The sequence below is a fragment of the Castanea sativa genome, chromosome 9 (assembly GCF_040712315.1).
Source record: "Castanea sativa cultivar Marrone di Chiusa Pesio chromosome 9, ASM4071231v1".
Taxonomy (NCBI): domain Eukaryota; kingdom Viridiplantae; phylum Streptophyta; class Magnoliopsida; order Fagales; family Fagaceae; genus Castanea; species Castanea sativa.
In genome coordinates, this window is record NC_134021.1 from 31402416 (window position 1) to 31546594 (window position 144179).

Sequence of the window (144179 nt, forward strand, 5' to 3'; positions counted from 1 at the left end):
GTAACGATATTCTTCCATACAAACTTTTTTGCTTCCATGTCTCTGATATTTGATAATGGCTCAGCTTCAACCCATTTGGTGAAATAATCTGTTCCCACGAGAAGCCACCGCTTATTTCCTGTTGCTTTGGGAAAGGGTCCAACAATGTCCAAGCCCCATTGAGCAAAAGCCCATGGGCTAGATAGAGGATTCAGGACTCCCCCTAGTTGATGTATATTTGGAGCGAACCTTTGACATTGGTCGCACTTCTTTGCATAATCTTGCGCTTCTCTCTGCATATTTGGCCACCAATAGCCCTGAGTGAGGGCTCTGTGAGCCAAAGACCCTCCCCCTGTGTGACTTCCACAAATCCCTTCGTGTAACTCTTCCAAAAGTAGCTCCGTTGCCTCGGGGTGTATACATAACAAATATGGTCCGGAAAAGGAACGTTTGTACAATTTCTGGTCCTCGGATAACCAAAAACGCGTGGCTTTCCTGCAAATTTTATCTGCTTCAGTCTTTTCTCCAGGCAGGATGTCGTTTCTGAGAAATGTTACTATTTGATCCATCCAACTAGGCCCAGTCCTAATTTGGAGAATTTGAGTGGGGTTACCGTCCGTCCCAGTGGGTTTCAACAGATCTTCAACAAGGATAATTCGTGGTAGACTTTGTGCCGAGGACGTTGCGAGCGTGGCTAATGAGTCGGCATGGGTATTGCCACATCTGGATACATGCAATAGTAAAAAAGACTCAAATTTAGATTGCATATACCTGACCTGGGTTAGGTACTCTCGCATTCTGGAATCCCTTACTTCTAGCTTCCCTTCTACTTGGCCTACCACCAATAGTGAATCTGAGAACATTTGCACCGTCTTTCCTCCCATTTTATGAACCATGTTCATCCCTGCGAGGACGGCCTCATACTCTGCTTCGTTGTTGGTGGCCGAGAACCCTAATCTCAAAGATTTCTCGAAAGTAATTCCCTCTGGGGATATCAAAACTAGTCCTATACCCGACCCCCTCTGATTTTCTGCTCCATCAACATGGACTTTCCATAATGGAGGCCCTTCACACGAAACCATGCCTACTGATTTTTTACCCATGCCTTCTTGATAGTCTTCTAACGAAGGCTCAGCAAATTCCGCCACAAGGTCCGCGATGACCTGTCCCTTTATAGAGGTGCGAGGCATATACTTGATATCGAAAGCTCCTAGGACAGTTCCCCATTTGGCAATTCTTCCCATATAATCTGCACTTCGCAGAATAGATTTAAGAGGGAGTTGTGTAAGAACAACAACTGTATGAGACTGGAAGTAATGGGGAAGTCTTCGTGTAGCATGTACCACCGCCAAGATAGCTTTCTCCAGTGGTAAATAACTCAGCTCGGCCTCGTGCAGAGATTTACTTACATAATAAACCGGTCTCTGGATGTTGTTGCCATCTCGGATAAGAACCAAACTAACTGCATGGTTGGCCACCGCAATATATGCAAACAGAATTTCATCCACTTCTGGTCGAGACATAACTGGTGGTCGCGAGAGATATTCTTTTAGCTGTTGGAAAGCCACTGCGCACTCCTCGGTCCATTCAAAACCTTTCCATTTATTTAATAATTGAAAGAAAGGTCTGCATCTGTCCGCGGACCGGGATATAAATCGGTTGAGAGCAGCAGTCATACCTGTTAGTCTTTGCACTTCTTTAGGATTCCGAGGTGGGTGTAGGCTGTTTATTGCCTTAACCTGAGCAGGATTCACTTCAATTCTCCGGTGAGTCACCATATATCCTAAAAATTTGCCCGATCCTACACCGAAAGAGCATTTAGAGGCATTGAGCCGCAATTTATATTCTCTCAGCTTCTGAAAAGTGTTGCTCAGATCTTCCAGATGTGCAGAAATTTCTTTACTCTTCACCACCATGTCATCCACGTAAACCTCAATAGTTTTTCCTAGCTGGGCCTCAAACATTCTCGTCATCATCCTTTGGTAGGTAGCCCCTGCGTTTTTCAAACCAAAGGGCATTACCTTATAGTGATAATTCCCTGTCGGAGTGACGAATGCAGTCTTCTCCTGGTCCTCAACGGCTAAAGGTATCTGGTGGTAACCTTGGAAAGCATCAAGAAAACTCATCCGAGGATGTCCAACAGTAGCGTCAACCAATTGATCAATCCGAGGCATCGGGAATGAGTCCTTTGGGCAAGCTTTGTTTAAATCTGTGAAGTCTACACAAACTCTCCACTTCCCATTCTTCTTTTTCACCACCACCGTATGGGCTAACCATTCAGGATAAAACACTTCTTTGATAGCCCCTGCCTCTTTGAGTTTGAGCACTTCCTCTTTTACGGCCTCGGAATGTTCTTTGGAGGACCTCCGAGGTGGTTGCCTCCTCGGCACTACAGTTGGATTGACCTTTAAATGATGACATATGAAGTTCGGATCAACTCCAGGGGTCTCATACGCGTTCCAAGCAAATACATCCATATTTTTCTTTAAAAGTAAAATCAGCTCTGTCTTCTCTTCCTGCGGCATTTGAACTCCAACCTGGAAGAACTTCTCAGGATCATTGTCTATGAGAATTTTCTCCAATTCTTCACATACCGCCTCATCTACCTCGGCTGTGTGAAGAGACTTTGATTGCTATGTCTCTCTGTTAGCCGAGGCCGAGGAGTCTGGTTCTGGTCGATGCAGAATTGCAGCCGTGACACACTGTCGAGCCACAGACTGACTCCCAAGTAGCTCCACCACCTGGTCTCCAGAATGAAATTTGACTTTGACATGCAAGGTTGAGGAAACAGCCCCTAACGCATGCAGCCAAGGTCTTGCCACAATAGCTGTATAGGGAGAATAAGCATCGACCACGATGAAATCTACGTCTACCACCTCCGGACCTGATTGCACCGGCAGTCTAATTTGCCCCTTTGGAATGACAGATCTCCCTTCAAAGCTTATCAAGGGTGAGTCATATGGCATAAGATCTTCAACTCTTAACTTCAAGCCTCTAAATAGGTCAGGGTACATGATATCTACGCCACTGCCTTGATCAACCATTACCCTCTTTACATCATAGTTCCTTATTCTGAGGGTTACCACTAAGGCATCATCATGAGGCTGGATGGTACCCATCTTGTCCTCTTCAGAGAAACTTAGGACTGGCAGGATACTTGCCTTAATCCTCTTCGGCTGATCCCGTGACTCTTCGGCCAATGTTCGAGCCACTGACATTACCCTAAAAGGAGCTGAGCCAGTCCTACCAGGTGCTGCAAAAATGACATTGATAGTACCTAGAGGAGGTCTGGATGAAGGACCGTCGTGGTTTGCCACTCCTGATTGGTTTCCTCGCCCGTTGGGTTGGTACAGAAACTGCTTCAGCTTTCCCTCTTTAACCAATTGTTCCAGGTGATTCCACAAAGTGCGACAGTCCTCGGTGGTATGACCTCTCTCCTGGTGATAATGGCAGTGGAGATTTTGGTTGCGTCTCAAAGGGTCCCTTGCCATTTTATTTGGCCATTTGAAAAAAGGCTCATGCCTTATTTTCTCCAACAGCTGCTGCACCGGCTCCCTGAAGACGGTGTTGACCACTTGTGGGGGCATGTGACCAGCCTGCCTAGAAAAATCCCGCGCAGGCCTATTGTTGTTGTATCGGTCCGACCTGAAATCCCTCCTTTCTTGTGGGATAACCTTCGCCTTGCCTTTTCCCTGCTGCTGATCTTTCTCAACCCTTTTGTACTCGTCGATGCGATCCATCAGTCGACGTACGCTTCTGACAGGTTTCTTCGTTAAGGATTTCCTCAAGTCATGCTCCGTTGGTAGGCCGACCTTGAAGGTCCTTATTGCTACATCGTCAAAGTCTCCGTCAATTTCGTTGAACATTTCCCAATACCGGTCCGAATATGTTTTCAGGGTTTCCCCTTCCTTCATGGCCATGGATAGTAAAGAATCCAATGGACGAGGAACTCTACTGCACGTGATAAAGCGAGAACCAAATGCCCTAGTAAGCTCTTTGAAAGAATCAATGGAGCCTGCCCTTAAGCCGTCAAACCATCTCATGGCTACGGGCCCTAGGCTGGAAGGAAAAATCTTGCATAACAAAGTTTCATTCCTAGAATGCACTGCCATTCTCTGGCTGAAATGGCTTACGTGCTCCACAGGATCCGTCCGACCATTGTAAAGAGTGAAGGCCGGTTGTGTGAAGCGCCGAGGCAACCTTCCTTCTTCCAATCTGCGCGCGAAGGGTGATCTGAAGATTTGGTGTAATGCTCTTCCCACTGCGTCATTTCCTAAGCCCCTAGGGGGGTAGTCTCTGCCACGTCTCTCATACAGATTGTCTTCTTCGGAAGAGACATATTCACCTGGGGGAGTTCTGGATCTCTGCCCGTAATTGTCATCCTCGGATACTTCCGAAAAGGGGTCAGACACCGGAGGAGTTCTCCTCCGCCTTTCACGGTGCAATCTCCTCTTTAGGCCGTCAATCTCCTTCTGCATGGCCCTGGCATTTCTTTCATAAGGAGCTCTGCTTCCTCCTTGCGAATGACTTGCACTTCTGATGGTGTGTGTAGTATGTACACTTCCTTCTCGGTTCTCTCCGTGATCAGGATGCAAGGAGTGATCCTCATGCTGAGAGCCCACGGACTCCGCACTGCGTTGTGGTCCTGATCCTACCATGATGTCCTAAACTTCCTTAAAGACTAAATCCCCACAGACGGCGCCAATTGTAAGGACTCAATTCAAATTCCCAAACCACGACTGGGAGGAAGATGGGCTTGAAAGGCCTTTCTTCACAATTAATTTGTAGAGGATGGGTTTGTAATTTAGATTTCAAGGATGGCTTAGACAATTACAAAAAGAACGGGTTTTGGGCCCAATGGAACAAAACAAAGAATCGTTTGCAAAGAGTAAGACTGAGAATTCTTCCTCGGACTGTTTCCGAGGATAGTTTCTAATAGTATTTCTCAAGTTTGGATACAAATATTGATTATCATACCCTTTTTCTTTCTCAAAAAGCCTCCCATTCTTCGTATGCCTTCCCTCCCATTTATACTCCTCCTCTTCTCTTCATCCTCTTCCACCACATGGTTGCAACCCTCATTTTTGGATACTTGTCCCATCCATTCTTCCCTAAAGCCCGCTGGGATTTGGGACCAAGTTCCAAGCTCTATGCTCAGGTCCCATCCTTTCATCTATACTGTCAGCGTATCAATTACAGAGTCTTTAATATATGGGCGGTGGTAGCAGCTTTACTTTAGACATTCCACCGCTCTTTCTACTGTCCTCCACGTATACTTTGTATCCTCGGCTTAACATTCCGAGGACAAATCTACTCCTCGGACGGTATGGGACACTTAAATACTCCATGATCATTTTGATGTTTTCGGATTTGGGTTTCTAGCCCAAAAGACCTCGTTGGACCGTCCTTCATAAATTACTGGGCCCAATACCCCTACAATATACAATCAAGACACGTGAAGTATATACATAGGTAACATGTGAGAGATCATACAAGTATATACTATACAATAGCATGTGAGTACTATATAAAAATAAATTACAATATAAAAAAAGAGAAAGTTGGAAGAGTAGCACCTTTTGTCATCCACAATTTTCTCTTTTTTTTTTATTTTTTTATTTTTATAAATTTTATCATGCCTAATAGATGACAAATGAAACTCATTAGTGCCAAGAAATTATAGGGACAATGTAAGTTTTAAGGGCGTTCAAGGACTCAAGAGAATGAACCTTGAACACAAATCCTTAAACTACAACTATTTTAAGAAAAATGTTTGAAATTAAAGTGCATAAAAAATGTTAAAACGTTAACGTTTATTATTTTAAAAAAGCACATTTTTTCAAAAAAAGATTTTATGGAGAAATTTTGAGAAAAACATTTTTTTAAGACCCTTATTTATATATATATTTTTAAAGAAAACTTCACAATTCTCGGGTTTCTTAAAAAAGGAAGAAGATTTTGGAAACAATTTCTCTAGAAATAACATTTTTTTTATGCGGTAAAAACACTTTTTCTTCAAAAGAATTTTTTTTTTTTAGTTTTTTAATGGAAGGGAGAAAAGATTTTTTTTTTTTGGTGGGAAAAGCTAACGTGGTAAAACACATTTATTTTTTTTTAAATTTCTTTTTTGCAAAAATTCGGCTCTCTTTTTAGGGAAGAAAAGAACTCATTCTTTTTTTTTTGAAAACAACTATTTGAAAACAAATTTCTTCAACGTGGTAAAAACGTTTCTGAAAACATGTATTTTTGTGAAGAAGCATTTAAAAAAAAAACACATTTTTATTTATGAAAACGTTTTCTGAGAACATTTTGTTTTTTGAAAACCTTTGAAAACATTTATTTTTCCCCCTTTAAAAAAATGAGAAAAGCACAAAAAAATTGCTTTGAAAACTCATTTCGAAAAAAGGAAAAGCTTTAAAATAGGATTTTTTTTTTTGTGTGAAAACTTTTAAGAAGAAAAAGGAAAAACATTTTTTATTAAAAGAAAAAGGTGAAAAATGGTTTTGAAAAGGCATTTTCTTAGAATTGTGTGTAGGGAAAATGTTTTACCCAAGTATATTTATTTTATGGTAACTTTAATAATGAGAAATGTAAAGAAACAACAATAATAAAGTGCAGAAAATAAATTGCAAGGAAAGTAAAGCGCAAAAATTTAAATGACATTGAAATAAAGAGCTGAAATTTAAATGACATAAAAGTAAAGAGTATAGAATTTAAAGGGTTGAAATATTGTAAAGGTTGATTAAAAAGTTATTTTATTATTATTTTTATATCTCTCTTAAATAGATTTTAATCTCTTTCAAGCCCTATGGATTCTTCATCATAAGGAGATGGGAGTTCTAAACCATCAACCATTTCTATGAGACATACCCATATTGTGCTTTATTGAAGGTTTAAAAACCATTTAAGAGGGATGAAATAGAATTTTTTTTATTTATTTAGGTGTCTAGGTATAATATATATATATAAGTGCAATAAGGTAAAAGGGGGAGGGGGATTGTGCAAGAAATTAAAGGGATGACATAAATTAAAAGCAAGAATAGTAAAAATCCCTAGATGCTTAGGTGGGATGAGATTTTTTCCCCCTAAGGGTACTTCCCGTACAAGTTCTAGGAGATGGTTCAATACCCATCTAGGGAAACAAGCATAATAACATAAACCATCAATAATAATGTGAACATAGAAATAAAGAGAGATATATACACAATATACACAAGAACATAGGAAAATAAAGCAACTATGAACAACAAGCAAGATCAAAAGAAATGATTTTATATATATGGAAATGGTATGCACAACATAATAAAGATGGTGGGATGGGTGTAGTTATTAAGAAACTAACCCATCCCTATAGCCTTACCCACCAAGATTACAAACAAAAATGGATGAGACTTTTTTTTTTTGGTGGGTTTCCTATAGAGAGAGAGAGAGAGAGAAGAGAGAGAAAATTTTCAGAATTTCTAGGCTTATTTTTTCAGAATTTCCTTACTTTTTTTTTTATAATGATTTTCTTCACTTTTTACTCCCTATATCTCTATTTTCACTCTTTTTCTCAAAAATAGGGGGAATTCATAGGGGAAATGAGAAAATGGGAGGCTAGCATAATTGTAACATATTATACTTATGCTAGCCGCCCATAAGTGTAACATGTTACGCTTAATCTAACCTCCCATTTTTGCCACCTCATCAACCTATTTCGTCTTTTTCTAATTTCTGGCTTGATATTTGTGTAGCTATTTGGAGGCATTTCCAAGCTCCATTTTCTTTAAACTTTATATGCTCGGAAAGCTAGCTCTAGATGTCTAGTTTCCAACGGTCATGGCCTCGCTCGATTTGGAGTTACGATCGTCGAGATATAGCACTTGAAAGGAAGGTGATGCAGAGTTGAAAATTCTGTGACGTTTTTTCTTGAAAAATTCATATCTTCTAATCCGAAGTAGATATCATCAAGCCCTTTCGATGAAAATTAGCTGAGACCTTGTTCTTCAAGATGGTCCAAGCCACTTGTTCCAGTTCTCACCCATTTGTTCCTAAAAAAAAAGTGAAGATTTTATTAGGGATTTTGGTATTTTGGTGATATCTCATCTGTTTTATCTCCGATTTTGCCCATAAACTATAGTTTCAAAGGGAAAAATATGTCTTATGAGATGGTCCAAAATTTAATACAATCCAACGGCTGGATAAAAAAGTTAACTTTCTGACCATACCCAGTTAGGGTCTTGGTCCTAATGGCTGCAAAAATGGGTTTTTCATACATTGTGACCTTTTTCTTCACCATCCATTCACATTGTATTTATTTTTACCCTTTTTGGCTTTGAAATTCATGATTTTGCACTTTTTTTTCAAAATTTTTGACTTTTCTTTTCATCTTTGTTTTGATGCGTGAATCGGGGCCAGAAAAAATACAGTATCGGCAGTGATAGGTCCCATGAAAACTGAGAATGAATACTGAAAACTACTGGCGGCTCTACATGCAAGCTAGGGTGGTCACAGGACCACCTTGACTTGAAAAAAAATGGCATATATACACTTGCTTAAAAAATATATTATATGTTAAACTAACCTATTGTGACCACCCTAATAAAAATGTTAGAACACCCTAACTTGAGAATTAAAAAAAAGTTGGCTTTAACAAAAATAAGAATAACGTTATATTCACAACATTTGACAATAATTTTACAACAAATCCAATGTGGTAAGCTGTTACTGATTCTAATTTGGGCTCAATACTGATATTATTTTTTTATCCACCAATAACAACTTTTTACTTAAGATTTATTGTAAAAATATTGTGAATATAACATTACTCCAAAATTAATTTTGCCCCCAAACATAATCCTTAATCCCTTCTATAATATTAGAAAAAAAACTTAAATAACAACAATAAATATTAGCCCAAATAACAACAAACAAAAACTAAACAAAAACAAGATAAGACAACAACAAGTGATCTAATTATTGAACAAAAAACCTACTATAAAACAAAAAGATAAAAGTTGTTAAACATTCAAATAGGGGTGTGCAGCCAACCCGCCAAAACCGATCCGACCCAACCCAACCCGGCGAGTTGGGTCGGTTTTTAGGGCTTAGTAGGTTGGGTTACAAATTTTTTTTTTTGATAGTGGGTCGGGTTGAGTTTGGGTCATAAAATTCCAAACCCACCAAACCCAATCCGACCCACTCATATATTTAATATATATTTAAAATATATTATATAATTAATAAATTTTTAAAAATAACTAGTTTTTCCTATCGTATATAAAAGTCAATTAGTTCACACAAACCCTAGTAAATTACTATTGTTGTTTAATCTTTAGTGTTGTTTGTCTTTAAGGAGTTACATTGATACTAATCTTTCGGTTTTTTAAATAAATTTTTTTCTACACAATTTACTAATAATAATAACAAAAATAAAATTTGTTCAACCCATGGGTTCAACCTGACATGTGGGTTGGGTTGGGTTGAATTTTTTTGACCCACCATGGTGGGTTGGGTTAAAAAATCTCCTTAACCCGACCCATGCACACCCCTACATTCAAATTTATAGTTTGTTCAACTTATTCAATAAAAATAATCTTTAATTTCATTTTTCTTAAAAACTGGTACCAAGAAAAATATTGTGGTTGTCTATTAACTTCAATGGTGATGATAGTTATGTTCGTTTTTGGCTTTAAATTTATAACAATTTTACTCTCTTTAATAACTCGATTCATAATTGAAACAAATATTCAAGTTATAACTTTATTAGATTTTATATAATTTAAATTCCTTAATAACTTTAAAAAAAAAAAAAAATCTAAAACCACCGCAGCTGAAAACACCACTTTTTTTTCTAAACAAACAGGCTAAATGCTACTTTTGTATATAATATACACACACTATAGAATAGATATAGATTTGGATTTATCACACACAAAAAAGAGGAAGAGATAGACTGGCGCCAAAAGCAACAGGCTACGTTAACATAGGGGCCACCCCATCATAAAGTGACACAACCAGAGAACGCCAAAGCTTTTCCCAGACCCAGAAAGCGAGAGCTTACATTACATTTAAAAATAAAAACAAAAATATTAACTTCAACATTAAATTCCCTGTACTAAAATCAGCTGGACTCCACAATCTGAGACTATATAGATTTGGTCACACGCAGTGGAATAAAGGAGCTTCCCTTCTCTGCAAGAATCTTTCTTTTTTTTGCTTTTTCTTCTTCAACAATGGCTTCCCTTTAAGACCTCTGAGAATTAGTTGTCAAATAAAGTAATGGAGAAAGAGATTATTAACTCTTTTATTATTATTGGGCAAATTGAAGTGTCGGCTGGTGAAGCTTTCCAGGTCATATTGTGTGTGAGTTTCGAACTTGTGTCACTTACTTACTTGTCTTGGCGTGTCTAAACAGAAACCTCCTCGTGAAAAAGACTCTTATGTGTCAGTTAGATTTGGATGCCCCTTCTTTTGACAGGTCTGTTGAATGTGTGGTTGAAAAACTTTTGGGTTTTGTTCAATTGGGTCATCTGAAATACTTGCAGTTGCAGGGTCTATCATGTGATATGAACCTTCTTCTGTTGGTTATTTTATTTCTTATAAAAATGTGTGATCCGAGATGCATATACTATTGCTTAACCTGAGTTGGGTATTTGTCGTTTTTGAAGTTCAGAGGTTTGTTTGTTTGTATTTTTTTTAAAAAATTTTTGGCTTAGTAAAGAAGTATAGTTATATTATTACTAACATGAAAATATTACATTAGAGTTTGTTCATAGATCACCTACTCTACAAACTCAAAACACTGATCACCGACATAAGTACACACTGAATATTATAAAATATAAAACCTCTCTTTCAATCTCTCTCTTATTTCGGTTGGATTTGGTTGGCGTTTGCAGTGGTCTTGGAAACAATTATGGGGGATTGTTAACTTCATTTGAAAGTTATAATCATCTTTTTTTTTTTTTTTTTTAACTTTTGATTGACTATAGTTTGGTCACAGGCTTGAGCAAAAAGTTTTGGGGCAGAATTGGCTGCATCTATTCCTTTTGATTGAGAGAGGAAAATAAAGCATTGTATTTGTTCCCAGGCTACAAAAATTTAACTGGGTTATCTCGATCTTGAGCTTGGAGAGTACTCGCATATTCGAACTCTGAAGGTCAAAGTGATTTGTGTGTTGTTTATAGAGGTAAGCTTTTAATGAAGCATATATAGGTAATATTCATGTTTGAGATAAAGAATAGACTTAAAAATTAAAATATTTGCAACATAAACAATGCCGCTTTCTCTCTCTTTTCTCTTTGACCAGAAAAACAAGAAGAAGAAAGATTTTGTGATTTTGGTATATAATTATCAAGAAATAATTCTTTTGGTTTTTTTGGGTCCTTAGTAACGTACCCTTTTTCTGAATATTTTGTTACAAAACTGTCTGAGTTATCTGTTTATGTATATATATTTTGTTGCAGGAATTTTGCTTGTGATCCTGGGAGCTTGAGCTTTAGTAGTTAAGAAGCTACGAATTTCATGGTCTTTAAATACTTGTTAGATTACCTTCAGTATTAGTGATAAGACCTCTGCACTTTGTTGTTCCATTTTCTTCTTCCAAAGCTCTGTGAAATCTCTTCTGTGCTTTGCCTTTACTGCTGGTGCCAATGGGAAAAATGTTGCACCATTATGAGCTTCTAGTTATTTTTATTTTTTTGCTTTTCATCAATCACTCAGAGCAACTGCAAACCTCCCAGGTTCAGACCCTTTTAAGAATTCAGCGACTTCTAAACTTTCCAGTTGTTTTAAGCAGCTGGAATAACAACACAGATTTCTGCAACACTGAAGCAAATTCATCTTCAACTGTTTTATGCTATGAAGGAAGCATAACCCAGCTGCATATAATTGGCAACAAGGGAGTTCCACTTTTACCTCGAAACTTTTCGTTAGACTCCTTTGTGACCACCCTAGTTAAGCTTCCTGACCTGAAGGTTCTCACATTGGTCTCTCTGGGTTTATGGGGAACTTTACCTGGTAAAATTGCACGTTTATCATCGTTAGAAATATTTAATGTGACTTCCAATTTCCTGTATGGTTCCATTCCTCAAGAGCTTTCATCCTTAACAAGCCTTCAGACACTAATACTTGATGACAATATGTTTGCTGGCCAGCTACCAGATTGGCTGGGTTCACTCCCTGTTTTGACTGTTTTAAGTTTGAAGAAAAATTCGTTCAATGGGTCTCTGCCAAGTGCATTAAGTAACTTGGAGAATCTTAGAGTTCTTGCAGTTTCACATAACCACTTTTATGGAGCAGTGCCTGATTTTGAACGTTTGACAAACCTTCAAGTGCTTGATTTGGAAGATAATGCTTTTGGACCTCAATTCCCTCGACTTGGCAACAAGTTGGTTACTCTTGTCTTGAGTAAGAACAGGTTCAGGTCTGGCATCCCTGATGAAGTGAGCTCTTATTATCAGCTTCAATGGCTGGATTTGTCTATCAATACATTTGTGGGAAGATTCCCAACGTCCTTGTTATCACTGCCTTTTATTACTTATCTGAGTATTGCAGGGAACAAATTCACAGGAATGCTTTTTGAAAATCTATCTTGCAGCTCTGAACTTGAATTTGTGGATTTTTCCTCAAATCTTTTGACTGGAAGCCTACCTAGCTGTCTCCTGACAGATTCTAAGGAAAGGGTTGTCCTGTATGCCAGGAATTGTTTGGCCACTGGAAAACAAAGTCAACATCCGTTTTTGTTTTGTCGCAATGAAGCCTTAGCTGTGGGCATTCCTCCACATCACAAGAAATGGAAAGAAGCATCTAAAGCAGTTCTTTTCTTGGCTATAATTGGAGGGCTTGTTGGAGGAATTGCACTTCTTGGACTAGCTTACTTGATGGTTAGAAGAGTAAATGCCAGGAGAGAAACAAAGGTTAAGAAACCTCCAACAAGATTAATAGCAGAGAATGCATCCACTGGGTACACCTCAAAGATACTTTCGGATGCAAGTAAGGTTTCATCTCTCTCTCTCTCTCTCTCTCTCTCTCTCGTGTGTGCATGTGCATGTGTGCACAGGTGTAGACACCTGCTTGTGTGCATTTTTAAATATGAGTATGCAGAGTGAAATACAGTTTTATGTTGTTTTTGGATAATCCCACATATAAAATTAATGTGTTGGATAGGTTCTTTTTCTAGATATTCCAATAACAACAAAGATAAATGTTCTTTGATCAAAATAAATCATTTCTTAAATTACACGTACAATGTTAAACCTGTATTGGCTATTACAGAATCAAATGGTTTTTAACTCCATCAGTTGTCCATTAATATAACGCTTTCATCAAGCTGTATAAAGGAAATGTGATCATATTATGAATTTTATTTAGTGATTTTTGCACTGTTGAATGTAGTAAGGCCTAAAGTTGACCCTGAACTATCCTTTCTTTGAGCCTTCCACCACTAAATTCTGGTTTAAGATGTTTGCATCAAATGGTTGAATGCTCCTCTAATTTAAAAACAACTAAATACAGCTCTATGAAGAGTTACATGGCAAGGAAGTTTTTGTAAAGTCAGCCTAAGTAGTTGGATCACAAGGTATAATTGAGTTCAGTAAATAGGTGTTATATTTAAAAGAGCATTGATTTCAGTATTCAAGTGCATTATATTCAATTCAAGCCTCTTACTTATTAGAAAGAGTACAGGAAAAGCCAAGCATTCTTCCAACTTTATCATGTATCTGACATATGCTTAATTCTCCCTGAAGGGTATATATCTCAAACAATGAAGATGGGAGAACTGGGTCTTCCAGCGTATCGAACCTTTTCATTGGAAGAACTTGAGGAGGCTACAAACAACTTTGACACATCTGCTTTCATGGGTGAAGGTTCTCATGGACAGGTATGCATTCTGTTTTACTATATACATGAGACTTTTGTCACAAGCAGCTTTAGTCTACTCTCAAATTTAATTCTCACATAAAATTTTTGGGATTCCTTCTGGTATGTCATAGATTACTTTGATAAAGTTTTCTAGTATATAGGCCAAACATTACTGCCTTGATTACACATTTATGCATTTTCTCAATTGAAATGAACCGGTAGCTTGTTTGTACACAGTTAATCAAATGCCAAACTATTTCTCTTTAAGATTAGTGCTATTTGATGCGTATTTAATTTCCTTATCAAATTACATGTTCTCAGATGTACAGAGGCAGGCTAAAGGATGGTTCTATTGTAGCTGTTAGATGCCTAAAAATGAAAAAAAGCCACAGCACTCAAAATTTTATGCACCATATAGAGCTGATATTAAAACTCAGGCATCGCCATTTGGTCAGTGCTTTGGGACACTGCTTTGAGTGCTACCTGGATGATTCAAGTGTCAGCAGAATTTTTTTTGTCTTTGAATATGTTCCAAATGGCACACTAAGGAGCTGGGTCTCTGGTATGTTATTAATCCATACATTCAATTCTTAGATTGGAGGATACAAACTCCCTTTGTGGTATGCAGGATCTTAGGGTCTGCAAACATTCTTTGAAAGGGTTCCTCCACATGAAATCCCATTTCAAAACTATCTTTGAATTGTTGATATTTTTTTTATATTTACCTTTGATCATATGTAAAGATCATTTATGATATAGTGAAAACATTTAGTTCAGGTACCTATGATCATCATCTAACGAGTGAGTGATTTTTTCCATCCGTAAATTATTCATTCTTTAAATTTCAGACCATAGAGTAGTGGCATCTAGGTGCCACATTATGTTCTCCATCATGACATTTTGAGTTGCTTTATACATTAACATAATGATTGGTCACTGCTTTCATTTGGCAGAGGGACATTCTCAACACTCTCTTACTTGGACACAACGTATAACTGCTGCAATAGGAGTAGCAAAGGGCATCCAATTTTTACATACGGGGATCGTACCTGGTGTATATTCCAATAATCTTAAAATAACTGATATTTTATTGGATCAGAACCTTGTTGCAAAAATTAGCTGTTACAATTTGCCTTTATTAGCTGAGAACATGGTAAAGGTAACTTTTCTTTTTATTGAGTGGTGTATTCTTTTCCTTGGGGCAAAGCCTTTGAATTTATATTCCCCCTCTCCTCATCCTTGCAGTTTGGTCGTGGAAGCCTGCCTAGCGGATCCAAAGATTCCATTGTTAATGCAAGGTTTGCAATTGAAATTTTGTATGGTTTTGAGTCATACAATTAATAATTTAAAATATATTGTTAAGGAAAAGGCCTTAAATCATATATATATATATATATATATATATATATATATATATATATATATATATATAATATGAGCTGTTGCAATTGCAGTGAAACCTATCCCCCCCCCCCCTCTTTCTCTCTATGCAGAAAGTAAAACCTATCTGAGAGGTGTATATAGGTTACCTATTGACTAACTGAAAATCATTATTAACTGGCTTGAGGATAATAATGATTTATGGTCGTTCTCATTTCCATATCATCAGATTTAATATCCAATTATGGGGTGTGTGTGTTCAAAAGTACACACTCGCACACTTGATTTGTTTATTTTGTTATTGTTAATTATATAGTCAAGTAATATTGTTTCACACAATTGCTGTCTATGAACTATCACACCACAGGGTTACACATGAAGCCAAAAGTGATGTTTATGACTTCGGAGTGATGTTGCTAGAAATCATTTTGGGTAGAAAAGTAAAATCTGGAAGTGAAGTGGACATTCTAAAAGATCGGGTAAGAATGGTTCTGTTATTATAATTTTCTTTTGACACCCTTTCTTAATGCGTTTCTTCATTTCTCCTCATAAACCAAAACAGTAATATCAACAACATCTAGTTGTATGGTTCTCAAAATTAGGAGATAGTGTGTACTTAATTGACTGTTTTCTAAAATGTCTATTGTTTACATGGTTAATGCATTGTAAAGTCTGGAATGGCATGGAAATTGTATCTTTTTCCATGCCATGATTTGGAAAAATAATTTACTCATCTTTTTTCCCTTCTCGCTAATTTTAGGATGGGTATTGTCCATGTATAGTTATATACTGGAAAACAACTTTTCAAAGTGTCTGCAGTCTTCTTCTTCTTTTTTTTATAAAAAAATTTAGTGTTAAATTTTCAAAGTTTGACTTGAAGCATTTACATTAGACTGCTTTCTAACTTACCAATAAGAAGTCTGCCAATTCCCTTTCCTTCTCCCTCTCTCCTAATAGTTTAATTGCCATGGTAACCAAGATCAATAATATGAAAACAAAAATTAGAGTTCAAATACTATACGAGATCATAGGAAAAGGCAACCCCAAATTTGAATACAAGACAGGATTCAATCCAGCAGTATGTAACTCCCACTACAAACTTAGTGCTCAAAATTCTAAGTATTGCTGGGTTTTCCCCCTTTATTTGCAACTAGCCAATAAGAAAATTAAAGTTACTTTTGTACATAATAAGAAGAGCTGTAAACTAACCAATTATTTTGGAAGAAAAAGTGTTTTTCTTGCAGTTGTAGATGACCACACATCACCAACTGTTACCCCTACTGCTAACTTAGTGCTCAACTGTTTTACCTTTGTTTGCAATGACCACACTCACACCTTGCTATGTCAATATGTCATTGTTAATTTTCATATATATGTTCTTTTTGGTAGTCAGATATATGAAAATTTAAATTGGTTCAACTATATTAAACTTGTCACAAACAGTTCCCTCAGAAGCTTATTCAAAAAAATTGAACGATATAGAGAATGTTGTTATGACTTTGCCACAGTTTAATTTCCAATCTTCTAATAGTGGTGTTACTCAACTCATTGTATCTCTAGTGGTGTTAATCACTAAGCTTTACTCCGGCCATCAACTTAAGCACAACTTATATCTTTTCTCTAAGCCTTTGGATCAGTTGGATACAAAATTTAGGACACTATGAACTAACATGCGTGGAGTCATTGTTCTCTTGTCAAGATATATTGTATGTTTTAGCATGATTGATGACCTCATATAATGTGCATAATTCTACGACTCCTTAACACCATGCAGTTACAAGGATGCATTGCAGCTGATGATGTAGCTCGAAGGAACATGGTTGACCCAGCAGTACACAAGGCATGCCTGGATCAATCATTAAAAACAATGATGGAGATCTGCGTTAGGTGTCTGCTTAAGGACCCGGCAGATAGACCTTCTCTTGAGGATGTGCTTTGGAACTTGCAGTTTGCAGCTCAAGTTCAGGATGCTTGGCATGGCGACTTTCAGAGCAATGAGGGGTCTCCAGTCTCGGCTTCACATTCTCAAAGACTCACCTTCCATTAGTGAACATACAGGTTTTTATGTTTTTGCCTCACTTCATATCTTTTTGTGGAAATAGATGCGAAATTGGCATGTCATTTATGATAAGAATAATTTTACAAAATTGGCATGTCATTTATGATATGGCTACTTGTGTAAATGAGGGAACTTAAGATACGATATGTGATCTCTAGCCTTGACATTTATAATATTTGAAGTGATGAACATATAAAATCATGTACTGCAGATGGATGAAAGTTCCGAAAGGAAAAGGGGAAATGAAGTAGTAATTCATAAGACTGACTGGTGCATTATTTTTACTGGTATGACAAGCGTGCTTAATCAGTTCTCAAGTACTTTATTCCCCTCTCCACTTAATTTTTGTATATGTCAAAATCTGTATTCTTATTTACAAGCAGATGGAAATAACTGTTCATATAAAGGTATCCCTTGTGAAGAAAGTTCCCATTGCCATTTACTGTAATTTCTTATTGATGTGAATCATTCTTCCCTCCAGAACAGCCCTTAATGCCTTTCTGAATTGTTCTTATATGCTAATCATATTTATCATGGTAGATTAAAGACCCTAATGGAGTTCAATGAAAAAAAATACCTTCTTGGGGTTATGAGTTCTGCATCTATCAGTTTTTTCAGGGAAGGATTGTGACAGAGCAAAGAAAGCTTGTTTTGAAGAGGGGGGGGGGGGAGACGTGACTTTAAATAGACCCCAGGAAGGTTGCGTTTCTGTGAATATAGACAAATAGGTGTGTACCAACGCAGGAGTCCTGTGGATCCGCAAAGTCCCAAATTAATTGGCTTATTAGAAAATAAATAAAAAATAAAATAAAATTAAAAAACCTGTGCAAATGCTTACAACTAATATGTCATCAACTACCCAAAAAAATAATAAAAATCAAACATTCATTATTAAGTGGTTGAAACTCACCAGTCACATTCATTGCCACGTTAGTGTGGTGTAATAGCTTAATTTGAAGTTAGTGGAAGTTCAAAGCATGAACAAGAAAATCAGATATCCACACAATATAACAATATTTAACGTGTCAAGAGTGTGTCAAGAGTATCAGAGCTAGGGAATTTGTTGTGGGCAGTAAAAAATAAAATAATTATTAATATTTTTTCTTTATATACAACTTTCATATTATATACAATTTAGTATACAATATAACTATATTGTACAACAATCTAAAAAATTATTAATAATTTAAAGATCCGTAAGACAATAATCATTGAATGCATAAATAAATATAATCAAATAACTAATCGTACATTTTTGTCAAATTAATAATAGTTTATTATATGAGTAATGCTATAGTCATAAACTATTTTACAACATTTTTATAAACTATTGATATGCCCAACTTATTACTAGTTTTCAGCTAGGCCCATTACTAGCATTACTTTTTCATTTACCAATTATCACTCACCACATCAACAGTTTGTAAAAAATTTTGTAAGGAAGTTTGTATCTCTAGTATTGCTCTTTTTATATTTATATGCAATATCAGTTAAATAAAAATATATAATAAAGAAGAATAGTAACACACCTAAGAGTAGGATTGTTAGTAAATGTGAAAGTAACTGATATAAAATTTTGATTTTGAAGTGTATGGTTGTTTAACTGTACATGTGGTCACTCTCTTGGAATTGAAGCAAACATTAAACAACTTTTAGGACTTAGAAATCTATAGAGCATTTATCAAACTACTTTATTAGTCAGAAAGAAAACATAGAAGGGAGAAAGAGAGATAGAGAGAATGAGAAGAGACTCAGATGTAAATACAGATTGGTTGGTGGTCTCAGTGGTGTAATTTTTTGCGATAAAAAGGAAAAGCGTGGGGAAAATAGTTTCATGCTGCCATTAATGGCAAAGTAAGCCAGATTCAGGAGAGAAAATTGCTACTAACATGACACTTCCACAAAAAAAATCTAGGTAGTAAGTTGTTAAAGGTATGTAAAAAAGTGATGTTACTTGTGGGTGTAGATAGAAAAAAGTGACTTAACCTTTATTGTATAATTATTGTGAAAATATTGTGAAAGTAACACTAAGATAATTATATTCAAGCTCAATTAAGTAGGATTTAAACATAATTTAGAGTCAAAGTGTTCAAAATTTTATTTTAAGGGGGAAAAATTATATATATATTTTTTGGAGTGGGGGGGGGGGGGCTAGGTCACAATGATCCCTCTAGGCTGGCTGTAGCGCTGCCCCTATCCTTGCCTACTATGTCCACAAACTACACCAACCAAAATCTAATATCAATGATATAAATTATAACTACACTTACCAAACCTCACAACACCTAGAACTCACAAATAACACTTACAAAACTCGTCAGCATAAACAAATCTTCTCACAAACACAAACTAACTCACAAGTCACAAACATGCACAAACTCACAATCCCAAAAACCCTAACACACTTAATATCTCTCTCACACAGTCACATTCATTGTAGACATCAAAATTTTATGATGTATTCACAACCATCTAGTTGATCATGATAAAATATTTGTAATCAAATTAATTTTCAATTGATGATGTGTCAATAGTAGATAATTAGCAAATGAAATCAAGTCACACGTAAAGTCTTTCAGTTATCATGACTCACATAGAAATGACATGTGGCAACGCATTTTGTACGTTCAAAACACGCTATTTATCTAGGAACACTCAAACGTTTGCACATCCAACTAACACAATTTTTTGAAAAATTTTGTGCATTCAACGAACACTATTACTCAAAGAATTTACATAAAAATGTACGGTCGAAGTACGCTATTTTTCGAAGAATGCTCAATCGTTAGCACGTACAAAGTTTACATTTTTTCTATAAAAAATTTCACATTGATTGAACACTATGACCCAAGCAGTTTACTTAATTTTGTAAGTGTGAATTACACAATATTTCTAAGAACTCTCAAAATTTCACATGTTCAACACACAATTTTTCCAAAAAAAATTGTTTGTTCATCAAATACAAATACTCAAAGAATTAACAAAAATTTGTACATTCAAACTACGCAATGTTTTGAAGAACGCTCAAAATTACGACATTCAATGTACACACTTTTAAGAAAAAAAAATGTGCATCTAACGAACGAAAAAATATTTTGTATCAAATAATACTACGTTATCCGTATCAAAACACAATAAACGAGAGATATGTGTGCAAAAATAACTAGCCACTAACACGTGTCTTTCAATTGTTAGTGAGTTAGTTTTTTTTTTTTTTTCGGACATGTCTCACATTTATTAGATTTTGATACCGTTGACATGATATCATTCAATACCAAATACCTTCACCTAACGAACAGTGTCACTCAAAGAATTTACATAATTTTGTACGTTGAAAGCATGCTATTAATTGAGAAACGCTCAAAATTTTGCACCTCCAACGGACATAATTTTTCAAAAAGTTTTGCGCATTTAACAAACTCTACCACTCAAAGAATTTACAAAATAATGGATGTTCGAACTTCGAATTACGCAAATTTTCAAAAAACGGTCAATCTTTTGCACATTCAATGTCCACAATTTTTCTAATAAAATTGCACATTCAACGAACACTATGACTCAAACAATTTACATAAATTTCTAAGTGCAAATTACACAAATGTTCCAAAAAAACGCTGAAAATTCCACACATTCATCACACAATTGTTTATCTTTAAAAAAAATTGCACATTCATCAAACCCTATTACTCAAAAAATTTACATAATTTTGTACATTTAAAGTACGCAACGTTTTGAAGAATGCTCAAAATTATGTACATTCAACACATACACCTTTTTTTTTTTTTTTTTTTTTTTTTTTTAAAATTTGTGCATTCAACAAACATTTGAAGAATTTATATAATTTTGTACGTTCAAAGTACACTATTCATCAAGGAACGCTCAAAATTTTGCACGTCCAAGGAACACAATTTTGCAAAAAAATTTTGCGCATTCAATGAAATCTATTACTCAAAGAATTTACTTAATTTTGTACGTTCAATGTAAGCAATTTATCGATGAATACTCAAAATATTTCACGTCCAACAAACACAATTTTTCCACAATTTTGTGCATTTAATGATTATTAAAACTTATAAAATTTATATAATAACCTACGTTCAAAGTAAGCAATTTTTGGAAGAACACTCAATCTTTCCCACATTCTATGTCCACAATTTCTCTAAAAAAATTGCACATTCATCGAACACTATGACTCAAACAATTCACATAATTTCGTAGTGCAAATTACACAATTTTTCGAAGAACACTCAAAATTCTACACGTTCATCACTCAATTTTTCAAAAAAAAAATTGTGCATTTATCAAATACGATTACTCAGATTTTACATAATTTTGTACATTAAAAGCACTCAATGTTTCGATGAAAGCTCAAAATTACGCACGTTCAACGTACACATTTTTTTTTTAATAAAAAAAATTGTGCTTTTAACAAACACTATTACTTAAAGAATTCACATAAATTTGTACGTTCAAAACATGCTATTTATCAAGAAACGCTCAAAATTTTGCATGTCCAACAAACAATTTTTTGAAAAATTCGCACATTCATTTGTTTTAATTCCATTATTTTAGTTGAATTGGCAAAGGATGATCAGAGTGTATTTTAAGTGGCATTGTGACTTGAAGTACAAACCAAACTTTTAATGTAATTTTTTCAAAACTATACTACATGGTTCAGCAACTAGTTATATTTACAAACCAGAAAACTCAAGTTCAATTCTAACCAGTAATTTTCTCTGCAATTAGTCGTCACAATGACTACCTAACACTACTAAAAATGAAAAAATAAAATAAAATAAAGGAAGGTTAGAACTTAAATACGCCACATAGCCTATATGTTAAGTGAAAAGGAGAGAACGGAATTTATAAGGTAAGCCAAATAGTGGTTGACAAGAACATAGTTTTGCTCTAACATCAACGTTTTCAAGAAAGCATGGAGACAGCTTCTAGCAAATGAACCTACTTCAAATTGTGTTGGGGCGTCATTGACAAATTCCAACTAAATCAATCTTGAAAGTCGCAAAATAAGGCTACTGCCATAACTAGCATGCTCCGGGGTTTTGGAAGTGATCAGAAAATAAATCGTTCAGAGATAGAGACCAATGCATTATTAACAACAGTTTTCTCGCCATTGGAACAATAGTAATAGAAAGAATGACAGAATCAACATCAACAGAAGCTGTACTCTTACATTCTAGCAATAAATAAGAAAATTGAATAGGAAGGAGTATTCTTCTTTGACTGCTTCAAAAGCGACTGTTGAAGCAGAAGTGACGAAGCACCATTAACTTCAAAGCACTTTACTGAGACACTTTACACGCAACACCAAAAATGGGAATTCTAAATTGAAGTCAATTGCTTCAATATATTTCCCTTGCCCCTTAGCCTTCCTTTACAAAACACTTGATCAGAAAGCCATAACTGTAAGGTTCAATTTGCTACGGTTATCATAAAATTTATGCTTGCCACCGGCAAAATATGGTATTTGGACTCTTCCTGTCAAAGACGTTCATCCATCAGTCAGCTAACAGCCATTAAGTAAAAATTTACATGATTTTTATTTAAATTGCATTTTTATTTTCATGCTAGGAAAATTTGACTATTAATTATATTTTGTCCACACCTTTATCAGTACATAATGATCAGGAAAAAAAGTGAATGAATGTCTTCTCACCAGGGATAAAGCAGACTTATGAAAAAATATTGACACGAAGACCTAAAGTTTTATCAAAAGAAACAAGAAAAGAAAAAAACACACCGGGTGAAAGGTGAGGTCATGGATTCAAAACTCATTGGGGTCTTGTTAAACTTATCAATTAAAAATGACAATAACAAATCCATTGTCCCAAACTTTTGGGCTGGTTATAAATCCTCAACAAATTACCAAAAACAAAAAACAAAAATGCAATAATGAGTTTGAACTTTGAATGAGTTGTAAAAGTAGAAAGCCATCAGACATCATTAGGAAAGCAAAACAATGCCGTTGATGCCTGCACACAGCTGTTATCTAAGCCTATCAGGTGGTATTAGGTGTGGGATCAAATCCTCTAGGTTTCCTCAGGTACTCTACCGTGTAGGGTTCTTTAAATCTCCACTCTTTCTTTTACAATAAAAGTTCAATTCCTAAGGTACTCTACCGTGTGGAGTTCTTTGAATCTCCACTCTTACTCTTACAATAAAAGGTCAAGATTATACTACATCAGTAATCCACTAATTAAAAAGGAAATTAATGCTTCTAAACAAGCAAAAAAATTGCAATATTAACGAAACAAACCCACATGCTAAACCAAGATAATTTAGCGAGGAAAAAAATTTGCTCTAATAAACGAAACAAAAATTGTAACGTAAACTCCCAGACTACTAATGAAACAAAGATGCAACAGGAGCTGGTTGAAAATTTCACAACTTTCAATGCCATAGTTAATTTGTTTCAAATAGATAATAGGCTAAAATCATGGTAATAACTAATAAATCATTCTGTATAAACTGATTTCTTAGACTTCAAGTAATCTCTGATGCCAATCTAAGAGAAAGCTTTGATTTTTATCGCTGAAGCTCCACTCTCCCCCTCCCATGGTGTAAATATCTGGCGTCATAAACCCAATCCGCAGCCAAGCCCTAAGCTCCAATCAAACACCACCACCAAACCCATCAAAATCAGACTGGATACCCAAGAAATGTCACAGAATCTGGATCCATTACTGTGAGGGCCCGAGGGGGGAGGGAGGCTGGGAGGGGCAATCTTTTTTGTCAATTTTTTTTTTTTTTTTTTTTTAGTTTGTGAATTATTTTGGTTTAGCAAGTGGGTTTGTTTGTTTATAAGCATTAAGTTTTAGTTAAGTTAGTGGATTGTTGATGTGGCATAATCTTGACCTTTATTTGTTAAAGGAAGGGTGGAGATTCAGATAACTCTACACGTTATAGTACCCTAGGAATCTAGAGAACCTTGATCCCTTCACCCCAAAAATAGACAAAGAAGGACAAAAAAGAAAATATAGACCCTCATTAGCAAGATTTGGACCAATACATGAGGTATTCAGCTCTTGAATGAGAGAACCAAATCAGTGAATGATAAGTAGCTCTTTCATGCCAATAGAATTGGCAGAAAAGGATTATAAAGAAATTTTTTGTAATTTTATTAATATGTGATAGAAGTAGGCAGTTCTTACCATTGCTTCCTGTTAGCATAAAGCCTCTTGCACTGTCACTCAGACCATGTGAAATGGAAACAACATGCATCTGTACCCAATTTACTTGCTACCCAATTTTAGCCTCTCCATTCACTAAACTATTCTCATCCTTGCTGGAGACACTACTGACTGCTTTACTGCTGCTTTTTGATTTGTCTTTGTTTGTATCGGGCCTATCTCTGGCAGGGCTCACTAATCTCCTGATGAACTTCTTTTGAGGGAGTTGAGCATCATCCTCTGATGGATTACTCTCAGGGGCACTTTCTGAATTTGGTGTGCTAATTTTATCCCCGAGTTGTTCAATGTTCTTTTCAGCTAAACCATCCTTTGGAACATTCACTACTTTCTTAGCTGAGCCTTTGCCAGGTGCTTTTTGAGAAGCCACTATATCTTTTGTGGAGCTATCTGGTTGCTGCTTTACATTGGGACTATCTGGTTCTGTATTAGGAAGTAGTACTCGGCGGCTAAGGCGAAGTTGACCCTTATCATTTACCTGTATTACACACTCATAATTATCAAAGAGAAGTTCTACTAAGCAGTTGGGATCCCGAAAAAGCGAACTTCATCAAGAAAAATATATGAGGCTAGGGATCATTTGATCAAGTTTTCAATAAAGCTGTAGAGGCTCTCTATCAAGTAGAAAAGTCATGTGATAAGAATATTCAGAAGTTTCTCAGAAAACTGCTAAAAAATAATTTATCCTTTTATTATCATCATAGCAGTACATCCATAGTCATTTCATTTAACATTTTTGCATTTATTATTAATAAATGATATATTTCTAAAGATACAATTTAAAGAGATTTATGTCAAACCTTCATATCAACCTCAAAAATACTAATAATTTTTTTTTTTTTTTTAATTTTAAATTTCCCTCCTCCCTTTTATAATTGTCATATATATGTGTGTGTGTGTGTGTGTGTGTACACACACATAAAATTTTACTAGTTCTAGGACTTTACAGATAAAAGATGATCAACAGAACAACAGCAACTTGAGTTCTGGTGTGAGAGCACAAATTAAATTCATATTCAAATGCAACCAATGTATTATCTAGTATATGTTGTGGAAACTAAGGGATAGATTTATGTGAATAATAAATGCTACAACAATAACACCCTACACCACAATGCGTACAAAGGGAAGAAGGGGGGGGGGGGGGGGGAATCTGTTCTGTTGTATGTTCCTTATGGTATTTGGGTTCTCATCATGTTCATTGCAATCAAGCGATTGTCAAGAAATATTATTCATATAATTAAAACAATCCACTATTGTCCCCTTTATACCAGTAATCCTTGCTAACTAACAGAAAATTGCTAACTAGTTAACAGAATAGTAGTTAGCTAAGTAACTAACTCACTAATCAACAACCCTCCTAACTAATCCACTGGTAATTGGGACTATCTGTCACTAGAGTTACAATACAAGTGTAAGAGATACAATGCAATGAGGTACCTAACACAATGTTTCTCACAAAGGCAGATAACAAAATAAATGTTAAGCTGTTAGTCGCCAGATAACATGTAATATTTAGAACTTTTTTTTGGGGGGGGGGGGGGGGGGTAGGGGAGATGAAATAGCAGATTGCCATTACCTCAATAAGTTTAACATCAATACGGTCTCCAACTTTGACAGCCTGGAAAAAAAGAAAAAAAGAAAAAAGATTACCATGAACTCTGTATATGGGTATTAAAAGAAAACAATGACTATGTGCTCACATCTTCTGCCTTTGCCAGCCAATTTGAAGTCAATTCACTAATATGGCAAAGTCCCTGCACAAAAACTTGAAAATTGAGATTTCTTTGTGGAGGGTACCTTGTTGATCCCTATCCCCTCTATAAAAGAAATCCTAAATACGTGTAAAATAATATTTTTAAAGAGTAAAGCAAAAATAAATTATTCACTGATTGAAGATAGAAAAAGAATAACATCCATTTGTTCACATCAACTAAATACTTTATTGTTCTATGCAAGAACAACAGGAACATCATGCCTGAAACTCAAGAAACAAAACTGGTTAAAGTAGGATATAACTTTATAAGGGATTCCAACTATCATTGTGTGTGTGTGTGTACATATTTCTGAAAAAATCAATTATAATAGTCAGCAATAAGAGATTAAAATATCAACTCATGGAAAGGTTTGTGCTTTATAAGAAAATTGGGATGAAATATATACCTCTCGCCCAGGGGCTATCTCAACAAAAACTCCATAAGGAGCTATTGATTTGATCTCACAGTTCCTACAAAGCAAGAGGCAAGTGATCAAATACATCTCAACCTCACAAATTAAGCACAAATAATAGTTGGAACCCCTAGACCCTAGTCCACACTGGAATTTGACCACTAGAGAATCAATGTGTGAACCTTTGTTACGCACGTCTTTATCAGGGTTATGAATCATCAAATAGAAAAATAAATAAAAAAATGATTGCATCAATGTAGTCTTTCCTTGAACCCAAATAAATAAATAAGGGGAAAAAGCACTTTCCCCCCTTTACGTTTAAGGTAGTTCACAATTTCCTCCCCCCCAAACTATGAAACCAGACAATGTCCCCCTCCATCTCCTGGAAATGACCCAATAGACCCCATTCCGTTATTTTCTGCATTAAATCTGACAGAATTTTATGATTCCTAGAATATTTCATTGTGCAATAAAATACCCTCAACTAAAAAAAAAAAAAAAAAACCAAAAATACCCCAAGTCAAAACCAGTTAAATTAAAGATTAAACAAACTACTAACTCCCAAAAGTCCCCAAAATAATTACTATCAAAGAAAACCACATAATCTCAAAAATTGAACTTGTTTGTGGACTCTGTTTTAGATGGATTGGCAAGGGCAAAAGCTAGCAGAGCAGCTGATGCAGATAATGCTAATGGCATTTGCAGTGGTGGCTTTCTAATCGATAAAATAACCACAAAAAAAAAAAAGTTTATATATAATGAAGTGAACCCCTTCACTAGGAACCTGTTTGATTTCTGAGAAAAGAGAGGGAAAATAAAGCTTAGGCCTTTACATTAGAAGTTAAAATGGTCCACTTTAGTCAATTAAGAGAGAAAAACTTCAATTTGAGTTAATTTTTCATTTCTACAGAATCAAACAAAGGATATGTAAGGAAAAATATAAGTTTTGAGATTTGAGTTTATTTTCATTCGATTTTCACATGGAGCAAACAGAACTAGTAAAAACTAAATTACTCAGAAATGGTGGGAATTTAAAACTTTGGTATTAGGAACAAGACCAAGACAGAGACTTAGAGCCTGTTTGGAAGAGGGTGTTTTTGGATCATATCACTCAGTTTTCATAACTGAGTTCTCAAAACACGTGGGTCCCACTAAAAAATTCTTGTTTGGCTTGGTTTTCAACCCTTGTTTCCATCACTCAAAACTCAAAAATTTGAGTTAGAGTAATGGAAATAGGAAACAGCATATGGGTGTTTTCAAAAACTGAGATAGGAAACTCAGTGGCACCAACGTAAATATTCGGACTCCGTGGAGCTCATAGCTTGTGTGTTGTCATGTCAGTTCAGAGCCTATTTGATATTACCATTGCAAATTTGGGCGAAGACCATATCTCACTTCCCTCAATATTTTAGCCAAAATTTTCCCTTTTTCTCACTTCCCTCTCTCCGTTTTCTCTCACATTTCTTTACTCCAGCAAAATCCCAACAAACCCATTCCAAAATCACCCAAAAAAAAAAAAAAAAATTACAACAATCCTAAATAACCCAAAACCACCAAACCCACCACTGCCACAACACCAACACAACAAACCCAGTGCTGCCAACAACCACCGTGAAATTGAAACTCAAGCCACCACCAAAACACCAAAATCAACCCACAAAACCAACAACCGATCCACACCACCGAAACACAAAACCAGCCCCAACCGATTCAAGCCACACCTCCACCACTCTCCATACCAACCACCACTAAAACTGAGACACAAGAACTGAGACCGAGAAACAACTGAAACCCAAAAACCCAATCTCAAACCCGATCTCCACCATGACCCATAACCCAATCTTCACCGTGACTTAAACTAGATCTCCACTGTGAAACCCAGCCAACACCCAAATGACCACCACCGAAACCCGCCATCACCAATCCGAACCTAGCAACCACTGAAACAACCCACCACTTTAAACCCAATAACCATTGATTCAAACCAACCAAAAACAGCTAAGAAAGAAACAGAGAAGAGAGAAAAAAAAAATCAAATACAGATTGAAGAGGGGAGAGACAGAGAAAGCTAAGAAAGAAACAAAGAAGAGTGGAAAAAAAATCAAATATAGAGTGAAGAGGGGAGAGACAGAGAAAGAGAGATAGACAAAGAATTTTGATAGAAAAGAGGGAGAGTCAGAGAAATCAAAAAGTGAGAGAATGCTATAGTGAAAGAAATAAAGCAAAAGAAGATTTTTTGTTAATGAGACGCGGGTAGCAACAATAGGCAACACTGGGTAGTGTCAGAGAGTGGGGTCCACGGTTTTGGCAAAAAGTTGTAAAGATATGCAACTGAGTTATGAGTCCAAACAAGTGTTTTGCAATTTTTGAGTGAATGTGAGGTTTGAGTAGGGAGTTATGAGTTTTGGGTTTGAGTTATGAGTTTTGAAAACTGAGCTATCTCTAAACCAATTTTGAGAAAAGGAAGAGTGTGAGGTATACGGTTTCAGAACTACTTGATTAACCTTTTTTTTTATTTTTAATATTCATTTTAATCAATTTGTGTTATTGATTGGGATGTTGGGCCTGTGGGTTTTTTGGGGTTATATGGTTTTCTTTGATAGTTGTTAGTTTGGGATTTTTGGGAGTTAGTAGTTTGTTCAATCTTTAACTTACTCGGTTTTGACATGGGGTATTTTTGGTATTATATTTTTTTAGTTGAGGGTATTTTAGACATTGCACATAGAGAAACATTGTTCGGTTTCAAAGTTTAGGGGGAAAATTGTGAACTACCCCAAACATAAAGGGGGGAAAGTGCCTTTTCCTTAATAAATGAAGAATAGCTTTTGACTGGAAAAAAGGGATACCTATAGATATCACCAACAGTTGGAACCATTGTCAAATTACTAATAATAGCTTTTGACTTCTCTAAACTTGATAAATCCCTTGCAGTAATTTTCACCTACAAAAGCAAATATCAAAAACACTCAAATAGACTAAACTGTGGATTTAAAATATCAAAAACAAAAAAAATATTAAAGATAAAGCCTTCTTCTGATCTTACAATGCCATCATCTTGTGTGTCAATAGCCTCTACCCCAGTTTCTTCAATAATACTCTTAACCTTCTTCCCACCAGAACCAATGATAGCATTTACTTTCTCTGGTTTGACCTACAAACAACATGGTGAGGGAATACATTATATGTTGCAGTTCATCAATTTTAATTTACCAAGCAATATAATGAGTTCTACAGGTGATAAACAAACCTTCATGATGTGAATTAATGGGGCATACTTTGAAAGCCTTTTCAGGGGGGGAGGCGAACATTTCAACATTTCAGCTGAATTATCAAACATTAAAGAAAAATTAAAAAAATTAATTTTAGTTTGAAATGATAGGACAACACAAAACACTTATTAAATGGCTCTATAGAACCCGGGAAATTGAAAGAAACAGGACTACACAGACTAGACTGAGAGCTAAAAGGAGAATCAAATATGTAGAAGATAATATATTGACGCATGATCATGTAGAAAAGAACAAAAAATGAATAGTTTCTGAACAGAAATCATATTTACATGCTCTACTGTTCATATGCAGTGTATGTTGTTAAAAAGGACAGTAAATTATTGACACCACTAAATTGGCAATCAAAAGTCAAAGTACCCTTTTAGCCTTTCTCTTACCAAGAAAAAATGTTGTATAAAAGTTACGATAATGAGCATCGCATTCAAATGCTGGCAACTTTTGTGAACTCTATTTATAAATTCTTCAATATGAACAATGATTTAGAGTTATTTAAAGAAGTATGTAACAAAGAGAGTTAAAAATGGCTAAGGCTATTGTAGGCATCAAGACCTGGAATGTTCAAATGATCACTGGATATCTAATAGTCATAATTTTCTGACATCATTTCTAGATGGTTTAAAGTCAACATGTGATGTATCAAAACATCCCCCAGCTTGGTACCTCCTTCTCTTGTAAGAGCATGGTGGGGGGTGAAGGTTGTAGATTCAAGATCCATTGGGTGCATGTGTAACTAACCAATAAAAAATACCCTCAAGTTTTATTCAAAATAAAAGGAATTTAAATCAAAGAGTTTTTAATCAATTGAAATTGAAATTTCCTAATTTTATTATCTATTTTAAAGTAGTCACAATTTTATTGCCAAAATGAAACAATCTAGAATACAGGAAGTGTGAAAGAGAAATTTCGAATAATATTCAAGACGACATTTGGGTATATGTAGCCAGTATTGGCAATTGAAGGGAGCCATCTACAAACACACACAAATCTTTATATTTAACCTTGTGTGAAGGGATTATAAATTGGGTGGTCTCTGCATTTTTCTTTATTAGAATTTCTTGATTTATTAAACTTCCAGAGTGTGATTTACTAGAGAACTTCTTTTTTATAACTAGTATACTAGGGGATAAAACCTCTCAGATTTCTTTAATATAAAATCTGCTTTAAAATAAAGATAAAAAAATAAAAGAAACTCAGAGACCAGGGCTAATTGCTGTACGTAGACTAAAAACCTGTAGCATACTTGTAATATGATGAGAATTAGCACAAATTTTGAGTCTTACAATTTAAAGGAAACATATGAAGCTCATAGTTTTATCATACGATTGCAAATAGCAGTTAGTTACCAGAAACCTATGAATTGCATGAGTAATTTTCGTCTTTTCTTGCAAACTAGCATGCAATATTATATACAGTTGGCAGGAGTATCTCTCTCTTTTTTTAATACAGTGTAATTTTTCTTTTTTAATTTGGTGGAGGACTAACTGTCCATTTTTTTTTTTTTTTTTTTTTTTTTTTTTTTTTTTTTTTTTTTTCTAGTTGTTGGAAATAAAAAGAAGAAGAAGGAATTATTGGTTCTGAAATAGGAGTAATTTCCTTGCAAGAGTGGGAAAAAGGTAATCACCTTTTCTCACAACAGCTAGGAAAAATTCAACCGTTAGTCCACCAAATTATGAAAAAGAAAAAAAAAATTACAGGGTAAATCAAAAGAGAGAGAGAGAGATACTCCTGCAAACAGTATATAATATTGTACATTATAGGGTAAATCACAGAAATGGTCCCTAACCTTTAGGCCTTGTGTCAATTTGGTCCATGCTATTAAGTGTTGGATGGAAATTGCTGCGTCAACAGTCATATTTATGTAATATGACCTGTACAGCCACACCATATTACACCAAAAAAAAAAACCTTCATTGTGTCTGTTTCTCATGTGAGTGCCTGGGGAAAAATCCCTAACTCTTTAGCTCATCACTCATCACTCATCACTCCAAAATCCAAACCACAACCAGCCTTATCGCTCATTAGACCTCATCATTCATCTCTTTGAATATGTCCACCAACACATAAATTTCTAATTTACACCACCAACACATTCAAAGACCCACAGAGAAATCAAATTTCCATAAGAATACAACCCATTTTTGAGTAAGGGAACCCAAGCAAGCCAAAACAAAGAAAGAAAGAGTATAGTGAGACTAACTAATCTTTTTCCTTGAAGTCCCTTCAAAGGGGAGGGAAGTTTAGATGGAAAGAAGAGATTGAAAAAATAAAAATAGAATAAGAAAAAAGAAGAGGAAAGTGATACAGGAAGCAGTTTCTACTGAATCCGCACCCGTGCTTCCTAGATAAGAAGTTTGATTTGAATTGGTTTTTCTACTGACTTTAGGCCCAAAAATCAATTCATTATTGATTTTTTTTTTTTTTAAACTGCTTTCTCCATACACCAGATTTAGAAACGGATGGGAGATATGGGTACAATAAATGAGGTGACTGTTATGTTACACTATTAAAAGGTCAATAAAAGACATTATAAATCCATGTGTTTGGTCTTGTGTCACTAGAAACAAAAAGGGAAAGAAAACACCAAAGTCAAACGGTGCATTTTGCCTTTTTTTTTTTTTAATTGTTATTTTTTTAAATGAAAAAACACTTATTTCGGCCTGAATTGGGCTGATTCGGGGCTGTTTCGGCCCATTTTGGACCGAATTGGTCCTTATTGGGCTGAATCGGAAATTGAAAAAAAAAAAAAAAAAAAGGATTCGCCTTGGACATGGATGCGGCACTCCAGGAGCCACACCCGTGCTTCCCAGCTTCTTATTGAGATATTGCATAGATTGCAAGAGTTAGAAATATGAATTAAAGAATGGTGTGATTAGGTAGCTTTAGAATACCTTAGGACCCATGCTGACTTGGACAGCAACAGGAGGCTCCTCTACACCTTTTAGCATAAGACTAAGTGTGCATTTGGCATGATGAAATTTGTCAGCTTATTTTTGCTACAATTTATAGGCTCTACTGTACTTTTTTGATACTATTCATCAGTCCAACTGTACTATTTCAACTAACTTTTACCTTTATCTACAGTACTTTTAGCAAAAAGTTTTCAGTTTCAGCAAAATAAGCGAATTCCAAACAAACCCTAAGAGTTCAGGTCAAAACCCTGAATTTTATATCTTTGGCTACACAATTTCTTCTCCTACTCAATCCAATACCAATCTAAATCACACAACAGCAGGCGCTTTCCCTAGTAACCCAACCTTCTCTCTCTCTCTCAACGCTGAAAGCTCGCATTTTTCTTCAAGACAAGAATGGAGTTGGGTTTCATCACAAAGGGAAAGGAGTCAAAGGACACAAGCTGGTGGGTCATGGGTGTTCAAACTTGGGGTAAGTCCCACTCCCGAATTGTCCAAGAAAACCTCTTATTTTTTATATTTCTCATGAAAGTGGTATTAGTTTTCAAATTTTTCTAAAATAGTTTATTAACAAATATTCTAAAGGCGCTCATTAACCGAACCCTTTTGTAAATAATGTAATGTAGAGTTGAAATTTGTTGTTAACACGCCGTACAAACAGTTCATTTTTTATATGACTTGAATGACCTGAGGAAAGAGATATCAGTAAATTCATCACTTATATTAAAAAAAAAAAAGACTAATAACATATGAAAAATATAATTTTATTAAAAACCTAGTAATATTATGTTGAGAATGTGACATAATTGTCAATGAAAGTAGCTCCTCTTTCTACATAAACATCTCCTCTCAAAGCCTCAAAGCATCACTAAAGTGGACGGAATAGACCAAAGTGAACTGAAATAAACCACAATTGACTGAATTAGACTGATTGGACCAAAATGGACTGTGTGGACCGAAGTAGATTGAATATACCACATATTTGGTTCTCTTATGAGTGAAGAGGCTATGGGTTGCAGTTTGGAGTGTTGAGTGGTGATCTAAAGAGCTAGCACACACGAGAGAAATAGATGTGATTAAGTTGTTTTTTTAAATGTAATATGACGTGGCTGTACAAGTGTTGGTTGATGTGACAAAGAAATAATTTTTTATTTGGGCCGTTTGTCAAGTCAACAATTTCCATCCAACACTTAACAGTAGGGACCAAATTGGCACACACCGAAAGGTTAGGGCTAAATTGACACAAGTTGTAAAGATTGGGGATCATTTATGTAATTTACCCGACATTATATTATTGGCTGTACATGTTGGTTACAACATTAAAATGTTAAGATCCATTTGAAAAGAAATCCAGAATAATTACATCCATGTTCGCAACAATATCACCTCTAGAAAATCAAAGAGATAAGTTTTCATTTATTCTTGTAATAAATATTAGAGAGCATACCAAGAATGTGTTTTCGGCCATCTCTTGCTTGTAGGAGTGCCTTTCTCATAATGGGTAATGTAATTCCTCCCACCTATCATAGAAGGATCAATTGTAATTATTTATTAAATATAGTTATTGAACATTACTGATAAATTTCCAAGAAAAACTGATAAGTAAGATTTTGTTTTTGTTTTTATTTTCATTTTTTTTATTACTATTATATATACACACACATTCACACAGACAATTCTAAGGAGGATGTTGGATAGAAGCAGAATAGCATGCTGCATTCACAAATAAATGGCTGTTACTCCTAACCAAACAACAAAAGAAAGAGAGGTTTTGAAGAAGCTATAAATTGGAATGTGTAGATACTATCTCACCTTTATGTCCATCTGAAATGCAGTTACTCCTTCTTCATTTCCTGCAACCTGTAACCACCATTTTGTTTACCACACACGTCATGTTATTTTCCTTTGATCTTAATTGTTTGGCATTCCATTAATTCTGCAACACATCTTCAGTACAAGCATTTTCAAATCTAATAGAAAATTTAATTTGAAATCAATTTGATAAATTACCAATTGTCCCGAAAGTTTAAACTGTTAGGAAATTATGAATTTAATCATTTAACCATATTCTAACACTTCCCTTCACGTGTGGGCCTAAACTCCCCCTTAATAATTGAACCCAACATGTGAGATTTTCAATATTTTGAATGAGAGGAGGGGGAAAGGGATCAAACTCCTGAACTTCTTTTCTGATAACATGATAAATTACCAATTATCCCAAAAACTTAAACTATTAGGAAATCGTGAATGTAATAATTTAACCATTCTAACACAATTGAACACTCTAAATAAGTAAATAACTTATATTCTAGAATATATGACCTTAAAATCCATATCTCCAGAGGCATCTTCAGATCCAAGTATGTCTGAAAGAATAAGTGGAGTTCCATCTCCCCCAAGTTCCTGAGTGTCTAGAACCATACCCATTGCTATCCCAGCAATAGAGCACTTAATAGGAACCCCAGCATCTTGCAATGCTAAGCAACCACCACAAACAGATGCCATGCTGTTACAAAATAGAACTTGATGTTAAGGAGTAAACCATCATGTCAAGTAAAGGATTCAATGGGCAGTTCTTAGAGTAAAAGAAGACATTTTCTGCAGAAATATTCATCACATAAGTTGATCATGCCTTTAAAATTTTGGAATAACCTAAAAAACACATGATTTTTATTTTTATTTTTATTTTACAGATTAGCTAAAAAGCTTTTTCACCTCGAGGAGCCATTGCTTTCTGTGATGGTACTCTCAACACGTATGGTGTAAGGAAAATCATCTTCAGAAGGCAAGACTGGTTCAAGGGCTCTCTCTGCAAGCACTCCATGACCAATTTCTCTTCTAGTAGGTGCCCCAATTCGCCCAACTTCCCCAACACTTGAAGGAGGAAATGAGTACTGAAAAGTTTATACAAATTCTTAACATTTTGCCAGGAGTAATATATTAAAGTTGCAAATCCATCAAGAGATGACGTGATAATTAGCAGATTCTTCAGCACATTGAGAAGATCCATAAGACAAAAAAAATAAACAAACAAAATTAAAGAACAAAAAACAAAGTATCATGAGAGGTGCATCTAATAATTACCTTGATCAAGTCATTCATACAGTATAAGATGCATGCAGGGGCAGAATAAAAGGAAGAGCAGTAGAGCACCAAAGGGTGACAGGTTCATACAGAAACAGATTTTATTGCAGTCAGCAACTTCTTATTCTTCAAATCCACTAATCAGCATTGCATGTTAAACTAGTTGACATCATCTGTAATCTTTGCTCACAAATCTAAAAATTTATAGGAAGTGGAAGAGAATAACTACTTGACATCATCTGTAATCTTCCCTCACTTTATTAATTCTCTTTCTGTACAAGAATTGACTTATTTAATCCAAAAGTTTTATTACAACTAACCATTTTTATAGATAAAAAAAATTGACCATGATCTCATGATTTTCGACCTCACTTCATCTTTTCAAACAAAAATTAAGTTCAACCAATATATATATATATATATATCTTTTGGGTTTGTTTGTTAGTTTGGGATAAGTGAAAATTCAACCAATAGTTTGAAAAATCAAAGTAGAAGAAAAATCCAAAGGCCCATGCCTTCTTCTTGGACATATCTTAAATTAAACAATAATAACTTCAGAAATTTTACGTTTAAAGGGATTCATGACTTGCCTACAATTGGGTGGACAATCAACCAATTTTTAGTTCCATAAATATGGGCCAAAAAATATTAAATCATAAAAAATTTCAGGGCATAAATAGACTGACAAATATATTTATAGCTGTGAGCAACTATAAGAGAGGCTCTCCACATATAATTATACAAAATCAAAAGAAAATTAAGAGACCTGGAGATAAAACCTCTTCAGTTCATCTGCACCCTCAAGGTTGTCTATTCTTTGTGCCATCTGTCTATCACCAAGTGTAATCACTGCCAATGACTGTAAAACACAAAAGTAAGAAATAAAAAATAATAACATTATATACATTTTTTTGATAAGTAAAACGTTATATACATGAAACAAGGAACATAAATAAACTTTATTATGCACATAAAACTGCACTAATGGTAATTTCCTTTTGCATTTTCCAAGATCTTAACATGTGGAGGATGATTGGCAGTGCTAGCAGGATGGTCTTTATATCCTCGATTCCTCCGCCCCATGAGCATTTCAATCATGGCTTTTAGATCCCTCCACTGCACAGTTGTGGCTGTGGCATCAAAGATTAGGCCATCTACCATTTCAATTATTACGTATTCACACTTCTTTGTGTTTGTAAGTTAAATATCTCAAATTTTGTGAAACTTGCGAACTTACTAAGCACCATCATGATTTTCTTTTTTTGTTTACCTTCTAGCAACAGTTTTCATCCATTTACCATTGTTCATACTGATGTCTCCCATCTTCTCATGAGGTATCCTGGTCTGGTTTTCAATGGTTACATTTATTGATGATTTACTCTCGAAGTACTTGGTATATTTTTTTGAAAGAAAAAAGTAATGTATTTTCTTGCTTTAACATCTTTCAAAAAATAGCATTAAATCAACTTGTTACCTTGGTTAAAATTGTTTGATTTGAAATGGGAGAGATGAGGGTCTTCAGTCATACTTTAGTGAGCATGGGACTATTCACCAAACATCTTGTGTGCATACCCATCAATAAAATGGGGTCACTGAACATAAAGATCATCATTTATTTGATATTGCACGTTCATTATTGCTTACTATGTGATAAATTATTAGTTATCCCAAAAGCTTAATCTATGAGGAAAGAGTGAGTTTTAACAATTTAAACATTATTCTAAAACTGCCTCACTCTCACGTGTGTCCTCAACTCCCCCCATAATAAAAGAGCCCAATATGTGGGATTTTAAACTTTTTAAATGGGAGGTAAAGTGAAGACATAGGTTGAGCTTAGGACTACCTGCTGTAATACCATAAATAAAAATTGTTGATTATCCCAAAAGTTTGAATTGTTAGAAAATGGTAAATTTAATCATTTAACAATTATTTTAACACTATGAATGTCCCAAAATTTGATTTGGCAGATGCTACCCTCATAGCCGCATAACTCATCAATCAAATGTCCACAATTTCAAGACACTAATAGAGGTATTATCATCACACTCTTCCTCTGACTTGCTTCATGTCATCATGTATTTGATTGTACGGTATTGCCCATGCTCAGCACTCCACATGTGGTAAGCTAGATCCTCATGCCCTAAAGTGTATCTTTCTAGGCTATTCTGCAACACATACAGGATAGCGTTGTTACCATCCTCTTGTAAATTTTTTGTTACCATGGATGTTACTTACTTTGAGTCTTGTTCTCATTTTTATAGACCCAACTCCTCTTGAGGAGGAGAGAGCTAGTGAAGAGGAGCCTCATGCTCACTCTTGTGTATTGCTTGTGATTTCTCCGGCCTTGGTTAGTTGAACCATGAAGAATCACTCTTAAAACCACCCAAACAGCCTTATCTGATGGAATCTCAATAGCTTAATGAGGACATAGTTGTTAGTATCATACGATATGCAATACGCATCATGTTGTGTACAAAAAATTCCATATTGGAAGTGCTCATGAATCGTACGATACATAGGTTTGTATCGTATGATTCGTAGAATTGTACATATCATACGTTACATAGAGAAGTGGGTTAAAATTGATTTTTTTTTTTATATTAAAATTTGTGCTTTTATTCGAGTCCAACAAGTTATAAGATTTTTTTAACTCAAAATTATTGGGCTACTTAATTGAGCTGAATAAAATAACATGTCCAAGATTCTTTTCTTTTCTTTTTTTGTTTTGTTTGTTTTTTGTTTTCCCTCTCTTCTCTGTCTTCTAAAAATTTGGGCTACACACTTAACGCTTAACTTTCATATTTGCAAATTTATTTTCTATACTATGAATAAGGTATTAATTTTCAATATAATTATTTTTATTTTTGTTGTTATTGTTATATGTCGAAGAAGCTAGAATGACAAAATATATATAAGAAAAATTATAAAAATAAAAGAATAAGAAGATAGAGTAAATGCTGATGATAATGAAGAAAATATCAATGAAGAAATAATTTCGCAAGATGATGAACATTATGACAGCGATGACTTAGACGGAGTTGATTCGGCAAGATGTAGAATATGAAGAAAATAAATTATTATTGTGGCTCATATATCATGTATTATCATTTTTTAGTTTAATCAATTTGAACGTGTATGTTATAAGTACGTATTAATTTGATTTATTTAGTTAGCTTTGTTAAATATTATTACATAAGTAATGATTAAATTAGTCATTAGTCAAATATATTTCGAATTTATAATAAATTTATCTTTTATATGTATATCTATAATATTTTTTTATAAATTTTGTTAGGTGTTTGTATATCTTACAATATACGATACGATAATCGATTCACGATACAATTCACGTGGAATAGCAGCAACTTTCTTGGGTTGAAGGGGAGTTTCCTTTTCCTACTAAGAATGTCAAACTAAAGTATTTCAGAAGGCAGAAGGAGAAGATCACCCATCTAAGTACACATAAATCAACTTCTTCAGGTGTAGGTAGTATCTCTAATCCCATTCCTATTTCTGATCATAATTTATTTTATTTTATATATATATATATATATCTTCTCCTTCTGCCTTCTGATAATAATAAGAATGATGATACTCCTATTTCCTTTTGTAGGAGCATTAGATCTTGCACTCAACATTTAATATCAAATTCTTTTTTTTGATAAGTAAGACGTTTATTGATATCAAAAAAGGAAACACCCTAGTACACAGGGAGTGTACAAGGGTTAAACAATCAAGAACAAAAATTACAAGAATCTAAGAAATCAAAAAAAGATAAAAATGATTGGTTCCGCAAAGTAGCCAACCAATCTATTAAGGTTCTAAAGAAAAATAGCTCCCTCTCCTTATCTTCAAAGCACTTGCTATTTCTCTCTCCAAAGACATCACAATAAGCAATGTGGAACAATCATCCATATATACCCATTTCGATGACAACCAAATTTGTCTTGCCAACATGCTAATAGCCCCACTACAGATTGTGGCATGACCCAACTAACTCCAAACAATCCAAACAACATTGCCCACATATCCATTGCAACTAGACAATGAAGAAAAAGATGATCAACCAATTCACCATTGTACTTGCACATGTAGCACCAATCCAATATCCAAACCTTTCTTTTTTGTAGATTGTCAATCGTTAAGCACTTCCCCAAAGCAACAGTAAATTATATTTCTTGTCAAAATATTTCACCAAACTATCGTATCTGTGTCCCAGTTATCTTGTGTTCCTATTCATCATAATGTACAGGATGCTCTCACTGACCCGAAGTGGAAAGATGATGTGTTTGAGGAAATGACAGCATTGCATAAAAACAATACTTAGGAATTAGTTGAGTTTCCTAAAGGGAAAAAGATAGTGGGCAAGCACAAGGCTGATGTTCCATAGATAGGTACAAGACTAGATTGGTCACAAAGGGGTTCACTTAGACGTATAAGATTGACTATCAAGAGACATTTGCTTTTGTGGCTAAGATGAATTCTATGAGTATATTAGCAGCAAATATGAACTGGACTATTAAACAGCTTGATCTAAAAAATTCTTCCTCAGTGATAAGAGGTTTACATGGATGTTCCCCAGGTTTAGGAGCCTATCAACTCATGGACAGGACTGCAAATTGAATAAATCATTGCACAAAAGTCAAAACAATCTCCTAGAGCATGGTTTGAACGGTTCAGTCAGGCCATGGGGCTTGTAGATACAGGCAGGCTCAGAGTGCTCGCATTTTTTATCAAGCGCTCACCTTTAGATAGGGGTACCACTCGTATTGCTTTTATCGATGATATGGTAACAGGCAATGCTATTGAGGAAATAGAATGATTGAAAGGATATCTGGCCAAGGAATTTAAATTAAAGGACCTTGGAGCTCTAAATAATTTTCTGCGTATTGAAGTAGCAAAGTCCAAGCAAGGTATTTTAATATACCAACAGTGAATATGTCCTTGATCACTTAGAAAAATTGGAATGCTTTGGAGCTAGGCCTGTGATACCCCGGTAGTGGAACAAAATCATAGATTGGAGGAAGATTCAGATTGTCTATTGGCCGGGAGATACCAATGGCCAGTTGGGAGACTGATTATTTTGTCTCACAATCACACTAATATTGCTTTTTCAGTTAGCATGGTTAGTAAATTTATGCATGCTCCTCGGGTTTATTATATGAATATTGTTTACCATATCATTTGAAACACACTCTTATTCGAGAATTACTCTTCTCTAATCATGGTCATATAGCATTGGCATTTGGCAAACCAAACACCAAAACCTTTGCTTCATGAGGTGTTCCAAATCTCAAATTCTTTTCCAACATGCTACAGTGTCTTCTATTAATAGAACAGCACTGTACCATGTTGGAAAAATTTTTATTGTTTTTTTATTCACCCGGTGGGCCCTCTCTTTCTAAATTTTTTCTTCACACTCTCTATCTTCCCTCCCTCTTTCTCATTTGGTCTGCCTCTGTCTCTGCTCTCTCTCTCTTCCCTCTCCTCCCTGCACTCCTCTCTCTGGTCACCCTCTCTGCCTCCCTCTCCGACCAAACCCAGGCCAGAAGCCATCACCATCGCTTGAAGCCCATCTCAGCCATCATTTGAAGCCGCTTTGTAGAACCACCGATCTGAACCCACCACCACTAGTCTGAAGAAACCACCACAAAAAAAGCATCCACCACTGGCCGATCTTCCATCTCTCTTACCAGCTTGTTCTACTTTTAATTTGGTTGTGTTTTTATTTTTATTTTTTTTGGGATTTTGTTTTACATTTTGGGTTGATTTAGTTTTGGTGGGTTGTGGTGGTTGGGGGTTGATTTTGGACGACGGTTGCTAGTAGTGAGTTTGTGGTTGTGGTAGTGGTGGCGGTGGGTTCTAATCTAGTGGGGATGAGGTGGTGGTGGACTGTGGAGTGGTAGTGGGCTGTGGATTTGTGGGGGTAGTAGGGACTGAGGCTTTGGGTTTGTTTTGTAATTTTTTTTAATAAATTGAGTTTTTATTTTAATGTTATTTTAATGTAGTTTATATATTATTTTAATGTGTTGAATGGAAAAATAGAACACCTGATGTATGGAGTAATGTCAAATGCAATTGTATAATAAAATAAAGTAGGTTTTGGGGTGGTAAAATGACATTTGGCATAGCACAGCTGATGCTAATGCTCTTAATAGTAAAACCCTATACAGATCCTGACTGGGTAGGTTCTACTAATAGGAGATCCACCTTGGTGTATCGCACCTTTGATGGAGAAAATTTGGTCTTTTGGAGAAGCAAGAAACATGCAATTGTCGTCGGGTCTAGTGCAGAGGCTAATTTCCATGCAATGGCTTATGGTAAATGTGAACTTTGGGTGAGGATGATGTAAAAAGAGCTGGTTCTAACACACAGGAACCTTGATGCAGCCAGCTAGATATGATTTTTCAAAGATGTATTTAATATTTCTTAAAATCTGGTCAATTTATTATTTAGTCCTTTATGTAGTAGTTTGTGTTTAAGCCAGTCAATACGTCCTAATTTGAGTCAAAAGTCTTGCATGACCTTTTGACTGCAAGATCTTGGAACTACAGAGAGTAATTATCATGAAAGTTATCACTAGAGAATGTAGTGCTATTTATCAAGTATGGGCTAATTTGGGAACACGCATATGAAACAATAGGGCACAAGTGACCTCTAACAAATAACACATTTTGCATTCAGGACCTCTATTTTTTTTTTAGATTGGTGAAAAATACCATGATCATCAAAAAATTGAGACAAAGATGTACGAAAATACTCACGAGCAATATCAGATTAAAAAATACAAAGTGAAGCATTAAATTGAGTCTTTATTTCCATAAAAAATTATTTGAAAATTGAGTACAATTCAAACCTTTCTTTCATAAGTTAAAGATAGGTGACCCAAGAATAATCATGAAAAAAAAATGACAAAATCTCTAAATCCTAATAAGGAGTGTTTATTGGACGTTTGGACCCCAAATATCAAAGTGAACTAAATGAAAAGGACTACTCACACGACTTTCACACCAGCAGATGGTCGCTAACCTTGCTCTGATGCCATCTTGTGGGAGAAAGACATGTATCAGGTTTATCAAACTAATTACCATAACATGTTAAATATTATTTATATAAATGAATACATTGATTTACTGATTTGCCCCTAGCTTATGCCCATAACAATGCTGATTTGTTCTTAGCATTTGTCTCATGTGCTACACTTTGGAAAAACAAATTACAAATGGCAATTCGTTTAGCACGGTTTATCATGAGCGAGAAAAGATTGACCAGTAGCATGTCGGTTCCACTTTTATAGCTGAGAAAAAAAGTATGGAAAGGAATGACTAGACTTGCAATAGATTGGGGGATGGATCTAAACTTGAACTCGAGGACAAGCTTTCTAAAATCAAGGGAGACGGATACAGCCTGCTAGATATGATTTTTCAAAAATGTATTTAATATTTCTTGAAGGCTGTTCAATTTATTATTTATTCCCTTATGTTGTAGTTTGTGTAGAATTTTAAGTCTGTCAATACGTCCTAATGTGAGTTTCATGACCTTTTGAATGCATGATCTTGGAAGTAGGGAGAGTAATTATTGTCACTAGAGAATGTAGTGCTATTTATATGTCAAGTATGGGTTAATGTAGACAATCTTTTACTCATTAAAATACATATTTTAGAGAAGCATTCTCTAAAGCCATATTTTGGGTTTGTTTCTTCCGTATACGCTTTCTATTCTCCTGTTCTTATTTGCTCTAAATCAGTTCCAGCAACCACGATTATTATTGCATCAAACCTATATGATTGAATTATCAAAACAAGGTAGCTATTAATATTACTCACAATCTTGTACAACACGATAGGATTAAGCATGTTGACATTGGCATGAATTTCATCAAGGAGAAGCTAGATTATGACATTATTTGTACTCCATTGATGTAAATAGGAGAGCAACTAGAAGAATTCTAAACTAAAGGAGTCGCATGTAGTGTTTTTCATACCATTCTAAGCAAGCTGGGCTTATGCAATATCTTTGCTTAGGCTTGAGGGAGAGCGTTGGAAAATATTGTCCAGATATTTGTAGTCCATATATTATTATTTAAGTATAATAAAATCAATATTAGGGAAAATCAAATTAATCTAGCATAAAATTTCTACAAAATTCAACACATACCTACCCCTCACATGGGTTAAATGTGGAACTATAAAGGGGTCAAACCACAGAACAATTACTATTATTTCTGATCTCTTTTTTTTTCTTCAGTGCAGTCATATGCCCAAAACCCACCCCTCCTACTGTTGAACTACAAAATCTCCCTTAAGGGGCAAGAGGCAGCACTTAGCACATGTTAATTTTTTTTCTTTCTGTTTGTTCAGTGCAATTACTCCCCATTTATTTAGTAACAAATATTAAGAAGAATATGATTAAGTGGATAGAAGTAAATGCTTTAAAGAATCAAACACTAGGAAAGGCAACATTACTCAGTGGGTTGGAGTAATCCCCATGCACACACGCAACACATGCATATGAACATACACACCCACACACTCAATTGTTAATCATATAAAGATGTTTTTATATAAACTTGTATCGATGGGGAGAAAAGGAAAGAAAGGAGTTCCATGTACACACATGCAGGAAAATAAACATTAGCGGGTAATCATGAAGGCTTGTATTCAAAGTCAAAATTAGATTGCATCAAACCTGTGTTTCCCCTCGGGTGAAAAGAGCACTTCCATGTGCCCTTGGAAGTAATCCACATCTTGAGTTTATAGGACGTATTTCATCTAAGGCGCGTCCATCACTTCTTCTACCACCCTGTAACAAGTGCAGCAAAAAATCATTTAAGAAATAACTTGCTTGCATCAGTCACATTAAGTTGACAAAAGGATCCAAATTGTTTGACATAGCCCTAATAAACCCAGAAGCCAGGCCTAAGGTATCCTAGGTATGAAAACCCGCCTCAAGAAGAAAATAACAAGCTATTGATGAATCTGAATGAACAGCTCTCAGAGGAATTCGAGACATTCCTTCAGCTTCTATTGACTATTATCAACTCAACTCAACTCAACTAAGCCTTAATCCTAATTAAATATCCTCTGCTACACTTCTTCAATATTCTACTCAGCTGTAGCATTCGAAAAATAAATAAAAAATTCTACTCAGCTGCAATTATATTTTTCTCTCAAGTATTCAGCAGTTACATTATGTACAGCCTCAAATTACCCTACTTTTTCCAATATTTTAAACCTAAAACTACCATTGGTCTGCAGTCTGCACCTTAAACTTTGCTGACTATGCACCTTCATTATAAGATCTCAGCTCTTAACAATAGTTTCTATCAAGAAATACCAACAACATAACCCTCAATTACAGTTTAGCTACTATAAAACTGTCTGTTCTTTCCTAATCTTCCACCTTTTAAACTCAGTAACTATAATTCTATCAAATATAGCCAACCACTTAAATAATTTTTAGTAATTTAAAGACTACAGAACAAAGTATGAACTTCCAGGAGGTTGCTCCATACTATCAGTTTCAGATTTTCATTTTAATGCATAACATTCTTTCTAATTAATACATTAATTTTCCCTGATCTTTCACTATCCATGCATCTTAACTCATAATAAATATCTTGCAGACACGGAAGGTCAGTTTCAATTTTCTAGCATAAAGATAGAGAGAATGCTGCTTACTAAAACAGGAAGGCCAGTTTCATTTTGCTGGCATAAATATGAGTTTTCTTTTAATGATTTTTTTATATGTGACATTCTCATAAATGCATTTTTGTAAACTTGGATTCCGACCATCTTGGATACTTTTGTTCATCTTGAGTTGAGCTTTAGGGTATGTTTGGAATGAAGGGAGATGAGGAAAGACGAGAGGAAGGCAATCGGACCTTCCCCTCTACTCTCCCTCCATTCAAACATAAGGTTAATTTGCTTGTGATTGTTTTGGATGTCAAACTAAAACTTGGATTTGGATGGCCCTTTGGATATTGATCTATATTTACTCTAAATAGCTCACTCAAAAAGTTTGGTTATATCTGTATGAAATGATAGTGTTATGAATTTTTTGTAGCATTTTTGTTGAATGTTTATATAGCTGTAAGCAGTAAATATATTTTTTTTATTGATTTTGTCAGCGTTTAACATAAGCTCCCACTATTATGTAAGGGAGGGAAGAATATTTAATGCCAGAAGGAAGTTATCAAATGTGCTTGCTGATTGGAAATCAATCACCAGGGGGGGGGGGGGTGGTTAATTTGCCGCCTTGGTGTAGAAGAATGCTTTGAGATATTTGACCTCTATACAGTTAAGAATGGGACAAATCTTAGAGACCTTTTTTTTTCTGCAATTCTTAGAGAGTCAAAGTATTAATTGGTTGAAGTTCTAGTCAAGTAATTTTTTTTTTGATAAGTAAGAGTGATATATGTACACGAAAGGCTACTCTATGCATGAAGAACATAGAGCAAACCTAGAAAAAACAAGAGGAAGAACTCAGAACAAAAATAAAAAAGAAAACCAAACAACAGAAAAACTACAAAAGAGAAAGTGAGCTAAAAAAAGAAGGGGGAGAGTCACTAGTCGTGAGTCCCCAAGCCCTAGACCAATAAAAAAGAGTCACACTAAAAGAAGCAAGCAACTGATCACCGGTGCTATCCAAATTCTCAAAAGCCCGCCGATTCCGCTCCTTCCAAACACACCATAGGATGCCCAATGGAACTAAATTCCAAATCTGAGATGAGTGCTTCCCCAACCAATTCCACCAGCCAAAAAGCAAATCTGGAATCGATCTAGGTATGACCCAAGACAAGCCAAAAGTTCTATTCCTCTCCAAAATCCACAAAATCCAATCTCCTCAATCTCAAGTTATCAAGTAATATTCCTCTCCCACATTCAGTTTTGCTATTTTACATGTGTTCTTGGAGATGTTTAGCAACTACATATACTCAAACGGTTAATAATTTGCAGCGTTCTTTCTCTTGCCCATTTCATTTGACTCATAAATAAGATAATCATGATATGTTTATCATTATACTTTGCCTAGACTATCTATTGGTTGCTGTCACTGTTGACAATGTTATTGACAAAGCATTTCATTTGTAAAAGTTGACCATAAAATTATTAAATTGTTGGTCAATTTATTTTGGTTTGTGTGTTAATAATGGTAACTTATATTATCTACCCAACAACAAAGTAATAAAATGAAGATTTGAACCAAGATAGAACTTAAAATGAGAATCCCTATTACTTTCTATACTTTCTAAAAAAAATTGCAAAATTATGTCAACAAAATTTATCATACAAGTTGAAATTTTTTTGAGCAAAGATATGACACAGGTCAGCAGTTTCTGCGAATCCCTAAAATGTTCCTTCCACTTGGTAGAAACCAAGAATCTATCTTTCCGGGACATAGCAGGAATATACTAGTTGTATGTCATGCGCAGGAACCCCTTTCAGATTCTGTTAGATGCATCTTGTCAATGAAGTTTAATAATTCCATCATAGCTCCAGTAAATTTGACAGCTCTAGCTCTCTAATGAGAATAGCGAACAGTATTGAAGTGCCCTGCCACCCATCAAAAAGCCCACTTCTCTACTACTTCTATTAGATCAACCCATAACTTTCCAAGCTCCCTATCTTTGTTTGGCTCATAAACCCCTTCAAGAAACCCATTCAGAGCTATCCTCAATATTTCCAACAAACTGAACAAAGTAAATCCCCCAGAGCAGAAGCCAACCCTTTCCACAATTCGTTTATCCCACCTTATCAACAACCCTCCCGCGGTTTTTGATTATTTCCTTCTTCCTCAAATCATTTAACCCTATTGGCTCTTCTACAGAATCCACTCCTTGCATATAATTTATACAGGACTCTAAATTCTTCCATTGCCTTAAGTCCTTTGTTGAAGAACTATGGCATTTCTGTCTAACCCCCAAGACCAGTTTTCCAATGACTTTCAACTCTCAAAATACCCCAATACTTCGTCATGAAATCCCTTAATAGAATAGGGATGCCCAAGACAACATTAAACCTTTGCATCTGTTCTAAGTTGTAATACCTATCTTCTTCTTCTTCTTCTTTATTTTTTTATTGTTATAACGTAGGAGAACTTCACTCAGATTAGTTGCACGTCACAAAGCATACTATACAACAATCCTCACAGTTAATCAAATTCCTACGAGCAACTGACCCCACCCGCCAGAACCAGTTACCGGGTAATTCAAGGGCTTTTCACACCTAACAAGCTAAACAGTTTATCCTCATGCTCAGGAGGCAAGTTGTAACACCTATCTTGACGCCTCTAACTTCCCAAATCCACCATTCCATCCAGCTTTGGTTTTGTCTAAGATCAAATGGGCAAGTTGTTCAGATCCACAGGAAAGCACTCACCACCCCCATCCTCCTTCCTCATACACAAAAGCTCATTATTGGGTTCCCCAACAGCCACCAGTTGCATTGAAGTAGATTCCATGAGAAGACCAGGAACATTGAAGTAGCTTGCCACTCTATGTTCCAAGCTGTCTACATGACTGACATAAATGCTCTAGTTTGAGGGGGAGTGTCAGAAAAATAGGAAGATAATAATATTATGGGTTGTACCTTGTATTTTATGCTTGGCATTCTTCTAGAAGGGGTCAGGAAGTTTCTAGGAACTTCTAAGGGGAGGTGTCCTTACCAGCTAGCCCATTCAAGAATGGTCTTGCCCCATTGTAATTACCCTATTTATATAAGGAATCAATAGTAAGAGAACCTCTTTTTCTGAGCAATATCCTTTTTATCTTTCATTTCTCCAACAGTAAAACGGATATAGATCACCAGAGTGTATTTATGACATCTATATTTACAAAAGGTTAAGTACAAGCCTACCTTTATGAAGAGATCAAGACAATTCAGCCAATCAAATCATAAATCAGAGTACTTTCAGATTACCAAAACGTTACTAGCATGGACTGGAGAATTATTATCAGCCCTATGATGCAAATGCAAATCAGTTCCACAAAATAATGCAAACCAGCATCTCTGTAATAGTTATGGCAACTTGAAGGAGTTGTTACTAACACCAAATTATAAGTCAGCACTACTAGGAAGGGAAATATGTTCATTTTTGTACCCATCATCTATTTAACAGAAAGAAAGCACCTTACCTCCACAATGCGCTTTCGCAAGAATTTTGATGTTACTTCTTTAAAAACTAGCTTCACATCTACCTCAGAAAAAAGCTGGAAAAGAACAATAATTGTAATCAATTGAAATTTGCATCACAATATTCTATTTATAAATTTAACAACATAGAAGATAGATCAGAAATAATTCATTCATCAATAAAAATTTCTAAAAACCTCACAACAATAAAAAAAAAAAAAAAAAAAGAATTAAATTGTTAACCCATAAAGGAAAATTAAAATTTCAACATCATCAATTCTATAAATACTTTATAATTGTATGTTACCAAGGGCGTAGACTTTCGTGAATTTGGCTTTATATGAAAATCCCCTTCATCTACTTCACCATCCACAACCACTTCCTCATCCTCATCCTCATCCTCAAATAAATCTGGTAATGTTTCAGCAGCTCCTGAAACTGTATCTGTTTCGACATAACCATTTTCAGTAAGTATAGTCAGAACCTTTTCTTCCAATGATGTGAGAGCTTTTCTTCTAGGTATTTTGTTCCTAATTTGCAAGATTTTCACCAACTCATCTCCAGCAATTTCCTGCACATGGTGAATTATTATACTTACCACTAATTACAATTCATATTCCAAAAACTATAATTATCCAAAGTACTGAAAAAGATATAGAAATAATCGAGGATGGAGAAATTGAAACGAAATCCTAGAAAAACAAGTCTAGCTAAGATCAAGCTTTAAAATTGAAACCAACCACATAAAAGGGTCTTTTGGATCCAACACCCTAGTTTCTCTCCCAATCTTACATAATTTGTGCAATTGATGTGCATGTGTGTGATACCTAAAATGCATAGAAATACTTGCCTTCATATTTGAGTTGTGCATTTAATGTTTGACCATAAATACATGAATTAAATTTCTGGAGTGTATACTAATTGTGAACGCTATAATTTCTATATATATATATATATATATATATATATATATATGAGAAAGCATCTGTTCGTGTGAGGTTTGCATAAATTATATTTTACAGTTATATTTAGAGTATGACAATGTTTTCTAAATAGTTATCTATATTGTATGGAACCTAATCCCATACAAGATTAAGTGTTGGTCTTTGGATACTATCGATTGTGGGGCATTATGGTATCTCACGTCAAGGATTTGGTATGTGAGTCATCCATGGTTTGGAATGTTTAGTCCCTTAGGGCAGGTGTTTGTTTAGTTACACCAAAAGTGTACAATTCCTTTTGAGGAGCTCCCTATGTCATGATAAATAGTACCAAAACTAACATAGCAGCACCATGTATCTTGTTGGCATTGCATGTAACACAAAACAAGTCTCATTAGTTCTAGTTATTTTTATATTAGCTTATTAATAAGGGTATTTTTGTAATCATGCTATAAACCCTAATATAAATATATGCTAAGGTGTGGGCCTAATTGATTATGCCCTAGACCTTTTCTTTCTTTCCTCTCTCTCTATGTCTCTCTCTATTCTTCTCTTCCTCATTCTTCTTACGTAACCCTAAATCTTCATATTTTACAATTCTAACTACAAGGATATCAAGAATATAAGTGAAGGAAATTGAGGAACCTCATACCAAAATTTTCCAAGGATTTGGAATGTGAGTTAACAATGATTTGGTATGTAAATGCATCACACAAATACGTGTCAATCCCAAATTAAGCACGTACTAGATTGATCTGTATTATAAAAGCAATTACGGGGAGTATCATGCAAATGTGATTAATGTTTTCCTGGCTGTGACAATGACTAACTACTTGGAGAGCATCCCCAAGTACGACAGCCAAATTTCAAAGAACCTCCAGTAAAAATGCCAATTTGTTATTAACGAGTAGTATCCAGTATGAGGTTTATAACATGTCACATTTGCAAACAATCCTATGGCATAGAAGAATCCACATCAGTTATCTACTTAAGGAGACTTTTCCGCCATTTAAAAAAATAAACCCCACCCTCGGACCCAAGTCCATTAGTCCATATCCTTTGCCAAAGGCTCACATGAGCACCAGTACCACCACAAACACTCATGTTGGTGCCCTATGAAGAATGCCTCAACACTGCTAGCATGAGAAGCTTCACCCTCAACAAGCGGTGACTTTTAACCTCCCCCAGTAGCACCCCATCCAACCCCACCTTGCTAAAATGGTGCAACTTGTAGGTGCCGCAGCAACAATTATTTGAGCAAGAAACTTTTTTTCCTGTCTCCTGTTTTTTTTTTTTGGGGGGAGGGGGGGGGGATGTGGACACAATCCAACATCATGACAAAAAAGAGCTGTTCTTACTAATATCAATGGGAAAACAGCTGCTTGAGATAATGAATAACATGGCTTCTTCTATACCCTTTGACCAGTTTATAAAAACAAGAGGCGTTGCAAATCACATACCAGATGCTACCAGTTAATAAAACACTGTAAAAGATACAATCCTTGTAAAATACATTACCTTTCCAATACATTATCCATCATTCAAAATTTACATTTATCACCCACATCACAAAACATTGGGAAAAAAATTTATTAAGGGAAAAACCAAATACACTCTTCAGTAAGCTGCCTGATTACAATTGCATTTTAAGAAGTACGCAATAAATGCTAATGAGCTCTAGCTCAACTGGCAGCTACCCTTACAAGTTCTAGCCTTCTAGATAGAGGGTGGGGGTCATGACTTCAAGACCCATCAGGTGCATGTGTAACTTACCAATGAAAAAAAGTATGCAATAAATTTAAATTAATACTTGTCAGAGAGAGAGAGAGAGAGAGAGAGAGAGAAAGATGATGATATTGATTAAATAAAAGGGATATAAAACATACTTCCACATGCTTATATAGCTCAGGAGGAGGTAATTTGATTGCGTCAAGCATTTTTGGTTTCCCACACTTCTTAACCAAAGCCTCCACCTCATTGCAAATTGCTCGTACTGCATCCTGATATTAGCAAACAGATAAATAGTTATCCATCTATGCAGATTCATCTGCTGTTGAGGGATACTTCACTAGAAGAAACAATTGCTAATTAAACTCTCACTTCCTGAGGTAGTTGCAAATATTCTAGAAATGACAAGGTATACACTTCAAAAAAAATTATATTTTACAAAGAAAGCAGGTCAAAAGATAAAATGACTCTTAATAAAATGACTTCTAGATCAATTACAACTCATAGGGTCAAAACAAGAACTTCCCAATAAGCTTCACCACATAACATCGAGAAAGTACTTTAATAATCAACTAACCAATGAGAAGTTAAAAAGCATGAACTGCTAGCACAATTCTGTCCAAACAATTAAATACAAATGTACCAGACTAAGTTATAATCCACAATGTTGACATGTGCTCCCTTAGAAATGTCACTAGCTTGTGGAAAACAAGACTAGGAGAGATGCATGGTGCTGCCTTACGGTACAATTTATGATGTACCACTCTATATATATAGTCAATGTCAAGTTCTTATCGAGACCCTCATTCATTTATTTGGGTCAAATTTAGATTGAGACCCTCTTTGCTTATACATTAGAAAACGTCTAAAAGAACAGACAATGCCATGCAACTTAGACATGTAAAGGGGCAAGACAAGCCAATTAAAACATCAAATTAAAAACTTGACCAAAAAATACCCAATAGGCTATTTAGCATTGTGTTCTTTAAACTAGAAAAATAGAAATAATAACAATGTAGCAATTAAGCTACATACTTAAATGAAGTAAACAACCTGCCCAACTTCTACTGCTTGCAGCAACTTTTCTTCTGGGAGAAAATTACAGTAACCCTGTAATGAACAATTAAACACATCTGTTAATGAGAGTAAGCATGAAAATGAGCAAGCACAGCAATTGTTAAAGATCACACTGTATTTAACACTGGGAAAAGATAACCAATACATTCTTTCTCCATTAATCAACTATAGCAATAATAAATCACACCAAACCAGGTTAGTGATAATAGAGATCTTGACTAGAAAGGATAATTGTTTATCTCACAATCCAACTGTAAATCTCAATACGAATTAAAAAACTTAGGAAATCTACTGCCAAAGAAACCAGAATGTGTACCAATCCACATGGTCATGTACTTTTTCGATATCTAGCTTGCAAATAGCACAAGGAAATCTACTTCTAATCCAGCTTGCACAATGATTAGAAATTAAAACAGAACCCAAAATCTGTCAGTTCTCCACAAAAACATTATGCAAGTCAGCAACGAAATATTGTAGAGCATGTTATAATCCAATTAAAGGTTTGTACTTCGTTTCAACCCTTTCCTTCATCTTCACCGTCTAGTACAAAACTCTTCTTCTAGGGAAGACCATCTTACCAGGGAGCCAACCATGTTCTTGCCCAAGATTCTGCCTGAAGTTCATGGGTGCTGCATTCACCAGTCAGATGTTTGGATATGAGCTATAATCAGTAAGAATTGCCCAAAGTTTATATGCGTTCTTAAGCAAACTAACGTAGGACAAATTGGAGAATTTGTTCTACTTCTTAATTTATTCCTAATCTATCACCAACAGACTTATGGACAGTGAATAAGGAAAGATTTTTTTTTTTTTTTTGATCGGTAAATAAAAAACTTCATTGAAAATACAAAAAAATACAAGAACAAGAAAACAACTTCCTTCATACACATGGAGTGTACAAAGAAAGCAAAAACCTACTAAAAATTACATAAATCTACGAAATCTAAAACAGAGGGTATGGCAAGACCACTCAAAGCCGTCCTCTATTAGAATAAAGACAGAAGGAAAATGCGCTCCAACTCAATAATAGAACGCTCCTCCCCTTCAAAGATTCTATTATTCTATCAACTACTTGTTTTGCCACAACACAGGATATACCAAATAAACTAAAAACAAAGGAACACAAATAAGAGGCAAAAGGGCATTGAAGGAACAGGTGGTCTTGATGGAGGAAATCAGTGAAAAGGAAGGCTATTTTAAAAAGTTAAGTTGCTTAGAGAAAAGAAAGAATGAACTAACTCTTCAAGAGACACATTCCTAGAATAATATCTTATAGGCAAAGATTTCTTGGATTCAATATTCAACTTGTTACCATGAGGGCAGCCTTGCTTATTTATAGTTACATAAGCAACTTGTTGAGCTAGTTACAAAAACCCACCATGTGGCTGCCATGTGATTAGCCAAAGTCTAACAAACTTCTCTAACTAACTAATATGCTATTGCACTTATCACTAACAACCCATTAGCTAACTAACTTTCTGTTACAAGTGATAAGGGCTATTACAAGTAAAATGAACTACTTATCATACAACATAAGAATCAATAACAGCTAGCTTTAAAAATCAACTGCATTAGGATTGTCCCTCTTTGGAACGCACTTTTCATCAAGTGTGGCTTGTGGTAAGCTGATCTGGTGCATGATAGGGTTGCAAGTGATGTACATTGAAACTATAAGAAAAGCATAGACGATCAGGTAGCTTGACTAGGTAGGCATTGTCATTGATCTTATGTAGTATAGGACAAGGACCAATCTTCTTTTGCTGCAACTTAGTATAAGGTCCAGCAGGGTTCCTCTTCTTGGTCAATATCACCCATACTAGGTCACCTTCCTTGAAAATCACTTGCCTTTTCTTCATGTAAGCTTGTGCCTTATACTTAGCCTTGTTGGCCTCTATCTTCTTCTTAATATCTGCATGTAGCTATTGTACAAAGTCGGCTAATACAGTGGCTTTTGAATGCTCCTTCTTGGGTAATGGTAATCTTGACAAGTTAAGAACACTAGCTCGTTGCATCCCATAAACAATCTCAAAGGGAGAGTGTTGAGTCGTTCTATTGGTAGATGAGTTATCTGCTATAAGTAAAAGATTCTCCCATTCCTTCAGTTTGTCCTTCACAAAATACCCTTAGAAGGCTGCCCAAGCTCCTATTGATCACCTTAGTCTATCCATCCGTTTGAGGATGAAAACTAGTACTGTACAGCAAGTCAATACCAATTTTCCTCCAAAAAGTCCTCTAGAAATGGGCAAGGAACTTGACATCCCTATCTGACAGATCATGCATCTTTAAACTAGTCTTCCCACATCCTTAAGTATGCCTTGCCTATAGAATTGTTGCTGTAGTAGTTGCAATGTCTTTTCTCTCCCAAACTGGCCTTGGTTATGCACTTCAAGAAGAATCTTGTGCTTGAGAGAACATTTTGGAATACAAAGGAGCATGCATTTGAACAAATAGCCATCCTGTAGGTTGAATCCAGGACAGTCAGCTCTGTTGCCTTGTTCAAATTCAGCATAATCTGAAATAGCTTGGAATCTTCTTTATAATGCTCACTAATGCCTCAAAGCCCTTAACTGTGTTGTACGTCTGCACAAGGAAGACCTCTAGCTAAGACCATCTACAACTCTATTAAGGACTCCTGCTTTGTGCCTTAAGCTAAAGTTGAACTATTGTAGGTAGACAACCCATTTGGCATGTCATTTGTTGAGGATTGCTTGGCTGTTGAGGTTTTTAAAAGCCTCATGGTCCATAGGGAGTATAAATTCCTTGTAAGCCAAATAGTCCTCCCAATGTTTTATTGCTTGTACTATGGCATATAATTCCACATCATGGGTGCAATAGTTGAGTTTGGCGAAGTTGAGTTTTTCATTGAAATATGCCACCAGTTTACCCTCTCGACTGAGAACACCCCCTATGCCAACTCCAGAAGCATCACAATCCAATTCAAAGATCTTTTCAAAGTCAAGAGCCTACAATACCGGTGCTACAGTTTCAAGGCCTTAAAACTTTGTTGCTTGGCCTCATCCCATGCAATAATAGACAGCTTAACAGTCAATGAGTGGTGCTGCAATTGTGCTGAACCCTTTAATGAATCTCCTATAAAATGTTGCTAACCCACGGAAACTTCTTACCTCAACCACTAATCATGGAACAGGCCAATCTAGAATGGCATTAACCTTCCCCTCATCAATCACAATTCCATTATTAGTCACCATATACCCAAGAAAACCTACCTTACTGCAAAGATGCATTTCTAGGTATTTGCGTAGAACTTATCCCTTCTTAGTAACTCAAACAAAGATTGCAAATGTTTCCTATGACCATTCAAAGTCTTTCTATATACCAATATATCATCAAAGTAAACTATAACACATACACCAAGCAAAGGTTGCAACATTTGAGTCATTACCCTAATGAAAGTAGCATATGCATTAGTAAGACCAAAGGACATGACAAACCACTCATATAGACCACCATGAGTCTTACAGGAAATCTTCCACTAATCCCCTGGCTTAACCTTAATTGATGATAGCCACTGCTAAGATCTATCTTGGAAAAGATTTTAGAACCAGCTAGGCAGTCAAGCATATCATCTAGCCTAGGCATGGGAAACCTATATTTGATTGTGATCTTGTTAATAGCTCTACTGTCAACACATATCCTCCAACTGCCATCCTTCTCGAGGGTTAAAGGGTTGGACTAGCACATGGACTAATACTTGGCCTAATGCATCCCTTGTCCAATGGTTCTTACATTTTCCTATTTAGTTCATCCTTTTTCGTTGGTGTCATCCTATAGGCAGCCCTATTAGGTAATGCAGAACCTGGAATGAAATCAATGGCATGTTGTTTGTCTCTCATAGGAGGCAATTCAATAGATAATTCCTTAGGGAAGACATCCTCAAATGACTTGATCAATTCCTTAATAGATTGAGGCATTGAAATAGCATCTAACTCTAATGCAGTCAATAGCATGTAAACTAAACTAGTTGCCAGAGTTTCTTGTGCAAATTTCTTGACAACTAGCAAAGAACTAGGCTGCATAGTAGTAGGAGTTTTAAGAATCACATTTTCTTTCATGGACAGTAGGGTGTACTGCTATCCATCCTTGAATTGGCTGTAGGTGTTCTTCCTTCCATCATAATTGGTGTGCCTATCATACTACCAAGGTCATACCAACAAATGGTATGCATCCATCTTCACTACATCACAACAAACTGAATCTTAGAACTTCTTCCTAATTGAAAAGGAGAACATCCATCTCTTGGAGACTCTTATATCATTGCTTGTCTTATTCCATGTCAGTTTATAAGGGTGATTTCAGTCTTTTTTTCTTCTTTTTTTTTTATAAGTAAATATAATTTCATTGATATAAAAAAGAGAGAGTCACCCAAGTATACAGGGAGTATACAAGGGAGAACAAATCAAAGATGAAGCGCAAATTCTGCCACCAATTTTGCAGGTGGTGTGAAAAATGTTACTCCTCAACCAATCCTACTACTCCTCCTGTTTTGGTGTTACCAGGGTCTTCTTCACGATCAAAGCCAAGCGTTCTTCCTCATCTGAGTCCTCTATAACAATTTCTTCATCATACATTGAAAATTATTTATCTTCTTGGTCTTCAGAACCTTCAATCATCAAAGCTTTACCCTTGCCTTGAGCATTATCTTCCCCTTTCTTGCACTTTGTGGCCTTATGCCCAACTTCTCCAGACTTGTAGCACTTAAATGTAACAATTTATGCTACTTTAGAGACTGCTTTGACTGCATCAAAAGTTGAAGGTCGACATGCACTATCAATCTTGAAAAGGTTTTTTTTTTTTGGATAGGTAATAAGAGTATTATTAAACAAACTGTAAAACAAAATAAAGCAAATACAAGGTATTCATGATAGTGAACACAAGGAAATGCAACAAACAAACAAACAGCAACAAATAACAATAAAAAACTTAAAGAGCAATACTAAGAGAAGAAATAAACTCCAAGAGCTTGGAACAGTTCGAGAAGCCCCAACACCTAGACCAATCAAATAAAGTCTTTTGGCAAAGAGCTTGTAATTGAGCCAAGGATTTCTCGGTATTCAAAAGAGCATTGATTTCTTTCCGACCAGACAATCCACATCAAACAGCTAGGAACCATATTTCATATGTCTAAATTAAATTTTCCTAACCAATAGCTCCAACAATCCACCAAGCTCTCCACAGAGCCTGGCATGACCCATTGGGTCCCAAAAATCTGAAACATATAAACCCACAGAGAGTGAGCTACCGGACAATAGAGGAGGAGATGATCCACAATTTCCTCATTCTGATGGCACATACAACACCAATTCACCAAAATGCACCCCCCTAAGCATGAGATTATCCAATGTAAGGATCTGCCCATGAACCGCTGTCCACACAAAAAATGCCACCCTCTTAGGGATCTTAGCTTTCCAAACCCCCTTCCACGAAAAATTGGAGGCGGCTGCACCCCTAATGTTATTATAATAGGACCAAATATCAAACTTGTCATTCCCGTTGAGACACCAATGAGAAGTGTCACTCCCACCACCCCTAGGGATCCGAGCTTGAATGAACTCAAGGAAAGAGAAGGCAACCTCTAATTCCCTTTCATGAAAATCCCTATGAAATCTCAAATTCCAATTTCTATCGATTCCACCCTCCCGGTAGCATAATACATCAAAAATGCAAGCTTTCTTGTCATTAGAACACACATACGACTGAGGATAGAGCCTTTTAAGAGAGTTATCTCCAACCCACTTATCATGCCAAGAAAGAATACGAGTGTCATCACCCACCACTAGGGCCACATGTTTGGAGAAATTCTCCCAACCATCATGAATACTACACCACAGACCACATCCATGGGCCCTTCTACATAGGTTAGTAGTCCATCCCCCTTGACCCTCTCCATATTTAGTTGCAATAACCCTCCTCCAAAGATGAGTGCCTTCCTGTCCAACCCTCCATAACCATTTCCCTAACAAGGCTTTATTAAAATGCACTAACTTCCTGATCCCCAAACCACCCATGGCTATCAGTAAACACACCTTCTCCCAAGCCACCAAAGGATATTTAAAACACTCCTCTAAAGATCCCCAAAAAAAAATTCTTTGAATACACTCCAATCTATCAGCCACAGCTACAGGGATGACAAATAAAGATAGGTAGTACGTAGGAAGGCTAGAAAGAGTACTCTTCAACAGGGTAAGTCTACCCCCTTTTGATAAATAAAGACGCTTCCAACCTGAGAGTTTCTTCTCCATCCTCTCCAATATAGGATTCCACAGAGATGTTGTTTTGTATAGGGTACCCAACGGCATTCTCAAGTATTTCATAGGTAGACTACCCACCCTACACCTAAGAATGGTAGCCAAAGCATCTATATTTCCAACCTCCCCAACCGGAACAATCTCACTCTTCCCCACATTAACTTTCAAACCAGTAAATGCTTGGAAGCAAGTCAAAGCCAACCTAATGGAGAACAGCTGATCTCTAGAACCGTCACAAAACAATATGGTATAATCTGCAAACAGCAAGTGTGAAATGCGTACCCCTATAGAATCAGTTGGCCCCACAAGAAAACCACGAAGCAGACCACAATCCTCAATTTTCTTCAAAATCCTACCTAGAACTTCCATAACTTAAAGGAAAAGAAGAGGGGATAGCAGATCACCTTGTCTCAACCCACGAGAGCTTCTAAAAAAGCCTACTGGATGAGACTATCTAGCACAACCCTCAATCTATTTGTCAACACCTTAGACAGCAGCTTGTAAACACTCCCTACCAAACTAACAGGCCGAAAATCCTTAACATCAATAGCATTATTTTTCTTGGGAATTAGAGATAGAAACATGGCATTTAAAGACCGTTCAAACACTGAATACCTGTGAAAGTGCTCAAAAGCTTGGAACTGCACAAAAGCTTTTCTTGAAATATCAAGGCTCTATTGTAAGCTTTAGAAGCAAACCACAATTGGTGCAAAGAGAAGACATGTTGAACTGGTGGTCGAAGACCACTCAAGAACATTGCAAAACAAGCCACCAATGGCAGGCCCAAATATTTCATGGACAAATATTCCACATTGCATCCCATAATTGCAATGAGATCAATTATATTAGGCACCAATTGGAACCACCTCAAATTTGCTCTAATTAACCCTTAGTCTAGAAAAAACTTCAAACATAATAAAATGCACCTCAAATAACCAATCTGTCCTAAATTACTACCACAAAAAAATAAGAGTATCATTAGCAAACAACAAATGAGAGATTGACAACTGCCATCCCTTCCCCTCACTTCAAACCCCTAAATGAAACCCCCCCCCTAGTTGCCTTCTGCATTAGCTTACTCTCCACTACTTCAAAACAGAGTAAAATGCATCTTAAATAACCAATCTGTTCTAAATTAGTACCACAAAAAATAAGAGTATCATCAGCAAACAACAAATGAGAGATTGACAATTGCCTTCCATCCCTTCCCCTCACTTCAAACCTCTGAATGAAACCCCCCTCAGTTGCCTTTTGCATTAGCTTACTCTCCACTACAAAATAAATAACGGTGGAAAGAGAGAGTTGCCTTGTCTTACACCCCTAGAGCTTCCAAAAAATTCTTCAAGAGAACCATTCACCAAATAAGAGAAATGCACCACGGAGATGCAAAGCTTAATCCACTTTACCCATCAGCTTGGAAAGCCACATCTCTCCAACATATATAATAAAACCCGCAATTAACGTGATCATAAGCCTTCCCAATGTCCAACTTGCACAAAACACCCGAAATACCCGGATTTAACCGACTATCCACCAACTCATTAGCAATAAGTGAAGAGTCTAGAATTTGTCTATCTTGCAAAAAAGCATCTTAATACCTATGTCACTTACAACAAGCTTCACTCTATTAGCCAAGACCTTAGAAATTATCTTATACACACTGCCTACCAAGCTAATTTGATGGAGATCTTTCACCACGGAAGCCCCTGCCTTCTTCAGAATTAGTGAGATAAACATGGCATTGATTTTTTTCCAAAACTACTATGGGAATAAAACTGCTTTAGGTACTTCATCACATCTCCTCTAATCATATTCCAATGAGCATGAAAAAATGCCATGGTAAAACCATCTAGCCCAGAAGCTTTACCACCATTCATTTATTTTACAGTCTAAAATACTTTGTCCTCTATAAAAGGAACCACCAAACCCGCAACCCTCTCCATATCAAGAACATTAAAGTACATCCCATCCAACATTGGTCTCCACAAAACTGACTTAGAGTAAAGAGATTCATAAAAATGAACAATACTTGCACTATTGTCTTCTGGACTTGTGAACGTCGTCCCATCTATGGAGATAGACAATATAAAATTATTTCTACGGTGATAGTTTGCCATTCTATGAAAGAATTTGGTGTTCTGATCTCCCTCCCTTAAACACAGTACCCTTGATTTTTGATGCCAACTAATCTCTCCCATGAGCATCACCTTTTGGAGCTCGCTTCTCTTCTGATCTTGCAACAATTTCTCCTCATAAAACAAACTATTAATTTCTTCTCAAGCATCCAAAGCCTTTATCTCTCCTATCAAAGCTTGCTTACGGACCTCAACATCTCCAAAAACCTCTTTATTCCACGCCTTCAAATATTTGTTTCAAAGCTTGTAATTTTTAACACAACATGATTGGGATACCCTTGAAAATAGTAACCTTGCCACCAATCTTTGACCCTCTCCACAAAACCCTCAGATTGCAGCCACAAATTTTCAAACTTGAAATGGGATTTATCTCTTCCAATACTTTGACTCCCAAGTAAGATACGAAAATGATCGTAAAAGGACGTGACAATAGACCATGAAGTAAATCAAGAAAATGTTCTTCTCAATCCAAGAAGACTAAAAAACAATCTAACCATGACATGGAAAGGATTTCCTGATTATTGGACCAAGTGATACCCATCTGTCAAAGGTAAATCAACTAAACACTGTTCAAATATAGAATCAGAAAATTCCCACAAAGCTACCACTAATCCTCCTCGCTATGAAATCTCACAGCATTGAAGTCCCTCCCAACACACTAAGGTAAGCCCCACCAGCCATTAATACTTATGGCTCATCCCATAGTAACTGACGATCACAATCCTAATTCAAACCATACTCCCCTGAGAATACCCAGTTAAAATTATCTACTACACATCAAAATTTTCATGATAGAGAAATTTCCTCAGATGAATCTAGTCTCTCAGCCACTCTTCAGTCCCAAAGAACCAAAATACCTCCTGAAGCCCTTTCTGCCTCGACAAAATCAAAATCTGCAAACTCATTACCTCAGAAACTTTGAACCACAACTCTGTTTATCACTTCCAATTTTGTTTCTTTAAGACACGCCATATCAACTTTCCACATTCTCAAAAATTGTCTGACCTCCATTCTTCTAATCCTATTGTTCAATCCCCTCTCGTTCCAAGATTTTTTTTTTTAATAAGTAATAAGATTTATTGATATCAAAATAGGGACACCCTAGTACAGAGGAAGTGTATAGGAAACAAATCAAGTACAAAAATTACATAAATCAAGAAATTCAAGAAAAGAAGATAGTGATTGGTTTTGCAAAGCAAATAGCCAATCCACTAAGGTTCTAAAGAAAAAAAACTTTAGATCCGATATGGATCTCTCATTACCTTCAAAACACCTACTATTTCTTTCCCTCCGAAGGCACCACATTATACAATGGGAACAATTATTCATAAATGACCATTCTGATGAAGACCAAACCGACCTTGCCAACAAGTTAGGAGCCTCACAATTGACTTTCGCATAAGATAGCTTACTCCAAATAAACCCAAAACCGTAGACCAAAAATCCAAGGCAACAAGACAATGAAGGAAAAGAAGGTCAATCGATCCACCATTACACTTGCACATAACACCAATCCAATATCCAAACCTTCCTTTTTCTTGAATTGTCAATCATGAAAACATTTCCCTAAAGCAACAGTCTAGACAAAGAAAGCCATCTGAGAGGGTATCTTCTGCTTCCATATGCTTTTCCAAGGGAAACATAAATCATTAGAGCCCACTAGCAGACAATAATAAGCGCTTTTCATGAACCCTTAGTTCTATCTAGTTTCCAACTCATTTTATCCTCCCTAATCCCCCTTATAGAAGTGCCATATATGGTATCCAAGATAAAAGCCTAATATTCATTAGAAACAGTTTTAACCCCCCCCCCCCTTTTTGTCATAATTCACTGATGACATCAAGCACCGTAATTCTCTAAGACCCCTCTGGCTTGTCCTGTGACTTTTCCTAGGCGTTGTCTGCAGTCACCATCTTCCTTCGATAGCCATAAATAGATTAATAGCTTCCTCCTCAAATCTGGCAATTTATCTCCTCACCCATTCGGAAGGATTGCGTGTATCACACCCTAGATTCTTCGAAAACCATACTTAACGGACTCACCTCAGCCATATCACTCTCCTCACCCCATTGGCACAACAGCGCCACAACCAAGATCAAGTCGCTCATCCAAGACAATGGGGCTTCCATGATCCTCGATTTGGATCAAAGGCAACTCTAAATAAACCCGCTTTTTGTACTAAAGCAAGAGATGAGAACTCAAATCAGCACACAATCAGATCACTAGTGACTCTAGTCGAACACTGCTATCTCCTAAATTTTTCTAACAATGAAGAACCACCTTGCCCCATACTTCTGTCAGCAAAATGATGGTCCTCAGTTGACTGTGGGTTTTAAACCCATCCCTCAAAATTGTCGAGTTAAAAGGAGTATGATTTGAGACGGGGATATTTGCCCTCTAGCGTGATTATAGAAATTATTTCATTAGTAAGCAAGGTTTTGAAAATATTTAGAAAAGTAACATCTTGAGCCTTTGAAGCTCAAGTTCAGTGAAGAAACTCAAGCCTTAAAGGCTCAAGTTCTCATGGAGATCTGAGGAGGAGGAGGAGGAAGAAGAACTAAAGATTTAAAGAACCCAACCCATGAAGAATCTGAAGATCTGAAGAACCCAACCCAAAGAATCTAAAGATTTGAAGAACCCAACCCATGGAGGAAGAAGAACTAAACCCACAAAGGAATATCAAAGGAAGAAGAAGAACAGAACAGTTGAATTTTTGCAATAGAATAGGAACTCGAGTATTTAAAGCTCGAGTTCAAGGATGCTAGTTTACTGCGTGGTTTGCAAACATGACAACTAACTAAAATGTTTAAAAAATAAAGCTAAATACCAAAAAAAAAATCGATCTGCAACCCTTAAAACCAAATAAGTCAAGTTCAAAACCGAACCTTGGGCTAAGTCAGGTTCTGGAGAGATAAATTGGGCCTATGTTAAACCCAACAGTTTCACATGTTTAAAAAATGGAGCCCAAACCCTTAAAATAAGCATGGCCTGGCCCGTTCGTTTTTTTTTTTGAACAAAGCCCACCCAAGGCTAAAGCAGCATAATTTTGTTCCCCGTGTGGCTTCCAAGCCTCTTTACCATGCCCACGTTTTGCCCAAGATGTTTACATATAATTAACCATCCTTGGATAATACATGTTATGGGATCTCGGAAAATTTGAATTTGAATTTGAATTTGAGGAAAAATGTAATGGAGAACATTTGGGAATGTTAGTTGAGATTTTTGGTCAGCCTTTATTGTTCCCACACTTGATTGATAACAAATTGAAGACAGTTTCACGACTCACGCGCAGTGGTTCTTGGTGGTTCCCACTGTTGCTCACATACCTACACATCCCTCTCAATGCTAGGAACTCCCACCTTAATCCATTGATCCTTCTTCTGGCTAATACCCAAAGCTTTTTGCCAATAGTATCTCCCTGTGACAAAGATGTCAGATTGTTATTGTCATGAATCCCTTTTCCCAGAAGCTACAGCCACATATGAGGGTGATCCAACCATCCTGTCTTGTGAATATTGTTAGGTAGTTTGTTAGGAATCGATGAGTTTGAAATCGCATTGGTTTTTCGTTTACTTAACTCTTGCAACTTAAAACAAAAACAATGCCAACCACTTTTTTTGGCCCTCTGAAATAAACTTAAACCCAAAACCTTGCCAACCACTTTCTTTTTTTTTTTGGCACTCCCAAATAACCACAGATTGACGACGGCTACCCACCATAATTTTAGTGAGTACTAAAAACTGACCATAAGCTTTGAAATTCCATTGAAGTGTATAGGTTGAATCTCCCTCTTTAAATGCAATGAATTGCTTCTTCGTCTTTTCCATAACAAACTCCTCTATTCCCTTCAATAACCATTTTGACAAAGCCTTTCCCAAGAAAATAGATTGCATGAAATTCCTGCCCCTCTCGTAAATACATAAAGAAAAAAATTTCCTCCCTCTTCTAGCACAAGTGGAAAAAATTTTGAATCAATATAGAACCTCCACTCTTCCCCCCATGACAATAGCCTTACCGGCTCGGAGAGAAGCCTCTTTTGCTCACATTTTCTGGCTGTTCCGAGGAAGCCAGGCCTCTCGTTAAAAAGAACAGAAATGCTATTACAAAAATTTTGGAAGACAAGTGATCAACTATTACAAAAATCACAAGGAAAGATAATACAAAAGTTTTAACAAAGTCTCCACCGTTAAACAAGTATAATCTCTTCCAGCCAGATAATTTTTGTTCCATCTTCTCTAAAATAGGATTCCATACGATGTTGCCTTAAATTGAACCCCCAAAGGCATACCCAAGTAGGTTGTTGGCAAACTACCAATTCAGCGACATAAAATATTTGCTAATGCGTTCAAATTGCCCACCTCACCCATTGGGACCATTTCACTTTTGCCCACATAGACTTTCACGCCCATAACAGCTTCAAACCAAATCAACACCATCCTAATGTACAACAATTGCTCCCTAGATGCATCACAAAATAAAATTGTATCATTAGTAAAAAGAAGATGTGAAATACTAAACCCCTCAGGTGCATCAAGACCCGCTCAAAAACCACATATAAAACCTTGTTTTCTTCAATCATCCCTCTATAATCAGAAGAAATAGAAATGGTGACAAGGGGTACCCTTGCCTAAGCCTTTGAGAACTAATAAAAAATCGACCAAAACTCAGAAATAGACCATAGAAATACAAGCTTGCCTCCACTTATCCCCAAATCCCATTCTCTCCAACAAGTAAAACAAGGTGTCCAAGTTCATATGATAAGCCTTTTCTATATCTAGCATGCAAATGATCAACCTGGAAAACGACCTATCACTCTACTATCTAGGCACTCATTGGCAATAAAAACGGAATCCATAGTCTGCCAGCCTCCAACGAATGCATTCTGTGACACAGAGATAAGTTTATCTAATACAAGTCATAGTCTATTAGCCAACACCTTTGCGAACAACTTACATATACTCCCCCATAAGGCTAATGGGTCAAAAATCCTTAATTTTATGGGTGTACGGGTGTTATTATTCTTAGGTATAAAAGTAAGGAAAGATGCATTAAGTGATTTTTCAAATACACATTGCCTATGAAAGCCTGCACACACACACGCACACGCACAAAAAGGAAGACCATCACATACCCTTCAACCACCCTCAAGCACTTTTGAAAAAATGCCATAGTGAACACATGACCCAGAGCTTTATCACCTCGCACCTCCTTCAGCACCCTAAATGAACTTTGCAAATTCACTCCCTGTCAACCTCATCAAGACAAGCAAAGTCTAGCTTGTCCGCTATAGGATACCAAGTTTCAATCTCCTGAAATAATTTCTTATAAAATTACACCACTTGATCACACAATACCAAATCACCCTCATAAAATACACCATCCATCTTCAGGCCTCTCTCACTTGATTAACACATCTATGGGAATTAGTTAATCTATGAAAAAAGTACGCTGATATCCCCCTCTTTCAACCATAATGCTCATGACTTTTGCTACCAAGAAATTTTCTCCAAAATGGCTAACTGATCAATTTTAGCCTCAGTTCTATGAACTTTTTCCTCGCAGGACAAACCTTGCAACCCTTCTTCCACATCCAACCCAATAATTCAGCCAACAAGCCTTTTTTTTAAAAAAGGCACATCCCCAAATTCCTACTTATTCCACTGCTTCAAATCTTCTTTAATGGCTTTTAATTTGAGAGCAAATACAAAACTAGGAAATGATATCCATTCCACACTGATGGACTTCATACACAAAACCCACCACCTTCAACCACATATTTTCAAATTAAAACATACTTCTCCCTCAAAACATATCTCCTGCTTCCAACAAAAGAGGGCAATGATCCGACACACAAGGAAGAATTCTCTAAACCTAATTGTTGTGAACCAGAAAAATAAAAAGATAACTTAGTCGATTTGGGTTAATTTTCTACTTCATTCATAATTCCTACGTACATAAATACTAGTGAGGAAAAAAACCTCATCACAACTAACTCCTAAAACATAGGAACCAATTCCTATTAAAATATAAATACAAACTAAAATTAGATCCTAATCTAATCTACTTTGCTGGTATACATTTATTCAAATTCAAACTACATCACGATTCAAATTCAAAGTGATCTGCATATTGACTCAAGCCTTCCTTAATTTGGGACATAACGTTCCCTTCCCCTTAAGATGAATCTTGTCCTTAAGATTCCAGGACTTGGAAATTGAAACTTGCTCACACCATATCACTCTTCATCCTCGATTGAAGGAAATTCGACCACGAATTTTGAAGGGTTGAAGGACAAGAATTTTTACATGAATACTTGCACCAATTCTTCAACTACTTTTGTGATTGCAACATAAAAGTCTTTCATCCAACATCATTGAACTCATATGAAAGTACAAACTAAATGGGTAGAATTGAGATAAGCTCATTTGAATTCACAATCTTTTCCACTTTGTCAAACCTTTGATCCTCAATCTCAAATTTTGTAGCAAGTGCACCCTCCAACATATTACTCTGTGGATTGTTGATGACTCTTGTATGACATTACGATTTTCCAAAATTTCATAGGATCCTTGTACTTTGGATTGTTCATTGAGCTCCAAAATGTCCTTGGATTGATTATCTAAGATCTCTAACATTTGATCATATGAATTGTGCATCCTATCTTGCGTCCTTGCTATTCTTTTGGACAAGTCCTTGAGAATCTCTGACACGTGGTTGACATGCTCTAACATTGTTCTTTGTTCTTCAGGATTGAATCTCTTATTCTTATATGAGCTAGACATCATGAACTTTGAGCTTGTGCAAAAACTGATTTTTCGAACAAAAACAAAATGGATGTTGCACGTGGAAACTTGTGTGAGAGATTTTTTTTCTTTTTCTGGCAAGTGGGCTGGGCCAGGTATCGTGTTGGGTTCAACTAGGTCTGTAAAGGCAGGGATATAAAATGGGCTAGGTCAGGTGCTTGACAGTTTTCAATAATTGGTGTCCGTTTAAGAATTTTTGGGTTGTTGGCTTGATGAAGATGACTTAAGTGGAAAGTGGAAAAACGGTGATTTTTCTTTTTTTGTGTGTTGATGATATTACCAGCGGGATGCGGGTTTCTGTGCTCACAAGAGTGGGTTTGATTTTTTTTTTTTTTTTCCTGGTGGAGATGCAGATCGAAATGCTTTGATACCAAATGTTGTGAATTAGAAAAATAAAAAGATAACTTAGTGGGTTCAAGGTGACTAGCCTCCTGAATTTGAGAAGGAGAATAGACTTTTTGGGTTAATTTTCAGCTTATTTCATTCATAATTCCAACGTACATAAACACAAGAGAGGAAATAAACCTCATCACAACTAACGCCAGAAACATAAGATCCAACTCCTAATTAAATTTAAATACAAATTGAAATTAAATCCTAATCTAATCTACTTTGCTGCGATATATATATTCAAATTCAAACGACATCATGATTATTCAAATTCAAAGTGATATGGATACTGAGCCCTTTAATTTGGGACATAACACACACCCATAAAATGTTCCTCCCAATCCACTAATACCAAATCCCTATCAATCCTAGACATAGATGACATATTAGAATTTTTTTTTTATAGGTAATAAAAGTTTTATTGATAAGAAAAGTACAATGTGTTTACAATAGTAAACTCATTGCACTTGAAACGAATACAAACAAATCAAAGGGAAAAGCTAACAGAAATAAGGAAATCAAACATGGTAATACAATGCATAAAGCCCCAAATATAAGTCCACTCAAACAAAGTCCTAGCTAGCAAAGACTTCAATAGATCAACAAGTCTTTCAATGTCCTCAAATGTTTGGGCATTTTTTTCCTTCCAAATTAACCACATAAGATATGCCAGTACCATATTCCAAACATTTGAAGAATAAGCCCCAAACCAATTCCTCCATGCAAAAATGAGAGAGACAACTGTATTTAGCATCACCCATTGAAACCAAACATAAGAAAGACTTCAACAGTAGGTTAACCAAATTATTGTTCCCAATGAAGTCCAAGAAATCAAACACAGCTGAACTAAAAGAAATACACCCAAGCCTCATTTATGAATATCTGATTATATTGAAGTAAAAAAAATCAGACTCTGAGCCAAACCCCACCGCAATCTCACACTATTAAGCTCCTCCTAGGCTATCCTTAGTCGAGTCATATACCTAGTGTGTACCCATTTGAACCCATCTTCCACCCTTAAATAATAGACACAAAAACCTACTAGCAAAAAAAAAATTCTCAAACACACTTTTATCCCAAACCAGTGGTGAGCCCCATGCTGTGTCAATTGCATCCAGCACAACCCAATCAACAAAGGGACTTCCACATAAACTTCTATCCAAGGTAGAGTTAATACTATCAATTTTGGTCTCCTGAAAGCACACAATATCACATTTCCAATCCTTGAGAAAATTCTTCACAATATCCCTTTTATGGGGATTGTTCAACCCCCTGACATTCAAGACAACAGTTTCAAATTAATGGATAAAACTGAACCACCCCCACCCCATTCGTTGCCTCTCTACCTCTGATGCTTCTACCCAAAGGCCCATTATAATTAATAGAGGAAATAAAACCTTTTAGCTCCCTAATACCCTTCTGAACTGAATTTAGCTCCCAACAATTGCTTGTATAGCCATTTTGAAACATCATTTACAGATTGCAAGAGAATAATCCATGAATTTGAAACTCGTGCAAAAAATGGCAAGAGAATTGACCACAATTCTCCAACAACATGAAATATCAAGGAATTATCGAACCCAAGTGACAGAATTATATAGGCCAAACCAAAGTTACCCCTGAACACCCCTACCTCTCTCTAATTCCTCTCTTGAGTCAACCCTACTCCTCTTCCTTTACATCCAAGCTATGTATATTTGGTAGCATCCTTTCCTTGGCCTCTTTTTATACATCAATAAATAGCCATCAAACTCCATGAAGATCTAACCTTTTCTGCACCAAGCCATCCTTAAAATCCTTTCAACATCAAATCTCATTAAAGGATATATCAAGAACCCATTTAGAAGTGTAATCTAGTGATAAATTTTTGCAAGATTCTACATCTGAATTATTACCAGAGCCCACTAATCCCTCCATCCTACGTCCCATTTAATATAATTGATTACTAGTAATATCCTTTCACTGTTAGGTTAGAAATGTGTTTCCTTTCCTTTTATGATGTATATGGGAGTCCTATTAAAATGCCTCAAATTGCAGTATTGTAAGCAGTTGATTATGGATTTATTAAATTTGGGTTACAAGTTTTCTTCCAATGCTTTGTGCTGATTCCAGGTAAGCCCATGTACTGATTCCTAGGTTCCTATCATGCTTGATGTTGATTCCAAGCAGTCCTACGTGTTGCTGCCTAGGTCCTGTTTTTCTATTTTCATCACTTGATGCTAATCCAAGCAAACACCAGATGCTTACTCCTAGGTCCCATCCCTTTTGTAATATCATTCTTTTGTTTCTCATACACAAGTCACCCTTTTAAAGTTTATTGCGCAGCATCAAACTTGGTATCGGAGCTCGTTCGTTGTTCAACAACAGGTTCTGTTCCTTCTTCCGATGTAGTACGCGCAAGAAGATTTATAGCATTTCGATCTTGTGATGATTAAATATACTTCTTAAGGAAATGAAAGTTGGTAAAGAGGCCTATATCTTTTTAATGGTAAGTTATAATAGCACTCAATTGGTTTTGATCCCACAACCTCACCCTCCACTCATTCTTGTGAGAGGAGAAAGTGCCATTTGAGTCAATGACATAAGGATTGGCAATAGTGCTTACAAAGGTACTCCAGTTGTAACGAATAAAGATCAGTTTCCAAGTTTCCTAAAAATAGAAATCTAGTCAATGACATAAGAATGGGTGAAGGGTAATGTCATAAGTTCAAAACCCACCAGATGTGTGTATAACTTACCAGTCAATCTATCAAAACAAAAGAAAAATTAAACATTAAAAAAAAAAAAAAAGAGTAAAGAGTTTACCTCTATCATCAATATTGCATTATCTGTACCAGCTAATAACAAGTCCAGCTCAGATTCTTCCATCTCCTTTGATGTGGGATTCACAATATACTTATCGCCAACAAGACCAATTCGAACTCCTGCAACTGCTTTTGAGTTGGGCACTTCTGAAAGAGCTCTGTAATTTTTAAATGATTAGGATTAAAGAAACATAGATGTCTTAAATGTAATAACATGCTGTAAATCCTCATAGGAATGGGGGAGCAAATGAAAACTTATTGGGCTTACAATGCTATCCCAGCTGCTGTGACTGCCAAAGAATCAGGGGAATGCAAACCATCATAACTCAAAACCTGTAAGCATAATGTGAATGTGGAATTTCTTGGCAAGATAAAATATAAAGTTAGCAAGAGAAAAGCATTGTCATGTTTGGTGTGTTTCATATAAAAAAGCAAGTACTGACAAAAGAGCATAATTATCTACTAACAATACATAGAACAGGTAGCCAGTAATGTTTTTTTTTTTTTGATAAGTAACGATAAAAATATATTAGAGAAGAACACAGTAATGTTTAAAAAACACAAAAAATAAAAATAAAAGAAGAAGAAGAAGAGAGAGAGAGGCCCGACCTAAGGAGCACAGACACAGCAAAAGCCCCTATGTGAATGTGTTGGACTAAGACACGGCTGCATGCGTGTCTGCAAATTATCTGGCAAATATATACATAATTTGGACACAATCAAGACATGGCACAGACACATGACCTAAAAAAATTTGAAAAGGAAAAAGATAGATGTTTGATAACCTTGCACAATCAAAGCACTTTGCTCCACACAGTGATGGGCTTCCCACTCTCTAGACATACTCTCTCCCTCTAGATATACTCTCGCACCCAATCTGCACTACAACCACTCAGATCTGCACTCGTTAGCCCTCCGTCAAGTTCATCAGCCTCTATCTACCTGTCTGTCTCTCTCTCTCTCTCAATATTCGTTGAAGAGGCTGCATGAAGTGGGAAGAACTCTTAGGACTGTCCATGTTGGGCATCCAGGACTCAATGAAGGCAGAATTGATAATGAGCAAAGTTCGGAGGTCTTTGGAGAAGGTTCTCAGCTCCTGCCCTCAGGGTCAGGGGTTGAGCCAAGAGTGTGAAGCTTGCATAAACATAGTAGCCACTTCTTTATGAGGCTTCCAAGCATTGGTCCTTTTTTTTGTGTTACTTTAAAGTTGGAAATGTGGGATCTAATATGTCAGGGTAAGTGGCCATTTATGGTTTAATATGGTCGTCTTCAACACTCTCTCTCTCTCTCTCTCTCTCTCTCTCTCTCTCTCTCTACCCTTTTCGTTTCATCTTCTATCCTTTTTTATTATTTTTGCATTTAACAAAAACCTATTTTTAATACTCTTATTCTTGTAGTAGTCAGTGTTTTTATTTTTTTTATTTACTATTAAATTTATTATTATTATTATTATTATTATTATTGATTGGTAAGTTACACATGCACCCAATGGGTCTTAAACGCACGACCTCACCCTCCATCCTATTATTATGCAAGGAGGAAGTACCAGTTGAGCTATAGCTCATTGGTTTATCTTTTATGGTTACTTATTCTGTTGTTTTCTGTTATTACGTTGTTACTGTTCTTAATATTTATTCTGTTTTTATTCTCACAAAAACCATTTACATTTTACTATAATTCTACCTATTCACAATGTGCCATTGTGATTCTAAATGACAGAAATAGTACTTGGGTCTCTCTCACTCTGGATAGTGATGGAGGCCTAGCTACCACAAATTAGCTAGAAACTTGCTTTGTGACAACTCAAGAGATCGGCATGGGGGGAATTTGTAATTTTTTCATTGAATCTAAAGCTAATCCCATTGGTGTTAGAGGAGAGTAGAAATTTTTTTGCGTTATGTATAATTGAATATGGTAAGCATTTCATGAGATCAATGCTTATGGGCAAGAAAGCAGCACAAATAATTGAATGTGGTAAGCATTTCATGAGATCAAGGCTTATGGGCAAGAAAGCTGCACAGTGGTTGATGAATAAAATTAAGAAAAGTGTCGTTGAAGATAGTGCAAAACAGTTTTTCACCTTTCAGGATGGTGACATAGCTTACAAATGTCAATGGTCTTCAAATGCCTTTGACCAATATTTGACAATGACTGAGCTCATAGTTGGTGGGTGAAGAAAGGCTATTATCATACCTGAAGGAAAATTAAAGAGGAGCAAGAGGGGGTTTGGACTTGAATTAATAAAACTGTTGGAAACCTCCAATTATGCTTTGGTGGCTCCAGGTCATGGAAACACCTCAGTACAGAACAGCAAGAGGCACTCAGTGGTACAGTCAGATCAGTCTTTCATGGAAGTGGTTAGAGGGGAAAAGAAACAAGAGGAGGTGGTGCAAATAAGGCAAGCTCTTGTCAATGGCAAGGGGAAAAGTGAAGCAGAGGAAACAGTGGTTCTGCCCACTGATTTGAAGAACCAACGTCAATCTCAAATAAATAAGATAGCATCAATGGGAAAGACTGGTGATAAACCACTCCCAATAGCCGTGGGAGCTGGGGTTGGAGGAGTCCAGTCGAATATGGCAATTGTTAATGAGGGGGCAAAAATGTCGGGTGTTATAAATAAACAATTTCCATTATGTTTTTCAAACTCAAACGACAGTGGGAAAAGGAGAGATTTGAAGAGTTCACATTCGTTAAGGAGAGGTTTAATTGTGGAGGTAATTGAAAGAAAATAATGCACAATTTCCAGTCTTGGGTCAATGTGGGCCTAGTCAAGTTATGGGCTTGGGTAAAGAAGCCATGTGTGTGGACCCAAAACTTGATGTACCAGGGGGTCAGCCTATACCCACTAATAAAGGGTGCATGAGCTCAATTTTTTCAAGCCCAAGCTCTTATGAGTTAGGCAAAACATCCAAGGCCAATGAAGAAAGTAGAAATCTGCAGCTTATGGAGGGTATTCAAGAGAAAAGAGAGATCTCAGTCATATCTGAGCCTTCACCTTGATCGGTCGCTTCTTAGTTTCAAATGAAAGTAGGGTGTTTGAGCTAGTGTCAGATGTTGATAGGCGGTTTTTGGTAGCTGTTTGTTTGACGATAGTAGTTCCACTAGAAATGTTTTGGGTCAAGGAGATCCACTATCTCCTATGCTATTTTTTATCATGATGGAGGTCTTTAGCAGGAAGGGGCTGGTTTAATTAGCGGCTTTAAGGCTAACGGTAGGTGGGATGATGGAGTTGGTGTTTCTCATCTTTTTTTTGTCGATGATACAATCTTGTTTTGTGATGCAAATGTGGAGCAAATTCTTCATATACAGATGCTGCTTCTATGTTTTCAAGTTGTCACTAGCTTGAAGGTTAATGTCCGCAAGAGCGAAATAGTCCAAATTGGGGCGGTAGATAAAGTGCATGTTTTGGCAAGGATTTTGGGGTGTAGGGTTAGGAATCTACGCATGTCTTATCTTGGCATGCCTTTGGTGGCCTCTCATAATTCTTCTTCTATTTGAAATCCTATGTTAGAGAAATTTAGGTTGGAAGTAGTTATATTTGTTTTTTTTTTTTTTTTGATAAGTAAGATGTTTATTGATATAAAAAAGGAAACACCCTAGTACACAGGGAGCGTACAAGGATTAAACAATCAAGAACAAAAATTACAAAAATCTAAAAAATCAAGAAAAGATAAAAATGATTGGTTCCGCAAAGCAGTCAACCAATCTATTAAGGTTCTAAAGAAAAATAGCTTCAAGGCTGAGATTGATCTCTCCTTATCTTCAAAGTACCTGCTATTTCTCTCTCTCCAAAGACACCACAATAGGCAATGTGGAACAAAGATCCATATATACCCATTTCGATGACAACCAAATCTGCCTTGCCAACATGCTAATAACCCCACTACAGATTGCGGCATCACCCAGCTAACTCCAAACAATCCAAACACCATTATCAAGTTGTATTTGTCCAAAGGTGGTAGACTGACTTTGATTAAGAGTGTATTATCAAGTCTTCCTAGTTACTTCCTATCACCTTTTACCGTTCCTACTAGTGTGGCCAATAAGATTGAAAAACTGCAAAGGAACTTTCTCTAGGACGGTATGAGGGGTGAATCTAAGCGACATTTGGTAGGATGGGATAAAGTGTGTTCCTATGGCTAATGGTGGTTTGAGGATACGGAAACTGACTACCTTAATAAAGTGTTATTAGGAAAATGGCTATGGCGCTTTGGAGTTGAGGAGAATCGACTTTGGCAAATGGTGATAGCTATGAAATTTGGGGAAGAGTAAAGGGATGTATTTCTAAGTTAGGAAGGGGTGTTCATGGTTGTGGTTTGTGGAGGGACATTCGTAAGGGTTGGGAGGATTTTAGACAACATTACCGGTTTGAGATTAGGGCAGGGAATAGAGTGAAATTCTAACATGATTGTTCATGTGGGGATCAACCTCTTCAAATGACGTTTCCAATTTTGTATGAGATAGCCATTAATAAAGAAGAAGCTTATGTTGCTTTATCCTTGTCTAGGCAAAGGGAATGGGAAAGGTGGCCTTGGGATGTGAGGTTCACCCGAGATTTGAATGATTGGAAAGTGGGTTCTATGGTGGATTTTCTTCATTTTTTGGAAAATAATACCCCTTTAACTAATAATGGGGATCGATTGAGATGGACTAAGAAGAAGAATGGAAACTTTGACATTCGATTGCGCTATAATGCTCTACAAGCTCTGTCACTTCTCCTTGGAAAGGTATTTGGGGAGTGAAGGCCCCTAGGCAAGTTTCTTTTTTTGTATGGATAGCTTAGAATAAGATACTCACTGGTGATAATATGAAGAATAAAGGGTTTGATTTTATTGATTGGTGTTTCATGTGTCATTGTTGTAGGGAGACTGTGGATCATTTGCTGATTCATTGTAAGAAGGCTCAACAGTTATGGCATTTCGTCTTCCGATCTTTTGAGGTTTCTTAGGTCCTACCAAAAACAGTACCATTGTGATTGTCATGGTGCATATGGAGGGAATGTAATTGTCATATTTTTGAGAATGTGGATAGTTTTGATGATCAGTTACTTGCTTCTTTTAGTGGTTATTGGTTTGATTGTTCTCAGGCTTATAGACTCACATCTTGTGACTCCATCCCTTTATTTGTTAGCTCTCTTCTTTTTTGTAATTAGTCTTCTGTTTTTTCTTTCCTTGCTTTGTACTTTTTTACTACTTGGTGCTTTCTTGGCATATTGCAGTGTCTTATAAACTTTTTCTTACCTATCAAAAAAAAAAAAAAAAAAAAAACCACTGGTTGTGTAAACTTACAAATAAAAGAAAATATCAGAGATCCCAATTTCAAAGCAAGCAGCTATTAGTCACTCCATTGTTTCAAAGGCCACAAAACACAAGCATCCAATTTCCAAATGATGCAAACTGAAACAATATATAAAGACAACCAAAGACTAGATAAAAGAAAGGCATTCCTCAGGAGGAATAACCAAGGATTTTACCCAAGATAGTATCTGAGTCTCATGGTTAAAGCCTTTAAGTATTGTTGGGCGCAAAGGCCTATCAATCAATCTACAAATAAGAACCTGCACACAACAGAAAGTAGGACTTAACTAACACAACAACTTCATCGATAAAATGGAATAAATTTTATTGCAAAGAATCAAATGCTAAACAATTTTATGCTACATTATGCTTTAACAGTTGAAATAGTTCTTCAATTCTTATTACCATCCTAGGTTGGAAGTAAGGAAATAGGATTAACAAGAGATGCCATTCAAATTCAAAGCACCAAGTGAATTAAAAGCCCAGGGGGGAAAGAGAATTAAAGAAACAAAGAAGGTTAAGCAGATGAAAATGCAACAGCAGAAGCCCACTCCAACAGCAAAAGGAAATACATATCCAACCCATTAACTATTCAACCTAGTCCTAAAACATGGAAGAAGAACCACAAAGATTTCATTCTTTGTATTTGTGAAACCACCATATGACACAAGAAAAAAGAGTTACTGCTCTCACCATGCTTGCTTAGGGAAGTCGACTATTTTAATTAAAAAGCAAGACCATGTTAGAATCAACAAATTATGCTCATCTCTGATCCAATCGATTGCGTTTCAGCCAACTAAATCAAAAGCAATGGTAAAAGATTAAAAAGAGGAAAAATATCAACAATCATTTTCATGAATTTAAATAATAACAAGCTTGACGCAGCACAAAGTTTGCAAAGGGAATGTGTGCAGGAATTTAGAATCTGAATTCTGAACCCTAGGTTTCAGAACCTAAAGTTGCCTAGAATCAGCACCAAGTAACTGGAAAATATTTAACAAAATTTCATTCATCAAATCAAACATACTCCAAAATATTCTCTAGAGCCTTTAAGTAGGTATCCAAAGATGAATCAAATAAGGGAAAAAAATCATAATAAATTATATCAGATATGGAAATAAGCTCGCAATCAATTATATATTTAATAACAAAAAAAATAATATCAAAATAAAAATATTAATAATTCCTTGCTCAAGACTAAAATATTGATTGCACATGTCATGTGTGATACCCCAAATTACGTGGATTGAATTATATAGATGTGTGTTGTACATTGTGTGCTAAGCCAGACATCGAGTTTTCATTGGGTCAAACTAAGCTATATAAGGGGCGTGCATGGATTAGGTTGGGTCGAGTTGAGGGATTTTTTCAATCCTACCCACCATGGTTTGGTTGAACAAAATCCAACCCAACCCAACTCATCATAGGGGTCCAATCCAACCCACCTAGTTCGGGTTGGACCCAGGAGTTGGACAATTTTCTTTTTAATTGAGCATAAGTATAGCACCAACACAAATAAAAACAAATTTATAAACTAATAAACATGAGTATAGCACTAATCCAACACAAACTATTTTATTAGCGTTTCAAAGTTTAAACCAATACAAATAACAACAAATTTATATTGGTAGTGCATCAAACTAACACAAATAATCAAACCAAATGACATTTCGTGTCCGTTTGGGAATAGCCTTTTTAATTTTTTGCTGAGTGTTCTAAAATATACTTATATTTTGAAAAAAATGAGAAAAAATAAGAAAATTTGAATTTTAAAAAGCTGTACATAAAGCTAAAAACTAAGCTTATAAGCTCTAGCCAAACAAACACTTCATTTACTTAGTAAGATATCAAATACTTCTATCTCAACTCAAGGGAGAAACAAAATAAACATGAAAGGGTCTTTTTATTATGTGATTCAGGGTGATACTAATTCCCCATTTCCATGAAATGGTATTTGTACTATTAAATTTCCTAAAAGGGTTGCTTTCTTTATGTGGATACGAGCTTTAGGTAGCTTTAGGTAGGATCCTCACGTTGGATAATCTTATAAGGAGGGGATTGCCATTAGTATATTAGTCTTGTATGTGTCTAAGGGGGAGTCATTGGATCATATTTTACTTCATTGTGACGTTGTCCATGCTCTGTGAGGGGTTGTGTTTCATATATTTGGGATTCCTTGGGTCATGCCAAAGTTTGTTGCAAGTTTATTGTTTTGCTGGAGGAATTGGTTTAGGAAGCATGGCTCAGTTATTTGGAAATTGGAATATGGTACCAAGTTGTTTGATGTGAAATGTTTGGAAGGAGTGGAATCATCACCTTTTTGAGGAAACCAAAAACTCCTTAGATCAATTAAAATCTATGTTTCAATGCACTCTTTTGATTGGTCAATGTGGTGGGGCTTTTCCAATTGTTCATCCGTCCTTGAGTTCCTAGATTCTCTTAGATATGCTATATAATATTTTTGTATTATCTTTTGTTTCTTTGTGTTCACCATCGTGAACTCAAAGTTTATATTTTCTCTTATTAGTAAAATTGCATAAGTTACCTATCAAAAAAGGAAAGACTGGGCTTATTATGACATATTTGCTCCAGCTTGAGGAGGAGTGTTTTGTGAACCGGAAGAATAAAAAGATAACAGTTGATTCAAGGTGACTAGTCTCTCGTTGATGCATTCAACATGCATAAATAGCCAAAGATAAGATAACTTTATCAACAAATTCTAAAACATAGAAACCTAAAACATAGGAATTAATTTGAATACAAATAAATAACAATATTAATCTATCTAGGAAGCCTTATTTTATCACTGAACTAAATTTAAATTATTTATCCAACACCCAAGTCATAACATTCCATTCTCCTTCAAGATGAATCTTGTCTTCAAGATTCTGAAATGTGAAAATCAATACTTTCATACTCCACATCCTTCTTCCCCAATTGGAGAAAACTCAACTTTGAATTTCAAAGTGTTGAAGGATAAGAATTTGGATATTTGATACTTGCACCAATTCTTCAACCACTTTTGTGAGCACCGAAAACATAAACGCATTGCTTCCCACATCCTTGGACTCATCAAGAATGACAAAATCAATGTGTGGGGTTGAGGTAGACTTATTCAAAATCACAAGAAGATCCCTTTGATCTATATTTTCTACTTCGTTGATCCTTTGATCTTCAAATGCAATTTTTGTAACAAGTGCACCCTCCAACGTATTACTCTCTTGGATTGTCAGTGGTTCTTTGATCACTGACACTTGAATTGTCGGTTTTGATCCTTGAAAAGGCTGGACAAGAGTTTCAACTGATTTTTCCATAGGAGCCTTCACTAGCTCTTCATTGATTGGTATTCAAAACCGATCTTGTAGGACACATATGAACTCCACCTAATTGGTGCATAATCTCATTGCCTCCAAGGTTTGAAACCATTCCCGTGAATCTTCTTCCATGTAATAAGAGGCAATGAAAACCTTCTAATGTGGCGGGGTGTTGTCAAAAGCGAAAAATTTGTAGACCTTAAAAAGCCACAAAAAAGGGTCTCCACCTTTGAATTTAGGTATCTCCATGAATTTCCTTAGAGTTGCACCACTGGGACGCACAGGTACAACAATCTGGTCACCACACCCGTGTCGGATGCTTGGGAGAAGCAGTGTGCGGCCTAGACGCAGCTACACACGCATCCCAAACAATATTTGTTTTTTAAAATCCAGTTGCTCATCGCACTCGCTTTGTTCTTCACTCATTCTCAGCCCACTACTTCTTCCTCTTTTTCTCCTTCTTCTTCTTCCTTTTTTTTTCTTCCTTCTTCTCTGTTTCAAATCCATGATGACTGGTCTTTTGCTTTTTATTTTCTGTCCTCTAGAGTCTAGTCTTAACTGTCATCTTTTATTAACAGTTTCACTTTTGCTGTGTGAGCCCCGTGATTAGTTTTGAAAATGACAAAGGAAAGTTTTAAAAAAAAAGTTCACAATAAGTGTCAGACACTTAGACTTATTAACTTCATTTCTTCAAAATAAGTTTTTATGATTGAAAAAAAATATATGTTAATTGCTTCTTCTTCTTCTTTTTAAGTTGTACCGTTGAGTTGATTTCTTTTCTTTTTTCGATAAGTAAAAAAATAGGATGATTGCTTCTTCTTCTTCTTCTTTTTAATTTGTACTGTTGATTGAAAAAAATATATATACGTTGATAGCTTTTTTCTTTTGTTGATTTATCATGTAATGGTTAAGTATTCACTTTATTATCAATTATTGCTCTTAAATTGATATATGTTTACCATTATATGGAAAAAAAATGCTTAGCATTATATAGAAAATATGAATAGATATATATTTAATAATTAATTAATAAATGTATCCCGCCACACCCATATCCTACTTTTTCAAAAATTGCCATGCTGCCACACCGCACCTGCACCACACCCGAATTCGTGCAGGTGCTTCCTAGTGCACACATGATGGGCTTGATGAGGCATATCTTCTGTTTTTTTTTTTTTTTTTTTGGGTGCTGCACCTGGAAACTTGTGTGAATTGTTTGATGGATACTGTGAGTTGGGTTTTGGATTTTTTTTTTTTTTTTGGGGCTTAATAGTATTCAGTGGCTGGCTATGGGTCAACATACTGTACATTTGAAAATATTTTGTTGTGTTGATTATAGTGCTGGCTAGATGTTTCGGTGCTTGATGAGATATGGGGATGCTTCAAATGGATCAAAATGCTCTGATACCAAATGTTGTGAACCGGGAAAATAAAAAATAAAACTTAGTCAACTCGAGATGACTAGCCTCCTGAACTTGAGAGGGAGACTAGACTTTTTGGGTTAATTTTCTACTTAATTCTCATTAATGCATTTAACGTACATAAAATAGCCAAAAATGAGATAACCTCATCAACAAATCCTAAAACATAGGAACCAATCCTATCCTAAAACATAGGAATTAATTTTGATACAAATACATAACAATATTAATATATCTAGGAAATCTTATTTTATCACTAAACTAAATTCAAATAATTTATCCAACAATTGGGTTATAACAAAGTGTTAGAGAGCTAATATCCTATGAGTAGTACCATTGTTTTTGTACTCTTCCAGAAGAGTCTAGAATATAGTAATGGTGAGGCGTCCCCACCAAATATCATTTTCAGAATGTTCCCATCCCTTTGTAACTAACTCTCGTATAGAAGTGGAATATAAAGGTTAAGGGCTGTAACAATTTTCCTTAGCACCTCTCTTTGAATAATCTTCTTCACTAACTCTCAACAAATCAAGAAAATAAAAAGGAAAAATCTAATACTGTCCAAAGCAGTAATCCAAAAATGCTATGATTTGAGGAAAACAAATTTTATCACAATCATGGAAAGTTCAAATTCCTCCGTTCCTCTCCCTCCAAATAAATAGTCCACATAATGCAGACGGGCTTAACATTCCAAATGAAACTGCTTTTATGTCATCTGAACATCCCACTCTAACAAAGATTTCAACAACCTTCCACAGCATAACCCAATGAAAGCCAAACACTGTCATGCAATAACAGAATTAAGTAACAAATGCTCAACTAACTGAGGCCCAAATTTGTCATACAACACCAATTTATAAATCTAAGTCTTTTACGATGTACAAAGTCATGTGTCACTAATTAGGCGTTATAATTAATACAACATAAACCAAAAGCTTTCAAACAAAAGTTTTTTTCAAGAAAAATGCCCCAAGAAAAGAACAAGTTAACAACCTTTTGCACCAAAAATTACTTGTTCTCTATATTCCCAGCCAACTAGATTTTCACAGATAAACACAAAGCAAGCCTTCATGAACTTTCCAACACAATCCAGTGTTCAAATGCAAACCAAGCTCATAAGAACAAATATAGAAGTAGCATTCATATTATTAAAATCTCAGGAAAAATATCCATATTTAAGAAGACAGCTTCAACTGCCAGCTGGGATTATATGATTTCTATTACTCAAAAGTTAAGGCCAAGTACCTCATGATCTTTTGTCCTCCCTTCTCGTTTGAAAAACCCACCACTAGAAAATAACAAACATAAGGTGTAAAAAAAAAGTATTCTTTCATGAAACAAATAAAATAACTATGAAATGGAAAACAAAGATGCAAGACACACCTAGTCCGACCTGCTGCAGAAAAGCGCTCTTGATAATTAACAAATAAAGGAAAAAAATCTGAAGGCTCACTTGGAACATCAGCCATACAAACAGATGTGTACACGATCTGCGAGAAGAAACATACATCTGTTATTTCTTCAGAAGCTTGAAAATCACAGATTCACAGTTACAATTTATTAATTACCAGATTACACCTAAATGGAATCTCATTGCAAATAAAATAATTAATACGTTTTTTCCTTTTCTACAAAGTACAACATGGTTATGTAGAAACCTATTTTTGTAATAAAATTATATATATATATATACACACACATTTATCACATCTTTTTTTTTTTTGGTAAAATATATATCATCTTATAATTCTATTAAAAGATCATCTCATATGCTTCCAATGTACTAACGCTAAAGTTAAACTACAAACTTTTTGAATGAGAATATATATCACTGTCTATTATTCAACGAAGAGCATCTGGATCTCACTTGAGGGACAAAGTTAAGCACATTATTACCAAAAATCTTCACTTATTAGTTGAGATAATTTATTAATTATTTTTTAAAAGAGAGGCTAAAGTACACTTTTGACCCTTTATGTTTCAAAATTTCATTTTGAAACTTCATGTTTAATTCCGTTTTCATATTGGTCATGCCATCCAACTCCTTTATTATTCTAATCGTTAAGTGCCAAATGAGTGCTTAGTAATCTAACCGTTAATTTGGCATTTAACAATTAGATTACTAGCAAGATTACTAGCGGAGACAGACAGTGAGACCATTATGAAAACATAATCAAACATGAAGGGCTAAAATAAAATTTTAAACATAAAGGGCCAAAATGAAAACAACCCCAAACTTTAGGGACCAAAAGTGTGCTTTAGTAATAAAAAATTATAAATAATTAAATTGATTTAAAATTATTATAAAAAAATATTAAAAAAATCCTCCTATCTCCAAGAATGACACCACAAACAAGTCCCCTATGGGTGGAGAGAGAGACAGACAGCGCTAGAAAGATATGGGTTTTACTTGTAATTATACAAGAATGTAATGCTGATGAACAAAGGTGGAACTTACAGTTTCTCCATCTGTTACTGTAACAGCACCACTAGCTTGTCTCCCTATGTGGCCTGTCTCAACCAAAATCTGCAAAGATCCCAAACAGAAATTAGATATTTAGAGTCTATTTGGGAACAACTTATTTAGCAAAAATTGAAAACTTTTTGCTGAAAGTACTGTAGATAAAAGTAAAAACTAGTTGAATAGTACAGCGAGACCATGAATAGTACCAAAAAGTACAGTGGAACCCATGAATAGTAGCAAAAATAAGCTAAATAGTAATATAAGCTGGCTTTATAATCTGTTCCCAAACGTAACCTTATTCAAATAAGCGCTATTTAGCTACCCTTTCTTATAAACGTGTACACCAACTGGCCAGAATTCTAAATACAGTAGAAAATCCAATAAAAAGAGCATTCCTGAAAAAACATCATTTATATTTTACTATAATAGAGGGAAACCTCATGTAACACAGGATGTGTATACAAAACTCTTCTAAAAACTTGCTGTATTCAAGAATTACAATTAGAAAGAAAATGAATCAATTAAACATACACAAGGAAGCACATCAATGGTGCTAAAGCACCAGAGACCACTCAAACAACAATCTCAAAATATCAAAAACACCAATTTCAACTCAATATTTGACACTGAAATACCATTAAAAGTAAGATTATTTCTTTCCCCCTAAATTGTCAACATCAAGTATAAAGGGGCCTCCCTCCATTCTATTCAGCATCCTTCTCAGAACCTCCACAACCCAGGATGAAAAGCAAAGCAGATAAAGGATCCCCCTTTCCCCTCAAACTACCAAAAAAGCTAACAGGGGAACCATTAACTAAGATAAAGAAATGGGTTGTGGAGATGCAAGTAGGAATCCAATATGTAAAGAAGAGTCTCTCAATTGACGTGCTCATAAGCATTTTCAATATCCAGCTTGAAGATAACACCCATAATATGACTTTTAACCCTACCATCCATGCATTCATTAGCAATAACAAGGGGAATAATGAATCTTCTTATTTCAATCCTTTGAAACTGTTAAAAGAATCAAAAATATATATATCTTCCAATAATTAGTTTGGGCCTACTATCTCAATAAGACTAAAGCAAAATTCCCTTAGTTGCTAATAGCAAATTAAGGTCTTCTGCTTAGAATCCTAAGAAGTGTAAGAGCAAAATCTTCCTTCTTTTCATTATAGTACATACATTTGCCTAAGGTCGAATGGATACAAAAGGGAGATTCAACCCACTCAAAATAAATAAAAACACACGACAGATGAATGAAACAATTCCAATAAACACGGTCAAATCACCACACACTTTCTCAATATTTAAATTACAAATCACTCCATGTAAATGACTTTTAAGCCTGCTATCCAAACCTTCAATTGCAACAAGGACCAACTCTAAAATATTCTGTGGCTGCACCTCCACAAAAGATTGTAAGATTCAATAATTCAATACATATCTTCTATTATTATAGAAGATGAAGTTCTTTTTGAGCTAGAGGCTAGAGCTCGTCGGCTTCAAATTTTAGGTTCTTTCAGCAGCTTCCTCTTACTTCTAGTATCCATAGTTGTCAAAATGCAAATCGTATAGTGTATCACAAGCACTTAATAATAAAAATTATAGAACTTACAACTATTATTATTACATTTTCAGTTACACAAAAACAATTTCTTTCATTTCAATTCGATAAAAAATAATAATAGTAATAATAAGAAAAAAAAAGGGAGAATTTAAAGTTGAGTTACATGTCTATCACCAACGGGGATTTTGATAGAGTAAGGGCGAGGAGAACAGTCGGAGTCGGAGTCGGAGTTGGAGTCCAAGGCTTGGTGTTCTTGGAAGGCGGCTCCTGCTCTGATAGTAGCACCAAGAAAGGTTTTGGTGGGCAAGAAAATGTGAGATGATGAAGATAATAATAAGGAACGGAGCCTGGATTTCTTTCTGGTGAGGAGGCGACGAGGGCAATTTGAAGGGGTGAGAGTGAGGGTGAGAGAGTAACAGGGAGTTTTGAAGAGGCTACTACAACTGCTAGGGTTTGCTAACATTTTCTCTGATTCTTGCTCTTCTTGGTGCTTGATTCAATGAGAGACTCACTTCACTTCACTGGAGTAGAAGGCCCTACGCTCTCACGGACTTTATCCGCTTATTCAGTTTTTCACTTAACAGGCGCGCGCGAGGCTGCCATTTTTTTTTTGTTTTTCAATTTTCCTTTTTCTTTTTTTCTTTTTCTTTTATTTACGCCCAACGGATTTGGGCCTTTTTTTCAGTATTCAAAGCCTCTTCGTGGCAGTACTAAAAACTCGTCTTACACCGGGTACCTTATGAAGATGCAAAGGCTTTAATTATGGGCTTAAGGAGCTGGGATTTCATGTAAGCGAAGCAATCCACACAGTCTGGCCCGTAATGCCATTCACTTTATTATTGACTGGTATAAATCTCAAGGATAGTTTTTTTCTTGATTGATTCTCTTTGATAGTAAAATCCTTTAGGTTGTGCTTGGATGGCAATATTTGGATTTGGATACCTAAATTTGGATTTGGATTTAAGATCAATAAAATATATCTATTAATTATTATTTTTCTTAATCCTTCTACATTCAAAATCTCAAACTAAAAAATATTCTAAAGTTCTTAACAATCAAAGTGAGGAACCAATATCTACAACTTCAACTAGTGGATCTTTCCTACTCCTTCTTCTTTGGTGAGGCTTAGCTATAGAACTTGTTGATAACGAATGTTGACGTGGTTGTTGTGCAATGGGAGAATTCAAAAGATACACAGCACTGCTGCAACAAAGACAACTAATTTCATCCAACAATCAAAAAAATACAAATAGTTTATCTATACTAGGCCATCCTTTGCATAAAAAAATGAATCAATTCTTTCTTACTAAGAGAAACAACAATGCAATAAGAATTCAAAAAGTAAAAATAAAGCCAAAAATTCAATTCCCACTAATAGATAAGTTAAAAAAAAATTTATTTCAACAGTCTTCACACAAAATTAAGGAATAGGCAAATATACCTACGCAAATTAAATAACATGACAACCTAACTTCCAAATTTAAGGTGTTTATTTTTAATATGCTAAATCTTTTCAATAACCAAGAAGTCACAATAAAATCCAAACTTTCATCTATAACATAATAGGCTTCAAGTGTTTCTCTTGCAATAACCAAACTAAACACACACACACATACAAAAATAACCCTCAACATCTGATGCTAAACATTAAGCTTTAAAGCATCAAACTACTCTTAATTCAATTTCTTAAAGTACTTTTTTTTACTAGGCCTTCCACAAATAATAAGGAAGAAATTGCGGTGGAGCTTGTTCTACAAAGTCTTCATCAACCAGTAGAAAAAACCACCCACATACCATGATTAGCTAAACAGATAAAACTTGGGCACAACAAAGAATTGTGCCAAAGTTTTATTCTTAGCTTAGCTAGACATTGTAAGACTACAAGATCCATTTCTATTGTCATCCCAGTTAATAACATACTAGGTACATCTCACTAAAACCACCACAATGATGGTTAAATACATGTTTGTATCGCATACAAAACATATGCAGCGGAAAATTAACAGATCTATTTCATTCGCAATTGTTAACATGTACTATGCAAATTTCAGAATTTAAGAACAAGAGAGCGTACCTTGGTGCGGTGAAATTCAAAAGAAAATCAGAAGTACTCGGGAACACTTTTAATTTTCACTCCGATTCCACTTTACGCCCAAGAAGTATGGTCTCTCAATCAGTTTTCAAATGGAGAATAAGAGAGAGTCTCGCACTCACATACACACTATTTCATGTTCTTGTCTCTCATTAAAAATTCTGTATGTTTCTCTCTATCTAATTGATTATCTAATTGGGCTAACCTTTTGAGCCTTTCCAATTGTACTTTAGTGTCTGGCTTGGAGTAGGACCAAAAGGGACCAATAAGACACTAGCTCTAATGAGTCTTGGGCTTTTCTGTCAACTCTTAACAAGTCCAAAATTACCATTAACTATATTTAATATCACTATATAAATATAGTTGCACTCTAAGCCTTATTTATAAATTATATTCCAAGACTTTATTGTACATGCAACCCCTTCATAAAATGTTTGTAGTAATACAAAGTCATAAATATAAACTGCCACTTTGTGGATTACTACATCTTAATCCTTGAGTACCCAGTTTAATCCTTTAAAATTATTCATCATATATTTATGAAATCCAATTTCATAAATATATACTTTAGTAATTTCTTACCAAAGTGGTTAGACATAACTCTCTGAATAACTGAACCCACTAAACTTATCTCAAATAAATATTTTATATCTCCGTTAAAAGACTATGAATTTCATCTTGAGAATATATGTTCCATCAATACTAAATGTGGCTGTCCAACATACTAAGGTTTTAATCGTGTCTTTAGATATCACTCCTGATATATTAAAGCAACCTACACTTCATGATTAGGTCCATTATCCTCTCAGGATTAAGAGTTTATGTAAATAGAAGTTGTGAGATTTATTATTCATTTGACAGCCGTTAAGAGAATAATAAATCTCACAGCAGTCCAATTCAATATGTTTTAACTCTTTAAACATATCAACATACCAATTAGAAGTCTCCACTTCCATGATCAAGATAAATCATCTTTGTTGATATCGTTAGGTTCTAAGTACTTAGGAACTAATGTATTAGAACTCTAATGTGTATTGTTGGCAAACCATGATCAAAACAGGTGTTTAGTCGTGTTTTAGACTTGCTCAAAGTATGTCATTTATGTAAAATTTGAATCGAGTTAACTGCAGAAGTTACTATGCATTTCTGCCTGGCTCGATCGATCGAGAATTAGACTCGACCGATAAAAAATCGTGTAGATTGTTTTTTTCTGCAGAATTTCCAACTCAGCCCTAAGTCCGTATGACGTGTAAGGTTTTATGTTTTGCCCTAGGTATAAAAAGCAAACCCTAGTCACGTTTTTGAGGTTGCTCAGATTGCTATTTGTGTGAGTCTCTTGTGAGATCTAAGAGGTACTTGCCTTCACACAAGCTTGTGATTATCAAGAAGGAGATTTCTTCAAGAACTTGATGATCATTAAGTTGCTGCCATAAGAGCTTAAAAATATACAAGCGGGAGTGCTTGTACTTGCTGGAAAATCCAAGAAAGAAGGAGTTCGTGGTCTTGGAGCTTGCACGTGGTCGTGTCAGTAAGTTTTCTACCGGTGGGTAGCAATAGGATGTTAGTGGTCTAAGTCGCTATTGTACAAACTTCAATTCTTTCATAGTGAATTCAAGTTTATCTTGAGAATAACTAGGTTAAATCCTCCCTAGGTTTTTTACCAGTTTGGTTTTCCTAAGTCATCATATCTTTGTGTTTTTATATTCCGCACTTTACATTGATATGATTATATGATTGTGTTAACCTAGATCTAGAATTTGGACTAAGTAATAACTTGGCTTGTTAACTAGGTTAATCCAATTGTGTTTTAAGGGGTCTAAATAACTTAAACAAATATGTTATAGTATTTGCAAATGAAATACCCAATTTCATCACTGACTACGAACTTAAATTCTAAGCTTACAAAGAACTTGTGATTTATATCTTCTGTGACTTTTCACATATATTACATACTATGCATCTTATAGACTATATGATAATGTCCAATATTCATGTTACCATTATTTTAGATTATAATAAAACAACTTTATTAATTACAACATTAAGTCGTACATAATGTCACACATAATGTCATATATATTATCATACATAGCATCATACAATAGGATTTAAGAGCATTAATTCTAACATACAAATACACAAACTTGTTTGTTTGTACAAACAAACCGAATTGACACCGGCTACAATAAAAAAAAATGAAGAAAAATGTTTTTTTGCAAATAATGGAACAACATACTTTTCTAAAAAGATTTCAGAGTAATTACAAACCATTGCGTACTACTTTTGCATTAACAAATTTTTCTAACACAATTAACATTAACATCTACTAGGCAATAAATTGGAGAGATTATTGTATGCCACTTGAAACAACACAATAATTGCATCCAAGTATCCAACTCTAATATTATATAATTTGACACAAAAATTAGACATTGCTTAGTAAAAAGGCAATGTGCAAATGGCTTGGACAAACCATTTTAGGGCATAAATCATGAGAAGGCTTCCATGGATATATTTATGATAAGTTTTGGCGTTGGATACAAAAGCCCTTGATAGAAAATGGCATTCCTTTCAGCTGTTAGAAAATAGTCATACAAAGTCAAGTAGTTCAAGTAGAGCCATGTGAACTTAGTAACTCCAGCCACTACCCTTCGGACATAACAGAGTAAAAGTACTACTTATACAACTCATAGACAATTCATAGAAGCATTTCATCAAACACATCATTTGCATTACAAACCCACAAAAAAAATAAAAAAATAAAGACAAACCTAAAACAAATCATTGAAAATACTATGAAATAAAATGCATAAACAAATCAAAAACAAATCAAATAATACCCAAATAAACCCACACAAAAAAAAAATCAAATAAAACCCACTGAAATACCCACAGCCTTTGTGGATTTAGACATAGTAGGAAGAGAGAAATAAAGAGGTTAAAGAGGAAGATAAGAATTGAGAGAAACAAACCTGAAATTGCCAAGAGAAAGATGGAAGAACTTGTGAGTTGCGGCTAGGAAGAGAGACACAGCGAGAAGCGAGCAAATAGAGAAATAGAGCACAACATGCGTGAGAGATTTCAAATTCCATCACGTGTGAGGGTATTTGAAATCCATAAATTTGGACCTATCAAATTTTAGTTAGATTTGGGACCAAATCCAAATCTATTTCTTTTAACTTACCCAAACAAAGGATTTGGATTTGGGTCCTCTCAAATCCAAATCCTGATATAAGGGATCCAAACAGACCATTAAAAATAATGATAATAATCAAGTTAAATCACACTGCATACGGTTGGTTTCAGAGTTAAGCATTCAATTCCCCTAGCTTTTCCAATTTTCCATTAGAATAGTGAAAAAATTGGAATTTATACAGAAAATGACTTACTATCCCCCTCCCTCAAATTTCAAAATTTGGTCCCTCAAAATCTAAAATTTTGACCCTAGACATGCATATGCCACATAGTTTCTTAGAATAAATTCTCACATACTTACCCATTTATATGTCATTCTGTAGGATAAATTACATCACATACGTTCATGCATTGCACATGCCCATGTATTTATATGTCATTACTTAGGATAGATTATATCTTGTGTGCGCTTGTTCATGTGTTTCTCATGTTTATGCATTCATATGCCATCCCTTAGGGTAGATTACATCACATACTCACATATTCATGAATTGCACATTGTACAGTATACTAACCAAGGCATGTGGAAATGCTAATTTGGTTGGATCCAGACCCTACACATGGAATGGCTATGAGCAAAGGAGAGGAAACGTTAATTGTAGGGAAAGATCTTTGGTCCGTGCCAACAACGTGACTATCTTGGGGAAGAGTGAGATTTGCACCTGACATGGACACCCAACACTCACAAAAGGGAGATACTGACCATCTTTGGTCAGATGTTATAAAATTCTCCCCTTTCATTAGTTGTGCTTGTGTTGGACCACTGTTGGAGACACGTGCATCACTCTCAATGCCCTTGATGTCCCTTTTTTTGTCCAAGGATTGCTTCCCACATAGTGACAAGGTCGCTTTTCACGCCGCTACACAACAACAACTATATTAGGGTTCAAATGGAGGAATCACAGTATAACATCTATCTTTTGTACCTAACAACATTACTCGAATTATAAGAGGAACATGTTTGCTGGATTAGGGTAAGAACCAAGATAAAACATTGGAGAAAAGAGTAGAAAGTTTGTAAGGAAGCAAGGTAGAGAAAAGACCTCACTTTTAGTAAGAACATCGTCACTGTACAAGGGAAACCTCCATTTTGCACATAATAGAGAGCTTGAAAGAGTAAGGGACATTCACCCTTACTTACTTGTGGTTTTTCATCCCTTCCAAAAGGTTTTCCATGTACATAAATGTATTGATAGATATTTCATACACTTTTTCATACGAGTTTACAAATCTAACTTGCATATACACACATGGATACATATTCACATACCATCTTTTAGAATAGATTAGATCGTATTCTCAAATATTAGTGTATTTCACATGTCCATGCATTTACATATGTCAGTGTCACTCCCTAGATTGTACATATTCACATGCTTTTGAATCAAGTCAAATGCCAATTTTTTAGTTTTCCTCTAAATGTCCAACTTTAGAACTAGTTTCAAAACAAGGCAATATCCCCTAGGATAGGCATTACAGGGTACCTAACACCTCCCCCATGCATAATCAAGCTCCTGAGTCCAAAGTTTTTGTTATAAAGAATTTCTTTTCTCACCTTATCACTTTATTCAACATTAGGTGACTAATCTTAGCTTAGATGTCCCATAATTGGTGACAACTCCTAAAAAATGGAATAATAAATAAAAGACTCACTCATACATATTTCACCCTATGGCATACGCAAATCACATACTTTGCACACGTCGCCAAGAAACTCCTATAGAATATGTGCTGGCAAGTAAGATTTTAGAAATGTATGACAAATAGCTCTAAATCGTAACCTTAATACATTTTAATTACCAATTTTTTTTTTGAGTTGAAACAGTATTTTTATACTTTAAGGAACAAGAGAAGAATAGGAACAAACTAGTAAAGAAGGAAAAAAAATTACATGGAAAACCCTAAGAGAAAGGTGTGAAAAAACTACAATATGGACTAAGGATTTTTGGATGTCCTTACTCCTATAAAAGGTTTTGTATTCTTATGGGAAAATCAATGCAATACAAAACTTTTTCTTACTACTCTTTTTAAATATTTTCTTCTATCTTTCTCCTTTCATTCCTTTTGCCCAACCTAGTATAACTCGTGTCCTTACTTTTGTAGTACAAGAATGCACCTAGTTTACAAGGATAAATGACGGCACCCTATTAGTGCATACATATTAGTACAAAAACTACTGCTGGGGATGTGGGTGCAACGTGCGGTTGGCCTTTGGGGGGAGTATGTCTCGGCCGAGTGGACTGAGGCGGAGAAAACAAGGAGTCTCCACCTAGTTTTATGGTTTAGGAACCATGAATATAGTGCCCTTACATAGAATGATTGATCTTACTATTAGAGTATGTGTTTGAAGTTTAGATATGATTTTGGGAAGGTGTTAGACACCTAAAACCACCCGACCCGTGGGTGTGCTTCCACTCATTGTGTTTTATGTCTTAATCTTATTAAAGACATATTCAATATTGCATCTTAAAACTCACACACACATTAGCATACATCTAAGCATACAACATGACATTTCATTCCAAACCTAACATACATCTATCATGCTTATATACTATCACAAACTCTAGCATACATTTGTCATGCTTAACATCCCATCTCATCCAAGCAAGCAAACAAACATTCATAGACTAGGCAGCAAGTATATATGATAGAAACTTAGGCATATTGAAGTTTGAACAAACATATGATATCGTCAAAATATCTAAAGCATATCTTTTAACAAAGCATATTCATACTCATCATAAAAGGTATACCCATATGCATGTTCATGTGAGTGCATGACTTACCTCACTTACTTTTGTGCGTCACAACACTTATGGCATCAATGGATGAAGATGTGAATGCATGATCATGGTATTAAAGCAAGAAATAAAAAGAAAACCCTAAACAGAAGAACAAGGACTCAAAAACACAAAGGCATATGATGTAAAATAAATAAAGAGACAAAAGCAGAAAACTCAAATTAGGGTTTCCGGGTATGAGTATGCGTGCGCATACATAGGCCTACGTACGTAGGCTAGTTGTATGCATATGCATACTTCTAGCCTGCGTACACAGATGCACCCTAAACCTTAATCCAGAAACATAGAAAATGAACATAATTTTAAAACAACAAATCTAATAACCTAGCATACTTTTAAACATAAGAACTACATAACCCTAAACTAAACAAACATATTAACACATAAATAAAGCAAGATAACATATTAAAAGCTAGATTAAAGGCAGAAATGAAAGAAAAGGGGTTAGAATAAATATCTCAAAACAAGAAACTTTTCAAGCTCGATTTTGACTATTTCCCTCAGTTAATTTATTCACAATCAAATATAAAAGTGATTAGTAATCTTAAACTTAAAAAATCAATACCAGAAAATGTCTCAATCAAATAAAATTGACTTGAGGATGTTTTGTGAAAATCTTTGATTCACTATTTTTAATGAATCTTAGGTTTTCTCTTAGGATTTCCTATGTGTTTTGAAAAATGTGTCATGTATGACTTTATATATTGAGAAATTAGAGGTTTGGAATGGCTACCAGACGATGTGGGATTCGTTCTAAACCTCAACATTAATGTAGAAAACTTACCTTTCATAGGTTTCTGGAACCTTAGCTGTGTGTGCAGATACGCCTACGTACGCAAGCCGAGGGTTTTCTTGGCCTTTTATTTTCCAAAAATAGATTTATTTGCTCATAAAAAGTTATATTTTCCATTTTAACATCTCTCAAGCCAATTTGTAATCTGAGTAAGCACTAAACTAATCTTAGGCCCTAGAATGTTGGCATCATTGGGGAAAGGGGACCCAAATCGTAAGTGGTACAAAATGCGGCGTCTATAGGGGAGGAGAGAGAATTTGCTAAATGAGGGAAGTGGGAGAGGGAGGAAAATGCCAGCTGCAATCATGGAAGGACATGATCGTGAGTTGTCCTTCCTTCAAGCCATAGAAAAGGATACACGTGTCTAATGTATTGTCCAAGCAAGCTACTAACCAGTGAGGATGTCACGTGCAACACAATTTTAGGAACGAAGCAGCATCTTTTAAGGCAGTGCTTGAGACAAAGCACATAATGTCAAATTGTGTATTTCTTATCCTTATGACCTTGCAGATGTGTTTGATACATGTTGTTTGTGTGTCATAGAGTGTAACTCCTCTTACTTGAGCCTGCCATCTTCTCAACTCTTACATGTATATGTGCAAGGTCAGGAAGTGCTATAAAGACTCAACTTGGAGAAAAACCCACATGCGTTTGCTTTAGGCTTGGTGACCGTACAAAATGTCATGCGCAAGGGGGGGGGGGTTGTCCCCCAAAATCCAATGGTACAACTCTCATTAAAAAATGTCGTGTAATTAAAACTACACATAGATGATTGCATCAATCGCCACATCATGGTTTGGAGAAAGATATTTCCAAATGAATTTAGAGCCAAAAATTTTCCGTTCATGTGGGGGCTAAATTGAATGCAAACGCTATAAAAGGTAGGAATAGGATGACAATAAGTCAAATTGGATGGGAGAGAATTGTGAGAAGAAAAAAGTTTACCTCCAATTTCAATACTTGTTTGGCTCCCACTTTTGCGAATACATTTCCAAATATTGAAAAAAAAAATGATGTCTATAAGATCATTTTTTCCTACTTTTAAGAAAAAAAAAGTTGTTATTATTATTATTATTTACAAAAAGTAATGTGTAGATTACATTTTTTCCAGAATGATAAGCTTTAAAACTGAAGCGTAGAAATAGAGTTTATGTACTTTACTTATTTATTAATGATAACTTTTAAATTTGAAATATGAGAATTTTTTGTTATAAAGATAAGCTCCTGAATTTAAGAGATAGAAGAGATTAAGCATATCTATAGGGTCCACTATTTTCATTTTATTTATAACTATGCAATTAAAAATATTTTATGTATCTAGAAAAAGTCCTCTCAAATGCTTTCAGAATTATGTTTTAAATGGAGAAAATAGTAGATAATTTTATGAAAAATTGTATTTAGAAAACATTAGCCAAATTAACTCTTAAATGGGCAGGTTGGATTTTGCTTAAATTAAGTATCTTTATATATATAGACCCTTAAACGGATAATAAATGAGTAAATGTATTATTATGTACCTAAATCATTCATGAGAATATAACCAATTTCACTTGATTATTGAAGAAGAATATAGGTGCTTCTTGAGTTGCGTCCTATCACGCTATATATATATATAGACCCTTAAACGGATAATAAATGAGTAAATGTATTATTATGTACCTAAATCATTCATGAGAATATAACCAATTTCACTTGATTATTGAAGAAGAATATAGGTGCTTCTTGATTTACGTCCTATCACGCTATGCAATGAGGCTAAACCAGTGTGGCCAATACCGTACCAGTACCGGCCAGTGCACCGGTACCGGTATACTTCTATATTGTACCGGAAAAAATACCGGTCGTACCGGCCGCGTACCGGCTATACTGGCCAATTTCGGGCAATACCGGCCGGTACAGAAAAAAGCATTTTTTTTTTTTTTAGTTTTGTAATTTTTGAATTTTTGTAAAGGCATAATGGTAACTTATTTACATTAACTTCTTAGTATTATTTGTTTTCTTAGTATGCAATGAACAACTAAGCTTTCTATTTTTTATATTGTGTTTTTTTTTTCTTTTATTTGATACTAAAGTCTAAAACTATGAATAATTTATTCTGAATTGAGGTAATGTTTTATAATAAACTTTTATATTTACTATAATATAAGTGAAATATTATATGTTTATAAACATGGTTCTAAATATTTTGGTGTGTGTGCGTGTGTGTGTGTATATATATATATATAAAATAGCAGTAAACCCGAAACGGTACACCGGTATTGACCAGTATCCGAAATATATCGTACCGATGGCCAAACCGGTACAGCCTCCGGTACGGTATTGACTTCCTTGGGCTAAACGGTTACAAAGCTGAAATTCCAAAAAATATTTAGGAATTCAGGATTTTTTTTCCCCTGAAAGAATAAGAAAATTTTAAAGTTAATTTTGGTGGGTACAAAGTAGTGAAAAATACAAATTTAAACTAATTTTTTTTGTGGGAATAATAGAATATGAAGTGAAACACATATATCTTGAAAACTGATTTTGGGGAGAAATTGTATTTGGAAAAACTAAACCTAAAATAGTTTTTATACTAGAATATATCTAGACCTGTTTTGAACTAGTTATTTTTAATAAAAATATTATCAAACCAAAAACAACTAAAACCAATTATATCATTATTGACATACAAAAGGTAGAAAAGGAAAAATGTTTGTGCTTGTAGTCTACAAGTACAAGTTGTAGGGTTTTTTTTTTCTTTTCAAAATAACACCTATTTTCAAATAATTTCGTTAGTTAGCAAGGTTTCCAAACTACTTAGGAAAACTAGCATCTCTAGTTTATTAGACTTGAGTTTATTATAGCAACTCGAGTCTCTAATACTCAAGTTTGGATTAAAATCCACGTGGAACTTGAGTTTTAGAGACTCAAGTTTCAGTTCTTGCAAAAACTATGTTCCCGTTCTTCCTTCTTTTTTCTTTCTCTAGACCAAATCAAGAATTCACAAAATACCCAAACCTAAAAGCTTAGCCATGGAAGTTCACAAAGCAGAGGTTGAGATTGGACCACCGTAGATGGTGGCAATGATTGTCGGAGGAAGAGCCAAGGCGGCTCGGCAATGGAAGTTCAGAGAGCAAAGGGAATGGAAGTTTAGTCCGAGTCGATTTCCCTCGCTTGGAGCCTTTGTCATTGCTGCCTGGAACCTTCGTCGCAATTTGAATCGAGGGATTTGGGTTAGGGAGATCCGGGTTCGTGGGGGTTGCAGATTTGGGTTTGTTATTTATGGGTTTGGTTGTTGCTTCGTTGTTTTTCTTGCATTGCTGTTTTTTGTTTTTCTGGGTTGTTGGTTTGCTTCATTCTTTTGTTTTCATGTTTACTTTTTGCTTCGTTCTTTAGGGAAATCTGGGTTGTTAGGGAACTCGTGTCTTTAAGACTCGAGTTCCACGTGGAACTCGAGTCTGAGAGACTCAAGTTGCTATTGTGAACTAGAGCTTAAAAGACTCGAGATGCTAGTTTCCTAAATAGTTTGAAAATTTTGCTAACTAATGAAATTGTTTGAAAATGAGTGTTTGGGAGAAAAAAAAAATCCCAAATTGTAGATAGCAGCTGTTTTTGTGGTAAAATTGAATAGAATAAATGTCTGATGACTAAAATAGATGAGTAATGTCGGTGCCTTCAAAGTATTTTGGAAATTAAACGCACAGAACGAAAGAGAAATAATGGGAAACCAAACAAAAACAAGCGAAACTCTGTTTGTTCTTTATATTAGGTGTTTTTTTTTCGTGAAATGAGTTCTATTGTCGTTTAACAAGAAAAAAAAAAAGGTCAAAAGGAATGTACTTTTACATAAAAACATTCCATACAGGATACAGCAAAAGTTCTAAGAGTTTCCATGAAAATAATTTTGTATGGTGCAACATGCTGACTTGTGGGAATCAGCAACCCAACTTTAGACCGTAGGAATGAATGATATCTCACTCTCACCACCTTTTCTTTTCTTTCTCCTAGGAAGTTTCCTTGAATGTACTTATTAAAGGTATATATAAATATATAAAATGAAGGTTCGAAAATTGCAATCAGAATTACAGTGAAGAATGCGTAAGATACACGAGTCATTAGTTAAGGAATATGACTTGTGTCCAATGTTTTTATTTTTTATTTTTTGCACTGAACATACTACGTGCTTAAAATTGGACATATATCTGAATCATGGAGTGTTCAGTGCAAAAAAGCTAGCATTAGAAACAAGCTTCACCTTAATTAAGAACTCTTATTTTGCTCTACACCAAAAGAGGAATGATTTTATAGACCCTTCAGAACAAAATGTAAAAAGAAAAAAAAGAAAAAAAAAGAAGAAGAACTCAAATACTGCCTAGGGTGAGCCTTATTACCCAAAACTTATTGGCTATCTTGACTAGAATGTATCCTAGGTAATTAGGTAACAAGTAACAAATGGCGTGCTATTTCTTGTCTTTCGTTCTGATTACATTTCTGTCAAGCACTTGGGTCAAGTCAAGCACTTGATTTCGTAAAATTTGGAGAACCTGATTTGCTCTCTCGAGTTCAAAACAAAACCTTTCCTTACAAATGATGTGATATTTGTTCCTTCACTTGTCCTGAAGCTCTAACATGTGTTTGTGTTCAAGTATCAGCTTTCTTAAAAATTGGACAACCTTTTTGTCTCTTTCGTGTGTCTTCTTTATACTTTTTTCTTATGTTTGTTAATTTTCAAAGGAACTCAAACCTGGCAAATGAATTTCACCTCGTTACCTAGGTAATTTCCTCCTAAAATTGATTTGATTTAAGACAAATTACAACTTACCTATTTATGGTCTGGCCGAAATCTAAGTTACCTACCTGTGGTTTAAAATTTAGTACTTTACTCACCTGAAATTAGCTTAGTTAGAGTTTCGTAACTTAACTTTGTTAAAAACATGGTTAAATATGTAATTTCGCTCATCTTTTATGTTTCTCTCCTCCAAAAACACAAAAAACATAAAAATAGAAGGTCAAATAAGATAAAAAAGAATCCAATTGAACACTTACATCATGAGATTTCAAATCATAGGTAGGCAACTTAAATTCGACCAAACCACATGTGAGTAAGTTATAATTTGTTATTTCATTTATATTAATTAATAAATTTTTTTATACAAGATAGAAATTATACTTTAACCTAATTTCAGTGTATATGTGTGTGAAACTCATTCCTAGAGACTTAAACCCCAGTTCTTGCCTCTAACACCCCACAAGTACTTATACTTGTGAAGTAACCATCGCACCAAGGGTGTGTGGTGATATATTAATTAATAATTAATAAAGTACATTAACAGAATGTAAATTTAAGTGAGATTAATGCTTTCTAAAAGTTGAGCAATTACCATTATTTTTATGACTAGTCATTAACACACGCAATACACAAAAAAGTTCAATAAAAAATATTTTTATGACACTTATTTAAAAAATAAATAATAATTAAAAAAATTCAAATTAGAGAATTAGAGAATTTATAGAAAATAATGAACTTAATTTAACTAGAGATTTCTTATAAAAATCAACCTTAGTTTAATCCAAATTTATTTAGTATTGAATTGCAAACAATGTGTTATATATAAGTAGTTCAAATTAACATAATTTTAATATTATATGTAAATCTAAAAACCAAATTGAAAAATATATTAGAATGATGACGTAAAAATTGTGGGTTTTCAAAAGTTTGTGGTAACATGAGAAAAAATTAACAAAATGAGAAAGGTTTTCATAATTTCATTTCATATTATTGCTAACTAGTAAGTTTATGTTAGAGTTCATAGATGTGTTAGCAAATCTTAGAGCCAAAATATGTCAAAATTGAGTTGTTTGATTAAAATTTGTGTTTTGGTTGAGATTGGGTCTAAAGCTACTAGAATACAACAATGAAAGATGATGAGTTGATGATGTTATGCCTATAGCTTGTATTTCATAACCGACAGAAAAGCATTAAAAAAAAGATAAGGAAAAACAACCCTCATACGCATATTCCATTCACTTAACCCCCGAAACATGTCACTATACCACAATTTCCTATTCAAGCCTGATATTCATATATCATTCACTTCTTCCTTTTTATTTTATAATTTTTTTTTGTATATTTGTTGATATATCTCTGTTTTTTTATTATATAAATCAAACTTATTTGACAAGGTATAGAAATAAAATATTTTCATTTCAAAAGTTATGAAAGAAAATCAATGATAAAAAAAATAAAGAAGAAAAAGTCTAAATGGAAGAGACTAAAGAAACCCATTTCATTTGAAAAGTATTAAAGTTCAAATTATTTATGTAATATTCTAAATAATTTTTGATAAGATAAGTGTATAAGTAATAAAATTTCGAAACAACTATATAACAATTCTTTAATATGATATTGTTTTCCAGTCAAACTCTACAAATTTAGTTGCTGAATTAGTTATTATATGGATACAATTGTTATAATCTAATCATTTTATGAGTTTGTTAAAAAGTTAACAACTAACGTAAACTGTATTTTAGATTTATTGATTTATGAAAAATCGTTGCATGGGTATTATAAATAGAATTTTGAATATAAAAATATTACAACACAACCATATATATATATGTGTGTATAAATAATATGCGTGTGCTGTGTGCATATACACAATATGTGTTCTATCTGCATATGTTTACGAGTGTATGAAGACATATATATTAGTTATAAATTTTGCCTATTCGAAGTTAAAATCCTAGCCTTGCCATTGTAGACAATGAGTTTTAATTAATTGAAACTAATATAATTTAAAAATTTTTGTAACTGTAGAAACCAAATTGAAAAATATATATTAGAATATCATTGAAAAATATATGTTAGAATGATGATATGAAAAATAAAGTTTTTTCAAAACCTTTTGTAGCAGTATTAGAATAAGTGAAAAAAAAAAAAAAATTGTTTTCATTTTATATTATTTCTCGTTAGTAACCCACCCCACCCCACCCCACCCCACGCAAGTATTTGACATGTCAACGATATATATTTATATATAATACATATTTATTTAATAGGTATTAATAAATAAAAAGAGAAATGTAGAAAAGCAGTTAGGAACTCTTATATAGATAAAATTGTTGTAATGTTGCATTTAGTTAGTTAGTTACAATTCTAAGTATGTTAATTACATTTAACACATGTTAGAATTATTAATGCACATAAGGAATAATAAGATCATTAGAATAGGGTCATATGGGCTAATAGAATAGTTTTATAGTTCTATAAATACCTACTTGTAATCACATTTTCATTATTAAAGGAACTCATTTTATAATATATATGACATAAATAACAAAAATAATTCAATTGAAAAAAAAAAAGGAGCTATGTCTACAATCTTTTTGTACTCTAACATATGTTAAATGTGCTACATTTTTATATATAAATCTTATTGGCACTATAGATGTTGATTGTGCCAAGATGTGTTATAATAATTTTTAATTTTATATTTTACAATTTACATTAAATATTAACATTTTTATTACAATCTTAGAACTTTTCTTTTTGATCTATTAAGATTTTTTTAAAAATAATTTGGATGCTTTGATATTATTATCATCTATCTATATTCTATATAAAACCAAAGTGTGTTTGACCATTTGTTTATTTGTTTACCTTCTAATATTTTGACACATAAGCTTTGATAGTCTCACAATTTTACACATATTGGACAAAGTTTAGTTACAAAGTTAGTTGAATCTAAAGTTACAACTTTACTTAATATCTTTTTATTGGAAGTAAATTTTGATAAATCCACAACTGAATTACATTTTCTTTTTATATTATCCATGCTTGCAAAATTTCAAAAAAATTGAAGATCAATAGTTATGTCATCATTAAATTGTTTAAATTGCAAGTTTTTGTAGTTTGAAATTATGCATAACATATAAGCTTATAGATCATAATCATCATATAGTAAATAATATCCAACTAGCACAAAATTTAATACGTGTATTAATTCAATTATTAGATTTTTAAAATATGTAGTGATATTAATATTTTTAAAGAAAGTTATAACCTTATGGTACAACTAATTTTGTAACTTAAATTTGTCATTTTTTATTAATTTATTTATTATGTCAAAAGGAACCAACTATTACTCAGCAAATTGAAGAGTTTTAAACCAAGTACTCCCTCCATGCTAATTTGTTGGTCCACTATTCCATTTTGGGATGTCCCAAAATGAAGTCCTCTATCTAAAATTAATAAGTAAAATTTATATCTTACCCTTTACTTTATTTAAAAAATAATTTCATTCTTTCTTTTTAGTTTAAATTAATGAGGGTAGTTTTGGTAACTTATACATTTTTATACATCAAATAAGATAATAAATTATGCTTCCTTAAAAAGTTGAATTTTTTGAAATAGGATAAACAAATTGGGATGGAAGAAGTACTATTCAGCAATATGGAGAGTTTTAACCAACTATTACTCAGCAACGTAGAAGGTTTTAAACCAACTACTACTCAACAATATGAAGAGTTTTACACCAAAATGAAGACGTTTGACTATTAGCTGATCTTCTAATATTTTGCCACATAAGCTTTGGTAGTCCCACAATTTTACTCATCATTTATTTATTTATTTATTATGTAAAAATAAGAGTTTTAAATTGACTACTACTCAATAAAATAAAGAGTTTTAAACTAAATCAACCTACTAATACACACACACACACACACAACACTACACCAAAACCCTCTATGCGGTTTACCCTTTCTACTCTTTTGTTTCTACACACCCTTCATCCTCAAGTCTCAAGTATTTTTTACATGAATTTCTCTTTTGTAATTACTTTTGTTTATCATTTTTTTCTTTAATATTTTGAATTTTTGTATCATTTTTACAGATGTGTAATATTTTTTTCTTTTTTATTCTCATGTTTGGCATCCTAGATTTTTTGGATGAATATTTTGTGTAATAGAATGCTATTTTTGTATTATTTTACTTATTTTTTCCCCCTAAAAGTCTTGGCGGAACTTAGACATTTTGTTGTTGTCAATAAGTTGTTGTATTTTGTCGTTCCATGTTTCATAAAAGTTTAAAACATGGTAGAAACATAACTAGTATGCCTTTATTTCATCTTGAAAAAAGTATACAACATTGTTATGTTTTTAAAATATGTATATTTTTATTTCGTATTATAAATATTGATTTTCATTTATTTTAAACTAATTGTAGCATTGAAGATATTTAATAATTGTTAACTATCTAGTGCATCACACAGATTAGCAAATAATATATATATATATATTATATTTGAATAAAATTATTTTAATGCTTAATAATACAAGATAATAATTTTACTGTGAATTTTAAAAATCGTCTTAAATAAAAAGTGATATTTTTTAAATTAGAAAAAGAATGAAAAGATAAAAAGAAGTAATCAAGCGACATTAAGCACCTCACTGTGCATTTCTTGCTCTCTTTTTTATTTTTATACAAAATAGAAATTATATTATAACATAATCTAAGTATATGTGTATGAAGCTCCCTCTTGGAAACTTGAACCCTAACCCGTACCCTCTCACACCCTACAAATACTTATACTTGTGGAGTGACTATACCATTAAGGGTGCGCGATGATTTATTTTTGCTCTCCTAAATGACCTAAGATTCTAACAGTTTGTTGTGTTATTCTTTGTACATAAGAATGTTGTCCTTTATGGGTGGCTAAGTAGTTTTTGAGTCGCGATGGCCTAGTGGGTGGGTTCGCAGTAGTGGTTGAGTTCATGGGTGGGTCGCAATGGTGATTGGCTTTGTGGGTTTGTGTGTGTTGATTTGGTGGTGGTTTGGGTGGTTGGTGGAGTGGTGGTGGATTGGTTTTTACTGGATCTGGTGGTAGTTGCTTGGATTTGATGTGCTGTGAGACTAGGATTTTTTTTTTCTCCCTTATTTTGCTATGACACAAACACTTGAAAATGATTTCTTTGTATTTTTAAGAATGCAACTAAATGTGATAAAATGAAAATGTTTTCAATAAAATATATATAATTTTTTATACATTCAATAAAATATTTTCAATATAATATTTTACTTCAAAACAAACAAAGCTTTAAATGCAAATGAATTCCCACTCACAAGATAAGTTTGCCTTGGGTTGAAGCTGAATTTACCCAAAGCTTCTTCCTAAACAAACCGACGTCATGCCCTTTGAAACAAAGTAAAGCAAAAGAGGAAAAATACTAGCTATGGCGAGATTTGTTTGACACGTGTGTGCTTTCTCGACTAAAGCTTAGTTTGGATACAAATTATTGTTGCCATGTTTTCAGATTCTACGTTTTGTAGCTTTTTTTTTTTTTTTTCAACGTGCATGAACAGTAACCGGTACTGTTCATGCACGTTAGTTCACTGTGCGGGAGACCAATTTCACTGTTCACGTACTGTATTTGCACTGTTCATGGGACCCACAAGCGCTTTATTCAGAAAAAAAAAAATTAAAAATGGGTCCCACAGTACTATTCACACATTTAAAAATTATTTTGCTACAATATTTTCAGTTTTCAGTAATAAGCTCTATCCAAACGGACCATAATTCTACTACGCATCATTTTGACCGTCATTGCAAATGTGTCACATATATTCCCTTTGGCTTATTTCTCTAAGCCGTGCTTCAATTCCCCCCCCCCCCCCCCCCCCACTCCTTTTTTTTTTTTTTTTTTCCTTTCCCTTTGGTCAGAATATATATATTCTTTTTGGAAAATTGGGATTCTATTTTTAGCATTGACTTTCTTGTAAGGGTTTTATTTATTTTTTATTTTTAAAGAAGTTAGACACCTATTCTTTGTTGTGGAGTGAATTGATGTATGGTTTGATCGCTTTCTATGAGTTTCTATTATTTAATGTTTCCTTTTTTGTTAATCTTTGTTTATTGTTTTCTAACAAACTAGTAGACAATGTTTTTTTAACTCATTTGAATATATAATAAAAAAATAAGTTACTTTGATTGGAAGTAATAAGATGAAAATAATAGTCACTATCTATATTTATTAGGTGAAGCACATTTAATTGAAGGGAAATTGTTTTTGATTGTTTTAAATCATATGTGTACATAGAATGGAGGAAGATGCTAAAGTCAAGAATGAAGCTAAGAATTTTTTTTAGTGATTATTTGAAGTCCAAATTCTCTGTACCACTTTTTGTATACCACTTTATATTCCACCAATCACTACTTACCATGTGTATGATTACTTTCTATTTTAAACTTCAATTATTCTATAAGGAAAGTAAATGAAAACATGGCAAGTAGTGATTGGTGGAACATAAAGTGGTATACAAAAAGTGGTACAGAGGATTTGGACTCGATTATTTGTTAGATTTGAGGATCGAGATGGAGATTTTATTTCTTGGATTTTGTTGGCAAATAAAGGCCGTAGTTCAAATGCATTTACTGCTTTATTAAATGATATTTTATTTATATGAGTTGGGTTCAAGTTACACTTAGTGTAACTCTAAGAAATATTACATCACCCAATAATTTGTTAATAAATTTATATTTTAAAAATTCCATTTTTGGATTAAATGTCCTATACGTTCTAAACATGCATGCCATTTTTCATACCAATTAGATATTATTTACTATTCAATGCATTAACTTATCTTTTATGCATCATTTTAAACTACAAAAATTTGAATTTAAACAATTAATTGATAACATTGCTATTAATTTTCGATCACCATAAAAATTTGCAAGCATGGAGAATATACAAAGATAATGTAAATCAGCAGATGATTTGTCAAAATTCGCATCCAATTAAAAAATATTGACTGGTGTAACATTGCAGTTACATCAAATGTAACTTGGACCCAACTCTCTCTCTCTTTATATATATATATATATATATATATATATATATATATATATATATATATATATATATACATTTGTGCTTGTAAGCCAATGAATTATTAAAATGTGTATTTTATTTTTTGAAAGGTGTTCATTACAACTAATAATTAAGTATTTACTAATTTTTAATATGTGCTCCTATGGCACTAGTTAATTGGACCTTTTCTTAATGCTATCATATAATTTAGATATGATCCTAGGATGATATATGATAAAATATTGGTGTTTTGGAAGCAAATATCTTAAGGGCCTGTTTGGTCACCCAGTTTGAGCAACGTTGTTTTGTGTTTAAACACCCAAACAGGTGGGCCCCATGCTGAAATCTTTGTTTGGTACGTGAGTCTGAACTAGAAATGTTTGAGTTGTGTTGAAGCGCTGTTTAAGCAAGTGTTTCACATGAGATGAGTTCTGTTCAAGCTTGTTTAAGTGTGTGTTTCACTATGCTCTGGGCCCACGTGTATAATCATACCGTCTCTTCTCTCCCACGCGTCAGTGTAGCGTGGTTTCTCTGCAATGGCTCTCCCACGGGTCGTCATAACAAGGAACTTGACTCTGTCCGATGGCAGCTTTAAAAAAAAAAAAAAAAAAAAACTCTTACCAAACACACAACTTCATATTTCTAAACATCAAAATATCTATTTAAAATACATTACCAAACACATTTTTCTCTTTATGAATACTATAAATACATATTTTTAATAACACTTTTTAAACTACATTTTTAGAAATTTTAAACAGCGTTACTCAAACTTCTCTGCCAAACAGCCCCTAAACGTTTTTGTGTCAACAGTCGGCGCAAGAACAATATCTAAAACATCAGTTAAAACACACCTTCAATAATAATTGGAAGCCATGATACTACGATCCTATTTGGATTCCTCTCAAGTATGAAGTATATACGAGACTATGATTACCCTTTTTTGCTATTTGATTATAGTAAGTTATAACTTTTGTCACAATTATTCTACGCGACAGTATGCAACTGGTTACTTATCACTTTAATATAAATTCGTAATTTTTTCTCCACCATTAACATTAGCAGCTTGCTAATTATTGACAAAAATTATGTTTTAATTTGTAGTACTATAATTTTTTAAGAATGGAAATGGGATGGCAATAGAAAGATAGTAGACCGGATATAACTTAATATCCATCCGGGCCCACCATTTCTCGTACTCCGAACCTGGGCTGAAAATTGGTTGGCTCCAAAGTGAAAAATTGTACAGACCATTTTGCCCCTTGTGACTTAGCAAACTTCTTATATTTTGTGTTTTTCTGATTTTCTTTTGGCACCTTCAACCATAAAAAGTTTATACGAATTAAGATATGACTAAAAGGATCTTAAAATAGGTAAAAATGACTTGAAAATAGATAGAGGTATTTTTAAATTGGAAAAATGCATACATAATTGATTTGAAATCATATTATAATTTTAACCAAAATGAATTTTTGGAGTGGATTTAAAAAAAGAAAAGAAAAAGAAAGGAAAATTAAAGAATATGTGTGATATATATATATATATATATATATATATGTATGTATGTATGTATGTATATATATGTGTGTACATATTTTGCATACACTGTTATAATGGTAATTATCATCTAATATATTTGATATTTTTTGGTATTTTCCTTCCAAACAATGTTAGAAAATCACAATAAATTTCATATTTTTTTTTTCACAACATTGATGGGGTAGATTATAATTATAGAACATTACTTTCCACCAATATCATTTTTATTATAGATCAATTACAGCATTTTATGTTATCAGTTATGAAAAAAATTGTAAATTGTTTTGTGTATCTAATCTTATTGTTTTTCTTCTCTACCAAAAAGAAAAAGGAAATCAATATTATTATTATTATTTTTTATACAAGATAGAAATTTTACTCTAGCCTAATCTAAGTGTATATGCGTGTGAAACTTCCTCCTAGAGACTTGAACCCCGGTCCTTGCCTCCACACCCCACAAGTACTTATACTTGTGGAGTGACTATCGCACCAAGAGTGTGCCGTGGTTAATATTATTTTGATTGGTTCACTTTTCTATCTTTCTTGCCAAACAATTATGATAGAAAACATTTTTTTCCTTCATTTTTTCCAACCTCCTTACTTAGTAGAACATTCTTTGAAGTCCTTTGTATTACAATATAGAAAATACTAAATTTAATTAATAGTTATAGATTAAACATTACTTATAAAAATTATTTTCAAAATTTACTTGATTATGAGGATAAGCGTAATATTAAATCGGTCTGGTTAATGTATGCTCTTAGGATATTAATTAATTATGTATTTTAAAATTTTTTTATGAAAATTGAAAAAACTGTAAAAAAAATTTAATCACTTTTCATGAAATTTTATTTCCTTAAAATAAAGGGTTCAATTGGTAGAATGTTTTGTTATCGAATTAGCAATTTGGGTATGAATCCCACCTATATACAAAAAAAACTACTTGGTATTTTTGTCTTATGATAAAGAGTAATAATGATGGAGTAGTAGTGGTAAATTTAATTGTAAGTTTATCTCCCTTAAGAGACTTAATGTGACTCACATAAAATTTATCCTAATTATTCAATTGGTATATATTTAGATTTATTTAATTTAATAATAATAATAATAATAAGAGTGACAGATAAATATTCATCCAATTAGAAATCAATTTGTAAAAATAAATTAGTATGTTATTTGGTGAACACACACGGAAACCATAATTTTCAGTTAAATTCATTGATGGAAGGAATATAAAAGAGAACCAAGGTGAAAATGAAATGGATCGATAGTTAATTTTTTGAAAAGAAGCTTGTTTTTTTGGCCAATGGGTTTTCTAGTGTACAAACATATATTAGAAGAATTCCTTTCTAATTTATTATTCACGCAGTAAGATTTTCACTTGAATAACAATGAAAGGAGGAAAGTTTTTCTTTCCTTACATCAAATCCTATAGTATCTTTTACAAAAAATTGTAAAAAAAAAAAAAAAAAAAAAAAAACAATAGAGTGAGAAGAAAGATAGAAACAGAGATTCCTCATACATTCATTGTCTCATTCTCATCATTATTTTAAAACTTCCTTCTTCTAGCGAAGGCTATCCTCCTACTCACTCAACTACCAAAGGACAGCCTCTTCCCCGCCAGAACTTAATCAACAACATCATCATGGACTCCTTCAATTCTCTAAATCTTCTTCTTTAACACCTCCTTCACAAGATTCTCTAAATGGCAACTTCATCTTCCTTATTTCGATCCAAAAAACTCTCTCTTTTCCTCAACCTATCCTTCCTCTTACTCCTCACTCTCTATCTCAAAACCAATCTCTTTCCCTCCAACCTTAACTCAACTTTGTTTCACCTATCCTACAATATTAGACCCCCAACAACCACCATCTCCCATCTTCGCCGCCTCAGTGATATCACCACAAATGGTTGCACCGGCCTTCAAAAGTACACTGATAATAAGTACAAGTGCTTCTATATCAAAACACATATTGGCTGCAGGCCTAAAGGGTACATAGATTATCTCCAAATCTTTTACTGCAATTTTGGCCAATTTCCTATTCTGGGTCATTTTGTACTTCTGTTATGGCTTCTTGTTTTGTTCTATCTATTGGGAAATACAGCTGCAAATTATTTCTGTTCTTCTTTAGAAAGCTTGTCTAAGATCTTGAAGCTCTCACCAACCATAGCTGGAGTCACCCTCCTTTCACTAGGAAATGGTGCTCCTGACGTCTTTGCCTCTATTGTCTCTTTCACAAAATCAGGCAATGGTGATCTTGGGCTTAATAGTGTCTTGGGGGGTGCCTTCTTTGTGTCTAGTATTGTTGTTGGAATTATAAGTATTGTAATTTCCTCTCATCGGATTTCGGTTGATAAGTGTAGCTTTATTAGAGATGCCCTCTTCTTCCTCTTCTCTCTTTTTTCCCTACTCTTGATTGTAGCTATTGGGAAAATCAACTTGTGGGGTGCCATTTGTTTTACTTCTATTTACTTTGTTTATGTCTGTGTTGTCTCGGCAATGCATTTCTTCTGTGGAGATAAAGACAATGGGGCTGGGCATGTGGGGGAGACTGGTATACCATTACTCGGTTATATTGGTGAAGAAAAACCAGTCTTGAAATCCGCTCTTGAAGAACAAGAACAAATTGCGAACTTTTTGAATCTTAATCCAGAAATTTGTTACTATGTTGCCAAAATTGTACACGTTTTAGAGTTGCCACTTTACTTGCCAAGAAGACTGACTATACCTGTTGTTAGCGAGGAGAATTGGTCTAAGCCTTATGCAGTTTTATCAGTAACTTTGGCGCCAGTTTTGTTAGCAGCCCTTGCTAACACCCAGAGAGAAAATGTGAGCTTAAGGAGCGGCCTGGTGACTTACTTTACAGCGGGGTTAATTGGGATGGTTTTTGGGAATCTTGCATGTGTGACCACAAAAAAGTCTAGCCCACCAAAGAGGTGTTTGTTTCCTTGGCTAGCTGGAGGATTTTTAATGAGTGTCACTTGGACTTATATTATTGCTGAGGAATTAGTATCTTTGTTGGTTTCTCTTGGTCATATAATTGGGATTAACCCTTCTGTTCTGGGGCTGACTGTTCTTGCCTGGGGAAACTCACTAGGAGATTTGATAGCCAATGTTGCTATGGCAATCAATGGTGGGGCAGATGGGGCCCAAATTGCTATATCAGGATGCTATGCTGGACCCATGTTCAATGTGTTGATGGGTTTGGGTTTGTCACTTGGTTTTTCATCATTTTCTGAATATCCATCTTCATTTGAAATTCCTGGAGATCCTTCTCTCTATGAGACTCTGGGGTTTCTTATGGCGGGCTTGCTTTGGGCTCTTGTGATATTGCCCAAAAAGAATATGAGGTTGGATAAGTCTCTTGGATATGGGCTTTTGACCATTTACTTTTGCTTTCTGTTCCTGAGGCTAGCAAGGGCTTTTGGTCTTTTGAATCTTCATGGGAGCCCCTTCAAAGTCTAAAAATGTGAAGTGCATTTTTATGGAGGAACTTTATGTACATTATGATAAATTGCACTGCACTACTGTATGCAGCAATACGCGAACTTGGTTTTCTTTCTTCCTCTTAAAAAGGTGGGATTCTTTTCTATTATGGAACTTTTAATATTATGTTGTTGAACACTACTATAAGAATCAAAATTTCCTTGCAGTAAATAGCCAAAATTTCTTTGATTAATTATGATTGCTCTTTTATGACAATAACTTTTTTGGTATATATTTTATTTTCTTTCCATATTTTTCTTTCTCGTTTCATTTTTTACCAAAAAAAAAAAAAAACGCATTGCTTTTTCAATTTGCCAAAAGGGAGAGGGGAAAACTTGCGTAAATAACTAAATAGTACCATCATTCTATAACCTTATCCGACCCTAACTCCTCATCCAGACAAATACAACTCAATCATTGTGACACTAAGACTTATTGATGTAATATTTTTTACAATATTTTGCATACCAATTGAGTTAGTAAGTTTTTTAATTTTTATCAATTTTCATTTGCACATATCATTAACTTCATTTTATTGTCTACTATTTACCACTTTTCAGTTTTCAGCTCCATAATTGTAAAATAAGAAAAAACTAGTGAAATTGATGAATTTAATATTTATTTCATATAAAAAAGGTAATATCTTAAAAAGTTATATATATATATATATATATATATAATATTTTAAAACGAAAATAAACGCACCAAACAAATGCTAGTTATCCATCACCATCCTTTTCTAAGTTTTTTTTTTTTTGATGAATTTTCTAAGTTTTCTTGTAGTCATTTACTTGAGTCACGTTGGACTAATTCACAGGAACTTAATCACACCAGCCTTAAAAAATCCCAAAGTTAAAATTTTACATTATCTACCCGTGCTTTTGCTTCAAGTTAGCAAGTTCTGTTCAATTTATCTTAGGCATATCCAATGCTTCGCCTACTAAATTTTTGATTGAAGGAGCTATCAATTATTTCCTCTCATTTAAAAAAAAAAAAATCTTAAGGTTAATATTTTAGAGTAATCTTATTTATTTGATTTCTTTTTTGTAGCTTTAAATTAGTTCAACTATTAAAATTTATTATATTAAAAAGAGATTTAGGACTCAAAGTTTCAAAATGAACCTATATAAAAAATTAATTAGTATTTTAACTTAAAAATATATATTTTTAATTTTTAAATTATCCTTTTTGACTGGATGTCCAACTTTAATGATGTATAATTGGGCCCGCTTCCCATAAAGAAAAGGCTCCCTTTATGTAATGTTGGCATTGAATGTTGACAACTGATAGCGGTCAATTAATTGAGAAAACATACACGTACAATAATGTTGAGTGCCCAATAACCCCGTGAACATCGTGTTATTGAACTTTTGGACGTTTTTGGACAAATTGGCGTCCTGCCTCCAAGTGGCAGAGAATGGTGCCAACCTTGGACAACTTGTTAAAAAAATAATTCAAAGTATTGTGGTCCATTTTCGAAACATCATTGTTGAATTTGTGTCAGGTAGATGGCTACGAGTGATAGGGCATTTGAAGTGATCTATCCATCATCCTTCTATATATATATATATATATATATATATATATATATATATATATATATTATTTTTTTTTTTTAATTTAAAAATAATATTATAAATGTCAAATAACAAATTTCATTTTGAATTCAAAAAAATTTAAGATTTTATTTTCTAACATTAAAAAAAAATATATAGATACTACTTATTTCTAAAGTTTATTATTTTTATTTGTTTGAAAAATAAAAAAAATTCTATATTATAATAGAAGCAAATTATTACCATTTACAAAAAATAAATAAAAATATAAGAGTCTTTGAGCACGCGCTCTAATGTATATATATTAGAAAAAATTCAATTAGATTTTAATTGGATTATCAATTTTGTGTCACGTGTTTTATTTAATTTTAAATTTTGTGTCAAGTGAATTATTAAGTGTAAAAATACAAAGAGCCCAAATCCAATTAGATTATATTGGATTTCAATCAGACTCTTTTGAATATACACCACTGTAAATTTCTTGAAAACATTCTCCCCTCTTTTTACGTGTATGTGTTAAAAATATTTAGTATTCTAAAAAAAAAAAAGATTTCAATTCGAGTCCAATTTTTCGCACGTGCTCATCTAAATTTTTTTTTCCTAAAAAAAGTGTTTTTAATTTTTGTGACAAGTGAATTATTAGGTGCAAAAACTGAAGAGTCCAAAACCAATTAATAAAAGTATAATTTAAACCGTATAATTGTGATTATGCATTATCTAATCATTGTAATTCCTAGGAGCATGATGAAATTTATGTGTTTGCAAATGAAATAAATTTTTTGTGCTATACCTCATCACGCTTCTAGGAATTTTGGTATTTGGATAATGCATCAACCTCAAATAAGTATATAAGAAAAGTTTTGGTCTTTAGGGAAAAAAAAAGCCTTTGAGCACCGCAACACGTGTGTGTGGCTAGTTTTAATTAGGACTTCTTGGGAAATGAGAAAAAAATGGACGTGATATTTTTTTAAAAATAAATAAAAAGGATAAACGTTATTTCTTTTTTAACCGATAAACAATAACTGTAATTTATTTTTTGAATGTGTATTTGAAAGTAGTATGTGATAATTTTTTTTTTCAAACAGATAAAAAAGATAAAAGGGTATTTCTTTTTTAATAAATAAGCATTTTTTTAAAACAAATAAAAATAATAAATGTGTATTTATTTTTTAACTAATAAGTAGTAATTGTACTCTATTTTTTGAACGTGTATTTGAAAGTGGTGTAGTGGCTAGTGGGCTTCTACAATAATAATAAAGGTGATATACAAAAAAGATTGGGATAAGGATAAGTAATTCTTTTTTAAAGGAGCAATAATTTGAATTCAAATAGAAAATGTTTGTTTTAATTTAAAATATCATATATGAAAGGAGGGTAAGAGCATCTTTTTTTTTAATTGGAGGTGTTTTATTAGTGTAGTATTTTGATAGTTAAGCAATAATTGTAATTTATTTTTTGATCGTGTATTTCAAAGTAGTGTAGTGGGCCTCTACAATAATAATAAAAGTGATATAGAAAAAAGATTAGGATAATGGCAAGTATTTATTTTTTAAAAGTGCAGCAATTTGAATTCAAATAGAACATATTTGTTTTAATTTAAAAAAAAAAGTGAATAAGAGGTCTTTTTTTAATATTTTAACTGGAGGTGTTTTATTGAGATAAAAAAAGAAAAAAAAAGTAAAACTTTAGGGAAAATAAAAAGATCAACGTGAAGGCGTAAAATGAATAAAAAAGAGCTAGATTTTAGTATAAAGAATGAACGTGAAAAATTTTTAGGAAAAAAAAATGCACGTGAAAAAAAAAATCCTAAATTTTAAGACTTCTTTTTTTGAATTTATGTTTTACATTTGGTATTTGACATTATTACTCCTATTTCTAAATGAAGTCATTGTTTATTCATCATTTTTCTAATCATTAAAGGGGCATTTGGTGTGCTTGATGTAACATCAAGTTGTAATGTTATTGCACACTTAGTATATATGGTTTTTACACCTCACCCGTTTCATGTGCTAAATGTGGACCATGTGTGTGAAATTAAAAATATTTCGTGTACACTAACATTAGAACTCGACAGCTTGTTGATTGGTTGGTAGCAGAACCAAGAATAAGTCTTTAGCCATACTTGTGATCGAGTGGACCATCTGGATGCCAAGTGAATATATATATATATATATATATATATATATATATATATTTTTTTTTTTTTATGGGAAAGTGAATATTTTCATGCCCCAGTCCCCACCTACAGTATCTCAGCAAAGGCCTAATTCTTTCTTTAATTAAAATATTTTCCTCTTCCTCCATCCCTTAGCTATGAACAATCGGCAGGAAATGGGACTTCCCAAATTGGTCTGCCCCTTAGCAGATATGATTGAATCTATGCAACTTGTAGTAGCTTTAACAAAAAGACTCCAAATGAATTTCATAACAGCAACTCTATTTTACTTATCCGCCTTACTTACATAAGCCTAAATCGCCCTTTTGTTATATATGGAAAGGGATTTCATTAGATGCAACCTTTGCCTGAGGTAGCATTTTCATCTGATTCATTCCACATATATAAATCTCTGCCTCACTAGCTTGATTAACTTTTGCAGAAAGGATATACAAACTACCCCAGTATATTTGAATACAATAAAGAATAGGTTTGATGAGCTGGACTTTCCCCGCAAAAGATAAGATACTTTTAGTGATCTTTGTAGAGTACATATTTTTTGGTTGGCAAACCATGATTAAATGTAATTCATTTTTAGTGTTTTTGGTGAATCTTGAGTGTGTTAAATGTGAATTTTATGGTCTAAGACAAAGACCCAAGTTTACATCAAGAAAGAATCAAGTTTAGAGCAAGAAAATAAACTTTCCGTCAATTCGATTGCTATCTCGACACTTGGCTCAACCGATCGAAATTTTCGATTGCAAGCTCGACACCTAGTTCGACCAATTGAGATTGCAATATCAACAAAAATCTAAAACGCGAAAATGCCCATAACTTATCTGTTTCAAGCTTGATTCGTGATCCGTTTTTTGTGCTATTTAAAGGACACCATAAGCTATCCCTAAAAAGCTTGTCAGAGAGAGAAATCACCATTTGTGCCGCTAGGGTTTGTATCACTAATTTTCTCTCAATCTCACTATACTAGAGACTTTCAAAGTAGATCTTTGCCTCTATTTATTTAACACATTAGAGTTCAAGAACACATAGAAAAAAATCAACACGGTGTTGTTGCTACCATTGTGTAAATCTGTATGAAGCCATAGAGAAATCCAGTCTATAGCAATTATTGGTTAAAACCTTCAAGGGGATTTCCTGGAGTCACAAACAAGGAGGTTTTTGTGAAATTAGTTAACCACAGTTGTTGGTTTTAAACCTTTGAGAGGAGATCTCAAAGTCACAAACTGGAGAGTTTGTGTGCAACAGTATCATAGTAGAATAGTTCGTTGATTCGGAGTTATATGTGGTCATGTCAGTAAGTACTACATGAGGTAGCAGTAGATTTAGAGTTAAGTCTATTGTACAAACTTTAATTCTATTAGTGAAATGTTTGAGGATTGTTTATGTTAAATCCTCTCGAGGATTTTTATTTTTTATTTTTACTTTGAAACAACAATTTAAAAAGTTTTTCTGGGTCAAAAGTTCATTAAATCTAAGACAACTGGGGTCTAAAACCCTAACAATTGGTATTAGGGCGGGTTAACTCCTTGTTTGACTATTTGTTGTGAGTTGATGCTTGATCCTTGCTGTCATGGAAATTGCCAATATTCCTGATGTGCATGATCTTGTTGTTTCAGGTGATTTTGATGACCTTAAAGAAGCATATAATAAGCTTTATAAAGAGTTTATAAAATATGCCAAGAAATCTATAATGTTTGAGGCTAAACTTGAGGAATCCAACAAGTTAGTTGAAAAGTATAAGGATATTGTTGAAAAGTCCTTAGAAAAATTGAATGAAATTGAACATGTCAGAGAGGACATAAGAGTAAATCTTATAAAGACTAAAATGTTGGTAGATGAGTTGAAAATTGAAAATCAATCCCTCAAGATTAAGGTTAAAAGCTTAGAAGATGATCTAGTTTAGTCTAAAGCTAAACTAGAAAAAGTGTCTAGTCTTAAGCTTGTTGTTGAATCCAAATCTAAATCTGCTAACATTAAGCGTTTAAGATGTTAAAGTGTATGTTCCTTCTTTTAAGAGGAATCACAATGAAGAAAATGTTAATTTGGCTAGGAAGAACAAAGGTCAAAGGACTGTTAATGAATTTCATGTTAAAAAATCTATGACTAGATCTTGTCCTAAGCATCAAGGAATATCTAAATTTGTTTCTACTTGTCAGCATTGTGGTGTGGTTGGTCACATTAGACCCAATTGTTTGTAGCTGAGATCTCAATCTGAAGTTAAAGCTAGAATGACTTCAAGAAATCAAAGTAGACCTAAGTCTACTCATGTTTGTCACTATTGTGGTGTTCTTGGTTGTTGTATATATAGGTATAAGCAAGGATATGTTGTAATAATGATGTTTGAGTTTGGAAAATATGGTTTCATAAAGTGAAAATTCAAGTTTTAAAAATTTTTAAGTGAAAATTTGAAAATCAGCATTTTCGATTGGTCGAAACTTTGGCTCGATTAATTGAAAATGGTAAGAAAATAATCTTGAAGTTTCTGGATGTCTTGATCGCTGTTTGATTCTTGTTCGACCGATCGAAAAGAGCACTTGATCAATCGAAATTAATTTTCGAATGATCGAAAATCATGAAACAGAATTTTCTGCAAAATTTCTTGGTGACTGTTCAAAAAGGTTGAAGAGGTTTCAAGCCTAATGAATGGTTTTACGAAACATTTTGACTCTCCATACGTATCTTTTGATGAAATATAACTCCACAAAATAGTAAGTTAGAGAGAAACACAAGAAATATTGTCTAAGGAAAACGATATAGTGTCTCCAAGTTATCTATTTTTTATTTGTCTTTTGTGTTAACCTTGTTCTTCCATTATTACTTTGTGTAATATCCCCAACACTAGTCACACTTGTCCTAAGTGTTTCAAGCTTCATCCTGAGAAACGATTGTCTAATTTGTCCAAGATACATGATCTCGTACCATTGGTTGAAGATATATTAAAAGCCTTGAGTTTTTTAACTTGGTTTCAAGGGAATGTTATTCCCTCCCTGCCCTTTCATAGATTTGCTAGGACTCATGCTTCTTCATCTTCACAGCCCAAGACTTGTGCTATGTGGATGAGGAGGAATCCAAAGACTTAATTGTCTTTCTATTTGTCCTTTACTTGAATTCTTTCAATCATTTTTAGGACACCTCTTTTTCTGATTTCTTCCTGTGCTTCATACATTTCATACATGCTAGGAATCACTTGCACATTAGTACATGCTATCTTTATTTTGTTGCCTTTTGTTTTCATTAATTTGCATATTTTTTGGTTGCTTATTTTCTTAAAGAAAATTGGAAAAAAAAAATAATTTTTTTTGAGTTTGTATTGGGAAGTACAGTACTCATGGGTTGGTTAAGAAATTGATATTTCTTACTTATGTACGCTTTGAAGCTTGGTTGAGCACTTCATATGCCAATATAGAGAAGTTTTTTTTTGAAAAATAAAGTATTGTGTTAATGTTGTTATAATCTAATCTAACATCTAATCCAACATATGAAAAATGAATAGATGAATAAATAATTTTAAACACAAAATATAATTTATTTTCTTAAAAATCTCAAAGAGCATACTAATGAAATAAAAAAGATGAAAAATAATATAAAATATTCGTAAATGTTTAAAACAATTACTTAAGCATCTAAGAACATTATATAATAAAGACATAGCAATTTGCCGCTAATATATTAAACATAATATCTACAAACAGTGAGCAAAAATTGCACAAAGACCATTGTCTTCAACTACACTAACTATTCTTCATCAAATTGTCCAAATTATCCTTTTGTTTTCCAAATAAACTAAAATCTAATAACAATACAAAATATGATATATTATAATATTAAATTTCCCCAATTCAGACCAACATCAAACACTATTCATAAAAAGTATTTAGTGTTGTTAATAAAATGATAAAAAAATACTTGCACCAAGGAACACATATGAATTAGTTAATAATAGGACAATAAGAGAACAAACTTCTAGTAGGAGATACTCCTATGGACAGTGAATATTTTTTTATAGAAATTTTTTTAAAAGTAGAATTCTAAAAAACAAATATACATCAATCTAAAGGTAGAGATATAGGGAAAATAAAAAAACCCAACAAAAAATTTTAAAAAAAATTGAGAGAGAGAGAGAGAGAGAGAGAGAGAGATAACTTTTTTTGTATAGGAAAAATATGCATAGAATAGGAGAAAGAGGCATATTTATAGTAAGATGACGAGAATAAGAAAAGCCAAAATAAAGGAAGATGAAGGAGTAAAATAATATATAAAGTTAAAACCGTCCAAGATGAATATATATAGACAATACTTTTGTTTGATTTTCCATTGATTTATTATATATATTGTAACATCAAAATTAAAATAGATGAACATGTAAAGTTAAAACTGTCTAAGATGAACTTGTAAAGCCAATATATTTATATATTTAATGTGAGGGCATGAGGACCGAGGATGAGGTTGGAGAGCCAACATGTGTGGGGGCCCGGGGACCGAGGATGAAGCTTAAAGGTCGTAGCAGAGTGGTAAGGCTGAGGGCCTGGGCCTGAGGAAGTGGGCTGCTCGGAAAGGTGTAGAGGTAAGTTCAGGAGCACTCTACAGCCTACCAAGTGAGAGCCAAAGACTAAGGGGGGAGATTTTGGTTTAGGGTAGCTTGTGGGCTCCGCATTGACTGCCCTGCATCTAGCTACCTGGTTGCATTAAATGGTGGACAACAGCTTTATCAGTTGCATTGATGAGGAAGTGACCTGAATAGTGCATATTACAGTTAGGCAATTTCTTTCCACCACATTCTAAAATTGTGGGAATGGACAAGTGTCAAAGTAGGAAACTGGTTAGGTGGGAAATTGATGGTTGAGATGTAAGGAAGAAAGGAAGGAGTATATACAGGAGAAAGAGAGACTGCATGAAGGGACACATAAATTAAGGGAGGACAAAAAGAAAAGAGAAGAACAAGAGAGAGAAATTGGAGTGAATTAACCTCCTTAGGAGGGCTTGTATTAAGGGATTGGTTGATCTAATATACAGATTTTGCCATTTTCTTTCTTGTCTAACCTTCAGACCGGGTCATTACTTTATTGTGTTGTTCACTCTTTACAAATTCTTTATTTTGGGCCATAGATGAATTGAGCTAGCCATTGTTCTTAGTGGGTCGTGAACTCTTAAGATTTTTCATGCCCTTACATTTAATATTGTAAAAAAATTAAAGGTAAAAAATTATTTGAAAAAGACTTATTATGTGGCCAATGATGTGGCGATGAGGTGGCTCAACAGGAGTGTACAACAATGAATGTTACGCTTCAGTTTTTAAATATATATAGATATAGATATAGATTTAGTTCTACAATAAGCGTACATATAGTGGTATAAGTAGGCTATTTCCAGAATACATATATGGACAATTTTACAACTAAACATTTGAATAGTAATACTATTACATATCTTCTGATATTCCCAGTATTATAGATTTCTATTTTCAAACTCTATTTCCATCAAGTGTATCAAGTGTGTGTGTGTGTTTTTTTTTTTTTTTTTTTTTTTAGGGGGTGTATCAAATGTGTTGGTTTCATTAAACCACCATGGCTTTCAAAAATTCAATTCCAAATTGACTCACATTCTGTTAAGTGACAAGTGGTTGAACCCTAGCCATGGCCCCATGCCTAATTCTATCACCACATCACTGTGATGGAGTAAAGGGCCCTTGCTTTTACTCTTTGTTTTTAGCGAACCCTCATTCAACCCTAGTTCTATCACTGTAATTGGACCCTTGCTCATATTCATAGTTTGTAGCCACCCAATTCCATCTCCATTTATTAGATGCAGATGTCTTGATCTAATTTTGTCCAAATCCAAATTTTCGAGGTAATATAAGAGGGAGGCAGACTCAGCCCGGTGTATGTAATAATTTCTCCAAAATTTTCTTGCCTACTATTCCAAAATTGCTGTCAATTTTCTTTCTGAATTTCAGATGACGTTGGGAATTTTAGAGTAAACACCTTCTCATCTATTTCTACTTGGATAATCATAACGGCAAATATAATTTGTATATATATGCATGGTTGTACTTATACATTACTCAACTAGAAATGGTGGAAAACTTTAACAAATTCCAACAGAGTAGAAAATCTTTCAAAACAAGAAAAATGCAAGTGGATTTTCTAATTTACTAACCAAATAATTACCTATAATTCCATACCAACCATACTTCCTAGAATGCAAATGACTAGTGGAAAATAAAGGTCACAAGAACTTTGATGGATACTTTGTGTGTGACAAATATTTTAGTCATTCAGGTGATAGAAAGCATAGAGGCCGATTCTCTCAATGAATTTTACAAATTACAATACGAAGTCCACATCGATCCTGTCATTTTAAGTTTTGTCTTCTTTTTTGTTTGGATTAGATAAAGAATTAGCTCCTTTCAACCTCTCTGCAGTGCTACTGCCAAATGTCATCACTTTTATAAGTCCTCTCTGCAGTGCTACTGCCAAATGTCATCACTTTTGTAAGTTTTGTCTTCTTTTTTGTTTGGATCAGATAAAGAATTAGCCCCTGTCATCCTCCTTGCAGTGCTACTGCTAAATGTCATCACTTTTGTATGAAATAGTAATGAACGGATGGTCCTATTTATTAGTATTTTGATAATCCATTATACAATATAAACAATAATGACATTATTTACTCCGTAGTGATGCAAATTGAAATTGTATTCAGATTAACAGTGACAAAAGCCTTCTAGCTTATTTCATACTTTTTTGGTATATACGAAAGAGTCATTTAGGTTCAAATTTCCCAATTCAGGTTCAAATTTCTCATCTCACAACTATTGAAATTATCAATTAAAAAATAAATAAATAAAGAAAAGAGTAGATGGTTAACAAACAAAGGTAAATGTTGTAACTTTTGTGAGGTCTTGTTTTAAGCCACTATATGTGATTCTTGGTGAAAAACACTTACCATTGCACTAACACCCAACCTTTGCACCAAGTTGCTTGCAACCCTGTAAGCCCTCAGTCTGTTGAAACTATAAGAAGTACAAAATAACTGTCTTTGTGAAGCCAAAAAAAAACTCTTGGATTTAGTGAGGTCCACAGAGGAATCACCATCCATACTCAATATTTGAAGCAATTTACACCTCTTGTCATACAAGTGCAATTTTCGCGACTTAAGGGCATAATGTGTTTATTTGCAAGGTAAATAGACCGTATTATCAATCAAACCAAACAAATGACATTAGTGTTCTCTAAGGAAAATACTATAGAATCAAGTTGAAAGAATTTTCTGTCAGCTCTCAAGTGGAGTCAAGTCGCTGACATTTTAAATCAAGGTTCAAAAATGATGCCAACTATTTTGTAGAAAAAGTGCCTATCTATCTTTCATTCGAAATAGCACAAAGAGTTAATTGATTACAGGAAAATATTGCACAGTATTAAGTAATTAGAATCAGTAGATATAATTACAATTACTCAGCTTACAAATCATGTTGGTTGAGAATATCACGTGTGTGTATGAAGCTGGAGAGACCCTTGCGTTTGAATCAACCTTAAAGACAAAGAAACTAGATATACAACTAAAAGCCCTCCTCCCAATACCCTATCAAGCCTCATGTTTCTGATTGGCAAAACCACAAGTGCCCAAAGCAACCCAACTGCCAGTAAGACCAGTGTCTCCAAGAGGTATGGATCTCTAGGTATCACAACAGATGATGGGTAATTTGACCAACAAGAGCCAACAAGGGACAAACCCAAACCAATGAGAACGCTAAAGATGGGGCCAGCATAACAGCCTGATATTGCTACCTGAGTGCCCTCTGGTCCTCCATTCAAAGCCATGGATAAGTTTGTCACCAGATCCCCAATTGAGTTGCCCCAAGCAAGGATTGTCAAGCCTAGAATAGAAGGATTTATTCCACACATGTACCCCAGTGAAACTAGCAGCCCCACTAATTCTTGAGCAATAATATAGCTCCAGGCTACACTCATTAAAAAACCTCCAGAAAGCCAAAGAAATATGCACTTCTTTGGTGGGATCGACTTCTCAGTTGTCACAAATACAAGAACTCCAAAAGCAATCCCAATCAGCAACCCAATTCCATAAGCCACCAGGCTTGAATTTAAGGTGCCATTCTCACTTTGAGGGCTCCAAAGAGCTGACAACAGCAGTGGTGCTAACGTCACTGAAGCAACTGCATATGGCTTAGACCATTTCTCTTCAGAAACAACGGGAATTGTCAATCTCCTTGGCAAGTAAAGAGGCAGCTCAAGGATGTCAAGAAGTGTACCACAAAAAGCTAATCGCGTTAAACAAAGGCAACTCTTCTTGACTTCTACTTCAGAACAACCTTCTATAGCTCGTTTCTCTGTAGTATTAATCTCTTCTTGGCAACTCTTCTTGCCAAGAATAGGTATAGTCAAATCACTGCAATTGCTTGAATCCCAACCTCTTTGACTTTCTTCACCATTTTTCCAATGAAAATGTGAGGTGTAAACAACTACAACATAAACAACATACATTGAAGAAAAACCAACTGCACCCCACAGGTCAATTTCCTCTTGAATCAATATAACAAGCAAAAACACAAGAACCAAAAGTAAAAAACAAACATCTCTAATAAAGGCAGACTTGTGTACTCGAACCACTCTTCGGCCCCTTGAAATGCTTATGATTCCAACCACAACACACGTTACAAAAGAAGCACCACCTAGTACTGTATTAAGGCCAACATCACTTGTACCTTCACCCATAAACGAGACGATGCTTGAAAAGAAATCAGGAGCACCATTGCCAAGAGAAAGCAGAGTAACCCCAGCAATTGTAGGAGACAATTTTAGTAAACTTGATAAGCTTTCAAGTGAAGAACAAAAGTACTCAGAAGCTGTGTTCCCCAACATATAAAACAGAACAAGGAGCCAAAGAAAGAGAAGAGAATAACCCAGAACGGGAAAACTTCCTAGTTTGCAGTAGAAAAGGTAAAGATAGTCAATATAGCCTTGGGAGACACATGGGTTATGTGTTTTGATGTACAAACACTTGGCTTTGTAATCATCTAGCCTATGAAAATCCTTACAGCCATGCTGACTACTGTCACTGACGCCTAGGAAATTGGTCTTAACATGAAATTCTGAAGAATGGGAATTTATAATCAAGAAAACAGACGCCACTAAGAGAAACGAGATGTTCAAAAAAATGAGATAATTATACTTGACAGATATGGAAACTAAGGAACCCATTTGCAGAAAATCTATCAAACCCAATTTCACGCACAAGATAAATAATGGGAATACCTCATGATTAAGATATTGGGTATATGGACACAACTATAGATTAATCCAAGACAACCTTTTTTTTTTGGTCACTTTTTGGAGAGAATTACTCAAAAAGAGATGGGCATAAAATAAAGGAAATTCTAACCTTCATGTGCTGGGTTCAGTTTGAACTGGTTAAAAGGAAAACGAACTAGTGACACTCTGAAGTCTGAAACCATTGAAGTTTGGAATTGTCGTTAATAAAACGGTAGGTGGCAATTTGGTTGTCGAGTCATCATCACACACGTCTCATTAGTCCCATAAGAAAAAGGAAAAAAAATAAAATAAAAAAGGGAATCTAAAGGTCCATTGGACTTAGAGCACACGTGGCAGGTTAGATTTCCTTTTCATGCAGATGGAAGGAACCTGTAACTTGTATGCAATAAAGGGATCACTGATTAGACTAGACATTTAATAATAGCATCGTTTAGGTTCGATGTATGCTTTATGTACGTCTAAGAGTATATATTAACCGATTATTTTAAGAAAATTTTTATAAATAATTGAAAAAATTATTAAAATAATTAATTATTATTTTTTAAATAATTTATTAATATATATCCTAAAAATAACATTTCCTCTACGGTTTTCAAATAGAGCTTTCAGTTTAAGCCATTTCTTTCTTCTTTTATTTATTTATTTATTTATTTTTCATGTACAAGTTTTTGCTAGGCCCATTAGAGAACATTCTCCTTCTTTTTTGGTTGTTTAGACTAAAATTGTTAGTTAACAGAAAATTATACCAAGGTTAAAATATTTTCCGAGAAAAAACATTGTCTTCATTCCCTACCCCACTATAGAGTAAAAAATTATAGGTACACTATTTTTATAAAAGTTGAACCATTAAGTTTTTACTAAATTTTATTTAGGCTATCATTAATATCACATTTTACTTACTAATTATAATTTACCACTTTAACAATTATACAATTTTTTCTGTCAAAAAAATAAATTGTAAAATTCTTTTCCCATAAAAAAATTAAATAGTAAAATTTTGCGAGTATTTTTGTGACTCTAAACTTATTGTTATTTTTAATTCCTATAATTCACCAGTACACACTTCTACCTCCCTCCATATCACCGCAACCATTGTCACTATTCGTACATTGTTAGAACTTAGCAACGCCACTAATCTATGGCCTTCGTCACTATTGGCCACTACCTGTCCTATTGTCACTATCAAAATCAATTGAATCCAGTTTGACACCTAAATGCTATAATTTTTAAATGAATTTTTTTAAAATTAAATAATATTATTTAACTTTCTATATTATTATAATAATTATTATTATTATTATTAATTTTTAAAATCAATGATCTTGGTTTTTAGGCACAAAATTACGAATTAAGTTTTTGTATTTATATTTTATTAACATATCTTTTACAATTAGTAATAACTAATCCACTTAATTAATGCACTCATAAAATTTTATTTTGGTGAAACAATTTAGAGTTTTTTTTTAATCTGAAAAATAGAAATCATATTCTAGCTTTATACAAGTGTGTATGTATGTGAAATTTCTCCTAAAGATTTGAACCCTACCAATATTTTGAGGACTTTTAAGATGTTGAAAAAAAAATGCAGAACTCACTCTTTTATATATATATATATAAAATTTCCACCCTACAACATACTTTTTTGTACTTTTTAAATTTTTTTTTCAAAAGGGGCTTTTGGGTTCTTATAAATTTATACGGGAGTCTTAGTCTATCACTAGCCAACTCCACTATGACAATAACTCTACCCCAATTATAATTGTTGCTGAGAGATGACGAGAGTCGAGACATTAAAAAAAAATGATACTTTGAGTTGCAAGCAAATAAAGAAAAAAAAAATCATTTTCCACTAAAAATAGTTATGATAAAAAATCATCACTAAAATGAACAAGGGAAATGTTAACCAATGCCTAAGGGCATTGGTTTAGGAGCTATTTTTAGAAACATTTCATTGAGAGAATGATAAAACAATAAATGTTGTTGACAGCTTTTTAAATTTCTCATAAAAATGGTGTCAAAACTTTCCTATTATAGTTTATTAACAATTACCTTAAGAGCATCTGTTAACATGACCCAATGAACAAATAAGAACTCTTTATTTCAATAAATTAATTGCCGTCACACATTTTGCTTGTCATGATCTGTTTAATGTAATTAAAAATGAGTTATTTGAAACATATTCTCCTTCTTAATTAGTAGCTTTTCACATTCTCAAAAAAAAAAAAAAAAAAACGTTACTTTTCTCCTTTATCTTTCATTATCATATACAAAAGCCCCTCATTAAAACTTACATGAAAATAGTCAAAAGATTATGGAAACTATTTTTTTTTTTTTTTGAGAAACAATATTATTATTATGGAAACTCTGATATAAAAAAGAAGACCAACATCTGCTTTGATGCTTTAGCCTTAAAGTCTCAAATCTCGAATTTTTAAATTCAATGGAAGGCTAGAAAAGCAAATGTTGCTGCTTATATCTTAGTCAAGTGGTCTTTGTTGAACAACTTTTTTGGTTTTTTTATTTTATGTGGGATTGTGGCCTTTTCGTTTTGTTTCTATAATTAGAGCTGAGGTTCGTAATCTTTCTGTGCTGTTTTTTTTATTTTATTTTTATTTTATTTTTTTATTTTTAATCTTAATAAAAAGTTTCTAGTTCATAAAAAAATAAAAATAAAAATAAAAAGACCAACAAAAACGGCCGAGCAAATAAATATATTTTATATATTTCTTGTATTAAAAATAATCATTAATAAAATTATTATTATGAAATCATTGATTTGACCATCGACAAATTATAATCATCTCAAAAAATAAAAACTCATTCTCTTTTTCGATTATTTTTGCCTCTTTTTTAAAACAATAGTGATTGATAATGGATATTCTTCAATTTCTTTCAAGGATAAAGATAGTTTAAGCACGGAATCAATTGTAGTGAAGTCCTAAATAATAGGAAGTATGAAAGAAAAAGCCCCTATGGAAGCATTTGGACATGCATTTGTAGCTTTAAAATGGCAAATTTGTAAACCTAAATTGTGGTCTTACGTATTTGAGATAAATATACCGACTAGCGTACTCAAAATTCTCATGTATATCTTATCAAAAAAGAAAAGAAAATCTCATATATTGCACCAATTAATTTTAGATGTATCCTAAAGTAATTCTGGAAGGGGCTCTTAGTCTCTGTTTTTTAAAAGCTCTGTATTCGTGGTGTTGTTTCTCTGTTTCCTTGGGTTTTTTTTTTTTTTTTTTTCATTAATTGGCTTTCTTTCCCTGGTGCTGGTGTTTTAGCTCAGGTGGTGTAGCTCACATACTTATTAAATAATAAAATTTCTATCTTTTATCTATAAAAATAAATAAAAAAATAAAACTTCTATCTTTTATCTCAAAAAAAAAAAAAAAAAATTAGATGTATCCTTTGCGACCATGTTTGAGGCACAAAAGAATCTTTTACAATTCTAACACGAGTCCACATACAGACATACTCATCTAGAAAGAAACCAAATGAAAGAGACAGCATTTAGCAGGGCAATGAGACCAATAACTCTTCATATTGAGGAGCCCAGCACTTTTAAGCCACAAGAAGGACTACCGACAAAAGAGGAAAAATCAGTTTGAATTGACTAGAATTATCTTCTAAAATTATTTAAAAAAAAATTATCTTGTAAAATGTTTTGAATTCTTATTATTTTGATAAATTCTTTCCTCAACATGATAAGGGAATCGATTACTTCTGTTATATAATGTCTATTTTTTGTGATTTGCTTTTAGACATACAGTCTTAGACTATCCACTAAAAAAGTCCGGAATTACTTTATAACATTTATTATGATGCATTCGTTGAATGAAGGGGTAACAAAAGTTATTATTCCCCTAAAATTAAGAATATGGCTTGTACCAATTAAGAAATCAAGCAAAAGCTAGAATAGTAATTCTAATTTTGCATCAATTCCTTCTTGCTTTAATAGGCTAGATGGTGTTTATCTGATCTCCGAATTCGATTTGGTTCTGTTTTTATAAGTGAATTCTTTATGCCCTCGAGTCCAATCCAATGATGGTAGAACAATTATTCTTTTTCAAGTGTCTTTTTATGCATCTAATTTGTTAGGAGGTCATGGTGACGTTGAAAATGACTTTGTTTTTGGAGTATTGTCGTTAATGATTCAGCCATAATTAATGTTATTGGTCCAAATACCTTCTGTTTGGAGAGAGAGATACTTTATACCTGCTGCATATAGTGAATACCATCTAACATTTCACCCCTTCAGCTAAATCAAGAGCTCTCCTGTCTCAATCAAACTTTCCTTCTTCAAACAATGGTTGAACAAAGGTAGAGTTCTTTTCACATTTGAGCCATTAATCTAGATGATATCATTCCAAAGGAAAAAAAACCCTTACTCTAATGTTTTCAACTTTCTTTTTTCAAATATTTAGAGGCTGTTTGGATTTATGATTTTCATAACTTATAACTTTGTTTTCATCACCCATAACTCAAAATATGTGGGTCCCACGATTTGAAGAACTTACTTGCCTGATCGGAGTCCTACATACAACATTGAAGGCATTTATATGATGGTCAGCAAAGACAGTAAGAAAATGACAAAGCAAATATCTAATGACACTAAAATCATGTAATACTAACTGGCGACCAATACTGACATCCATAGAACCTCCTACCAAAATTACGAATAGATAGGGAGGTCCTTTCCACACACCAATCCATATAGCACATTTGGCCACTTGAAGTGGACTCATAAGTAGTGGCAGAATTGGTTCCGAAGCTGAAGAGTATAACAAAAAACGGAAAGAATAGAAACCTAATTCACAGTCTGAAGAGTACAACAAAAAAGGAAAGAACAGAATTTGAGAACTTCAGGAAAGCATAGAGTGGGCAGTAGCAACCATTTTCATGAAGACCCAGCTGACATATAGTGGACAACCAGCAGAACAAATTGTAAGAGTCTTGCCAACAAAAATGAGAATTTAACATTAAAATATAATAATATACTAGTTTTCTCATAATTATAAAAATAGGTCTGCGTAGTTCAAGTAAAAGAGAACAAGTAGATAAGGATCACAGTCTTTCTTTATAATGTGAAGATTTCCCATTATTTTTAATTTATATTTATTTATACCTACTAATTACCTAGTACTGTCAGTATTTTTTTTAATGACTCATAAGATAAAATCCTAGAAAAAAAAAACTATTAAAGAACGTTGGTTCCAACATTTATTTAGTTTATACAGAAATAAGATATTATTTAATATTAATAAAGTATAGAAAATATATTTCAAAAACCACGCATCATAAAGATCAGCATAGTAGATCGCAAAGAGCCAACAGTTGTGTTTATTTTCAGTGCTGCAGGATCTTCTTCCTAATTGACAGTTCAACATCTAGATCTTTCCGGAAATGCCTGGCCTATCCAAGCAATTATGAAAAGAAGTAAAGGAAAATAGACATGTTCATCTAGAGAAAATCAAAATACTTAGACGTGTTTGTTCCAGCATTTAACAAAGTAAAACAACTACCTAGACATGTTCGTCAAAGTATTCAAGAGAAAGTTGTGTTTTAGCCTAGAAGTGTTCATCTAAGCATTCAAGAGAAAATTTGTGTATTAGCCTAGAAGTGTTCATCTAAGCATTTAAAAGGAATATCAATGAGATATATAGGCATGTTCATCCAAACATATCATGAAAGAAACAAATAATGACTTGTTAAACATTTATTCAAGCACGTGTAGAAAGTTAAAAACATAATTAACTACCTACCAACATATAACATAAATTAAAAGGAGGAAGTGATCACTTAAAGAGTTAGGGAGAAAGCAAGGAGGTACTCAACTACAACCAAAGTAAGAACAATGGTTGTACAACAGCTTTTCTTTTCTGCTTTCTCACTAGCTCCTTAGAGGGAATTCCCGAGGTCCAGAAAATGGAAGAAGTCTTCTCTATTTATAGGAGAAGGGATGGCTTAGCTTTAAAGCTAAGTTATTAGCTTTCTTCTGAAGCTAAGGGATGAGATAAACCTGTTTAAATGAGCTGGAACGGATTTGGTGTTGATCTCCATTTGAATTTTGAAAGGAAGTTGAAGATGATGTTGAACTTGTGTTATCTTCTGCACCTGTTTCGTATTTTGGCTCTCACTTTCTGCTCAAAATTCCAATTGATTCAAAATTAGTTTTTTCTGAAAGGGAATCAAATTATCTACAACTTTTTCAGAAATATAGAAAACCAAATTTCAATATTTTCTAGGCTAAAAATGTGATTTAAGTTGCCGCTGAAAATAGTAACGTTTTTTGAGCGTTTTTCTGTTTTTTTGAAATTTTTCAAAGAATGTATCTATTTTCCTATCCAACTTGTTTTTCAAAAACTTTCTTCTGAAGCTAAGGGAGGGAATAAGCCTATTAGATAAGCTTGATCAAATTGGGCATTGATACTCATTTGAAATTTTGAAAGAAAATTGAAGATGATGCTGAATTTGAGTTATCTTCTGCACTTGTTTCGTATTTTGGCCATAACTGTTTTCTCAAAATTCCAATTGATTCAAAATTAGTTTTCTTTGAAAGGAAACTTAATTCTCTACAACTTTTCCACAAATAGAGAAAATCAAATTTCAACTTTTTCCAAGCCAAAAACGCGATTCAAGTTTCTGCTGAAGATAATAACGTTTTTTGAGCATTTTTTTTTTAAAATTTTTCATGGATCATATCTTTCTCTCTCCAAATTGTTTTTCAAAAGAGCAGATAAGATACTATAAAGGAAAACATTTTTTATTTTTTTTTAAAAATAAGTAAATAAAATGAAATCCAATCAAAATTCACACAATTAATTTTAAATTAATTCTTGTTGGAACCAATCAAAATTAAGTGTTTAAGATAGGACGTGATTGGGCCCATCGTGTAGGTGAGCCATGATCATTGAAAATTGATTGTATGATAACTTTTGATCAGGTGGTCAGATCAAAACCCATGACATACCATTATGATCGTTAGAGCATCAAGATTTGTTTTGTATCACAAATCTGAAGATCTATCGGTTGGTTAAATGCAAGTTGTAAAATTGGGTGTCAACAGAATGCCCCTCATTGACAGAGCTTTGAAAAGCGAATGTCAATGTAAAAGAAAGACACCTAATTTTGCAACTTGAAATTTAACTGATGTGTGATGAAAAGTTTTGGAAACTTGTTGGTTTCCGAAAAGAATTTTGATCCAAAATGTGTTGGCAATTTTCTTGAAAATTTTGAACCTGTAAATTATTTTTAAAAAAACCTTGTCGGGTTTTTTTATTTGAAAAGTCTGTTGGGTTTTCTTGTAAAGATCTTGGCAAATTTTCTAAAAATTTGTCCGTTTTTTGAAAATTTTTGAACTTGAAATTTGTTGAAAATCTTGTGGAATTTCTTCTTGAAAATTTTGATATTCTTATCAAAATTTGTGTTTGTGAAAACATGTTGGGCATTCTTGGAATGATCTTGTCATGTCTTTTGGAAATTTGGTAAAAACCTTGTTGGGATTTCTTATGAAGATCTTGGCAAATTTTCTAAAATTTGTCTGTTTTTTGAAAATTTTTGAACCTGAAACTTGTTGAAAATCTTGTTGAATTTTCTCTTGAAAATTTTGATATTCTTGTCAAAATTTTTGTTTGTGAAAACATGCTGGACATTCTTGGAATGATCTTGTCATGTCTTTTGGAAATTTGATAAAAACCTTGTTGGGTTTTTTTAGGAAGATCTTGGCAAATTTTTTAAAAACTTGTCTGTTTTTAAAAAAATTTTGAACCTGAAACTTGTTGAAAATCTTGTTGAATTTTCTCTTGAAAATTTTGATATTCTTATTCAAAATTTGTGTTTGTGAAAACATGCTGGACATTCTTGGAATGATCTTGTCATGTCTTTTGGAAATTTGATAAAAACCTTGTTGGGTTTTCTTAGGAAGATCTTGTTATGTCTTTTGGAAATTTGATAAAAACCTTGTTGGGTTTTCTTAGGAAGATCTTGTTATGTCTTTTGGAAATTTGATAAAAACCTTGTTGGGTTTTCTCATGAAAATCTTGGCAAATTTTCTAAAAACTTATTTGTTTTTTGAAAATTTTTGAACCTAAAACTTGTTGAAAATCTTGTTGAATTTTCTCTTGAAAATTTTGATATTCTTATCAAAATTTGTATTTGTGAAAAGATGTTGGGCATTCTTGGAATGATCTTGTCATATCTTTTGGAAATTTGATAAAAACTTTGTTGGGTTTTCTCATGAAGATCTTGGCAAATTTTCTAAAAACTTGTCTGTTTTTTGAAAATTTTTGAACCTGAAACTTGTTGAAAATCTTGTTCAATTTTCTTTTGAAAATTTTGATATTCTTATCAAAATTGGTATTTGTGAAAACATGTTGGGCACTCTTGGAATGATCTTGTCATGTCTTTTGGAAATTTGATAAAAACCTTGTTGGGTTTTCTTAAGAAGATCTTGGCAAATTTTCTAAAAACTTGTATGTTTTTGAAAAATTTTGAACCTGAAACTTGTTGAAAATCTTGTTGAATTTTCTTTTGAAAATTTTGATATTCTTATCAAAAATTGGTATTTGTGAAAACATGTTGGGCATTTTGAAAATGTTTTTGTGACTTTTAAAAAACTTTGTCAAACCCTAGAGCCGGAGATGTTGGACAATACTAGTCAACTTCAATGAATGCAAGAGACTCCTTAGTCGAGCCTTGTGTGATGTGGGAGACTTCTTAGTTGATCCATGTGAGATGTGAGACTTCTTAGCTGATTTGGTGATCTGGTCTTGAAGTTGTTATTGAATGCTGAAATGAATGAGAGATTTTTGCTTAATTCCTACAAAGATGAAAATTTTCCTTTCTCAAGTTTGTTAGAAACCAATTAATTTGAACCAATGCCCCTAGTATAAACATGCTTGCATAGAAAAATAGATGAAAAGCTTGCATATGAAAACTAATGGGCCAATGCTCATAATTTAGGCATGCTTAATGCAGATAAAAAAAGCAAATGGGCCAATGCCCTTAGTTTAAAGCTATTTGCAAACAACTTTGGGTCATTGTCTTGATTTGGTGCCTATTGTTTACAGAGCCTTTAACAGGTAGCCTACGCACCTTTCTTTAAGAGGACGAGGTCAGACATAGTTCAAGTCTGTAGGGAAGACATCTAGTCCAACCAAAAGATGATCATGGCTTCAAACCTTGCATGGCATTTTCAAAATGGACTTGACCATGAAAAATTTTGCTTTTGAAAGAAATTGATTTTTTTCTTGAAAAACCATTTGGTGCATAGTGGTGCCTTTTGAGAAAGTTCTTGACCTTTTCTAAATGATCATGAGATAATCCTTTCAACAACTATTTTAGCATATCATATTGTTTAAGAGTCAAGTCAATCTTTTTGATTAAAAATGATCAAAGTCATTAAATACATGTAATCAAATTTGCTTCTTCTTTTCAAACATTTTTGGATTAGGTCTTCAAAGACAATCAAAGAAATGAAATGTAGAGATGTTTGAGAGTCATGTATTTTTTTTTTAGAGTGCTTCAAGTTCAGGAGACACTTTTTTTTTTCTTTTTTCTTTTTTTTGTGGGATAGAAACAAAGAGGAGTGCCCCGAATTTGGGAGTCACATTTGTTGGAAACAAACAAAATGGAGTGCCTTCAATTAGAGAATTCTTTCAAGTCAGTTGAGAATTTAAGAAACTGTGTCATGCAGATTACTTGCCAGTGGGGCTTGATAACCTCAAGCATTTTTCCTTTTTAATCCAAGAGAAAATATTGCCAGAGTTAAGGATGTGCCTATAACTAGCAGAACTTCAAGGAGGTCTTTATGCATGGGTTGTAATGTAGGCTAGGTTCAGGTTATGAAAGAAAATGATATAAAAAGGCTCAAAATCCCTTGTAGATATTCCACTCAAGTGTGCAATACTCAAAGGTTAGGCATTAGAAGGATTTTCTTGTTTCTCCCTTTCTTGACATTGTGCTAAAATTCTCAACATTCTTGTCATTTGCTCACTGGTCATCATGGATCATTTGTATCGAAGTTATATCATTCTTGTTTGCCTTGTATTCTTCTTAGGCAACTCTTTTTTGAGCTTTCAAATTTTCTTCTTTGATTCAAATTTATGCTGAGGTCTTTGTAGTGATTGAATTCTTCTGACTCTCTTTTCATTGATCTATTGTATGAATGTTCTTTCTTGCTCATTTTTCAAACCTCTAGACTTTCATCTTAACAAATCTTTCATCTTCTTTTGGAACTTGTGACTAGGCCGCCTTTTCGGTTTTCAACCTTCTTTGTTCTTCTTTTTTCTCTCTTTTTTTTTTTTTTTTTTTGAAACCTATGACAAGGTCGCCTTTTCTTTTTCTCTTCTTGTGACTAGGCCACCTCTTTGATTTTTGACCAATTGGACTTCTTTTATTCTTTTTTTTATTCCTCTTTCTTTGATAACAAATGAATGAATTTTTTTGATTTGACCGTGCTTGAAACAGCTGCCTACGTACCTCTTTTAAAAGAAGGATCAAGTCATCCGTAGTTCAATTTTTTTTTTTGGTCTTAACTTTTGCCTAGGCTGCCCTTTCGGGTTTTCAACCTAGCAGACTCTCTCACACTCAAATTTTTATCTCTCATTTTACATAGACCGCCCTTTCGAGTTTTCAATCTATCTTTTTTTTTTTGTATCCCTAATTTTTGCCTAGACTGTCCTTTCAAGTTTTCAATCTAGCGGGATTTTCTTGTTGTTGCTTCTTGCTTTCTGACTTGATGAGCTCTCATCTCTTTCTGTATGAGGGAATCTCTTAGCTTTCAGCTTAACGAACTCTTGTCTTCTCACCTTGATGGAGTATTATCATCAGCATTCTCAAATGTGATCTCCATTGTTTCCTCTAATCTTGATAGACTTTGCTTTCCTTGATGTCTTCATTGAAGCTATGAGATTGTCCTCCATAGCATAAAATTTGAGTATGCACACTCGAATTTTCCCACCCTAGGTTTAGGTTGTTATGGGTTCATGAAAAAAAGGCTAACTGTTTAATAGCTCAAATGGGCTAGCAATGGATAATATTTGTAATGGGTGTCAAGGAATAATGTGGCTAAACCAAAGATGGCCTCCTATCCCTAGTAAGGCTTGTTTATAGGCACAGTAACTCGAACTCTTTTAGTAACTTCCTCTTGGAATAAAAATTATGAATGCTCCAATATTGTGACACAAAAAATGTTCTAAGATTTGGATTGAGTGTACATTGTTTGAGAATTTCTGATCAGTGGAATCTCTCTTTGTTGAGATTTTCTAATAATTGGAGTTTCTTTGATTGCCTTTTAGGACCTTCTCTTCTTATGTTTTATGTGATTCAGCAAAGATCCTTACATGAATCAGGTGGAATTAATTCTCTCTTGGTGCACATTGATTGGTTGGCCCATTAAGCATTATGATTTGCAAAAGCTTTGCCAAAGGAATTCTCACGTAGTACTTGAGAAAAATAACATTTGAAAATTTTGACCTCTCACACTCTTTCCGTACATGATTTTTGAAAATCCACAAAAGGGCCCAATGCCCCTAGTTGGAAGATTTTTTTTTTTTTTTTTTTTATGAAAGTTCTCCTTGATTTGATTTTAACATATTTTCCTTATGAAGAAAAGCATTTTTGTAAATTTTGAAGGATTATCATGAACAAGTCCATTTTGATAGAAATTGTAGGCCTCTGGGAAACCATTTTCAATTGGGCTTTGAAGGGAGTCAGAAATGTCACTAAAGATCCCAATGCTCCTAGTCCAAATTTTTCTTTAATTTTTTTTTTTGAGTTTTTGAATTTTTATTTTTATTTTTATGTTTGCATCAAGCAAAGCATGAATAACAAATGCATCAAACAAGAAATGAAATTAAGATAAGAGAAAAATGGAAATAAGTAAGGAACAGACAAAGTTTGTAATAAAAAAAAGTTCTTGAAAAACCCATTATGGCTTGGCAACTCATAAGTAGAGTTGGATTGATTGGTAGATGTTGGTGCAGCAATGATTTGTTGGTCCATGAGATCTTGGATAATCCCACCGTTATTGATAGCATCTTCAATTTGGGTTCCAGTAGCAATTAGGGTCTTGAAGTTGGGAAAGTATCGAGCAAATAAATACTTGTTGTAGGTCGGGAGGAGATTCTTCACAATCATGTTCAATTGTTCTTCCTCATTGGGGCTAATAGTCATCTGGGCTACTTTTGTCCTCCACCTTGTGATGAATGCATCAAAAGATTCACTGGAATCTTGCTTGGTTGTCTCAAGGTCTCACCGAGTGATGTCCACCTCAGTCTTGTACTTGTATTGCTTGTAAAATTCATGGCACATATCTTCCCAAGTCCAAGTTCGAGAACTCCCCAAATTTAGGAACCAACGTAGGGCAACTCCTGTGAGTGTATTTTGAAACATTTGGGCCAGTAACTCTTCATCAACTCCCAAGGGTTGCAATGCTCTTATGTACATTTTCAGATGAGCTTTAGGGCAGCTCGTGCCATCAAACTTGTCCAATGTTGGCATCTTAAACTTTGGTGGGGCCCCTTGCTTGAGGAAAGAGCGAAAGTGAATGCAGATCCATAGCTTCTTCAACCCTTCTAGATCTCATTAGGAGCTTTTCCATTTGGTCCATTCGTTCAACCATCTTCTTCTCATTTTCAGTCAACACCAAGTCATGGCTTTCTTTAGAATTTTTGGGTCCATTATCATTTTGGGCCCTAGAGGATTCATGAGAGTTCTTGTTCCCCATTTGTTGGATCAATGCTTGGATGTCCTTTTGGAGTTGGGCTTGACTTGCTACCAAAGTGTTGAGTAAATCTTGAGTGGTGAGAGGCGGTTGTTCCCTATGATCATTAATGTGTCGATCTTCTTGGTTGTTGGCCATTTCTTAATTGGAAGCCTTGGTTTTGATGTTTGCTTAGGCCTTGCACTTTAAGACTGGTGGCTTTAATCTTGATGTCTTTAAGCTTGATGATCTTGAGCTTTTAGTTATGCTTTGAACTTGGTGGGCTTGAACCTTGATTGAGATTATTTGGTTTCAACCAAAATGTAGAAGTTAGATTTTTATTTTTTTTTAAAGAAATCTAAAACCATTATGATGGGCCTAAGCATTGGACTTGGGCACATCATGGATCAAACAACGGCCAAACGCATTCATGGGATGCAATGTATTTTATGGGATTGACCTAAAGATTAGTTCTCTGGCTTCTTACATGAAGGTAAAAGGTAGGCTAATAGGTTCCCCAAAAGCTAGGACGTTGTACCTCCCAACTTGTGACGTACGAATGCCGCGTTGGTCCAAACGGTAGAGTTTGTCCTTTACGAAATGCAAGAAAGATCAAGTGAGTCTTAGGCGAAGGGGTGGTAGGTTCACCACTGGGTACACGAATCTAGGAGGACCGCGATCCATGGCTACAATTATCGTGGTTTCTGGGCAACATACACAATTCATATCACAATTCTAATCATGCAAATGATGCTATGGCAAGCAAATATGACATATTATTAAAAGCAAAAAACAAACAAATGACATGGTTGGCCACCATAACCTAAATTGGAGTCTAGCCTTCAACATCCCTAGTAGAGCCGCCACTGTGAGCGACCGCGACCTCGGCCCGCCAATTTTTTCTGAAACTGGGCCTAACCCGCATGAATGGGTGGGATCATGATGCTCAAAATGAATGATCTCACTGTAAATTGTACTCCCTCCTAGATCGCGGGTTTTACATGGAGTCGCCACTTATTTAATTTAAATGGAAAAATAAGAAAACCTTCAATATAAAAATGCTTCTGTTTTATTAATATATATGACAATTTACATCAATTGTGTAACAAAAATTTACAATGCTTTTTGTCCTAGATACAATCTAAGAAAAATAAATTACATTGCTTTATTTCCTAGTTACATTCTAAAAAATGTGAAATTGCATATACAATAGCATAGTCTAGAACCTTTGATCTTGGTTTGGAGGCTAATTTACGAGATGGGAAGGGATTAAGCACCCATCTTGCCCAGTAAAACCGGTCTCCTAGGTTAAGGTGACCAACATCATGTCATGTCAAACAAATACAAACAATATGTCATACAAACATGTTAATTTGCAAGAATTGTAAGCAAATATGTGTTAGGGGACTCTGACATAAAGAGAAACAAAAAAAAAAAAATTTTGTTAGATAACAATTTTGATGTAAAGAAAGCATGAAGGCAATGGCATGTTCATCCAAAAAATCAATGTAAACAAAGAATTCCTAGCCTAGATATGTTCATCTAAGTGTGTGAAGAAAAAAAAAATTGTCATGTTATTTGTCATCAACATAATTGCAAAGAGAAAAAAAAAACACTTAAACATATTTGATCATCCAAGCAATTATGAAAAGAAGTAAAGGAAAACCTCTTAGACATGTTCATCTAGAGAAAATCAAAATACTTAGACGTGTTTGTTCCAGCATTTAACAAAGTAAAACAACTACCTAGACATGTTCGTCGAAGTATTCAAGAGAAAGTTGTGTTTTAGCCTAGAAGTGTTCATCTAAGCATTCAAGAGAAAATTTGTCTATAAGCCTAGAAGTGTTCATCTACTCATTAAAAGGAATATCAATGAGATATATAGGCATGTTCATCCAAGCATATCATGAAAGAAACAAATAATGACTTGTTAAACATTTATTCAAGCATGTGTAGAAAGTTAAAAACATAATTAACTACTTACCAACATAGAACATAAATTAAAAGTGGAAGTGATCACTTAAAGAGCTAGGGAGAAAGCAAGGAGGTACTCAACTACAACCAAAGTAAGAACAATGATTGCACAACAGCTTTTCTTTTCTGCTTTCTCACTAGCTCCTTAGAGGGAATTCTCGGGGTTCATAAAATGGAAGAGGTCTTCTTTATTTATAGGGGAAGGGATGGCTTAGCTTTAAAGCTAAGTTATTAGCTTTCTTCTGAAACTAAGGGAGGAGATAAACCTATTTAAATGAGCTAGAACAGATTTGGTGTTGATCCCCATTTGAATTTTGAAAGGAAGTCGAAGATGATGTTGAACTTGTGTTATCTTCTGCAACTGTTTCGTATTTTGGCTCTAACTTTCTGCTCAAAATTCCAATTGATTCAAAATTAGTGTTTTCTAAAAGGAAATTCAATTATCTACAACTTTTTCAAAAATAGAGAAAACCAAATTTCAACGTTTTCCAGGCTAAAAATGCGATTTAAGTTGCCACTGAAAATAGTAACGTTTTTTTGAGTGTTTTTCTGTTTTTTGAAATTTTTCAAAGAAAGTATCTGTTTTCCTATCCAACTTGTTTTTCAAAAAATTTCTTCTGAAGCTAAGGGAGGGAATAAGCCTATTAGATAAGCTTGATCAGATTGGGTGTTGATCCTTATTTGAAATTTTGAAAAAAAATTGAAGATGATGTTGAATTTGTGTTATCTTCTGTACCTGTTTTGTATTTTGGCCATAACTTTTTTCTCAAAATTCCAATTGATTCGAGATTGGTGTTTTTTGAAAGGAAAATGCGATTCAAGTTTCTGTTGAAGATAATAGCGTTTTTTGAGCATTTTTCTTCTTTAAATTTTTTTTTTCATGGATCATATCTTTCTCTCTCCAAATTGTTTTTCAAAAGAGCAGATAAGATGCCATAAAGGAAAATATTTTTTATTTAGAATAAATAAATAAAAAATGAAATCCAATCAAAATTCACATTTAATTAATTCTTGTTGGAACCAATCAAAATTAAGTGTTTAAGATAGGACGTGATTGGGCCCATCGTGTAGGCGAGCCATGATCATTGAAAATTGATTGTATGATAACTTTTGATCAGGTGGCCCGATCAAAACCCATGACATACCATTATGATCGTTAGAGCATCAAGATTTGTTTTGTATCACAAATCTGAAGATATACCGGTTGGTTAAATGCAAGTTATAAAATGGGGTGTCAACACATGTTAATTTGATTAATTAATTAACTTGGCTAATTAACTTGTCAATACATTCTTGGCCTATCAAGTGGAATCAGAGCAGACACACTCTGATTAGGGTTAATCTTTACTGTGCGATCTATTGACCTTTGTTTGTCATAGATAGAGGACAGTCACTCATTATACTTCTTTTATTTGATGGTACTAACTATGCATACTGGAAAGTACGCATGAGAGCTTTCTTGCAGTCATTAGATGAAAATGTGTGGCAAGCTGTGGAGATAGGCTGGACTAAGCTAAAGGAAGCGCCGGCAGATTGGGATGATGCTAAGATCAAGGTGGCTAACTGTAACAGCAGGACATTGAATGCTTTATTCAGTGCGGTCACAAATGAGGAGTTTAAGAAGATATCCTTCACTGAAACTACAAAGGAAGTATGAACCATTCTCTAGACAACCTATGAGGGAACCAAGGCTGTCAAGGATTCGAAACTTCAGAGGCTCACTATAAGCTTTGAAGAGATCAAGATGGAGGAGGATGGGTTGTTTAATGAGTTTTATGCCAAGCTCAAGGACATAGTGAACTCAGCTTTTAATATTGAGAAAACCATTCTCGAACCCAAGATTGTGAGAAAGATGCTCAGATTTTTACTCAAGAGATTTCATGCCAAGATCACTGCAATTGAGGAATCAAAGGACATCAACAAAATTCTTTTGATAGAGTTGGTTGGCAAGCCACAGACCTATGAGTTGGGTTTGACAAGAATCTGAAAATTGAGTAAGGGTAAGAGCATGGCATTGAAGGCCAAGAGGATTGACACAGATGAGTCTTCTGCAATAAAGATTCTTAAATGAAGTCCTACATCACAAGACAATTTAAGAAGTTCATGAAGAATGCCAATGGGTAGGGTTTTGACAAGGACCGTAGGCAATCTAGTTCTTCTCAGTTTAAGAGCCAAAACCAAGGAAAGAAGGATGATAAGGATGGCGGTCATTACACTGTTCCCTTAGGACCCAAGTGTTTTGGGTGTCAAGGTTTTGGACACATGAAACAGGAGTGCCCTACGTATCTCAAGACCATTGGGAAAAGCAAGACACTTGCTGCTACATTGAGCGACATCGAACCTGAGGATAATTTGGAAAAAGAGGATGATGAAATCCTGAATGCCTTCACTAACACTGTCAATCCTACTGAGGGGATTGTTGAAAATGTGAATGAAGAAGAAGACTTGGTGGAGTCTAAGTTTGAAAAGATTAATAAGCAAGATGACATCTATATAGCCTATGCAAAATTATACAAGGTCTCGAAAAAGCATGAGAAGTTGTATAGGTTGGCCACCAAGAAGTTTAGTGATGTGGAGCTTGAGCGAGAAGAAATCTCCACAAAGTTTGATGAAGCTAATCAGACTATTGGAGCATTGAGGTTCGAGAACAATTTCTTGGCTGAGAAGACCAAGAAGCTTGAGGCAGAATTATTCCAAAACAGGGCTCAGTGTGAGAGGACTTCAAGTGCAAAGCTTGATGAGATGCTTAGCCTTCAGAAATCTGCTTCGGATCGAATTGATTTAGGGTATGATTTCTCTTCTCCTAATATTGCTTATTCTAGTACTACTGTTTTTGTTTCATCTGCTAATAATGTTGAATCTGATAACAATGATGTCACAACTGTTTTAGCTAGTGAGAACATAGACAATGGTAAATCTATCTTAAAAGCACCCCCTAAGCTTGTTAAGAAAGTGACTAAAAATCCTAGGGCTAAGGAGGGAAATACTTAAAAGTCTAAACAAAAGAAGCAGCATCTTTGCCATCACTATGGAGTAACTGGACATACTCAACTAAATTGCTATAAGTGGCTAGCCACTCAGCAAAGCAACAGTATGATCTCATCGGGAAACCAGAATTAGATTCCATCCTCTCTTGCTCCTCTTGGAGATCTACTCAAAGCCCTTATGTTCCTTTCGAACTTGAACAGTTGTAATTCTTCCCCCTCTTCGCCAGTTCAAGAGTTCACTAAAAGGAAAAGTTCTTCTAAAGTGTGGAAGGAAAAAAGCTCAAAGTGATTTTGTCACTTCTCTCTCTCTCTCTCTCTTTCTCTATTTTTTCTTGCATTAATTGTGTGTTTTGCTTTCTTGTTTTGAGTCAGTCTAATTTTATGCATTGCTTTATTTAACATGTTTTTGTTTATTTGTTTTCAATTTTGCTTTATTTTGTTTTTCATAAAAATAAAAAAAATTAAAAAAATCAGAAAAATACAAAAAACAGTGTGTTTGTGTACATTGGTACTTGTGTACCTTGAATGGCTATTGAAACAAAGTTTTCTAAACTTTGTATCTCTTGTAACTTAGATGACCATTTCTATGCATAACTAAGCAAGTGAGCTTTGTGGCTCGTGTTTGTGATTTGTGGCTCGTGTTTGTGATGAGTAAGATTAAATAATCTTTTGTACTTAACACTCGTATCAGTCTTTTTGACGGGTAGGACTAGAAAATCCTAAGAGAAATGGATAAATAATCATCTCACCACTATTGCCTGCCAATCATGAAATGACATTTGTATACTTCGGCATAGTAAAAGTGCAATGTCAAAAGCTAAACATAATTGGGTATTTCTTTACTTTCTCTTATATGCCCATGCATGATATGCTTAAAAGAAAATATGCAAAGAAAAATAAAATAAAAAAGAATCAATATGCTTTATATATGACTGCGAGTGTTTCTTCTAGAAGATGTGGGAACTATAGGATGTATCTTGAAGGTGATAGTCCCCATCAAGCAGTTATGATTGTGTGTGAGTTAAATTGATTTACTCATATCTCAAATCGTCATAACATGTAGACATTTATGCAATCTTGCGTTGTTTTTCACACATAACACACAATATTCTTTGCTACTTTGGATACATGCACATGTATGATGTGATTTGGCCATCACAAGGAATACATGTGTTAATGTATGCTCACTAAACTGTCTTAACTTGTTTTTGAAATAATAAAATTGGTTAGACTTGTTTAGTGTGTGTGTGTTTGTGTTTTGGATTTATATGCTTGACATTTTTCTTATTGAGAGATGCTTTTGAGAGTTCAAAATGTTGCTTGGATCTTTGGTTGAGTAGCATGCTTGATTGCATTTTTCTGTATTTTCCTTTTCTTTGAAATACTGTTTTAAGCAATCTCGATAGCTTCTCGATACCTCTTGATAGCTGGGCTATCTATCGAGCCTCTTGAGCTTTCTTTTTCGATAACTGCTATTGCAATTTCGATCGATCAAAGTTTTTAAGAATTTGTCTCAATAGCTTCTCGACAACTTTTTGATCCATTGAGAAAGTTTCTGTCTCCTTGATAGCTTCTCGATCCATCGAGGTTCTTTTGCTATGGACACCTCTTGATAGCTCTTTCTATCACATTTTTAATTCTTGACACCTCTCGATCCATCGAGCTGCGTATATGTATATATGAAGGGTCAGCGCGAATTTTTCTCATTTCTCCCTCATCTCTCTCGATAGAAAAGTGTCTCTCCCTCTCCCAAACACCTCAAACTCAACCTCTTCACATTCTCCACTTAATCTTCGGTCCATTCCTTGCGTTTTTCATTGGTATGATCTCTTTTCCATCTCTTTATTATACATTTCATGCATTTTGACCTAACTTTTGGGGGTTTTTGAAAATTTTTGGGGTTTTTCAAAATTGATGAGGTTTTTGCCAAATTTTTGGGATGGGTTTTTGTTTAAATGAGTTTAAATCATCATGCATTACATCAAATTGCATTTTAACAATGTTTCATGCATTATAGATTTGTGTTTACTTTGCTGCAAGCTTGTGTGCTGGTAGGTTTGGATTGGTCTGAGCCCATAATGCTTTTATTGTTGCATGTCACATGCTCATGCATTTTTCATGCATATGTACCTTCCATTTTCTATTATATCGATATTAAACTATTTAGTGCTTTTTTGCTTGTCTCTCTCTCTTTCTCTCTCTCATTCTTTCAGTCTGCATCATGGCACCTAAACGTAAGTCCACTCCGTCCCAGAATCCTTTTCATTCCAGGGCATCTTCTTCTGATTCTACCCCTTCTCATCTTTGGTTCCGTGATGAGGAAGTCCGTAAGGACTTCTCAGAGAACTTTTCTCGACGAGGCATTCATTCGGAACACCAAGTCCTCTTATTAGATTTTTCTGATACTTACCTTCCCACTGTCATCCATAATAGGGGTTGGGAGTCACTGTGTGACGTCTCAGTCACTTGG

General features: G+C 34.3%; 4 protein-coding genes across 8 annotated transcripts; 2 read left to right on the top strand and 2 right to left on the bottom strand.

The window, feature by feature from the left end:
* The first annotated feature begins 10132 nt into the window (after nt 1–10132).
* On the top strand, nt 10133–17572 carry LOC142610678 (putative inactive leucine-rich repeat receptor-like protein kinase At3g03770). Of its 5 annotated transcripts, XM_075782563.1 has the most exons (10): nt 10134–10323; nt 10964–11149; nt 11427–12954; nt 13710–13843; nt 14146–14386; nt 14778–14983; nt 15070–15122; nt 15572–15683; nt 16979–17262; nt 17475–17572. In XM_075782563.1, exons 3-9 carry the CDS (start codon nt 11613–11615, stop codon nt 17249–17251), a joined length of 2361 nt encoding a protein of 786 aa, XP_075638678.1. In that variant the 5' UTR covers nt 10134–10323; nt 10964–11149; nt 11427–11612; the 3' UTR covers nt 17252–17262; nt 17475–17572. The 5 variants fall into 5 exon arrangements, with proteins under 5 accessions (XP_075638679.1, XP_075638678.1, XP_075638677.1 ...); XM_075782564.1 differs by having other exon boundaries at nt 10133–10323; nt 14778–14977; nt 16979–17572; XM_075782562.1 differs by having other exon boundaries at nt 10135–10438; nt 16979–17572.
* A 4776-nt stretch (nt 17573–22348) lies between these two features.
* LOC142610200 (polyribonucleotide nucleotidyltransferase 1, chloroplastic) lies at nt 22349–85887 on the bottom strand. Its single transcript, XM_075781950.1, has 25 exons — nt 85427–85887; nt 83688–83756; nt 82613–82719; nt 82475–82517; nt 76671–76754; nt 71466–71530; nt 71199–71355; nt 52776–52832; nt 51881–51994; nt 49361–49624; nt 49056–49130; nt 44609–44722; nt 36687–36779; nt 35552–35730; nt 35159–35342; nt 34649–34696; nt 34284–34356; nt 29885–29958; nt 29681–29788; nt 29484–29578; nt 26632–26695; nt 26172–26225; nt 26048–26089; nt 24433–24946; nt 22349–22759 (listed from the first exon to the last, which is right to left on the bottom strand). The coding sequence occupies exons 1-24, from the start codon at nt 85724–85726 to the stop codon at nt 24521–24523; spliced, it is 2889 nt and encodes a 962-aa protein (XP_075638065.1). The 5' UTR covers nt 85727–85887; the 3' UTR covers nt 22349–22759; nt 24433–24520.
* Nucleotides 85888–109051: 23164 nt separating this feature from the next.
* Nucleotides 109052–111203, top strand: LOC142609895 (cation/calcium exchanger 1). Its single transcript, XM_075781623.1, has one exon. It carries the CDS (start codon nt 109242–109244, stop codon nt 111000–111002), a length of 1761 nt encoding a protein of 586 aa, XP_075637738.1. The 5' UTR covers nt 109052–109241; the 3' UTR covers nt 111003–111203.
* A 10882-nt stretch (nt 111204–122085) lies between these two features.
* LOC142611371 (cation/calcium exchanger 2-like) lies at nt 122086–124201 on the bottom strand. The gene has a single exon (XM_075783484.1). It carries the CDS (start codon nt 123965–123967, stop codon nt 122234–122236), a length of 1734 nt encoding a protein of 577 aa, XP_075639599.1. The 5' UTR covers nt 123968–124201; the 3' UTR covers nt 122086–122233.
* Between the last annotated feature and the right edge of the window lie 19978 nt (nt 124202–144179).

Bases quoted from the DNA above. Each gene is read 5' to 3' on its own strand.
- LOC142610678 (XM_075782563.1), top strand. From the start codon at position 11,613: ATGGGAAAAATGTTGCACCATTATGAGCTTCTAGTTATTTTTATTTTT. The intron at 14,984-15,069 runs GTAACTTTTCTT...TCATCCTTGCAG, and splicing joins TAGCTGAGAACATGGTAAAG to TTTGGTCGTGGAAGCCTGCC. The intron at 15,123-15,571 runs GTTTGCAATTGA...ATCACACCACAG, and splicing joins GATTCCATTGTTAATGCAAG to GGTTACACATGAAGCCAAAA.
- LOC142610200 (XM_075781950.1), bottom strand. From the start codon at position 85,726: ATGTTAGCAAACCCTAGCAGTTGTAGTAGCCTCTTCAAAACTCCCTGT. The intron at 76,755-82,474 runs GTACTTGGCCTT...TGTTGTGTGCAG, and splicing joins GGAGGACAAAAGATCATGAG to GTTCTTATTTGTAGATTGAT. The intron at 44,723-49,055 runs GTAAGGTGCTTT...CACTTGTTACAG, and splicing joins TGCGAAAGCGCATTGTGGAG to GGTGGTAGAAGAAGTGATGG.
- LOC142609895 (XM_075781623.1), top strand. From the start codon at position 109,242: ATGGCAACTTCATCTTCCTTATTTCGATCCAAAAAACTCTCTCTTTTC.
- LOC142611371 (XM_075783484.1), bottom strand. From the start codon at position 123,967: ATGGGTTCCTTAGTTTCCATATCTGTCAAGTATAATTATCTCATTTTT.